This window comes from Garra rufa, chromosome 9 (genome assembly GCF_049309525.1).
Source record: "Garra rufa chromosome 9, GarRuf1.0, whole genome shotgun sequence".
NCBI classification, from domain to species: Eukaryota; Metazoa; Chordata; class Actinopteri; order Cypriniformes; family Cyprinidae; genus Garra; species Garra rufa.
In genome coordinates, this window is record NC_133369.1 from 901,831 (window position 1) to 1,046,009 (window position 144,179).

The window sequence follows — 144,179 nt, forward strand, 5'->3', positions numbered from 1 at the left end:
TATTTTGATTCTGTGAGAATGTAGCTGGACGTTGTTTCTGCATCATTCATGGGTGCAACTCCTGGGTGAATCATTTGATTCAGATCGGGACTTTGGTGCGGGTTCGTGAATCATTTGATTCAGCCCTGGTGAAAAAAACAGCTTACACCAGCCTAGGATGGTTGGCTGGTTTTAGCTGGTCAGCAGGCTGGTTTTAGAGGGGTTTTGACCATTTTCAGATCAGGACTTTGTTGTTGGTTCGCTAATCATTTGATTCAGATCGGGACATTGGTGCGGGTTCGCAAATCATTCAGTTCAGTTTCGAAGCTTTGGCGTGAGTTTGCGAATCATTTGATTAAGTTTGAAGCTTTGGCGTGAGTTTGCGAATCATTTGATTCTGTTTGAAGCTTTGGCGTGAGTTTGCGAATCATTCAGTTCAGTTTGAAGCTTTGGCGTGAGTTTTCGAATCATTTGATTCAGTTCGAAGCTTTGGCGTGAGTTTGCGAATCATTTGATTCAGTTTGAAGCTTTGGCGTGAGTTTGCGAATCATTTGATTCAGTTTGAAGCTTTGGCGTGAGTTTGCGAATCATTTGATTCATTTTTAAGCTTTGGCGTGAGTTTGCGAATCATTTGATTCTGTTTGAAGCTTTGGCGTGAGTTTGCGAATCATTTGATTCAGTTTGAAGCTTTGGCGTGAGTTTGCGAATCATTCAGTTCAGTTTGAAGCTTTGGCGTGAGTTTTCGAATCATTTGATTCAGTTCGAAGCTTTGGCGTGAGTTTGCGAATCATTTGATTCAGTTTGAAGCTTTGGCGTGAGTTTGCGAATCATTTGATTCAGTTTGAAGCTTTGGCGTGAGTTTGCGAATCATTTGATTCATTTTTAAGCTTTGGCGTGAGTTTGCGAATCATTTGATTCATTTTTAAGCTTTGGCGTGAGTTTGCGAATCATTTAATTCATTTTTAAGCTTTGGCGTGAGTTTGCGAATCATTTGATTCAGTTCGAAGCTTTGGCGCGAGTTTGCGAATCATTTGATTCATTTTTAAGCTTTGGCGTGAGTTTGCGAATCATTTAATTCATTTTTAAGCTTTGGCGTGAGTTTGCGAATCATTTGATTCAGTTTGAAGCTTTGCCGCGAGTTTGCGAATCATTTGATTCAGTTCGAAGCTTTGGCACGAGTTTGCGAATCATTTGATTCAGTTTGAAGCTTTGGCGTGAGTTTGCGAATCATTTGATTCAGTTCGAAGCTTTGGCACAAGTTCGTGAATCATTTGATTCAGTTTGGGTTCGCGAATCATTTGATTCAAATCAGGACTTTGGTGCGGGTTCGCGAATCATTTGATTTAGTTCGGAACTTTGGCATGAGTTCGCGATTCATTTAGAAACTAATCATTTGATTCGCGAATCATTTAATTTCGTTCAGAGCTTTAGCGTGAGTTAGCGAATCATGTGATTTAGTTCGGTGCTTTGGCGAGAGTTCGTGAATCATTGGATTCAGATCGGGTTCGTGAATCATTTGATTTAGCCCTGGTGAAAAAACCAAAGTCCCTGATTTAGATCGGGACTTTGGTGCGGGTTTGTGAATCATTTGATTCAGTTCGAAGCTTTGGCGCGAGTTTGCGAATCATTTGATTCAGATCGGGAATTTATGATTTCAGAAAAATAGATGCGTTTATTGAACATTCATGTAGCAACAAATTTTTTGTGAAAATAAACATACAAGTTGTTTATTTTGTTTAAAAATTGTATAAATATATGAGGTGGCATGGGGTAAAAGTCAGTCTTCTATTCATAATCATGGTAATTATTGTGCCTTTTAGCCCCAACACCATGGATGCTTTTACCCCATATACCATACTTTTACATATTTTTTTGTTATTTAAAAACTGTTGCTTTAATTATCTTAAACAAAACTGAAAATCATTAAGAAGACCTTTCACTGTAACGCCGATAATTAACATTACAACCCAAACCTCAGCACTGACTGGTAAGTTTGCAGGAAATAACGTTAATTAACTTTAAATGTTATTGTTCTGAGACTGTGGGGCAGTAGTCATGTTGGTATTATTGATATTATGCCTTCATTCAGGACTTTAAATGTGTTTGTGTGGAAAATAATTTACTGACTAAAAAGTTTTGATATAAAATGTATTTTTCTATTATCAGTGCAGTAGGTGCTTTAATCTTGGATGAGGCAGGCAGATTCACTCTTGATGTATGTTCTGAAATGAGACTGAAATGAGACAATAACGTGAAGACATTACCCCTGCTGAAATACAGAAATACTGCATGAAATAATACATGATTTATGATCACACAGTTGGCATCACAAGAGTTCAGGGCATCTCATCCACCCTTCAGAATGTCTCAGTTTAAAATAAAATATGTTCATGTCATTTATCAGACATGTCCACTAATGCAAGTGCAGCTCCTCTGGAGACTTCAGTTCCTGCTTCAGTTTTGTCTTTATGTTGAGTCTGGAAGTGTTGCTGAGGCATAAACAATTCCTAAAATACCAAAAAAGCTCCTTCCCATAGAGATTTTATCCTTTCTGTCACATGACTGTGCAGAATCTGGACTTGAGTCTCCTCCTCAGGGGCGTGGCCTCATGGCTGTCAGGCTGAGTGAGGGGCGGAGTCACTGTGCTTCTGACCAATGGGTGTTTGCTGAAACATTTCAATCATTAAATAATCAGCTTTTGCTACAAACATGATCAGCACAGCATTTTTGCGTAATCATTTGCATAAAATACAGAGTCATACCCGTTCATCTGAACCGGCCTCTGCTTCACAGATTCAGCAGCCGCATCACCTGTAAACGTAAAGGCAGATTTTCTTTGTTTGAAGGCTTCTCTCTGTATTTTCCCTAACATTTGTGTGTTTGTTTAGGCTTACCGTGTGCTGGAGATCTTGATGGAAGGATCTGCTGATTCACCTCTGCTTTATCATACGTGTTATTCAGATTCCTGACGATCATATTAAACAGATTGAAGACTCAGAGACATGTTTTCAAATGTAAGTTTTATAATGTAAAGGCTGCAATACATTACACGACTTAAAAATCTAATTCTAATAAATTAATAAACAATAAGAGATCTTTGAGAAAAAAATTGCCATTGTGATTTAAAATGCAATTGAAAAAAAGGCTGTGCAATTTGGCCTTAAATGTTGTGATTTGTATATTGCTATGGCTATATAATATTTATAAGAAAAAATATTTTATCTTTATTTTTATGCAAAATGTACAATATTACTATAATAATAATTCACAGTAAAACAAAAAAATAAAAAATAAAAATAAAAACTAAGAAAATTAAAGAAATGTACAGTACAGTACTAATTTCTTTATTTTCAAGCATTAAAATATCAAACTTATCTTTAGTGATTAAAGTATGAGGACTTTAAAATTTGAAGTAAAATAATGATAAAAAAATTACAATTGTGAATTAAACTCGCTGTGCTTGTTTGTAGGTATTTTATTATGATTATATAATTTATATAAATCATTTATTTATTATACTATTATTAATGAATAAAAATACTACACAAAATGTACAATTTAAGTATTAATGTCACTGTAAAATAAAAAATTGAGTATTTAAGAAAAACATAAATGTACAATACTAATATGCACGCCTTAATTTCTTTAAACATTAAACCATCAAACTTTTAATTTGACTGTAAATCAGCGGGAGCCTTAAAGCTGCTCTTTTGTTGGTAACAAGTAGGGGAAGATGGTGTGTATTGCATTTGCACTGCAAAAAGTCAAAAATTAAGTGTGTTTTTGCTTGAAACAAGCTAAATAATCTGCCAATGGGGTTAGAAAAATATTTTTTTCTTTTTGAAATTGCTTACCCCATGCCAGATTATTTTGCTCTAAGCAAAAACTCACTTCATTTTGACTTGTTTTTTCAATGCAATAAAAAGTAAAAAGGGAAGGTTTTTGTTGTTTTTGGAAGCTGTTCATGTTCATTGTTGTGTAAAGATCATTTTAAACTTCATGTGTCTATGATTAAACGTGTGTTTTGACCTGTTGGCTTCTGGAAGTGTGTTGTGATGATCAGCTTGTTCTTGTTCTTGCTGCAGATGTGTCTCTGATGCTGTGGTTTGGCTGTGCTGCTTCCCGTCTGCTGAGGATGAATAGCACATGGTAAATCTGTTCTTCTGTTGACAGTGTAGGGTGTGTTTCAGCTGTGAATGTGTGTTCAGTTCTTACGGGGTGCGTTCTCTCCGTTAGGCATCTTTCTCCTCCACTGCTGGACATCAGACCTCACAGCCGTCGTCCTGCAGACACATGAGAGTAAAGATCTCATTATTGTATCTCTAACAACAGGCTACAGCTTCATTCACTCAAAAACACACTTGTGTCTGATGATGAGGTGAGGTGTTACCGTGGCTGACGTCGGGTATGATGTCTCTCCGCGGCGGTTCGTTGTGATGCTGGTCCTCTCTGAGAATGGAGGAGAACATCAGTGATCAGACTCTTGATAAAAAATTGTGACTTATTTAAAATGCAAAAAACAAATCTGAATAAAAAATTGCAATTGTATTTAAAACTAAAAAATCTGGACAAAATGTTGTGATTATATATCAATATATCTATAATAGTTATTACTTTTTATGATGATTATTATTACTAAATAAGAAAAAATAAATAAAAAAAACTTAAAGAAGAAGTTCACTTCCAGAACCAAAAATTTCTGATAATTTACTCACCCCCTTGTGATCCAAGATGTTCATGTCTTTCTTTCTTCAGTCGTAAAGAAATAGTTTTTTAAGGAAAACACTCCAGGATTTCTCTCCATATAGTGGACTTCAATGGTGCCCTGAGTTTGAACTTCCAAAATGCAGTTTAAATGGAGCTTCAAAGGACTCTAAACGATCCCAGCTGAGGAAGAAGAGTCTTATCAAGTGAAACGATCGGTTAATTTCTAAAATATTGATAATTTATATAGTTTTGAACCTCACACTCTTCTTGTGTAGCTCTGTGTACTGTGTACTCTGGTTCAAGACAGTTAGGGAATGTCGAAAAACTCCTATTTAATTTTCTCCTTCAACTTCAGAATCGTCCTCCATCGCTGCAGAATTACAGACCTAGTGTTTCCAAAGTAAACATACAAAGAAGATAAAACACCCTTAAAAAAAAAAGGTAAAACAGCGATGTAGGGCGACTTTGAAGTTGGAGGAGAAAATGAGATTAGAGTTTTTCGACATTCCCTAACTGTCTTGAACTGGAGTACACAGAGTAGGCATGCACATCGCAGAACGCGACAAGACAAGCATTTGTGGTTAAAAAGTATATAAATTATCAGTTTATTTTAGAAAACAATGATCGTTTTGCTAGATGAGACTCTTCTTCGTCAGCTGGGATTGTTTAGAGTCCTTTGAAGCTGCATTTAAACTGCATTTTGGTTCAAACTCAGGGAATCATAGAAGTCCACTATATGGAGAGAAATCCTGAAATGGTTCCCTCAAGAAACATAATTTCTTTACGACTGAAGAAAGAAAGACATGAACATCTTGGATGACAAGGAGCTGATTCAATTCTCTGTAAATTTTTGTTCTGGAAGTGAACTTCTCATTTAAAATGCAAAAAATAAATACAATAAACTTTGCTGTGCTTGTTTGTAAGGCTGCACAATTTGGCCCAATAGTTAAATTATAGATAAATGATTGATAAATAATGTATTCTTTATTTATCAGTTCTAATAATATTTCACTGTAAAATAAAATATAATTTAAATACATAAAGCTTTTATTTTGACAAAACATTAGGGAGCCCTTTAATACTTTCTTTGTTGTGCTGCTTATTACAAGTTTGTCAAGATGTTTGGTGCATGTTTTCCAAATGCATGTTAAAGCGACTCTCACTCAGAACAGATGCAGGTGGAGTTCATGCAGATTATTTACTGTGAAACTAAGACCTTTTGAATCACTGAAATCACTGGATCATGAGCTGCTCACATGTAAATGAACACAGTACTTCACTTTAAAACAGACAGCACATGTATTTATTTAATAAGAGGTTTAGTTCACCCAAAAAATATTATTTTTACCCACACTCCAGGCATCCTAGGTGTATACGACTTCTTTTAGACAAATCAGAGTTATATAAAAAATATCCTGGCTCTTCCCAGCTTTTTAATGGCAATAGGAAGGTGTTTCTCTTCATCAGTCCAAAACAAGTCCAGTAAAGTACATCCATACATAACAAAAAGAAACACCCACCTATTGTCATTCTATACCTCTGATTGGATTTTTCTGAAAGAAGGAAGTCATATACACCTAGGATGCCTGGAGGGTGAGTAAATAATGGGCTAATTTTAATTTTTGGGTGAACTAATGCTTTAATCCATATTCGTATATTATTGGAATATATTTTATTCCAAATTATTGTGCAGCCCTAATAGAGAGAAGTTCAGAGAATAAGTGTGTTTCATGTTTGATGTTCATACAGACTGACCTGCTGTAAGAGCAGCTTCTGCTGTAACGCTTCACTCAGTTCACTGACCAGACGCTCCTGCACTGAACCAGACACGTCCTGCAGATCAAACACACGACTCATTATTATACTCAAACACTGCATATCTTCAGCAAATATGATGCATTTTCCAGAAAATCACTCACACTGGGTCAGAATCGCATTAAGAGAAAAAAAAACAGACCAACTGTATCTGTGTATAATCACCTTTAATAATTACATTCAGGAATACTGTAAAATACCTCCACATAAAATAGTTTACAATCATTAAAAAACTCTATATGTGATCATGGACCACAAAAAAGTAGCACAGGTGTATTTGTAGCAATAGCCGACAATACATTGTATGGGTCAAAATGATCATGATCATGTTCCATGAAGATATTTTGTAAAGTTCCTACAGTAAATATATCAAAACTTAATTTTTGGACAGCTTTAAAGGCAATTTCACATTTTTGCAGATTTTTAAAGGTGCAATGTGTAATATTAAAGATGATCTCTAGACAGAGGTGCAATATAATATACATAACTATGTTTTCAAGGGTGTATAAAGACCTTACTTAATTAACCATTATGTTTTTATTACCTTAGAATTATCAGTTTATATGTACTTAAACCGTGGGTCCCCTCACATGGAAGTCGCCCTTACGTTTCTACAGTAGCCCTAAACGGACAAACTGCTCTACAGATCGCGTTTGATCATGGTCGTTCTTGCGAAAAAACACAGACACAATCATGAACCAGTAACAGTAATTTTTTTTTTATTATTAAGTAAATATAATTCCTTAATTTACGTTTTAAAAGAACCCCCATTATTCTTTGCTGTCTAAAACGACGACATCTTAATACTGTGTCGGCTACCGTAGCTTCTGTAAAGGGAGGGGTGAGCGGTGGACGGAGTCGTTGGTTGCAATTCAAAATTCACTTTTGTTGTATCTTAAAAATCTCAATTTACAAAAATTGACCCTTATGACGGGTTTTGTGATTTAGGGTCACATATGTATTTAAAGGAGAAGTTCACTACTAGGGCTGGGTAAAAAATATCGATTCTCCGATTTTAATCGATCTCCAGTTTAACGCAACGATATCGATTCGGGAAATCCCCGAATCGATTCTTAATGCACGTGCTTCACGTAAGAGGATATGAATATTCACCTCTTGTCCTGAAGGTGTCACTAGTGTTCCTGCTGAGAGAGTTTTCTTAACTGCTGGTGATCTAATCACAGCGCAAAGGAGCTGCCTTAGATCAGATCAGAACATGTTGATCAGCTGCTTTTTTTGCAGAAAAATCTGGTGATCAAAAATTATTAGGCTGTAGTTAAGAACTGTTAGAACTGTTAGTTTTATGTTAATGTTTTGTATAGGCAGACAGGGGCTTTATGAATGGGCCTGTTTTGAACGTTTTGAATTTAGAAAAATGTTTTATTTCTTGAACATGTTTGAAGTTCTTAATAGATTTCACTGTTGCACATTTACAGTCTTTTTAATTTTTTACAGTAATGTGCATTTTGTAGTTTGTTTACATGGTGTACAATGGATGCACATATTTATGACTTCTTGTTACAGTGTTCATTCAAAATAAAAGTTGTTTAAAATAAACAACTGTGTGCACCCTATTATTAATGTAGATGTGTATTTCAGTAATAAACTTAAGTAGGAGAGTTCCAGTTACCAGCATTTATATCAAAATATGGATCCCATGTCTGCAAAACTAACATTTTAAATGAAATATTGATAGCTAATCGATATCGAATCGAATCGAATCGAAATCGAAATCGAATCGAATCGAAACCATAAAAATAAGAATCGAATCGAATTGCCAAATTGGTCACAATACCCAGCCCTATTCACTACCAAAACAAAAATGTACAGATAATGTACTCCCTTGTCATCCAAGATGTTCATGTCTTTCCTTCTTCAGTCATAAAGAAATTAGATTTTTTGAGGAAAGCATTTCAGGAATGTTCTCCATATAGTGGACTTCTATGGTGTCCACGAGTTTGAACTTCCAAAATACAGTTTAAATGCAGCTTCTAAGGACTCTAAACGATCACAGCCGAGAAAGAAGAGTCTTATCTAACAAAACAATCAGTTATTTTCTATAAAAAAATCACCATTTGTATACTTTTTAGCCACAAATGCTGGTCTTGTTTAGTTCTGTGATGCACATGTGTATTCTGGTTCAAGACAGTTAGGGTATGTCAAAAATCTCCAATCTCATTTTCTCTTCCAACTTCAAAATTGCCCTACATCACTGTTTTACCTTTTTCTTGTAAAGGTATTTTGACCCTCCTTGTGCATAATCATTGGGTCAGTACTAGAGGATGGATACCCGAGCCGAGCCCGACGGTATCCGACGGGCCGGGTTCGGACAGATATTTAGAAAGGATGCTCGGGTTCGGGTCGGGCTCGGTCACATCAGCGCGATAGTGCGTCTGTGTTATAACGGCGATTTTTGCCCCGTGTGCGCTGATGCTCTCATCTGTTGACATTTCCGAAAGCCTTCCTACAGTTGCTTAATAAAAGCAGGCTTTCCACACAAAAAAGTGCATGTGTCATTAGTATGAGAAAAATTTTTGATTTTAACTGTGTCGGGCTGGGATCGGGCTCGGACATAAATATCTTAATGCCTGTCGGGCTCGGGTCGGGTTCGGTTACTGCTCTGTCGGACGCGGGCTGGGCTCGGACAGAAAAATGAGACGGGATTTTTTTTTTTTTTTTTTTTTTTTTTACATACGCAGAGCTAGACAAGACAAACATTAGTGGCTAAAAAGTATATTAATTGTCTAAAAAAAAAAAAAAAAACTAGATAAGACCTTTCTTCCTCAGCTGGGATCATTTAGAGTCCTTTGTAGCTGCTTTTAAACTGCATTTTGGAAGTTCAAACTCACAGACACCATAGAAATCCACTTTATGGAGAAAATTGTTGAAATGTTTTCCTAAAAAAAAAAAATTCTTTAAGACTGAAGAAAGAAAGACATGAAGATCTTGGATGACAAGGAGGTGAGTACATTATCTGTACATTTTTGTTCTGGAAGTGAACTACTCCTTTAAGTTCCCCTCTCTCTACAACAAATCCTTTACATTTAATAGTATTCAGGAAAAAAAAATAATAATAAAAATTAGGGCCGGGACTCGATTAAAAAAATTAATCTAATTAATCAGAGGCTTTGTAATTAATTAATCGAAATTAATCGCATTTTAATCGCATATAAATATTTGACCGGAGAACAGTGAGAAGTAAGTTTTTTCATATGGATTTTTAGTATACCATTGAATAATGACTGAATACATAAACTTAAGCAACAAAATATTGTTTATTTTTGTTCAACCAAGTCCAACAGACCAGTGCAATATTGCCATTAAGTGTAGCAATAGGATACAGCGTTTCCCCTAGGTTTCCATACTTTTTTTCTCGGTACTTTACCCTACTTTGTGTAATAACGTTTATTTAACATAAAACATTTATTTCAGTGAAAAAATACATCCAAAACTCTCTATTTTAACATTTTGAACAATAGGGCTTTACAATCTTTTGCTATTTTTATTTTATTTTTTTAAAGAAATTCTTGTGTTTTAATTTTTCTCATAATCAAATGAAAGCATAAACATTTATTTATTTTTAATCAAATGAAAAATAAACCTTTTTAATTTTTGGCAAACAAACAAGAGGTTTGCTTTTAAAAACAATACATAATAATAATTTAACATTTAAATAATAATCGTAGTATTTCTTTTCTACAATTAAGTGGTTAATCTTGTTATATTTATTTTTTTATCATATATATATTGTTTTTTGTCAATTATTTAAATAGGAATTTTGTTCTGTTTCATGTTAAACCGTACTTTTATTTTGACAGGTTGCCGTGAAGTTTCTGTGTGTAAAGTATGATATGATGCTAGTTTTCTCAAATGAAACGGTAAAAGTGACACTGACAGCAGCTTTGGAGATTGAGTTTATCTGTTCATGTGAGATGAAAATGCCAAAAATTAACGGGAACATCACGCGTGCAGTAAAAAAAAAACGCGTCTCTGCCATTCTAACATACAGAGGCAAACCGTACATGCAGGATTCATATTAAAACGGTCTTTTTGCATTTCAGTTTTCACAGATACTAGTCCATATCGCGATTTGAATTAAGTGACAGACCAACTTTTGATTTATCAATAAAAAAATCGACGAATTTACGTGGCATTCCGCGCTATATTTTTTATGAATGGAGTCCGCGATCCAGTCCGTGTTTTCTTGGAGACATTGTAAACGCGCCCTCCTAAGATAATGGCAGGGGAAACACTGGGATATTTAGAATTATACTAGCCTACATTTCAGAAATTCAGGTACCCTATAGGTAGGTAGACCTTCTGTAAAAGCATTGAGGTGATACTTGAGGCTCGATGTGCTGCGGTGATATGCGCATAAACGCTAGTTGGTGCTCCAGTATAATCGGTCCGCTGAAACTCATCCAGTGAGAAACGTTCCGCGGTGCAAAATTAAGTGCGATTAAAATGCGTTAAAAAAATTTAACGCGTTATTTTTGTGTAATTAATTAATCTTAATTAACGCGTTAAAGTCCCGGCCCTAATAAAAATATAAGTATAAAGCGGCATGTGGAAAATGCGCTTCACAATTATGCTCCTCTCGCATTCAGTGTTATTTTACTATCACTTGGATACTGTTGTGGTTTTTGTTAATGGTTTTTAATGCTTAATATATTTTGTTGTTTTTGTCAGTTTTATTCATGGTTTTAGTTAACTATTACAACCTCCTCTCATTCAGCACCAATGCACACATAATCATGTTTGAATGTGTTTTGTGTGCTGGATGTTAATTGCATTATAAGTTACTTTGTAATATCGGTTGCAGGATGTTTCTAGATGATCAACACATGACTTGTATTCTGGAACATGTAGTGATAGTTCTGTGTTCAGATCTCACCTGGCATTTGCACAGCAGTTGAAGGGCATCTTTATAGTACATGGCGGCTTTATCAGGGTCTCTCATCTGTAGTTTAATCCCACCCAGACCCTCACAGGCCTGCCACTGACCAGACGGGTCATCTGAGGGGAGAGAGACAGATAGTCATGTAAAAGAGAGACAGGCAGAATATGTGCAAGTGTGTATGTGTGAGCGAAAGATCCATCATTGTGATCATGAAGGAACTGTAAATCTGGACAGTTTTCAGTCCTGCTGTTCAAGTGTAGTAATTAGGAAGCAGTATTACTGCCATAACAGAGTATTACTGATTGACACTCCGTGGTAACTAGGAATTGCACAAGATCCAGTGTGGATTCAGAATACCTGAGAAGAGATGATGCCAGCCCTGAAACAACATTACAGCACTACGAAATTCTGCTACAAGTTTCATTGCAACACACAATCATTACAGTTAATAGTGTTCGTCATCTGTTTGATTACACCATTACTGATTTTATCATACATCTATGCCATCTGTACATCAACTTGACATACAGTAGTCACCACTAGCTACTAAATATATTGTAGAAACCTAAATGGTCTAAATCTGTACAGCTGCTTTGCAACGATTTGTATCATGAAAAGCGCTATACAAATAAACTTGAATTGAATTTAATTGAATTTTACAGCTGATTTTCTGCTGATCTGTTACTTCTGTTCTTTGAGGGTTTGTCTGAGACTGACATCAGCAGTGAGGGGTAAAAATGATTTGATCCCCTGCTGAATTGTACATTTGCCCACTGACAAAGAAATGACCAGTCTATAATTTTAAGGAGACAGAAGAACAACAAAAAACATCCAGAAAAACGCATTTTAAAAAAAGTTATTTGATTTGCATTTTAATAAGTGAAATAAGTATTTGATCCCCTATTAATCCACAAGATTTCTGTCTCCCAGGTGTCTTTTATACAGGCAACAAGCTGAGATTAGGAGCACTCTCTTAAAGGGAGTTACCTGTATAAAAGACACCTGTTCACAAAAGCAATCAATCAATCAGATTCTTCACCATGGCCAATACCAAAGTGCTGTTCAAGGATGTCAGAGACAAGATTGTAGACCTACACAAGACTGGAATGGGCTACAAGACCTTAGCCAAGCAGCTTGGTGAGGTGGTGACAACAGTTGGTGCGATTATTCGCAGATGGAAGAAACACAAAATAACTGTCTATCTCCCTCGGTCTGGGGCTCCATGCAAGATCTCACCTCGTGGAGTTTCAATGATCATGAGAACACTGGGGAATCAGCCCAGAACTACACAGGAGGATCTTAACAATGATCTCAAGGCAGCTGGGACCATAGTCGCCAAGAAAACAATTGGTAACACACTACACCGTGAAGGACTGAAATCCTCCAGCGCCCACAAGGTCCCCACACATGTACAGCCCGTCTGAAGTTTGCCAGTTAACATCTGAATGGATAGCTGGGAGAACTGGGTGAAAGTGTTGTGGTCAGATGAGACCAAACTTGCTGTGTTTGGAGGAGGAGAAATGGTGCCTATGACCCCAAGAACACCATCCCCACCGGTGGAAACATTATGTTTTGGGGGTGTTGCAAATACAGGACAACCGCTCCGCATTAAAGGGACGATAGATAGAGCCATGTACTGTCAAATCTTGGGGGGTAACATTGAAAATGGGTCGTGGCTGGGTATTCCAGCATGAAAATGACCCTAAACACATGAGCAAGGCAACAAAGCAGTGGCTCAAGAAGAAGCACATTAAGGTCGTGGAGTGGCCTAGCCAGTCTCTAGAGCTTAATGCCTATAGAAAATCTCTGGAGGGAGCTGAAGGTTTGAGTTGCTAAAGTACTAAGTCATGTTTATTAAGTTGGTATAGTTTTTTATGTTATATTGTCTCTCTCTGTAAAAATTTTTTTGAGTTTAGTTTGATCTCTAATTAAACCTGAATCATTTAGTCAAGGTCTTTGTGTTTAATTTAGTCAAAGTTAGGTGTGTCAAAACTAAAAAAAAAAAAAAAAAGAAAAAAGCTGGAATGAGGAACCTGCTTTACAAGCTCACAGAGAAACCAGTTTTACACATCACTCAAAGAAAGAACCAGCAAAGTATTTAAACTCATTAGTTCAGGGAAAGGAAAACTGAAGTTCAGTTGAGCTGCTGTGTGTTTGTGTCTCGCGCAGTAAAATGGCAGAAGCCAGAGTTTTTCAGGATGAGTTCAAGTGTTCAGTGTGTCTGGATCTCCTGAAGGATCCAGTGACCATTCCCTGTGGACACAGTTACTGTAAGAGCTGTATTACAGACTGCTGGGATCAGGAGGATCAGATAAAAGTCTACAGCTGCCCTCAGTGCAGACAGACCTTCAGTCCAAGACCTGCTTTAGCTAGAAACACCATGCTGACTGAAGTGGTGGAGAAACTGGAGAAGACCAAACTTGACGCTGACTGTTACACTGGAGCTGGAGATGTGCATTGTGACGTCTGTACCAGAAGAAAATACAAAGCTGTCAAGTCCTGTCTGATGTGTCTGAACTCTTTCTGTCAGAATCACCTTGATCAACATGAGAGTTGGTTTAAAGGAAAGAGACACAATTTGACTGATGCCACTGGACGACTGCAGGAGATGATCTGCCAGAAACATGAGAAGATCCTTGAGGTTTTCTGTCGCACTGATCAGAAATGTATATGTATGATGTGTACAGTTAATGAACATAAAAACCACAACACTGTATCAGCTGCAGAACAGAGGACAGAGACACAGGTATTTAAAACTAGCGATCAAATTAATACTCAGTGTAGTGATCTAATAGTCTGTTTATTTTCTGTGTAAAGCTGCAGCCTAATTACACAAAACGCAGAAACACTGTCAGTCTGTGTCAGTTTCACATTATGTTTGCATTGTGAAATCGGCCTTAATCATCTTTCTGTCAGGACCACTATTGTCATATAACTTACAATAAGCATACATTTTAGGTTGGGGGTATGGTTCTGTTCTGGGCAAACACTCCCTGCCTATCCATGCAGCCTAGCATGGACAAGAGCAGGGAGAGCATAAATAATCCCACCTCCAAAACAAACCATATGCTGAACGCTCCCCCAACCACATGTTCACAGCAATCTAACTGAAATGCCTTATAGAAAGGAAAGTGCAGCAAAGGGATGCTCCTCTGCTATGAGCAGGCAAGAAGAGCAGCAAGCCCCTTTAAAGCAGTATCTGGAAAGTTTAAAGATGCAGAAAGCTCACTAGAATTGGCAGTCTAATTTGCCAGTTGTAGTAAACACAGCGTACTACAGCCTGCTGAACGCTACATAGAAGCTAAGCTAAGTTTCTTATTTCATTGTCATTGCCTAATGCTGTGTTGGCAACATGTTATCATCAAATATAGCTTGTTGTTTAGCTTGTTGTGTCTTCAATCTGATAAACCACCTGAGCGTAGACAACATTCCTTAATTAGAGCAAGTTGCTGTAATCAGAGAATCTTAAAGAAATAGCATTCCCAATATCAGATGAGCAATAAGCAGCAAGCATATTTCAAGAACAATCAGATGGCCTTAAACAACAGCTTAAACATTAGCTTCTTGCTATTGAAAGTTTAACCGGGTACCAGCACTAGCAGTAACAACCACCAGCTTAAGCAACAAGGGGTCTTGCAAAGAACAACTTTAAAGCAAGACCTTCTGAAATAGCGCAGACTGGGGCAGCATGCCCCTACAGAAGAAGAGAAGCAGCGAAGGGGTGCTCTTCTTTAATAAGCACCTAAGAAGAGCAGTATGCCCCTTTAATGCAGTACAGCATATGGTGAAGACCTGAAGTTTAGACAACAAGCATGTTGTCAACACAAACATGTTACTGCACAACTGTCTTAAACTACAAGCTATTTTCGATAACATGTTGCTAACACAGCATTAGGCATTAACTTCAGTGATTAATTGCGGGCTAGGAGTCTAATGATATATCATCGCGAGAATCAGTGTTTGCGGTTGCTTTCGAGTCTTATATCAATAAACATGGATGAATTTGCGTTCAAGTTTACAAACTTAAGTCTGGTGAGAACACTTCTGAGTGAATGCTCCCTACAGAGATAGATTTCGCCGTCTGATTAGCTTCTGAGCAAAACGATAGCTGTTGAATAATGATCGAACAGAGCTTATAAAGGGAATTATGATTGGCGTAGTATTCCTATAGGTAGATGTTCATCAGCTGAGCATCAACTGATGCAAGCTTGACTAACATGACCTGCCATGACTAACGCTGTGCTCCATTACTTCTGAAGTTTGAACCTACAGTCCTTAGTTATCAGTTGTACATTTACTGGATTCATCTGTTCACATGATGATTAGGTGGCAGTAGTTTTCTGTGACATTCACTATCATCTGTTTGTCCTGCAGAAGCAGTCTCAGTTCAGACTCTCTTGTCTCTTTCAGTCCCACTGAAGCCTGAATCACTGTGTGTCCTAACAGCGCTCTGCACAGACAGCAGTGGAGGACAGTGAGAGGATCTTTACTGAGCTCATCCACTCCATTGAGAGAAGCCTGAATGCTGGAGTGAGTCGAGCTGAAGGACGACTGGAGCGACTGGAGCAGGAGATCAATGATCTGAGGAGGAGAGACGATGAGCTGGAGAAGCTTTCACACACACAGGATCACATCCAGTTCCTGCAGGTAACAGAGATCTAGAAGAACACAGTCATTATAAGGCGTATGAGGCCAATGGGCTGCCAGATGCCCATTTGTGACTTACATGCTAACAAGCTTAACAACAGGTCGGTAAAAGTTTGATGAGGTAACATTAAGATTTGATTGTCGGACATCGCAAGAGTTACTAAGCGGGGGTGGGTCTATGCAAAGGGTCAGCTGTTGATGTACTGTGAAAAGTTGTCCATTGAAAAGAAGAGGATGGACTGATTCTGATTCTGATTGGTCAATGGACGTGAGGATGATCTCACTTCAGTCTGTGAGCTTACAATTTCTCTCCACCGAAAAGAAAATAGTCATGTAGGTCATGAATGAATGATTGGGATCTCTTGGAAAATCACATACAGTATGGTTTTAGCTTAAGTGTCAAATATGAGAATCTGTGGCTCTAATGTGATTTAATGAATGTGAAAAGAATGAAGCTGTTGCTGTGAAAGTGCTGGATTGAGGTGAGTTACTAAAGATCAGTCAAATCTGATGTTGGTGCAGGTTATTGGGTGAAGTGTTGAACTGATGAGTTTTGATTTCTGTTTTCTGTAGATTTTCCAGTCTCTCTCAGCACCTCCTGAATCTACAGACAGAAATGACGATTCCTTAATTTCTCTCTTCTCTTTTGATGTTCTGAGAGAATCTGTCCGTCAGCTGAGAGACGAACTGGAGGATTTCTGCAAAGAGCAGCTCAAGAAGATCTCAGACAGAGGTAAAGTCCTGGGGCCTCATGTACAAAGACTTGCGTTGAATTATTACTAAAACATTGCGTACGGACAAAGCTGTAAATGTGCGTACGCAGTAAAAAAATTTTATGTATGAAACACTGCGTACGCGGAATTCCACGCATATCTCTTTGTACATCCGAATTAACGTGAAATTGAGTGCACATGCACGAGCGCAAAACCCCTCCCTGCCTCCTCCCCCGTATTAATATGGTAATGACTCCACTTTGGCAAAACCAAACGAAAAAGCAAGCAAGAGAAACTTAACAGAATGTGATTTGAAGGTGCTCCTCACCGGTAGACCGGAGAAAAACTGTTATTTGCAAGTTTGTAAAAAAAAAAAAACAGAGTGGGAGAGTTTAGCTGACGCGGTTAACGCAGTGGGGTCTGAACATCGCAATATGAACGAATTAAAAAAGAAATGGTCCGATGTAAAGGTGCAGGTGGAGAACAGCGGCGACTTGGCCTACGTTTCAGCGCATCAGTCAGAGTCATAGAGCGCAAGCAGATGAACATCGTTGTCTTGTAACGGTAAAATATCTTGTTTGAATAAGTGCAACGTTGTCTTTATGAAATAAACAATAGTAGGCCTATGTCTATAAAGGTTCATATAATGCCTCACCACACGGTGTGATGTTGACATAATGTGATTTAGTTTGACACAAAGCAACCGACTGATCCTTGTCAGCTAGGTAAAATATTTTATAAGAAATTTCTATTTTGATTTTATGGTTATCTGCTGAATTTGCTGATGCTTGTAAATTACATGATGTAATTTATTAACATTTCATCATATTATATAGCCTATATAGCCATTGAGAGGGACATCCCAGTGGATCACAGTGTTGTTTGAATTAGTTTACATAAGATATATATATATATATATATATATATATATATATATATATATATATATACACACACACACACACACACACACACACACATATATATATATATATATATACATACACACATAAGATATTTACATACCCTCTATATATATTATCTGTATAAAAGTTATTAATACTAATTAAATATAAAATAAGAATATTATTGTGTTATTTTTTTGGTGGTGGAGGGGTTGGGGGGGGGGGGTGCCCTTTTTTCAGTTTCAGCACATGCCCCTCAAAAGGTCTGTGCACGGCTCTGGTGCCACCGGCATTTCAGCTGCCAAATCGCCCGCTCTACAAGTGCGAGAATGGGCATCATTGTATCTCCGCTCTTGGTCAGTTTTTGGGTTGTTGAGGGGGGTTAACAGCCACGTCTTTAATGGATAACCGCGGTCTCCTGATATGCAGTTAAATAATTACGCTCAATAAAATAAAATAAAGTAAAACTTAGCTGTTTCCGATTCACGTATCCAAATTGTTCTTCAGATGGCGCCTTTATAGCAATGTCCGTGCAGTCGATCGCTTGCGCTTACATTAGGAAAACCGGTGATCGCTGCAAATTGCGCTTTGTTTGGCTGGTCAACTGCATGGTATGGAAATCTTATATACCTGCTAGACATGCGGATGATCCCGTCCCATACAGCTGGCATTGCACGGCTCAAAGACGACTGGCTTAACCCCGAGCGATCTGCCAGTTCCCTTTGGAAAGAACAATTTGCCAGGAAACCAAGCGTTATCAGCACCTGTAAGGGAACGGGTAATGTGTGGCCCCTCGCTGTCTCCAAATTTGGACCCAACTCAGGAAAGAGCTTCAAGAGGATAGCTCTTGGAAATCTGAAACGGCTTATAAGTCATCATCGTGGGCCAGAAAATCACTGTGATCCCTAAACGTTCCCTTCGGATTCGGCCATTGATGTATAAGGACAACATTGCCATAGACCAAGGGTTGTATACATTTGCAAATGCTTTTATATGTTCTAAATCACATAATTGGTAGAAAAATATTGTCTCAATTAACCCATTTTATAAATTATAAATTAATAGCAATGTTTTTCACATGTGTTGGTGCGATACTTTGTAGTGTGCAATTTAAAATATTTGCCTCTAGGAGTCGCCAAGGGAAATAAAACAAACACACGCACAAAAAAATACACGTACGCCAGACATGGAGTTGGCGTGGATCAACGCACATTCTCACGTTAATTTCATCGTTAGTAAATCCAAACGTGAGCGTGAAATCTGGTGTACGCAAAGTTTTTGTGCGTACGCAGCGTTGATACATGAGGCCCCTGGAGATTCATCTGCTCTCAGAAACGAGCCCATCATCATCTCATATCATGGAGAACATCATATTAGAAATGTCTCAGGAATGGATGCAGGATCATGAGAATCACACTGTTCATGTCTGTTGATTTCCACAGTCACATTGATCTACATCATTTCCAGGACCAGAAACGACTTCCTACAATGTAAGTCAGTAAGAAAAACTCACTGAGTGTGTTCATGTTCTTCTGTAGAAGGTGAAAGAAGAGTTTTCTAATTGCTGATGTAAATGATGATTTGCTCAGGATATCTGCTCATCTGTACTGAGACACTGATGATACACTGAACATGAAGAGTTCAGCTACATGAAAAGATCAAACAGATTCATAATTCCTGATTCTGATATGTTTTATCTCCATCAGAATTTCATCGGCTCACTCTGGATCCGAACACAGTGAATAAATGGCTGCGTCTGTCTGCCTGGGTTTGGGTTTAATCGTGGATTGTTTCTTGCTTATTCTGGAGCATTCGTGAAACTGTGCTGATGATTCAGAATAGATTTGTGCTTTGACCTGTATGACCTATATACTTAGTTTTATTTTAGAGCTGGATTATTTAAATGAATTTGGGGACCAAGGTTTGGGGGGGCTGTCCCGATCTTTTTTCTTGGGTGCCTTTAAAAATTAGAAATTAAATTAAAATGCATTTTCAATAGTTAAATTAACTAATATTACCACTGCAATGTCTAATTGCTAATTAATCACATTTTGCTGTTGTGATTAATTGCTTATTAATATTTATATTGTCATGATTTCACATTGAACCTCCAAATTAATGTAGAAACAACATTAAAGATGTTATTCAGTGCTGTGAAAAAGTCCTGTTTTTTTCATGTGTCACAATTGAATGATTCAGATCATTAAACAAATGTTAACATTACACAAAGAAAATACAAAATACAGTTTTGAAATAATTTCATTTATTATGGAGAAAAAGCTGTCCAAACCTGCCTGGCCCTACGTGAAAAAGTAATTGCCCCCTAAACTTAATAACAGGTTGTGCCACCCTTTGCTGCAACAACTGCAATTAAGCTTTTGCAATAAATGGCAATGAGTCTTTCACATCACTGTAGAAGAGATTTTGGCCCACTCTTCTTTACAGAATTGTTTTAATATAGCCACATTGAGCTTGAGGTCACAAACTGTTGGATGGACATTCTTTGTCAGGATTTTCTGATAAAGTGCAGAATTTATGGTTCCATCAATTATGGCAATTCACCCAGACCATCACACTACCACCACTATGCTGGACCACATGTATGACGTTCTTTTTATGAAATGCTGTGTTGGTTTTACACCAAATGTAACAGGATGCACACTTTCCAAAAGTTAAACTTTAGTCTCATCAATCCACAGAATATTTGCACAAAAGTCTTGGGGATAATCAAGATTTTTTTTTTTTTTTTTTTTTTTGGCAAATGTGAGATGAACCTTTGTGTTCTTTTTGATCAGCAGTGGCTTTTGCCTTGGATTCCATTTTTGCCAAGTCTCTTTCTTATTGCTGAATCATGAACACTGAGTTTAATTGCGGCAAGTCACTTTCCAGAACATTTTCATTCACCGTTCCTGCCTGTTGGAATAATCTTCCCACCCCTATCTGGAATGCAGACTCCTTGACAGTTTTCAAGCGGCTGCTGAAAACCCATCTCTTTTGACACTATTTGACTCACACAAAAAAAAAAAATATTATAAATTTAAATTCTTTCTTATTCTTCACTTTCTAGCCTGTACTCATCTAACAATACCTGATATTTGGTATTAGGAGCACTTCTATGTCGATCTACCTCTTTAGGATGACTCACTTGTTGTATTCCCCAATTGTTAGTCAATTTGGATAAAAGCATCTGCTAAATGTATAAATGTAAATGTAAAAGTGGGCCTGCAGTTCTTCAGGTGTTCTTTGTTCTTTTATGACCTCCTAGATGAGTTGTCGTTTCTACCCCTGAGAAATTCACCCCTGTCCTTGTTGTCCATTTGTAGATCATGGCTCTTACGGTGGTTCGCTAGAGTCCCAAAGCCTTAGAAATGGCTTTGTAACCCTTTCCAGACTGACACATCAACTACTTTGTTTCTCATCTGTTCTTGAATTTCTTTAGATCGCAGTATGACGTGTTGCTTTTTGAGATCTTTCAGCGTGCTTCACTTTGTCAGACAGGTTCTTTTTAAACTATTTCTTGATTGAGCAGGTCTGTGGTTATTGTGGTTCTTTTGTTCTATGATTTCCATCAATGACAGACTTTAGCAGGTTTCACTTTAAAAGCTGACTTACTTGATGCAGATCTGATGCACGTCAGTTTTCACAAAATTCTTTACAGTCAGTTAGGACTTTATAATTCAATGAATTTCTGTAACAGAAATAATAATGTCTGAATAAATGTGTGTAATAAATCCTCATTTAGACAGTAAAGATCAGCGGGTGTGTCCATGCTCCATCTGCACAACCTGATTTTACCAAGTGCGACGTGTTCCTGGATCAACATCTTTGTTGACGTTGGAACAACATTGTGATTAACCAATCAGATTTGAAAAACCAGTTTCATAGTTTTTGTAAAGTTTAGGCTTACATTCAGTGTTTGGTACTTGTATATCAGTGTCATTCATCTATCATATCCTCTGTTAATTTTCCTTAGGACAAAACATGACCCATTATAATGCAAAAACATGTTCAGTTTTAAGATTTTTTAATAAAGATATATTTAAGATGTAGCTAATTTTTGTTGTACTAATTTTGACATTAAGACCAGCTTAAACAATAACACATGATCCTATTTGTAGTGGCACTCTTTTTTCCGTTGCCTTTTTCTCGATCAAATGTTTTAGATATAATCATAAATTATATGTCATTTGAAAACTTAGAAGCTCAAGAATTATCCTGGTGGCTGTCTCCTCCCCCTTAGCAACAATGTCAAGTGTCATATTACAAAATGCATTATGGTCTTTTAGAATCACAACTTTTTACAATCTTGACAAAAATGTCATTAAAAAGGTCTGAGTCTCAGGATTCGATATTTGGTGGTTATTTTGTAATAGAATGAAAAATGTCAGAAAAAAATTTACATTTGTGACAGAAAAATACATTTAAAAAAAATTGTAAACAATTATATATATGGCGTTTGCGTTTGGTTGGCACCCGGTGGCTGTTTGTGGTATAACGCCCAAAACAAAATTTTACAGGAACCTCTTTTTCTTTTCTTTTTTCCATGAACCTCAAACTTATTTAAGCTTCAATTTGATTTCAAATTTAGGATAAAACCTGTTATGTAACACGTGTATTTTATATAAAATATAATAAAAACTGTACTGTGTATTTTCTTTACAGTAAATTTGAACTTCTATTTTGTTGATACTTTGTTTTGTTTTTAAATTCCACTTCTGCAATAATCTGCTGATTGTCTTCTTTAAAAAGAGACCAACCTTAGATTAATATTCAAGTGCTCATGAATTACAAGAAGTTTGGATAGTGCACATTCATGCCTTTTAAAAAAAAATGGGGGGTGACAGTTAAGCGGTAAATAGGGGTAGAATAATGCAGAGAATGCCGAGAGGGACAACCACCCTCCTTGATGTTCGGGAACCGGGAATAGGAGAAGCTGGGGTCGGTTTTGGCGGCCAAAGTAGATTTGGAGGATGAGAAAGTTCCTCACTGAAGGTAAATAGCCGGAGTTTGTCAGGGTGGAACATATTTCACTGAGTAGGACGGGGCCGTATGCTGGAAGAATTGACGCTGAGGCAGTGCAGCGACTGCTGCTTGTATACAATCATAGTGATGATTGACAGGACTAAAATATTAGGCTACTCCCAAACCTTCATTTAGAACTTCATTTATTAAACGGCTATCATAAACTATGCAAATGCATCAGTCCTTCCGGCGCACTCACTGTCAGAATTCACTTGTTTTCATTCACTCCTTCAACTGGACTATATTAGTGGACTAATGTAGGGAATAGTGGATGAGGGTATGGGGGGCGATTTCGAACACAGCACAGCAGTCACTTTTTTGCAGAGTTTAGTTTGATCTCTAATTAATGCACCTTAATCAACTAGTCAAGGTCTTTGCGTAGGGGTCAGTGGTGGCCTAATAGTTAGAGTAATGGCATAAAATGTAGGTGGGGGGAGTGAATGAACATTCTCTTCCACCTTCAATAGTCAGGTGTGTTATAACTAACCTCTACAGAAGCTTTACAGACTCACAGACATGCCTGTTTGACACACATCACTCAAACACATAAACAGGAAACAGGAAACTTTTGAGTTCAGAAAAAAAAGAAACTGAGGTGTGGTTGAGCTGTTGTGTGTTTGAGTCTCTGTATTCATGCAGTAAAATGGCAGAAGCCAAATTTTCTCAGGATGAGTTCTTGTGTCCAGTTTGTCTGGATCTCCTGAAGGATCCAGTGAGTATCCAGTGTGGACACAGTTACTGTAAGAGCTGTATTTCAGGCCACTGGGATCAGGAGGATCAGAAGAGAGTCTACAGCTGCCCTCAGTGCAGACAGACCTTCAGTCCAAGACCTGCTTTAGCTACAAACACCATGCTGGCTGAAGTGGTGGAGAAACTGATGAAGAGGAAACATCCTACTGGAAGAAAATACAAAGCCATCAAGTCCTGTCTAATGTGTCTGAACTCTTACTGTCAGAATCACCTTGAACAACATGAGAGTTGGTTTAAAGGAAAGAAAGACAAAGTGACTGATGCCACTGGACGACTGCAGGAGATGATCTGCCAGAAACATGAGAAGATCCTTGAGCTTTTCTCTCGCACTGACCAGAAATCTATATGTGTGCTGTGTACGATGGATGAACATAAAAACCACGACACTGTATCAGCTGCAGCACAGAGGACAGAGAAACAGGTATTTAAAACTAGATACTGTCTGTTTATATCTGCACCCATAATACCAGCTTACAGCATTCACACTGCACAAGCCAGCGGAAATGAACAGCAGCTGCAAAAAGAGTTGCACTGTTTGCTGAAAATACACCGGAAACCTTTATCAGTGCAGTCTTTGATAAAATAGACTTTGATTAAACAACATAAAATAATGGAGTTAACTATTCACCTGTTCTTTGACAAAATATATGCTTTAATCAGTCAAGATACAAGCTCATTTACACAGCAGAAACACAGAGTCTGTAAGTCTGTGTAAGTTTGACTTTTATAATACTTTCACTTGCAGTGTGAAACAGGCTTTAATCTTCATGAAAATTCATGTACAATGGTGGCAAATGATCAGTCATCCATTCTGAAGTTTTAATCTACAGCCATTAGTTATCAGCTCCACTTTTACTGGATTCATCTGTTCTGATGATGATTTAGTGTCAGTAATTTTCTGAGACATTCACTATCATCTGTTTTTCCTGCAGAAGCAGCTGAAGGAGACACAGAAGACGTTCCAGCAGAGAATCCAGCAGAGAGAGAAAGATGTTCAGCAGCTGAGAGAGACTGTGGAGTCTCATAAGGTGAGTCTGGAGAAGAAGAGAAGTTTGTCTCAGTCTCAGTTCAGACTCTCTTGTCTCTTTCAGTCCCACTGAAGCCTGAATCACTGTGTGTCCTAACAGCGCTCTGCACAGACAGCAGTGGAGGACAGTGAGAGGATCTTTACTGAGCTCATCCGCTCCATTGAGAGAAGCCGCTCTGAGCTGATACGACTGATCAGAGATCAGGAAAAGCAAGCAGTGAGTCGAGCTGAAGGACGACTGAAGCGACTGGAGCAGGAGATCAATGATCTGAGGAGGAGAGACGCTGAGCTGGAGATGCTTTCACACACACAGGATCACATCCAGTTCCTGCAGGTAACACAGATCTAGAAGAACAGGATCATAGTGGACTTGAGCCAGATCCTGCTGTGACACCAGACTCACAGACAAACATTTCAAGAGTGTCTTATAATATAATCATCAGTCAGACTCTCATCTTATATTGTCTTCTTTTGAAAGAGACGTCACTTACATATGGCTTTCACAAAAACTGAACACAGAATTATAAACATGACATTTAATTGCTTGTGCAACCGCATCTCTCATACTCGTTTCAGAAACCAAGAGGTTAAAATAACAATAGAAGTGTAGGTTATGAATTAATAATTGGGATCATTTGGAAATCGCATACAGTTTTAGTGTGTCAAATACTAGAATCTGTGGCTCTAATCTGATTTAATGAATGAGAGAAGAATGAAGCTGATGCTGTTAAAGTGTTGGATTGAAGTGAGTTACTAAAGATCAGTCAAATCTGATGTTGGTGCAGGTTATTGGGTGAAGTGTGGAGCTGATGAGTTATGATTTATGTTTTATGTAGAGTTTGCAGTCTCTCTCAGCACCTCCTGAACCTACAGACAGAAATGACAATCCCTTCATTACTCTCGTCTCTTTTGATGACCTGAGAGAATCAGTCTGTCAGCTGAGAGACAAACTGGAGGATTTCTGCAAAGAGGAGCTCAAGAAGATCTCAGACAGAGGTAAAGTCCTGGAGATTCATCTGCTCTCAGAAACGAGTCCATCATCATCTCATATCATGGAGAACATCATATTAGAAATGTCTTAGGAATGGATGCAGGATCATGAGAATCACACTGTTCATGTCTGTTGATTTCCACAGTCACATTCACCAACATTGTTCCCAGGACCAGGAACGACTTCCTACAATGTAAGTCAGTAAGAAAACAAGCAGAAAAACTCACTGAGAGTGTTCATGTTCTTCTGTAGAAGCTGAAAGAAGAGTTTTCTAATTGCTGATGTAAATGATGATTTGCACAGGATATCTGCTCATCTGTACTGAGACACTGATGATACACTGAACATGAAGAGTTCAGCTACATGAAAAGATCAAACAGATTCATAATTCCTGATTCTGATGTGTTTTATCTCCATCAGATTCCCATCAGCTCACTCTGGATCCGAACACAGTGAATAAATGGCTGCGTCTGTCTGAGAGCAACAGAGTGATTACATACACTAGCAAAAAGAAGCGGTATCCTGATCATCCAGACAGATTTAATGAGTATCCTCAGGTGTTGTGTAGAGAGAGTGTGTGTGGACGCTGTTACTGGGAGCTGGAGTGCAGTGGGCTTGTTCGTATATCAGTGGCATATAAGAGCATCAACAGGAAGGGACGGGGTAATGAGTGTGTGTTTGGATATAATGATCAGTCCTGGAGTTTGTTCTGGTCTCCTGACAGTTGCTCATTCATACACAATAACATAAAGATTGTTCTCCCTGTGAAGTCCATCAGCAGTAGAATAGGAGTGTTTGTGGATCACAGTGCAGGAACTCTGTCCTTCTACAGCGTCTCTGACACAATGAGCCTCATCCACACAGTCCAGACCACATTCACTCAGCCGCTTTATCCTGGGTTTATTGTTGGTTCTGGATCATCAGTGAAACTGTGTAAATGAATCAGACTAGATTGATGAGAGATTCTACCAATAATGCTTTGAGCTGCATGATGTATCAGTAACAGTGAGATGTTATAGAGTCTCTTCTTTTCTTTTCCTTTTTGTTATCATACCTTTAATTAATTGTTAACCATGGAATTTGTTTTTTAGGTAGATTTTTAAGTTTGTGGCTACCCGTAAAACTTACAGTTTTAAATATTTTATGTTTTTAATTGTTACATAATCTGTTTTATACTCGTTATCTATCTGCACTGGTCTATCTTACTGTTGTTGCATCCACAAAAATCAGCCAGGCCACTTAGGTCGGGACATTTAAGAATGCTATTCACTGCTAGGTGGTGATCGAGCTTTTGCTATTGCTGGCTCAACACTCTGGAACCTTTCTGTGGCCATCCGAACAGCACCTTCTCTGTCTGTTTTTAAATCTATGCCTAAATCTTATCTATTCAAACAAATTATGGTGGATTAAGAGCTATTTGTAACAGTTTTATCACATTGTTTTGTAAACATTTACAGTTTTAAATATCTGATTTATGTCTTAACCTTCTGTACAGCACGTTGGTCAACCGGTGGTTGTTTTTAAATGTGCTTTTAAAAATAAACAAAATTAATGAAATGTTACAACTTTTTGTTAATTCATTCTATACAGTAGATCAGTGTTTAAAATGTAGCCTTTGTGCTGGATTGTCATTTCCTGCTTGACTTATACTTCACAACAACACAACCTTGTTTCTGCAAAGACGTTCAGCATGTTTTCTACAAACATCGTCTAATGTCTAACATGAAATGGATTTGTAAAAACCTGATTTAATGTGATTTCTTTCTTTTTATTTTTTTGACATACACGTTTGCTAAACATGATAGGACAGCCATTTGTAGTGGTGTCCAAACCATAGTGGATGTTATTGAGTGCACTCGTTCAATCCCATAATGCACCACAATAACAAGTGTACAACCGATGTACACTCAACAGCTAGAGAACACCCATAATGCACTTTGAGGGTTGTGCTGAATGAATTCCCACATCTTGCCAGAAGATGCCGCCTGCAGCTGAATCATCTATCCAACTATTTTCCACTGGTTCACTGTGCGTACAGCCTAATATCATACAGATATACATTTATTTTTTAAAAAGATTATTAAACAGTTCAATGCAAGTTTCCATGACAAGAATTCAAAACAAATCTTATCACTACTACTGGAGCTCACAGTTAGTGAAGTTTTCTAATGATTATTAAAAAGCAAGCAAAAAATCTTAAAAGCATAAGCTCTTCCGGTGCATGCAGTGTCCAAATTCACTTGATTTCATTTACTCCTTCAACTGGACTATATTAGTGGACTAATGTATAGAACAGTGAATGAGGGTATGGGGGCGATTTCGAACACAGCACAGAAGTCTCACTTTTCTGCAGAGTTAAGTTTGATCTCTAATTAATGCACTTTAATCAACTAGTCAAGGTCTTTGTGTAGGGGCAGTAGTGGCCTAATAGTTAGACAGTCTGCCTTGTAACCTGAAGGTTGTGGGTCCGAGTCTCCGTAGTGGCAAAAAAGTGTAGGAGGGTGGAGTGAATGTACAACACTATCTTCCACCTTCAGTATCCACAATTGAGGTTCTGTTGAGTAAGGCAATGGACAAACATCCAGTACGTCCTTGAGATGAGAGATGCCTACATGGTGTTCTGGACCCTGCTGGGAATATTCCATTTTACTGTTCTACCATTCGGGCTACATGGGGCACCCGCAGTGTTTCAACATCTGATGGACCAAGTCCTCAGAGGCTGTGAAGAATGGTCAGCCGCTTATCTGGATGACGTTGTCATATACAGTTCGACTTGGGAAGATCATCTTCTGGAGAAGAAGAAGACCATTTTCTGGAGGGCGGGGCTTGGACTATAAAAGAGAGCCCCAAACCAGTATGCCTTTGTCAGTTTACCTAGCGAGCAAGCGTGCAACTGTGTGTATATATTTATCTGTTTGTTTAGGGGTTTTTTTGTACAGTGTTTATTTGTACAGTCGTTTTCCTACTGGGACTGTTGCACCTCTTAAGTACTGTAAATAAATCATCACTTTTCACTTAACATCTCTGTGCGAGTTTTGCCATCATATTTTACATTTTGTCATCTTTTTGTTGAACCCTTTTTCCTGACATCGGGCCTACGGAGATCCATGGCCCACACTTGGCCTATGCATCGTTATCACTGTTTACTTCAATAACAGTCAGGTGTGTTAAAACTAACCTCTACAGGAGCTTTACAGACTCACAGACACAGCCTGTTTCACACACATCACTCAAACACAGAACCAGGAAGCAAGTGAGTTCAGGGAAAGAGAAACTGAAGTGTAGTTGAGCTGTTGTGTGTTTGGGGATCAGGAGGATCAGTTGAGAGTCTACAGCTGCCCTCAGTGCAGACAGACCTTCAGTCCAACACCTGCTTTAGCTACAAACACCATGCTGACTGAAGTGGTGGAGACACTGAAGAAGAGGAAACATCCTGCTGACTATGATGCTGGAACTGGAGATGTGGAGTGTGACGTCTGTACTGGAAAAAAATACAAAGCCGTCTGATTTGTCTGAACTCTTACTGTCAGAATCACCTTGAACAACATGAGAGTTGGTTTAAAGGAAAGAGACACAATTTGACTGATGCCACTAGACGACTGCAGGAGATGATCTGCCAGAAACATAAGAAGATCCTTGAGGTTTTCTTTCGCACTGATCAGAAATGTATGTGTGTGCTGTGTAAATGGATGAACATAAAAAACACGACACTGTATCAGCTGCAGCACAGAGGACATAGAAACGGGTATTTAAAACTAGCGATCAAGTTAATACTCCAATGATCTGTTTATTTTCTGTTTAAAGCTGCAGAATAATTACGCAAAATGCAGAAACACTGTCAGTCTGTATCAGTTTCACTGTCATGATAATTATGCTTGCATTGTGAAATCAGCCTTAATCTTACTACTTCTGGAGTTTAAACCTACAGCCATTAGTTATCAGCTCCACTTTTACTGGATTCACATGATGATTTAGTGTCAGTAGTTTTCTGTGACATTCACTATCATCTGTTTGTCCTGCAGAAGCAGCTGAAGGAGACGCAGGAGACGTTCCAGCAGAGAATCCAGCAGAGAGAGAAAGATGTTCAGCAGCTGAGAGAGGCTGTGGAGTCTCATAAGGTGAGTCTGGAGAAGAAGAGAAGTTTGTCTCAGTCTCAGTTCAGACTCTCTTGTCTCTTTCAGTCCCACTGAAGCCTGAATCACTGTGTGTCCTAACAGCGCTCTGCACAGACAGCAGTGGAGAACAGTGAGAGGATCTTTACTGAGCTCATCCGCTCCATTGAGAGAAGCCGCTCTGAGCTGATACGGCTGATCAGTGATCAGGAAAAGCAAGCAGTGATTCGAGCTGAAGGACGACTGGAGCAGGAAATCAATGATCTGAGAAGGAGAGACACACAAGGGTTAAAGGTGATTTTCTCAGTATTTTGATTTTTTTTTTTGGACGCAGAGAGGGATGACCACGATCCTTGCTGGTCGGGAACTGCGGTTAGAAGCTGGGGTTGGATCGTTGACCAAATGAGAGTCAGAGGATCGAGAAAGTTCCTCAGGGAAGGTAGATAGCTGGAGTTTGTTGGGGTGTTTCATGGAATAAGGCGTGCCGTATGCCAGAAGAATTGTTCCTGGGACGGTGCAGGGACTGCTGCTTATATACACTCGTAGACATCTTGAGTCAGGAGGTGCAAGAAAAGAAAAAAGAAAAAAAAAAACTTTTTCAGCTGTAAGCATTAAAACAATGCCCTACCGTATTGCAGCACATCAAAGCAGTCAGTTACAGCACTGACCTTTGCTGTCGGACAAGGTCCGGGCGGCCTGAGAGTCTTGGGCCAGGACCGGGCTAGGGCCTATATATGAGGCCCGTGCAGGGCTCTACAGTCAATATAGCGCAGTCAAGAATAAATTAAAGAGGTTGCCAAAGTTTACTAAACTGTGGACAAGATTTTGACTCTTGCTGCTGATTTAAATATGGCGATGCTTCCCGTTTTAAGTGTTAGTTGATGTCCTTTCATTTTTAACCAGAAACGTGCACACTGCTTTTCTGATTTTCACTGAAGTTTTCCCTGTCTTTTTCCCGTGTCACTTGAAATGTATCCGTTTTTAATTGATTGTAACTAGACAAGACACGTGAGGAAAAAATAAACGATCAGCTGGGGGACTATTCTGTCATAAATCACATACCATTCATTCCTGAACTTTCTACTGTTTGTTACTGGAAATTAAAAGGTTTACATACGCTTTTGGCCTGTGAACTAGATCTCGTTCAGGACGCACAATGTTTGTGGTAGACCGGCTTCAGAATTAAATCACTGAGGCTGCTCAATCACTGCTATTTTGAGAGTGAATCCAGCATAAATATGCAGATGATATTCCCAAAACATTGCAGCGTGTATGTGTCCGAAAAACTAAAGTTTCATACAAATTCTGAATGAATTATAGCCTGGAAAGTGCAAAGCGTGCTGCCTTTATTATCACTAAAAGCGTCACTAATCTTAGTTCATAGAGATCTCACAAAGTTCCGTTATAATCAATAAAACTCTCTAAACTACACAATGAATCTTTTATTTACATCGCATCTGCACTTAGTCATGAGCTGATTCACAAGCGTGCAAAACGACACTTGATAAAAACTTCGGTGCTTTTGGTGGTGAGTCAGTTGACTCTCTTTCACTTTCAATATCCACAATATCTCACTTGCTTCCGGGTGTGTGTTCACTTGGATGGGTTAAATTCAGAGAATAAATTATGAGTATGGGTGACCATACTTGGCCTATGCATGACTATCACTGTTTACTTCAATAACAGTCAGGTGTGTTGAAACTTACTTCTACAGGAGCTTTTCACACATTACTTGAACACAGAACCACGAAACAGAAAACACGTGCGCTCAGAGAAAGAGAAACTGAAGTGTGGTTGAGCTGTTGTGTGTTTGTGTCTCTGTATTCAAGCAGTAAAATGTCAGGAGCCAGCATTCATCAGGATGAGTTCATGTGTTCAGTTTGTCTGGATCTCCTGAAGGATCCAGTGACCATCCAGTGTGGACACAGTTACTGTAAGAGCTGTATTACAGAGCACTGGGATCAGGAGGATCAGATGAGAGACTACAGCTGCCCTCAGTGCAGACAGACCTTCAGTCCAAGACCTGCTTTAGCTACAAACACCATGCTGACTGAAGTGGTGGAGAAACTGATGAAGACCAAACTTGACGCTGACTGTGATGCTGGAGCTGGAGATGTGGAGTGTAACGTCTGTACTGAAAGAGAATACAAAGCCGTCAAGTCCTGTCTGATGTGTCTGAACTCTTACTGTCAGAATCACCTTGATCAACATGAGAGTTTGTTTAAAGGAAAGAGACACAATTTGACTGATGCCACTGGACGACTGCAGGAGATGATCTGCCAGAAACATGAGAAGATCCTTGAGGTTTTCTGTCGCACTGACCAGAAATGTATATGTGTGCTGTGTACGATGGATGAACATAAAAACCACGACACTGTATCAGCTGCAGCACAGAGGACAGAGAAACAGGTATTTAAAACTAGACACGAATGAAATATTGCTAACTCTCCCGGGCTCTAGACTCATTCTTCTCACTGGTAGCACTGGTGTGATTAACTTTCTCAGTTGGTCACACCAGCACATGAGTTTTAAAGATGAATTGATTCATTTCAGCCTGGAAAGCGCAAAGCGTGCTCCATTAATTATCACTAAAAGCATCACTAATCTTAGTTCATAGAGATCTCACAAAGTTCTGTTAAAATGAATAAAGCTCTCTGAACTACACAGTGAATCTTTTGTTTATATCTTGTCTGCACTTAGTCATGAGATGATTCACGAGCGCGCAAAACAGCACTTAATAAAAACCTATCCCTAACCATGACCAAATCCTATCTAAATGAATGGGGGAATCCTAAAATCTCGCAATTAAATTACATATGAATGTTGTTTGTTATGCTCAAAAAAGCATTTATAAAGCTTATTATTCAGGCAAGATCAGCCAATCTTATGACTGCACATTGTAGTTTCTCCCATTCATAAATATAGGAGTGAACCGTCTTTGTATTTCTATAGTCTTTGTCTATATGCAACAACCAAATCAACGCCTGTAAAAGCAACACAGTTTAACCGAAGACAAACTGGTCCATGCATGCAGAAATCCATGCCTACGCACCTGTGTATTTAACTGCACTAGTATTTCAGTGTTTCCCCTAGGTTTCCAGTTTTTTTTGGGGGGGGGGGGGATTTTTCATTTAATTTATTTCAGTTGAAAAATAAGTTCAAAACTCTCTATTTTAACATTTTGTACAAGACTACTATTGTTTTGTTACATGTTAAACCATTCTTTTATTTTGACAGGTTGCTGTGAAGTTTCTGTGTGTCCAGTATGATAGGATGCTAGTTTTCTCAAATGAAACGGTAAAAGTGACACTCACAGCAGCTTTGGAGATTGAGTTTATCTGTTCATGTGAGATGCAAATGCCAAAAATTAGCGGGAGCGTCACGCGCACTTCAGTATGCGTGTAGTAAAAAAAAAAAAAAACGCGTCTCCGCCATTCATACACACAGAGGCAAACGGAACATGCAGAATTCATATTAAAACGGTCTTTTTGCATTTCAGTTTTCACAGACGCTAGTCCATATCGCGATTTGAGTGACAGACCAACTTTTGATTTATTAATCCAAAAATCGACGAATTCCGTGACGTTTCGCACTATAGTAAATTCCGTTTTTATGAATGGAGTCCGTGATCCTGTCCGTGTTTTCGCGGAGGAGACATTGTAAACGCGCGACCATGTAGAGACAGAAATGACATGCCTTTGTGTAAATAAGATAAATAACATAAGGCATTTTAGTTTTTTAATAAAAGATCAATGTATAGACCTGTTCTTTAGGAAAGATAACCTTAAATGACTTCTATTGTGATCTGGCGCTATATCGAAAATAAAATGAACTTGACGTTCAAGTGGGGCGGGGGTGCCCCTAAGATAATGGTAGGGGAAACACTGGATTTAGTATTTAATTCAGCTCTACATTTACTGGATTCATCTGTTCACATGTTGATGTAGTGCCAATAGTTTTCTTTTGTCCTGCAGAAGCAGCTGAAGGAGATGCAGAAGACGTTCCAGCAGAGAATCCAGCAGAGAGAGAAAGATGTTCAGCAGCTGAGAGAGGCTGTGGAGTCTCATAAGGTGAGTCTGGAGAAGAAGAGAAGTTTGTCTCAGTCTCAGTTCAGACTCTCTTGTCTCTTTCAGTCCCACTGAAGCCTGAATCACTGTGTGTCCTAACAGCGCTCTGCACAGACAGCAGTGGAGGACAGTGAGAGGATCTTTACTGAGCTCATCCGCTCCATTGAGAGAAGCCGCTCTGAGCTGATACGGCTGATCAGAGATCAGGAAAAGCAAGCGGTGAGTCGAGCTGAAGGACGACTGGAGCGACTGGAGCAGGAGATCAATGATCTGAGGAGGAGAGACGCTGAGCTGGAGCAGCTTTCACACACACAGGATCACATCCAGTTCCTGCAGGTAACAGAGATCTAGAAGAACAGGATCATAGTGGACTTGAGCCAGATCCTGCTGTGACAATCATCAGTCAGAATCTCATCAAAAGACGTTGCTTACAAATAGCTTTCAGCTCTGGAAATCTCTTAGGAATCTTTCTCTCAGCTCTTTCTTCTAGAAAGCTGTCAAATACCCCTAGCACCAACAAAAGTTCAAAACTTTACTCGCATTTCAACTTTTTACCACATTTTTTCTTCTCATTCATTACATCACTGATCTGATTCGGAGTAACGTTCATCAGAGTTGGATCAGGTAATCCTAAAACCTGATAAAAATTATTTTATTTGCCTGTAATACATTGAAGAATTTTATCATGAAGATCCCAAAATAGGAAGTGAAGCTGGGATCACTTGGAAATCACAAATAGTTCACATAGTTACTAGTCTCAAATACTAGAACCTATAGCTCTGATGTGATTTAATTAAAGTCATGAACTGCCTTTGTTTTTTTTATTTTGTACTGTTCTCTGAGGTTAATAATGCTATCAAGATTTTTAAATATAAAAAAAAAACATCATAATTTAGAAGAAATACGCTATTTTCTGTCCAGAAGTAAACACCCACTGCTGTGATTGACTAACAGTTGTGTATTTTTGACAGCGTACATTCCCCATAAATGGATGCTGCTTGATTTAGGTCAAAAACACATAAATACTCAGTACATATCAAATGATCTGTTAGAGACAAAGCAATAGTGACATCTAAAAAAAATTGCAACATTACTGTCGAATCCTGCATCGAATTGTGCTTGTAAAGGAATCCACAGGAGAATGAAGTTAACAAAGGACCAAATTCTTTCTGACGCTGTCTTGAACTTTATTAAAAATAAAGTTTATTTACTCTTCCCTAACGCTGGGATCCGAAGGAAGGCAATGCAAAGATTCTTCCACAACTTGGCACTGCACAGTTGTATTCGGAGCGATCTCTGTTGTATTGTTTGGTATTGGTTTGGTTTATCATAGACTTGCGTTTGGTGGGCGGAGCTACACAGGCAGTGATGTAGAAGCAGGCGTTGATCATCTTCTGCGGAGGCAGTGTTTAGCTACACTACTATATCATTAGAGTGGCACATTCCACAACCTGTCCTGTAACTTACAGGATATTTTTATAGTATAAAGACCTCTTATATGATGACATTTTGAAAGTGCTGGATAGAGGTGAGATACTAAAGATCAGTCAAGTCAACAAGAGCTGCTCAAATCTGATGTTGGGTGAAGTGTGGAGCTGATGAGTTTTGATTTCTGTTTTCTGTAGAGTGTTCAGTCTCTCTCAGCACCTCCTGAATCCACAGACGGAAATGACGATCCCATAATTTCTCTCTTCTCTTCTGATGGCCTGAGAGAATCTGTCCGTCAGCTGAGAGACAAACTGGAGGATTTCTGCAAAGAGCAGCTCAAGAAGATCTCAGACAGAGGTAAAGTCCTGAATATTCATCATATTAGAAATGTCTTAGGAATGGATGCAGGATCATGAGAATCACACTGTTCATGTCTGTTGATTTCCACAGTCATATTCACCAACATTGTTCCCAAGACCAGGAACGACTTCCTACAATGTAAGTCAGTAAGAAAACAAGCAGAAAAACTCACTGAGTGTGTTCATGTTCTTCCTGTAGAAGGTGAAAGAAGAGTTTTCTAATTGATGATGTAAATGATGATTTGCACAGGATATCTGCTCATCTGTACTGAGACACTGATGATACACTGAACATGAAGAGTTCAGCTACATGAAAAGATCAAACAGATTCATAATTCCTGATTCTGATGTGTTTTATCTCAATCAGATTCCCATCGGCTCACTCTGGATCTGAACACAGTGAATAAACGCCTCCGTCTGTCTGAGAACAACAGAGTGATTAGTTACACTGACACAGTTCAGCCGTATCCTTATCATCCAGACAGATTTGATGTGCCTCAGGTGTTGTGTAGAGAGAGTGTGTGTGGACGCTGTTACTGGGAGATTGAGTGCAGTGAAGATGATTATGATGGTGTGTATATATCAGTGTCATATAAGAGCATCAGCAGAAAGGGACGGGGTGATGAGTGTCGGTTTGGAAATAATGATCAGTCCTGGAGTTTGTTCTGCACTCCTGACAGTTACTCATTTAGACACAATAACATATGGACTCATCTTCCTGTGAAGCCCATCATCAGTAGAATAGGAGTGTTTGTGGATCACAGTGCAGGAACTCTGTCCTTCTACAGCGTCTCTGACACAATGAGCCTCATCCACACAGTCCAGACCACATTCACTCAGTCGCTCTATCCTGGGTTTTTTATTGGTTCTGAATCATCAGTGAAACTGTGTTGATGAATCAGAATAGATTAATGAGAGTGTTGACTAAAATCAGTTGTTTAGTTTTTAATGTAGTGTCACATTAATCATTCATATTATTACTATCAAAATGATCTTTCAGTTCAAATGATTACACACAATCAGTAAATCATTCTCATTATTAATGTTATAGGGTTCCAGCCCTGTCCAGCATTTAGTTTTTTTTGTATTCCACTGCTGCAAGTCATACACTTAATTGTTAACGATGGAATTTGTTTTTGTTTTAAGTAGCTTTTTAGGTTTGTGGCTGCCCGTAAAATTAAACATTAGAAATATTGATTTTAGTTTTTTAATCATTACATAATCTGTCTCATAGTAATCTATCTGCACTGGTCTATCTCACTGTTGCTGCATCCACACAAATCAGCCAGGCCGTTTAGTTTGGGACATTTAAGAATGCTATCCATTCCTAGGTCCCGACTGAAGCATTGTGGTGATCGATTGCTGCCTCAAAACTCTGGAACCTTCCTGTGGCCATCTGAACCACGTAGATGTCTCATTAGCTACTGTTTCTATGGGCCGTTATACGTAAGCCGTCCGCCATATTGCAGCGGTCAACTTGACGTCATTCACCCATAGATCTATGTAGTTCACCATAGTAATCACTGAATATTCGAAATGCCATAGTCCTGCATAGCCGTTGGTCTGCGAACCTATAGTTTGGCGAATGACGTCAAGTTGATCATTCCAATATGGCGGACACATCTACATGTTTGGAGTGGTCCAATGGGGTATCTACGTATATATATCTATGATCTGAACAGCACCTTCTCTGTCTGTTTTTAAATCTATGCTTAAATCTTTTCTATGCAAACAAATTATGGTGGTTTAAGAGATTTTTGTAACAGTTTTATCGGATTGTTTTGTAAACGTTTACATTTTTGATTAAATGTCTTAACCTTCTGTACAGCATTTTGGTCAACCGATAGTTGTTTTAATTGTGCTTTTAAAAATAAACAAAATGAATGAAATGTTACAACTTGCTAATAATTCATTCTATAGATTGGTGATTAAAATGTAGCTATTGTACTGGATTATATTAACTCTTATGAGGCAGTGAATTTATTTTGTGCTGCCATCTCCACTGGATTCAAAACTCAGAGAAGTGTCTAGACCAGCTTTATATTGTCATTTCCTGCTTGGCTTACACTTCACAACAACACAACCTTGATTCTGCAAAGATGTTCTGCATGTTTTCTACAAACAACGCCTGACATATGACTTGAAATTGATTTGTAAAAATAGATTGAATGTGATTTGATATGATGGGATAGACATTTTGTAGTGGTGTCCGAACTGTAGTGGATGTTATTGAGTGCACTTATTCAATCCCATAATGCACCACAATAAGTGTACTAGCAATGTACACTCAACAGCTAGAAAATCCCCATAATATACTGCCGAATGAATTCCCGCGTGTCGCCTGAATTATCCATCCATCCATTTTCCATTTTACTGGTATAAATTTCTTTGTAAAAAATTATTTAATAGTTTAATGCAAGTTTCCATGAGTTTAAAAATAGATCTTTTCATTACTACTGGAGCTGCCAGTTTGCAAAACTTTCTAATGATTATTAAAAAGCAAGCAAAAATCATACAAAAGTGTTCATATTAGTGTTCAAATTCACTCACTTGCTTTTATTCACTCCTTAACTGGACTATGTTAGTGGACTAATGTAAGCAATAGTGCATGAGGGTATGCAGGGATTTCAAACACAACAGAGTAGAGTCACTTTCCCACAGAGTTTAGTTTTATGTCTAATTAAATGCACCTTGATCAACTAGTCACGGTCATTGGGTTTACTTCAAAAACAGTCAGGTGTGTTGAAACTAAACCCTACTGGAGCTTTCCAGACTCATAGACACACCCGTTTTACACACGTCACTCAAACACAGAACCAGGAGAGTATTTAAACTCATCAGTTCAGGGAAAGAGAAACTGAGGTGTGGTTGAGCTGTTGTGTGTTTGTGTCTCTGTATTCAAGCAGTAAAATGGCAGGAGCCAGAGTTTTTCAAGATGAGTTCTCCTGTCCAGTTTGTCTGGGTCTCCTTAATGATCCAGTGACCATCCAGTGTGGACACAGTTACTGTAAGATCTGTATTACAGATCACTGGGATCAGGAGGATCAGATGAGAGTCTACAGTTGCCCTCAGTGCAGACAGACCTTCAGTCCAAGACCTGCTTTAGCTAGAAACACCATTCTGACTGAAGTGGTGGAAAAATTGAAGAAGACCAAACTTCCTGTTGACTGTTTGGCTGGAGCTGGAGATGTGGAGTGTGACGTCTGTACTGGAAGAAAACACAAAGCTGTCAAGTCCTGTCTGATGTGTCTGAACTCTTACTGTCAAACTCATTTTGACCGTCATGAGGAGTTTCATTCACGTAAGCCACACAAAGTGACTGATGCCACTGGACGACTGCAGGAGATGATCTGCCAGAAACATGAGAAGATCCTTGAGGTTTTCTGTCGCACTGACCAGAAATGTATATGTGTGCTGTGTACGATGGATGAACATAAAAACCACGACACTGTATCAGCTGCAGCACAGAGGACAGAGAAACAGGTATTTTAGACTAGCGATCAAGGTAATACACAGAAAACACTGTTAGTGTTGAGCTCCAAGTCTGTGTCAGTTTCACTTTTATAATACTTACACTTATAGTGTGAAACACTCCTTAATCTTCATGATAATTCATGTACAATGGTGGTTTAATAATCAATCATTCCTTTTGGAGTTTGAACCTACAGACACTAGTTATCAGCTCCACTTTTACTGGATTCATCTGTACACATGATGATTTAGTGTCAGTAGTTTTCTGAGACATTCACCATCATCCGTTTGTCCTGCAGAAGCAGCTGAAGGAGACGCAGAAGACGTTCCAGCAGAGAATCCAGCAGAGAGAGAAAGATGTTCAGCAGCTGAGAGAGACTGTGGAGTCTCATAAGGTGAGTCTGGAGAAGAAGAGAAGTTTGTCTCAGTCTCAGTTCAGACTCTCTTATCTCTTTCAGTCCCACTGAAGCCTGAATCACTGTGTGTCCTAACAGCGCTCTGCACAGACAGCAGTGGAGGACAGTGAGAGGATCTTTACTGAGCTCATCCGCTCCATTGAGAGAAGCCGCTCTGAGCTGATACGGCTGATCAGAGATCAGGAAAAGCGAGCAGTGAGTCGAGCTGAAGGACGACTGGAGCGACTGGAGCAGGAGATCAATGATCTGAGGAGGAGAGATGCTGAGCTGGAGCAGCTTTCACACACACAGGATCACATCCAGTTCCTGCAGGTAACAGAGATCTAGAAGAACAGGATCATGGTGGACTTGAGACAGATCCTGCTGTGACACTAGCACCACCAACAGTTGATGATGACTTAAAGTTTTAAGGCAGCTGCTAAACTTAAGTTTTTAAGTTGAAACTGGTGAAAACTTTTTATTGTGTGGACTACCAAATATTCAGACCAATATACATTATTTTAAGTAATTCATATGGTAGTTTAATAGAAGCCTTGATTAAAGCTCTAGTCTAAAAATGTTCATGTGTTGAACACAGAAATATAAACAAGACATTTGATTGCTTGTGCAGCTGCATCTCTCTCTTTTCAGAAACCAATAGGTTGAAAAGACAATAGTCATGTAGGGCGTGATCACTTGGAAATCACATACAGTTTTAGTTTAAATGTCAAATACTAGAATCTGTAGCTCTAATGTGATGTAATGAATGTGAGAAGAATGAAGCTGATGCTGTGAAAGTGCTGGATTGAGGTGAGTTACTAAAGATCAGTCAAATCTGATGTTGGTGCAGGTTATTGGGTGAAGCGTGGAGCTGATGAGTTTTGATTTCTGTTTTCTGTAGAGTTTCCAGTCTCTCTCAGCACCTCCTAAACCTAAAGATGATCCCTTCATTACTCTCGTCTCTTTTGATGGTCTGAAGGAAGCTGTCCTTCAGCTGAGAGACAAACTGGAGGATTTCTGCAAAGAGGAGCTGAAGAAGATCTCAGACAGAGGTGAAGTCCTGGAGATCCATCTCTTAGAAACAAGTCCATCATCATCTCATATCATGGAGAAGTTACATCATATTAGAAATGTCTTAGGAATGGATGCAGGATCATGAGAATCACTCTGTTCATGTCTGTTGATTTCCACAGTCACATTCACCAACATTGTTCTCTGGACTAGGAACGACTTTCTTCAATGTAAGTCAGTAAGAAAATAAGCAGAAAAACTCACTGAGTGTGTTCATGTTCTTCCTGTAGAAAATGTTTCTAATTGCTGATGTAAATGATGATTTGCACAGGATATCTGGTCATCTGTACTGAGACACTGATGATACACTGAACATGAAGAGTTCAGCTACATGAAAAGATCAAACAGATTCATAATTCCTGATTCTGGTGTGTTTTATCTCCATCAGATTCCCATCGGCTCACTCTGGATCTGAACACAATGAGCAGACGCCTCCGTCTGTCTGAAAGAAACAAAGTGATTTTTGACAATGACGCACATCAGCCGTATCCTGATCATCCAGACAGATTTGATCATTATTCTCAGGTGTTGTTTAGAGAGAGTGTGTGTGGACGCTGTTACTGGGAGCTGGAGTGCAGCGGAAATGTGCGTATATCAGTGTCATATAAGAGCATCAGCAGGAAGGGATCAGGTTATGAGTGTTGGTTTGGAAATAATGATCAGTCCTGGTGTTTGATCTGCTCTTCCTCTGGTTACTCTTTCTTACACAATAACATATGGACTGTTGTCCCTGTGAAGCCCATCAGCAGTAGAATAGGAGTGTTTGTGGATCTCAGTGCAGGAACTCTGTCCTTCTACAGCGTCTCTGACACAATGAGCCTCATCCACACAGTCCAGACCACATTCACTCAGCCGCTCTATCCTGGGTTTGATATTTATAAAGCATCAGTGAAACTGTGTTGATGAATCAGAACAGACTGACGAGAGATTCTTCCCATAAAGAGCTGCATGATGGAATCAGTAAAAAGGGGATAGAGTCTATAGAGTCTCTTTTCTCTTAACCCTTAAGCTCTCCTTGGGGTCAGGCTGACCCCACTGGAGTTTTCCTTCTTTTTTTTATAAAGTTCCCTTAATCTCAGGGGCATGAGACTCTGTGACTTTTCCTAAATAATCAATCTAAAAACACAAAAAAAATCCGGACTTAATTCGGTTGTTCTAAAGGTGTGTAAAAAAAAATTTACCGTTTCCTCTCCTTGGGGTCAGATTGACCCCACATTGAAAATGAATGGGAAAAGTAAAAAAAGCTATTTTTTTTTTTCATTTCGTTTGTCCAAAAAAAGTAGTAAATCCAGTTTAAATCTAAAATAATTAACATTTCAATAAAGGCCTGGTCCTACAGCATAAATTCAAAGTGGAACGAACTTTCTATCTCACACACACACTCACACACACACACACACACACACACACACACACACACACACACAACTCTACACAAACACATCACACACCATGCCCCTGCCCCTAACACACACACACACAACTCTACACAAACACACCACACAGCACCCCCCAAACAACCCCCCCCCCAAAAAAAAAAAAAACACTCCCCCCCACACCCACACACACCCACACACTCACACAAAGAGAGAGAAGAGAGGGAAAAGTGCAGATAAAAGAAAGATGAAAGACAAAAATTCAGCAATTCTAAAAAACTAAAATTCTACGCTTTTACAAAAAAACACATTTTTTATTTATTTTAAAATGTTCAAATATATATATTTACAAAATATATATCATAAAGTTGTGAGGAGAAGTTGAAGCATGAAGAAAAATAAAGTGAAAATGAAATTAGTCCCTAAGGGCCTCTGCTGGATGTATGTGGTCATTGCACTTTCTTTCTTTAACTATATCTTCAAAAGTTTTTCCACTAACCTGTAGATGGCAGTACTGTATCCCTAACACATAGAGCAATGTCCAAAAACAATTTAGATTAAATTTAGATCATCATTTAGGTGATTTTTTTATTAAAAATTATTTTTTTATAAGCCACTTGGTGGCGTAGTTGAGTAATTGTGCAGTAAATGGGTAAAAAAGTACAAAATATCCATGAAAACACAGCAGAACTGTAAAGTTGAGAAGTAAACGAAAAAAATGATATATAGTTTATAATATTAAAAATGTATAATTCATTATGAAATCACACTTTCAATCCTTGGGGTCAATCTGACCCCAAAGAAAGTAAAGATAAAACCTACTTAAGGAGAGCTTAAGGGTTAATGACATTAATACTGCAGCTGAACTTCTGTCAGTGAAACAACATGCAAGCATATTTGGAAAAATCCTTGGTATTTATAAATAATCAGTTAAGATGTTAAACGAATCACGATACAGTTGGAGGAAGGAAATTAGGAGTATTGACTTTTCATCTTACCTCTGTATAATGCATTTTAAAGTAGTGCTTTGTTAAGAGTGGTAACCAAGGAAACTCTGTATCGCTGTTGTTCCATAAGTGCCTAATGCTGTCAGAGAGTGAATTTGCAGTTTCAATTCCACCCGTCTGTCATTTCTGTTTCGTTCAGTTCAGTATACACTATGTTTTATGTAGTATAGTTTCACAAAACTAAAGTCAGATGATTCTGTTTTTGCTTTAAATTTCATTGGGATGCTACCACCTCCACCTCATTTTGAGCAAGTCAAAACCCTGATGTCAGAATGAGGCCTGGTTTCACAGACAGGGTTTAGCCTAAACCAGGATTAGGCCATAGTTCAATTTGGACATTTAAGTAATTTTATAAATGTGCTTAGACAAAAAAAAACATTACTGGTGTGCATCTTGAGACAAAACAAAGGCACTGATATATTTTTAGATCAGTCAGTGCATGTTTCTTTTAGTTGAAATAGATCAGTTTTACATTTTAGTCTGGGATTAGGCTTAAGCCTCATCTGTGAAACCAGGGGTAAATGTGTGTAATAAATCCTTATATAGATCATACGTTTAGTGTGTGCGAGTCCTTCTAAGTGACCATGTTTCTCTAACTCTGTTTGTGTTGGTTTAGTTTTTGTGTTGATCGGAGTGTGGACAGTTTTGTAACATGAGGACATTTTGGCCGGAACTCACTTTCTGAGAGCCCTTTAAAGACCTGTTTACTACTGTAACTCACTTTGTTGTCTCAAATTACTCACCTACAATTGGTCCAAAATGCTCCTGCCAGATTCCTTCAAAATGGTTGCAAACGTGACCATATCACCTTCATTCTGAGGGCCCTCCATTGGCTGCCTATTCAATTTAGAATTTATTTTAAAATTCTCTTACTGGTATACAAATCTTTCAAAGCCATTGCATTTTTATACTCCCACTAGAAGTCTAAGATTTAGTGATCAGAATCTCCTTTTATCCCTCATTCCAGACTTAAACGTAGAGAAGGGATCAAGCTTTTTCTGTGGTTAGGCCTCGGTTAAAGAACAATCTGCCACCAGAGATTAGAGTTGCACCTTCCATTTCCAATTTCAAGTCTCTTTTCAAAACACACATGTTTGATCTGACCTTCTAATACACCTTTTTCATTACATTGTAGTATGGATTTGATTATTACTCAGCCTTCAGAATGCTGTTATTGTATTATTCTTTTTGACTTTAAAATGTAGGTTTTATTTCTGAGAGTTTTAGGATTCAATTTATATGTACAGCACTTTGGTCAGTCTTGTGTTTAAATGTGCTTTATAAATAAATGAACTTAAACTTGAACTTGTTTAAGGGTCAGTACTTGGTTTGAGGAATCAGGCTAAAAGTTAGGTGAGGCACTTAGTTCTGATGGGTAGGTTTAGGGTAAGGAGCTAGAGATTGCATTGTGTCAATGTATGTCCTCACAAAGATAGCTCTACAGAGTTGTGTGTGTGTGTGTGTGTCAGTGGTTCAGTACCGGTGTCTCTGAAGGCCTGTTGTGCGTGTAGGTAACTCTCCCATGCCTCTTCCAGCTCTCCCAGCTCCACCAGAGCGAATCCCAGATTACTGAAGCACCGACCCTGAGCTCCTCGAATGCCCAGAGAGCCTGCAGGACACACCACATGTCACTCACTCACGGGACATTACAGTAATCATGATGAATGCACATGCACCAAATATAATGATAGCAGATTAGATTGGACATTCTGAAACTTTGTATTGTTAGCACTTTGTATCGTATTAATCATTTTGTTGTAGCCCTTATTTTGTTATTTTTTGTAAATAAAGGTGCTATGACATCCAAATTTCAGAGGAAAAGTTCACAATTCTCAATACCACAGCAGAATACTAGGGTAACTCATAATAGTAAACGTCCTCAAAACTTAATAAACTGTCAGCAATACAATAAAGACAAAAAACCAAAGGACAAATACAATGGAAAAAAAGATACAAATGAAACAAACAAGCTAAGTTTCAAGTTTTTTATACAAGTCTATAGTATTCAGCTAACAGCCTGGTAGAAAAATGTAATAATCTAATGTAAAATAAAACAGCATGGTCTTCACTGTAACAATTAAACTTTCTTATTAAAGCTAAAAAAAGCCCTTTAGTCAAGAGCAGTGAGTGATTTCCTCTTTGTCTTCTGTTGTTATATTAAGCACACAGTCGACAGCAGGAATAGTCAGTTGTCACTTTAAGAGCTGCATGGATACAATTTACTGTTACTGATTGCATGTGAAATTTGGCTTTCATGGAGGAGCGATCACGTACTTCTAGAAAGGGGTGGAATAATAGTTTTATCTTGGTTATTGCATTTTCATAATCGTTGAACGCTGAAATCAACGGTATTTCGATTAACTGCACAACTTTAACATAACCAGTGTTGGGAAAGTTACTTTTAAAAGTAATGCATTACAATATTGAGTTGCTCCTTAAAAAAGTAACTAATTAGGTTACTTAGTTACTTTATATGGAAAGTAATGCGTTTTGTTACTTTTGCGTTACTCTTTACATCTGGGCAGGGCTTGCTTGTTTGTTTTTAATATAAAAAAGTTATATTTTTGTCAAATGTAAAAGCCTTTTCACACCAAAAGCCTCAGGCTTAGAGAAAAATAAATTCAAAATGTCAACTCTTCAGCAATAAAAAAAGGAAAACAAATATTAGATTATTATTTTATTATTTAGTGAGTGAGATGAATTAATGCATGTTTACATTTATTCTAGAACTAAAGTAACATCTTACTCACAATTTCTCTCAACATGGGGACAGGAGAGCTTTTAATCAATAAATGGAGGGGAAAAACTGCCTTATTTTTTTTACAAACTCAGATATTTTCTTGTAAAAAGTAATGCGTTACTTTACTAGTTACTTGGAAAAAGTAATATTATTACGTAACTTGCGTTACTTGTGATGCGTTTCCCCCAAAACTGATCATGACTGATATAACTCTGATGTTTCATGTTTGAGGTGTGTGTGTCTCACCGTGGAGCGCCGCTGCCTCTCTGTGGAATCTCAGGGACTGCTGGTACTGACCCAAACTGTTATAGACGGCGCCTAGATTCTGCAAAACCACAGCCAGTCTGTGCGGTTTTGACGAGACCAGAGGAATCGCCTGCTCGTAACACTGCGACGCCTCGGAGAACAGCCTCATCTGAGAGAAACTCAGACCCACGTCACTCAGCAGCTTCCCTGAAACACAAGTGAGGACATGAAATCATTATGATTATGGTGTTTGCTCAATTTGACCCACATATTTCATAAGATAAAGGCAGCTGCTTTGAACCAAAAAAAAAAATAAATAAATAAAAAAAAAAAATATATATATATATATATATATATATATATATATATATATAATTTTTTAAGTAAGCTTTAATTTGAGGATATTTACATCATGTATGCATTTGGCAGACGCTTTTATCTGAAGAAATTAAAACTGCATTCATTGTATACTTGTTTATCAGTTCATTCATGTTCTTTTCTCTAGAAGTAAATCCCATGATCTTGACATGGTGAGTGCTGCGTTTTCTGTTTTAAACTGTTAAAATGTTAAAAATACTTACAATACTGTTTATAAAATGTAGTTTCATGTTTGCATTTCAACAGAATTATTTATTAAATGAATAACGAGCATCAAAGTTGATCATAATGTATATTTTTGTACTTCCAGTTGAAAGTTTGTATTTATCATTGTATAACAATTTATAATAATTAGTCATTTATGTAATTGATCAATTGATTTGTCTCATTTATTGTTTAATTATATATATTTTTTAATTTTTCATTACAATGTTTGCTGATGTTTACTCTTCTATCTGTTCTATCTTTTCTCTTTTAATTTATTTTACAATTAACAAAAAAAAACACTAGCTTACTCTATTCTTTTTCTATTCTATCCGTTTTCTTTTTATTTACAATATGAATAAAAAACCTTGTTATGTATACTGCATTAAGCTAATCTGAGACTTGTCATAGCACTTACATAGCATTGCTCTTTTGTTGATTTTGATTGCGTACATATTCCTCATTTGTAAGTCGCTTTGGATAAAAGCATCTGCTAAATGACTAAATGTAAAATGTAATGTAAATGGAATAGTTGTGGAGTTTCATGGAAGTTTTGTCCTCACAAATAAGAGATAAAAGAGAATATCCTAAAGGTTTTATGGGATAGGATGTTGATGTGAAGCAATTTGGTTAAAAAACAGTCTGAGCACTGAAACATACACAAACTAAGATTACTCAATATCATATTTAATACATATATTCAGTAATCATTATCATCATTAATTGTGACCCTGGACCACAAAACCAGTCATAAGGTTAAATTTTACAAAACTGAGATATATACATCATATGAAAGCTCAATAAATAAGCTTTCTATTGATGTATAGTTTGTTAGGATAGGACAATATTTGGCCGAGATACATCTATTTGAAAATCTGGAATCTAAGGGTGCAAAAAAATCAAAATACTGAGAAAATCACCTTTCAAGTTGTCCAAATTAAGTTCTAAATAATGCATATTACTAATCAAAAATTACATTTTGATAGGTTTATAGTAGGAATTTTACAAAAAATCTTCATGGAACATGATCTTTACTTAATTTCCTAATGATTTTTGGCATAAAAGAAAAATCAATAATTTTGACTCATACTATGTATTTTTGGCTATTGCTACAAATATACCCCAGCGACTTAAGACTGGTTTTGAGGTCCAGGGTCACAATTTGTCTCCTGGACCTGTTATTTTTTTTTTTTTCTGGCTTTCTCACTCAACTTTTTGGCTGATAGTAGTCTGTTAATACAGTTTTGGGAACCAGACAAAACATATCCTGACAGGATCCAGAGTCTGGGGTTGGATCTAATATTCCTGATGGGCAGAACTTAATATAAAATAAAATAAAATGCTGAACTTAATAAACATCACTAATCGTTCGTGCTGAACATGTTTTCGATCACAAACAGCAGTGATAGCGAGTGTGTTACCCAGCGTCTGCTGATCGCTAATGCCGTTGCTCATCTCTAGGCTGTCGGTCAGAATGCTGATAATGTCTTCACTGGAGCTGCGGCCGCTCTGCAGCATGTGTTTCCCAGCATCCTTCAGCGCCAGCGCAGCTGCAGATGCGTTTCCTGCTAGTTTATAACTCTCAGCGGCTCGCTGGAAACTCGCTGCAGCCTCGTCCCACTCCTGCAACACACACACAGAACAAAAGGCTCAAATATATATGCAGCTCATGCATTAGGTTTGAATAAACAAGAGCAATCAGTTCAGACCAGTGGCAAGTGTAATGACATGCAGTTCAGTTTTCGAAGATTTTTACATTTTAATCTTAAAAAGGTTTGAATGGAATTCGTATGTTAAGCAGTTTGGGGTGAATAAAATGCACCAGTTTAATTAAAAGGACTGTTTTATTGCCCTTCCTGTAGTGTTTTAAAGGTTTAAAACAAATATTATATGTGACCCTGGACCTAAAAACCATTATGGTCTATTTTTCAAAAAGAGATTTATTCATCATCTGAAAGCTAAATAAATAAGCTTTTGATGTAGCGTAATTTTTCCATTGATGTATGGTTTGTTAGGATAGGACAAGATTTGGCCGGGATGCAATTTGAAAATCTAGAATCTGAGTTTGCAAAAAAAATCTAAATGCTGAGAAAATCACCTTTAAAGTTGTCCAAATGACGTTTTTCGCCATGCAGAATTTAAAAATGATCAAAAATGAAGTTTTGATATATTTACGGTACAAAATTTACTTAATAATTTCATGGAATAAGATCTTTACTTAATAACCTAATGATTTTTGGCATAAAAGAAAAATCTATAAATTTTAACTAGGGCTGGGCGATTAATCAAAAAGTAATCGAAATCGACATTCAGCATCTATAATCGATCAAATTTTTCCAGGTCAATTATTTCAATTACTTTCCCTTTAAAAACACTACTGCGTGTGGAGTCAGGTGACCCCGCTCCGTTACGTTACGTTATTCCGCCGAAATGTCGATGGAGAGCTTAAACAGTATTTATACAGCAAAAAGTATTTACAGGATATACAAGAGTAATTTTATTTAGAAGAGATACTGCTTATTTTCTACTTTTAATATTTATTATTATTTTATAAATAATTTATTTTGTTTCCAAAAGTGCAAGTTATTTATTGTCACTAATTTAAGAAAAATGTGACTTTTCATTTTAAGCAATGTGTGCTTTAATTTCAGTTGTTCAACACTGATGTTCAGTTAATCATAGATAGTAGATAGTGTGTGCACCCTTCATTCAAAAATCTCTCACTTGTAATATGTGCGCATATTTACTGTACAAAACTTGTCAGTGAACTATGAGGGCAAAAAAATAAATATTATTTAAATATAATTAAATATAATTTTATTAATGAATAAAATAATCGTTCATTAATCGTAATCGGGTTAAAATGTTCAGTTAATCGAGATTTTGATTTTAGGCCAAATCGCCCAGCCCTAATTTTAACCCTTACAATGTATTTTTGGCTTTTGTGCTCAAGCAAGCAACAAGCAAACAGACACAATGAAAAAATTTCTAGAAAAAAGTTCACTCTGAAATTTGCCAGTAAATTTCACAAATAATTGAACGAAATGGCAAGTAACACTGAATTTAATGTAAAATTCGATACAAAATAAACCCCTGAAAAGAACAATAATAATATTTGATAATAATTGGTTTTATTTACAACTTTGAAAACTCATGTATTACAATGTAGTAGTAGCACAGAACCAAAAATAAATTTTTTATGATGTATTTTGTACCAGTTTCTCAACTTTGAGGCTATTTATATTTGTTAAATGTATAGTTAATAGGGGTGGGCATAGATTAATTTTTTTAATCTAGATTAATCTAGATTAAATCTTGAAATTAATCTAGATTAATCTAGATTAAAATGGCTAATTTAAATTCTGCTGAAGGCATTCAGAATATTTGTGCTACCCAAATAATGACTAAAAGTAAGTCTTTGAGAACTGGTTTCTCAAGCCAGGTGGCGCATTAGACCAGGCGCTCATCTCCTGTTTCCAAAATGCATTACAAACTGCTTGACAATTGCATTTACAACACAATTAACTATACAAACTTGTGTAACCAAGTACTTCTGCGCAAAAAGCTGTACGACGTGCGCGTTCCCATAAAATACACAGGCGCGCGGGTATGGATAGCCTATCTGCGTGCATAGTCTTCCAATAAACTGCGTTGCTTTTAGAAGCGTCAATTCAGTTGTTGCATATAATTTAATGTCTTTATTTCGTGATTATCAAAGTAAATTATAACTCAAATTTGAGATTTTACTGGGGCACAGCAGATTTTCACTGGGGCACGTGCCCCAGTAAAAAGGGTCTAGCAACGCACGCACCTGCCCTGAAGCGGCTTCATAACTGCATCCATGTCTGCGCGTCTAATTTGATGTGGTAATTTCACAGAAGTTGAAGACTTGTTCTCGCCCCCTACAGTGCAATTCAACTAGATATACGTCATCCGCGCTAAAATATTAAGGTGAAAGTCATCATATCTTGCGTAGTTTAGACCCAGCTCCCAACCCAACTTTGAGAATAGATTAACGGCGATATTTTTTTTATCGCGCGATATGAGTCTCACGTTAACGCAGCACGTTAACGCCGATAACGGCCCACCACTAATAGTTAACAAACTAAATCTAAAACCATAACAAATATATATATATATATATATATATATATATATATATATATATATATATTACTTGAAATAAGATGCATAATAAGATGTTATCTGAAATAAAATATTTAATATGTGTGTATATATATATATATAATTTTTTTTTTTCTTGTTTTAGTTCTTGGAAACTAGCTGAAATAAAAAAGTTAACATTCTTTTTATCTAAAATAAATTTACACTGCATTGAATACATTTTTATCAGTTCACTTGAGAACTGAACCCATCATCTTGGCATTGTCAGCAAGTGCTTCTAATTGAGTTCTAACTTCAGGTAAGCACACAGAATGAGTAATTAGCCACACGTCTTATGTTTAAAATGCTAAAATGTTTTTAAAAATGCAATATTGTTTGTGAAAAAAAAACAGTTTAAAATAGTTGTTAAATACAGTTTTAAAAATCAAATGTTCTCTTTTTTTGTGTTTTTTTGCAATGCATGAGAATCATTTATGCTAAAGGTTTCCTGTTTTTACCTATAATATTTTTATTCATAGTGTGACTTTTTGCATTGAAATTGCATTGAATCCAAGGTTCATGTGACAAAAAAACATAACGATTATAACTCACCTTTCTCAGCAGGTGGCAGTGTGCGAGTCTGACACAGGTGTCTCCCTCGGCTCCAGCATCTCCCTGTGATCGGTAGAGCTGAGCGGCCTGCAGATAGTGTTGTGCGGCCTGCGTTCGGTCCCCCAGCGCCTCGTGGGCCGTTGCCAGATTAAACTGCAGGTCTGCGATCCGCTCGCCTCTCTCACCCGGCTGTGTGCGCGACAGAACATCCAGCCCCTTCTGAGGCTCGCCCGCCTCCACATACGCCGCACCCAGATTAAACGCACATGTTCGCTGCAGTCTCTTCTCTCTGAGCTAAAGGAGACAGCAAACCATGAGGCTTTACTCATGACAATTGTGATGGACAGATTTACAGTAACTAATTTAATTTATTTACAGGTGCATGATTTATTTATTCCACAACTTGAAGTTTCTGATAATAATGGGGTTACTAAAATAAAATGAACAATATTTGACATATGACAGGTGGCTGAAATATTCAAGGTTTTCTGGAATATATACACTGTTGTTCAAAAGTTTGGGATCATGTTTAATGATTTTTAAAAGAGACTTTTCTGCTTTTTAAGGCTGTGTTTATTTGATTAAAATTACTGAAAAAAATGTAATATTGTGAAATGTTATTGCAATTTAAAATAGTGTTTTTCTAGTTTAATATACTTTAAAATATAATTTATTCCTCTGATGCAAAGCTGAATTTTCAGCATCATTACTCCAGTCTTCAGTGTCACATGATCCTTCAGAAATCATTCTAATATGCTGATTTATTATCAGTTGTGCTGCTTAATATGTTTTTTGGAACCTTTGATACTTTTTTTCAAGATTCTTTGAAAAAATAAAACATTAAAAAGAACAGCATTTATTTAAATTAATTCAAATTTTGGGGTCAGTTTGGAGTCTCTCTTTGAAATAAATTAATACTTTTATTTAGCAAGGATGTGTTAAATTGATAAAAAGAAATAGCAAACACTTAAACTGTTAGAAAATATTTCTATTTTGAATAAATGATGTTTCTTTTTAACATTTTATTCATCAAAGAATCCTGAAAAAAGTATCACGGGTTCCAAAAAAATATTAAGCAGCACAACTGTTTCCAACACTGATTATAAAAGTAATAAATCAGTATATTAGAATGATTTCTGAAGGATCATGTGACACTGAAGACTGGAGTAATGGTTGATGAAAATGCAGCTTTGCATCACAGAAATAAATTATATTTTAAAGTATATTAAAATAAAAAAAACTGTTATTTTGAATTGCAATAATATTTCATAATATTACTTTTTTCTGTATTTTTGATCAAATAAATGGAAACAATCCCAAACTTTTTAGCGGCAGTGTACATGAATGCATTATCAAGTCGGTTTTGATTTCATGTTGTCTTGATGTTCTCAGAGTGTTTCAGGTACCTTAGTGGCAGCTTTTAATGCGCTCCTGAAGCTCTGCAGTGCTGCGTTATTGTCTCCGCTCTGCAGCGCTGCATGTCCAGCTGCGGTCAGTCTCTCGATCTCCAGCTGAACGTCTGTCTCCTCCACATCAGCTCTGTCTGTTTTCTTCTTTTTCTTCTTCTTCTGCTTCTCTGGAGCATCTCTGACTGGAGACCCATCAGAGGCCATGAACTCACAGTAGATCACAGCTGAGAGGAGACATGATGCTCAACCTGAACACAAAAACAAAGTTATTACATGAGTCATTTATCTACACAATTGGTCCAAACTGCTGTCTCACAAGAAAAAAACACATTTAAAAAGCATTTAAGTATTCAAATCATAAACGTTTACTAAGAACCTTCTACTACTTATTGAAATCTACAATAATATTTAAAAATATCAGTATATATAAATCATCTTTTGTTGGGTAATTTCAATTGGGAGGTAGCTGTTCCAAACCCTAACCTCTAAATTTCAACTTATAAAAGTGACATTGAAAAAATATTTTTTTCCATTGTTGTTTTTAAAAGTATCTTTTTGATTCTTTTAAAAGGTGAAGTTGGAAAAAAAAAACGTTTGAAATCAGTATATTCAACTTTTTGCATCTTACAAATAACATTTGGATTCAAATTACATCAAATCTCTTAAATTAGACTTTAAATATTGCTAAAATTGTAACTGTTATTTGTATACCTCTAAAAACTTTTTTTTAATAAAATAGCAAAAAATATAAATTTACACTATAGATGTAAGCAAAATCTTAATAGATCAATATATTCCGTCCAATCAAATTTTATATTCCTATGTTTCGGTAGTAACAAATTTGGAAAGACAACAAATATTACAAAAAATGAGAATTAACTGGACACTTACTAGAAATGTGTACCTTGGATATTATACAATTTGCATACATACAATTTTTTTGGAAAAAGACTTTGGACCAGTCCTGTAGAATGGCCCTTATATGAAATAATTTTGTAAATAAAACAAAGTCTGTACTATTTTTCAAAGTACTTTTTGGTTGACGTATTATTTAAATGTATTAAACACAGCTGGTGCATTATAAAGTCCAATTCTACAGGGAAAAAATACTTTTTTCTTACATTCTGGAGTTTAATTTATCTCACAGTTCTGACTATTCCATAACATTTAGTTTTTATATTTATACCACTGTTCAGAACTGTGCTAACCATTTCTGATTAGCATCTTTTGAGCTAGGTTCAAAAGTATATAATTGTCACTACTGAAACATTTGGTGGTTTCAGTAGAGACATCTTTGTTTTTTGTTTTTTTGTTTGTTTTTTTGTTTTTGTTTTTTAATTTAGTATGTATTTGTAGTGTTTTAGTATTCAAGTTAAAATTCTGTAATGTGATGGGATGTAAAACATGGGAAGTTTTGTTAAAAATAAAGTGTACTGAATTATTAACAAGACGTTATGATAGTTTTTGGTTCAATGTATATTCTAACTAATGAATCCTTTAGTTTGAAATCAGTATGATCAACTTTTTTGCCTCTTACAAAGAACATTTGGATTCAAAATACAACAAATCTCATAATTTACACTTGAAATATGGCTAAAATTGTAATTGTTATTTGTATACTTCTACACAAAATTTACAAAAAAGGGCAGAAAATATATATTTACAAGATTAGATCAATATAACCCTTCCAATTAAATTATATATTACTGTGCATTTGGGGAGATGACAAATATTACAAAACTTTCTGAAAATATGAGAATTAACTGCACACTTACTAGAAATGTGTACCTTTGATGTTTATACACTTTGCATACATACATACAAAAATAAAACAAAATCTTTTTTTTTTGTTTTGTTTTGTTTTTTTGGTCGGTACTTTTTGTTCGACTGCAGATGTATTAAACAAAGCTGCTTTGTTACTTTGTTTTGAAAGTACTGCTGGTTTAACTGTTAACTGTTAACAGACAAAAAGTCTAATTCTTATATTTAAGAGTTTACTATAACGATTCTGACTTTTTTATGGCGAAAATGGACTTCCATACTTAATGCACACAGATATTTATAACCTTACCTTGAGTAACTGATGTCTGTTGGTTCAACTAGTCATCTGTGATTTGAACTTAAGATAATAATTTATAATTTAGACATAATCAAAATGTTCTGTTCTAGTCAATTTTAGTATAAGAATTCGAGGGAGCCGTTAATCCTGACAGAAATTTGGGCGCGAAAACTGAACGTACTGCTGGCTTAATTTAACTGAAGACACTAATTAGCATATTACTATTATTATTATTATCATCACACAGTTCTAATGAAACACATGACAACACAAATTACATTTAAGGTAATCAATGCAGAATTTAAACTCTAAAACTGTATTATTAAAAAAAATTATATTTCGATAAATCTGACTAGGCGGGCAAGCTGTCAATCAGGCCCACCCGTAGCCCCGCCCTTCGCTTTATAATATTCCACACGAATTCTTATGAAACTTTAATTAAATGTCAATTAAATTACATGACCCAGAACTGACTTTAAAGCATTTAAGTAAAAAAAATAAATAAATGGTGAAATTTTTTAACGACACATTTTGTGGTCAGCAGCAGGACAGTAGTTTTAAATTGTGTGTTAATGGCAGAGAGGATTCACACTTCACTAATGAATCATTCATCAGTCTTCTAGAGTGACACTAAAACACAGTTACCACAGCAAACTGAACACTCATCACACTCACAATATAAAGAATACGCGACATAACACTACAGTAAACCATATCATATTGCGAATAGAACAATAACAGACGTATAGCACGCTTATAAACCGGAGTTTACCTCTAAAGGAGATTCACACAAACAAAAGCAGAGTTTCCACTGTGGATTTACGAAGATGCGGGTCATGTTCGATTCTCATATATTCGTCCTTTAGAATCATGTCGTAAATTCCGAGCTGATCGATGTATGAACAGGTGAGCAGACTGACAGGTGTCTCTCTCTCTTTCTCACTCCACACACCTGAGCAGGTGCTGGTCACAGCGTTTACATCCGTCTCCATGGAAACGCCATCAGTGACGTGTCCGAAACCGTAACATTTTTCTTCTGTGAGCACCAGCACCTACATTTATAAATCTAACATTTCGGCTACCTTAAATGATTAATTAAGACAGAACATATTTGCATTTTATTATTTATTTTAAATAAAATCCATCTCCAGAACATTTTAGAAAATCTGAAAAGATCAGCAATAGTCTTTCGAACTTCATATAATGTTGTTTACACGATTAAACGCGGTAAGACTGTTTTATTTATTGACAACTCGTGTAAACTACAGTACCCATAATGCCCAGCAGCTCTTCCTGTCGTCATCAGGTGGGTGGAGCCGCGCGGCAGCCAATGAGGAGCGGGCGGGATATTCAAACCAAACCGTAAACAACTGACAGACTGGAAAATGGGACAGAGAAGTTAAAGGGAGACACCTGTATACTATACAAAATAAAGTTGGCTCTGTGAGGAGATGGGGAGGGTCTAGAAGAGAAGAAATAGTAATGACTAGATTAAGAATTGGGCATAGTAATTTGAATAGCACATTATACATTATAGGGAAGCATCCTTCTGGGTACTGTGAGAGGTGTGGGGTGGAAGAAACTATTGAGCATGTCATTTTAAATTGCAGAGGATATGATGAACAGAGAAGGAAACTTATGGAGGAGCTAAAGAAAGATGGGGTGGCAGGAACGGGTATGAAAGATATACTACATAAAAATGTGATCGGGCAAACCAAGAAAAGTCTGTGTAATTTCTTATGGGAAACTGGGCTTATGAATAGAATATGATGAGAAGAGAGCGGGAGTAAAGAAACTGGAGTAACAGAGGAAATCAGCCAGAAGATGGCGGTAGTGCAACGATCGTGGATGCAAGCCGCCTATAAACCCCAAAGAAGAAGAAGAAGATGACAGACTGGAACACTCGCGTTTTTAGGCTTCATTTATTATGAAAGTATTAATCAAAGCCGAATGAGAGTTTAACCTCAGTTATCGAAGTAGATGTATTAGATATTTGAACACTACAGAACGACACTATCACTAGTTCGCGGTTTTACAAAGGAACGGTTTGATTAGAAGTGAATCGCGGCGCTTGTCAGAGATCATTGCGTGTGTTTGTATTGATTTATCGGAATATTGATCAGATATTGACAGAACAGAGATGGGGGACGGTGTTCAGGTCCGGTCTGGCTGTAAGTAACTTACTAAAAAAACTTTTACCTGAAGTCTTTGTGTTCAACTTTAGCTACTATCCATGTTTTGAGGACAAATTTGTACCTAAAAGTGAGGTAAACCTGACAAAATCTCCAAAGAAACTTTCTTTGGGGTCGCCCTCATTTGTAAAACTGCTTTAAAAATAAAGTAAACAAAGTTTTTTCATTGTGAAAATGCAGGGAGTGTTCTGTTAGCGGTAGGGTTAGGATTAGTTTATAAAATCTTGAATTATCTGTATATAAAAACAAAAGAAGTCTATGTAATCTCCCCATTTAGACAGAAAAGTAAACGTCTGTGTGTCTTAAATTAAGATAATTTATATTTTGAATAATCCTTTTTTTAAAAATCCCTTTTCTTAAAAATATTTTTCAAAGGCTGAAATGTGAGGTTTGTCACTGTATATTTTGTATTTGTGGAAAAAACTGTTTTTGAACTGCATATAATTTTTTTGCAGTCATTTTATGATAGGCAAAGTTTATTTCTATAGAACATTTCATACCCAATAGCAATTCAGAGTGCTTTACATATAAAATAAATTCAAATAATCATGAAAAAAAAAATCACAACAATAAAAACAAGGAATTTGGTAGCAGTCATAAATGTGACCTTGGACCACAAAACAAGTCATAAGGGTAAACTGTTTAAAAATTGAGATTTATACATTTATGAAAGCTGAATAAATAAGTTTTCCATTGATGTATGGATGGTTAGGATAGGACAATATTTGGTGGAGATATTTGGAAATCTGGAATCTGAGGGTGCAAAAAAAAAAAAGATTTGATTGAGAAAATCACCTTTAAGTTGTCCAGATGAAGTTCTTAGCAATGCATATCACTAACAAAAAATAAGTTTTGATATAATTGCGGTAGGAAATGTACAAAATGTCTTTATGGAAGATTATTTTTGGCATAAAAGAAAAATCAATCATTTTGACCCATACAATGTATTGTTGGCTATTGCTACAAATATACCTGTGCTACTTAAGACTGTGGTTCAGGGTCACAGATGTGTTTTTTGTTCACTGTTGATGTTGATTTCAGATGAGCGTCTGACCGCAGAGGAAATGGATGAACAGAGGATTCAGAATGTGGCTTATCAATACCTGTGCCGTCTGGAGGAGGCCAAGAGGTACACACACACCTTTCGAGAATACACACACACACACACACACACACACACACACTAGTGCTGATGTCAACTGCTGTGAGGTGTGTCTGATGTGTTTGAGGTGGTTTTGTATCCATAAAGTGTTCTAACAATTAGTTTTGAGTCAACTGTTTTGATAAATCAATTCTCTATCAACCAATTCTCTATAAAAGTGCCAAAACCTTTGCAGAACTTTATTGACAAGTATGTTATTCCACGTTGGGTTCAGTGCTTACCTTCAAATGACATCCACATTGAAGACTGTACAAACTAGAAAGGTATAAATGAGTGATATATAATATAATATAATATAAGACAATATAAGATCCAAAAATTCATCATTTCACTTTATCATCTTCATCACTGATTTTATCAGGCTGTTAAAGGATTACACCACTTCCGAAATAAAAATTTCCTGATAATTTACTCACCCCCATGTCAGCCAAGATAATCATGTCTTTCTTTCTTCAGGCAACAAATGTAATTTTTTGAAGAACACATTCCAGGATTTTTCTCCATATAGTGGACTTCAATGGTGCTCAACAGATTAAAGGTTAAAAATGCAGTTTAAATGCAGCTTCAAAAGACTCTAATCAATCCTAGCCGAGGAATAAGGGTCTTATCTAGAGAAACAATCGGTTATTTTTCACAAAAAATGTTCAGTTTATATACTTTTTATCCTCAAATGCTCATCTCGTCCAGCTCTGCGTTGCGCAGGTGTATTCCAGTTCAAGACAGTTGGGGGATGTCGAAAAACTCCCATCTCATTTTCACCTTCTAAATCGTCCTTCATCGCTGCAGAAGTAGCGACCCAGTGTTTACAAAGTAAACGTGCAAAGAAGATCAAACGCCCTTTACAAAAAAGGTAAAACTGAGATTTTGAAGTAAATGAGATGGGAGTTTTTCGACCCTAACTGTCTTAAACAGAGTATGCATCGCAGAACTACACAAGATGAGCATTTGTGGTTAAAAAGTGTATAAATATAATTCTTTTAAAGAAAATTACCTATCGTTTCACTAGATAAGACCCTTATTCTCAGCTGAGATCGTTTAGAGTCCTTTGAAGCTGCTCTGAAACTGCATTTTCAACCTTCAATTCGTTGAGCACCATTGAAGTCCACTATATGGACAAAAATCCTGGAATGTTTTCCTTACAAACAAAATAAAAAAGACATGGACATCCTGGATGATATAGGAATGGGCAAATTATTTTAGAGATGGACTAATCCTTTAACAGTGTTAGAGTGAAGCTGTGGAAACATGTGGATGTGTTTGTTCATGTGTTGGTCCTGCTGTCTGTCAGGTGGATGGAGGCGTGTCTGAAGGAGGAGTTACCTGCTCCCACTGAGCTGGAGGAGTCACTGAGGAATGGAGTTTATCTGGCTAAACTTGGCCACTGCTTCGCTCCTCATGTGGTTCCGCTGAAGAAGATTTACGACTTTGACCAGGGGCGATACAAGGTCAGGGATTCATAACTGCGACAATGTGCTGTTGGTATTATTGCGTCATGTGGATGACACTGGGAACATTTTTTTTTTTTTTTTTTATCTCTTATCCAGTAAAAATATCTAAACATTCTAAAGGGTGGACACTGCAGGCAAAAACACAGTTTTTTTTCATGCAACTGTCAAGTTTGAGATTTTGGGCTTTTTTTTTCAGACTAGTGGAAAGAAAACACCCAAAAGACACTGTTAAGTGTTTCTTTTATAGCACTTTATGTATTTGTGTCAATAGATTTCAATTACAATCCAAATTTTTAAAGGCTGTTTTCTTAAAATGAGTTTTTTCTCCTACACTGAGCCATATATCTCCACTTCAGTAGCTCTTACACATCAAACTTTGCATTTTTATTCCTGTCTATATTCTGAATGTTTTTACAGAGGGATTTGTTCATATATGTTGCTTGATTTTATGCAAAATTTAATTCCCCCAAAAATGGTAAAAAAAAAATAAAATGCATTGTTTTCTGTCTGTTCTTAGTTTTTTAATTATGGAGTGACAAAATGAGAAATTCCCTCCGTAAAAACATCGGACTCTAATATGTAAAAAAAAAAAAAAAAAAAATTTTTTTTTTGAAACTTACTTCATCCAGTGTTTAGATTTTTTTGTGCTAGAAATTTATGCAAGTTGTGGAGTTTCTGAGAAGTGCATCCAAAGTGAGTTTTTGCTGAAAACAAGAACAAATATCTTCTAATGGGGTCAAAAGAAAACTTGTTTCCCTCTTTGAAGTAAGTTTATTTTTTTTGACCCTATTGGCATTGGTTTTCATGTAATTTATTTTAAATATATATATATATATATATATATATATTTATATATTTATTTTTTTATTTATTTTTTTTATCTTGATTTAACAATGTTAAGATTTTGGAACTTTGATTTTTTTGAAAAAGATATTTCATTTTTGCAGATGATAGTTAAAGGGTTCAAAACATTTTTCTAAATACCTCCTTATATGTTCCACAGAAGAAAAAGCCATACAGTTTTGGAAGCACATGGCAGGAATAAATTATAAGAATTTTTGGGAGAACTGTGCCTTTAGAAGGCAGAAATGACAGGACAGTGGTTGACTGTGCTGCTGTGTCTGCAGTGAGATCTTGAATTGCTGTTGTTGATGTTAAACATGATCTGATGTCTTCTGTTCAGGCCACTGGGCTTCAGTTCCGTCACACGGACAACATCAACCACTGGAGGAGCGCCATGATGGAGGTCGGCCTGCCGACGGTAAATCAGACTCCTCTGCCTGCGTTTTAGCCCGTGATACCACTGCAGACACTCGACAGTGCAATCATTAAATCTAATGAACATTCCACATTACTGAAGATGATTCCTGATGTTTTCTGCAGATCTTTCATCCGGAGACGACGGATGTGTATGACAAGAAGAACATGCCCAGAGCCGTCTACTGCATTCACGCGCTGAGGTCTGGCTCCGGATCAAAGATGATTACAATCAAATTCTGTGTGTTTTATTGCAGCTTAATGATTCCCTGGTTTCTGATATCTTGTTTTAGTTTGTACCTGTTTCGTTTGGGACTCGCCCCTCAGATTCAGGACCTCTACGGGAAGGTCAAATTCACAGGTAAAACACTACTTTAACAGCAGTTTCACATCAGTTTCTATAAACTGCTGGATTGACCGATCAGTTTCCCAAAGCACAGCTATTGGTTTAATGGTTTAATAATTGGGTTTGAAATGTTCTGCAGAGGAGGAGATCAATAACATGAAGCTGGAGCTGGATAAATACGGCATTCAGATGCCAGCGTTCAGTAAGATTGGAGGAATCCTGGCCAACGAGCTCTCTGTGGACGAGGCCGCAGGTAAAACACATGCCTGCACTGTGAAAAGTCATGCAATATTATAAATTATATAGTTTATAAAGTACCATTCAACACATGTATGTTTGCTCTCTTTAAGCAGAACACACATTTTGCATTTGAGAATCCTCAGATCCTTCATATTAATTTTAAACTTTAGAATTTTGCTGTCTATTTTTATTTTTATTTTATTTTTTCAGTTGTTTTAGTACATTAGGTTAAACTAAATTAAAGTGGGATTTTGGTGAAATACTTTAATTTCAGTTAATGTTCATTTATTTCAAGTATAGATTTTATGGTTTTATATTTGATTTTAATAAACTATAATAACCCAGAACGAGAGTAATACATTTTAGTTTTTTTGTTAGTTTGTTTGTTTTTTTTCTTATACATTTACTTAAGATGCAAAATGGCACAAGTCTAAAGAAACTGATTAAAAAGAAGTGGAGTTTTGTTTAAAACAAGAAAAAATTGACAGAAAAATATGCCAAAAATACTAAGCAAGATATAAAGTTATATAGAGCTTAAAGGAGCAGTTAATTTAAAAATGATAATTATCTCATGATTTAGTTGCTCTCATGTCGTTCCAAACCTGTATGAACACAAAAGAAGATATTTTGAAGATGGTTAGTAACCAAATAATGTTGGTTCCCATTCACTTCCATTGTATTTTTCTTTTCTAGTTTTTACACTCAAAAACTGATGTTTGTCCTTAGTATTTGTGTCTTGTTTTCCAGTACAAATATCTAAACATCCTTAAATCAAGATACATTTATTGGAGATGCAAAATGGCGATGCAAAGTCTATTAAGTTTTTTTTTACTGATGAGTGCATCACAATTAAGTTCGTTTTTGCTAAAAACAAGAAAAATATCTGCTAATACAGATTTCTTAACTAATTTTGCTTTTTCTTTCAAAATACAGTATCTTTAAGAAAAAGAATATTATAACTTTTAAACTGGAAAAACAAGACAATAATTGAAGATATTTAGTTTTTACAGTCTATAGTCAAAGGGTTCAAAACATTCTTCAAAATGCCTATTGGTGAAATAGTTTTTTTATTGTTAATTTCAGTTAATGTTCATTTATTTCAAGCATAGATTTAATGCTTTTTTTTTTAGTTAAATTTAGTAACCCAGATCCAGATGAAGATTCTTTCTTGTATTTCAGTACAAATATCTGAACTTTCTTAAATCAAGATACATTTATTGGAGATGCAAAATGGCTCAAGTCTATTAAGCTTTGTTTTCAGATAAGTGCATCACAGTTAAGTTAGTTTTTGCTGAAAAACAAGAAAAATACCTGCTAATACAGATTTAAAAAAATAAATTAAAAATCATAAGTAATTTTGTATCTTGATTTAAGAATATTAGGATTTTTGTACTGGAAAACAAGACAAAAATTGAAGAAGATATTAAGTTTTTATAGCCTATAGTCAAAGGGTTCAAAACATTCTTCAAAATGCCTATTGGTGAAATAGTTTTTTTTTTTTTTTTTTTTTTTTTTTTCAGTTAATGTTCATTTATTTAAAGCATAGATTAATTTTAGTTAAATATAGTACACTGCAAAAAATGCTTGATTCCAGCCAAAATATCTAAAAATTCTTGAATCAGGAAGGATTTTCTAGATAAGTAAAAATTATTTTCTTGTTTTCAGAAAAAACAAGTCAAAATTAAGTGAGTTTTTGCTTAGAACAAGCCAAAAAATCTGCCAATGGGGTAAGAAAAAAAATCTCATTTCAAACAGAAAACAAGATTATTTTTCTTACCCCATTGGCAGATAATTTTGCTTGTTTCAAGCAAAAATGTACTTAATTTTGACTTTTTTTTTTCTGAAAACAAGACAATAATTTTTACTCATCTAGAAAATCCTTCTTGATGTAAGAATTTTTAGATATTTTGGCTGGAAACAAGACAAAAAATCTAAGCTAGAAAAGCATTTTTTGCAGTGTAACCCAGATCCAGATGAATACATTTGAATTTTTTTCAAAGATTCTTTATTGTATTATTTTGCAAAATGTCATAAGTCTTGAAAAACTAATTAAAAAGACGTGAATTAATGCTTAAAACAAGAAAATATCTGCCAGTGAAGTCAGAAAAACAAGAGAAAAGTTTCTTTTTCTGACATCATTGACAGATATTATTTGGTTTATGATTTTTTTGTCACTGTGAATCTCAAGTAAAAATAATCTTTAGATGTTTAAACTGGAAAACAAGACAGAAACACTGAGGAAGAGCATCACTTTGTGCAGTGTGATCAGACATAATGGTTTTGATGTTTGAATGTCATCTTTAATTCCCAGCTTGAACAAACCACAAGTATTACATGTAAAGACGCAGTAAGTGACACAGATAAGCTGCACACTTGATATTGGTGTGAGATGCTGATCAGTGTTTCTCATCTGTCTGCAGTGCATGCGGCCGTGATCGCCATCAATGAGGCGGTGGATCGTGGCTGTGTGGACGTCACGTCTCAGGCCCTGAGGAACCCCAACGCCATGCTGACCGGCCTGCAGGACTCACTCATGCCCGTCTATCAGGAGATGCTGCGGCAGGCACGCCTTCAGAAAGCAGCGAGAGCACGGACACACGTAAGAGCGTCACACAAACACAGACTGATACAATATAAACAGCACCCTCTGGAGCAAATGTGAATGATTCTGTGTGTTTCAGGGAAATGGATCAGCAGAAAAAGACATCTATGAGGAATATCTGACGCAGAGAGAAATACAAGACTCCATTAACAAAGTCAACAGTGAGTCTGTGACACAACACCACCAATATTTCACCACAAAATCAAAATGTGTTTTAGAAAATAGAATATTTCCATGAAAAGTGAAAATTTGTTTATTTATTTCTAACGATTAAGATTTTTTTTAATGCATTTTGACAATTATTTTTTGTTAGCCAATCACACCTAATTTAATAGTTTGAATTATTTTTCTTATTAATCTTGTTTTTATTGTTATAATAATAATTGTTAAAAATAGTTGTTTGTTCATTTAATTCACTACAATGTAAACGTAATGCAAAAAAATCATAATATTTCTAAAAAAAAAAAAAAAAAAAGTAGACTTAAGTGTCATGTGATTCTTCAGAAATCTTTCTAATATACTGATTTATTACTTTTATTATCAATGTTAGAAACAGTTGTGCTGCTTAATATTTTTTGGGAACATGTGATACTTTTTTCAGGATTCTTTGATCAATAAAAGGTTAAAAAGAATGGCGTTTATTTAAAACAGAAAGGTTTTCTAACAATATACACTACTGTTCAAAAGTTTGAGGTCAGTAAATTTTTATTCTTTCTTTTTTTTTGATAGAAATGAATGTTTATTCACCAAGGATGTGTTAAATTAATAAAAAGTGATAGCATAGATTTAAATTGTTAGAAAATATTTATATTTTAAATAAATGCTGTTCTTTTTAACTTGTTAAAAAATCACAGGTTCCAAAAAATATTTGGCAGCACAACTGTTTCCAACATTGATAATTCTAGTAATAAATCAGTATATTAGAATGATTTCTGAAGGATCATGGGACACTTGACTGGAGTAACAGCTGATGAAAATTCAGCTTTGCATCACAGAAATAAATTATATTTTAAAATATATGAAAATAAAAAAATGGTAATAACATTTTGCAATATTACAGGGTTTTTTTCTGTATTTTTGATCAAATAAATGCAGCCTGGATGAGCAGAAGAGACTTTTTAAAAACATTTCAAGTCTTACTGATTCCAAACTTTTGAGAGGCAGTGTGTGTTTGGTATTTTCTTATGTCTCCGCTGTGTTTGTATGGACCAGAGTTTGTCATTGAACAATGATCATGTGTGTATTCTGCAGTGCGAGCGGCGGTGGAGCGGGTGGACGAGGCGTTGGACTGCGCTGATTCTCTGGCGCTGCTCTCCGCTCTGCAGAACTCCAGTCTGGCGCTCACAGGTTTGGTCCGAGATCACGCCGGCTGGTACCTGGAGCAGCTGACTGCTGACCGAGAGCAGAAAGCCCTGGTGAGACACTCACTATCATCTCACATACTTATACATGTACAGCACATCCACATCCACCACTGACTGAAGTGTGTGTTTGTCAGGATCTGGGCTGTGTGGATCCACTAGAGAGAGATGAGCTCCAGGAAGGCGTCAGCGTGGCCAATGAAGAGGCGCAGAGAGACCGAACAAGTCAGTGATGTCTCTATACTCTCTCATGTACCAACAGAGGCCTGTTCATTACTGAATGAGTTTGTATGTGTTTCTGTGTGTATGCGCAGTGCAGCAGGCGGTGTGTAAAATAAACGAGGCCGTGCGGCGTGGAGAAGCTCGTCAGACGATTGGGGCGCTAATGAATCCAGATGCTCATCTGCCAGACGTGTATCCATTTGCTGCAGAACTTTATCAGAGAGAGCTGGCACCACTACAGCACCAGTGCCCACAGGTAACACACTCTTACACAAACACACACACACTCTCACACACACACACACACACACACACACACACACACACACACACACACACACACACACACACACTCACTAGCTTGTAAATCATCTGATGTTGCAGTTTAAAAGTGAAGTTCACTTCCAGAGCTTCATTTACTCAACCCCTTGTCATCCAAGATGTTGTGAAGAAATTATATTTCTTAAGGAAAACATTTTAGGAATGTTCTCCATATAGTGGACTTCTATGGGTGCCGTGAGTTTAAACTTCCAAAATACAGTTTAAATGCAGCTTCAAAGAGCTCTAATAGATCCCAGCCGAGGAAGAAGGGTCTTATCTAGCGAAACGATCTGTTATTTTCTATAAAATAAATATTGGAATTTATTTACTTTTTAACTGAATGTGCAAAAACGTCTGTATTTTTTAATTTTAGGTACTCTGTATGTTGTCCGAAAGCCCCTGAACCAATACAAATATTTACAGATGACTGTATTCCCTGTTGAAAAAAACAGCATATGCTGGTTAGGTATGTTTTGATGCTGGTTTATGCAGCATAATCCGGCAAATCTACTGAGAGGTTTGGAAAAGTATGGAATTTTGAAATGGAAAATGTGTAGGAGCCCTGACTTTGTAAACACTGGGTCGGTACTTTTGCAGCCATGTAGGAAGATTTTAAAGTTGGAGGAGAAAATGAGATGGTAGTTTTTTGACATACCCTAACTGTCTTGAACCAGAGTGCACAGAGTATGCATGCGCATCACAGAGGTTAAAAAGTATATAAATTGTCTTTTTAAGAAAATAATGGTTTTGCTAGATAAGACCCTTCTTCCTCGGCTGGGATCGTTTAGAGTCTTTTAAAGCTGCATTTAAACTGCATTTTGGAAGTTCAAACTCGGAGCACTGGAAGTGAACTAATCCGTGTGTGTGTGTGTGTGTGTGTGTGTGTGTAGGGTGAGCTGCAGCAGGAGGAGCTGTTTGTTGCGGTGGAGATGTTGTCGGCGGTGGCTCTGGTTAATCAAGCGGTGGAGGTTCAAGACTTCGGTGCGTTCAGCGCTACACTAGTCAGTCCTGCAGCTGGACTCGCCGACATCGATGACAGTCTGATCCAGAGGTCTGACCCTTCACTTATCACAAACATGTTTCACACACAATCCACTCCATGCCTTCTGTTTAGAGTTTTTTTTTTAATATCTAGTAAAAGCTCTTTAAGTGTAATTGTGCAAACGGTCATCTTCAGCTGGTGCTTCGTGTCTTTTTGTGGTCAAATCTTGACTGATTTTTATCAAGTTAAATGTCAGAATAAGTCAGAATAAGTTAAATGTCAGACATATTATTGGAGATATAGAGCGACCACTGATATTTACATCATTTCATGTCAGTATCCGCTCTACTGTTATAAACATCTCATTGATTTACATCACAAGCGGCAGAATTTCATCATAGAAATATCTGCATCTGCAGCAAATTCATACGTTTGCTCAGTTTAAGTCTCTGAATGAAACTGAGCTCCATATTTTTTACTATATCAGAATATATGTGATCCTGGACCACAAAACCAGTCTTAAGTAGCATGGGTATATTTGTAAATAGCCAAAATAGGCCAAAAATGTATGGGTCAAAATTATAGATTTTTCTTTTTTGCCAAAAATCATTAGGATATTAAGATCATGTTCCATAAAGATATTTTGTAAATTTCCTTCCATGAATATATCAAAACTTAAATTCTGTTTAGTAATATGCATTGCTAAGAACTTGATCTGGACAACTTTAAATGTGATTTTCTCAATATTTAGATTTTTTGCACCCTCAGATTTCCAAATAGTTGTATCTCAGCCAAATATTGTCCTATTCTAACACACCATACGTCAATAGAAAGATTATATCAGGTGATGTATAAATCTGAAGTTCAAAAAATTGACTCTTATGACTGGTTTTGTGGCCATAAAAGCCTGATCAATTAAATATGATCCAGGGTTTTTTTTACATAAATGTTAAATAAACTGTTCTATTTTTTTATGTGTTTTTTCTTACTATTATTTCTGTGTAGGTATTTCGAGGAGCTGTGTGAGCTGAAGAGGAGGGCAGGTAAAGCTCTTCTCACCTGGAATGACCTGCAGACGGGACTGAACGCCGTCAACACAACTGCTCATGAGGAACATGAACGTCAGTTCATCTTTTAAAGTGGCTCTGGTTATTATAGTTAGTGTGCAGCATTAGTGACATTCTGGTTGATGTTCTCCTCAGAGATTCTCACCATCGGTCTGATCAATCAGGCTCTGAGCCGCAGCGATCCTCACAAGACGCTCTCTGCACTGATGCTGCCCTCCAGCGGCCTGCAGGACGTCCTGTCTCTCAATGCCAGACGCTATCATGAAGTGCTGATCCGCGCCAAACAACACAAGGCTGAGGTAATGCCTTTATTCATCACTGCTGTTTTACTGTACTACATCAGATTGAAACCTGACCTTTCTACAGATTAGTGCTTATTCTATACAGAGTTTTAGTCATTCATTCATAAAGCTGCTCTATGACTTTGTTTTCTTTGTTGTCTCTATATTTATACAGCTCTATACAACATTCCAAAATATCAGGCAAGACTGCAACCTTATCTTCAGGATTCAGCTGCAATCAAATTTAATACACTTAAAAGGTGCACCGTGGTTTATTAAATTTTTTGGTTAAAAACAAAAATAATCAAGTGATTTAACTTATGTTTTGGGTATTTTGTTGTGTTTTCCCATTTTTAGTATATATATGTATATGTATGTGTATTTATATGCAAGTATTTATCCAAGTTATTTCAAGAGTCGTGCTTCTGCACAAATTAATTGCATCAAAGCAGATATCAATTTAATCAAGTTATTGTATCTTTAGATTGCATTTAGTTTTCACCAATACAATTTCTAATTATTTCGGAATTTACTTGCATGTTTTATTATTTAATTTATTATTATTCATTTTTATCAGGGTTATTATAGTGAATTAAAACTAAAACTGTGAAAGCAATTTGATTTTCATTACTTAAAAAAAAAAAAAAAACATTAACTGAAATAAATATAAGAAACTAACTTTAATGAGTAAATTCCAAAATAATTAGAAATTGTATTGGTGAAATTTAAATGAAATCTAAAGATAAAATAACTTGATTAAATTGACATCTGCTTTGATGTAATTTGCTCTTGAAATAACTTGGATAAATATCTTGCATATATATATATATATATATATATATATATATATATATATACACTAAATATGAGAAAACACACAACAAAATACCCAAAACATAAGTTAAATCACTCGATTATTTTTCTTTGTTTTTAACCAAAAAATTTAAATAAACCATGGTTTGCTTTTTTAAGTGTATTAAATTTGATTTCAGCTGAATCCTGAAGATAAGGTTGCAGTCTTGCTTTATATTTTGAAATGCTGTCATTTCCTGTCTGAATGTGTGAATGTGTCTGTTGTCTTTTGTAGTTGAGCCGTGACCCTGGAGCTGAGCTCTGGTTGGCTGACATTCAGGAAGGTGTGAGACTGGCCAATCAGGACACTCAGAAAGCCCTGAAGAGTGAGTGAATGCACACAAACACACAATACATTTGACACACACACACACACACACACACACATAACTGAGGGTTTCTGATAGGTTTGAAAAAATAATACAAATTTAAGACAAGACACAACAGGCAAAAGCAATTCTTTTCCAGCATTTTGTACTTTTCTGTCTGTTGGCAGTATTTTGAGATTTAATAAATAATGAAGTAATAAAAAGTGAAATCTAATAAGTATCTAAAAAGTCATTCTAATATGACAAAATCAAGCTAGAATTTGATTGGATTTATCCAATGTTCAGATTTATGTTCTATATATAAATAAACATATGCAAATGAGTGCACATTTCATTATATATGGTCTGATTTGCATATTTAAACAACATCTCTGAAACTGGAGAACGGTGGTGATGTCTTTTTTTTTTTCTTTTCTTTTTTTTTTAACCTGACTGACATGTGTCTTATTATATGCCCTAGAGCTTTAGATTGTAAGAGTGGTCCACATGAGGACACAAATGCTAATTTCCTGTTCCTGTTTGCATGTGTGTGTTGTGTACAGTGTGTCTGGGTCTGGCTGCAGTCAATCAGGCTGTTAAAGAGGGCCGAGCGTCTCAGACGTTGCGAGTGCTGCGTCTGCCAGAGGTGGCGCTGCGGAGCGTGGTGTCTGAATGTGCTGATGGGTACCAGACGGAGCTGACCGCCCTGCTCCGCGCCAAAACACTGGAGGGTCAGTCCAACACAAACAAGTTCATTCTGAATCAAAAAATCTTAGATTATGAGATTAAAGTCGAAATGCTACGAGATGAAGTCGAAAAGTTGAAAATTATAATATTTTAAGTGTACATTCTATCTTATTGTACCTTTTTAAAATCTGTTCAAACAATATGTCTAGTACAATAATGTGTTTTTGACTCTCTTTAATGTGTTGTGACAGATTGCTGTATTCTTCTTATTATTTAATATTCAGTTGTTTATATTTTATGTCTTAATGCTTTTGTTAGTTGATTTTTCTGATTCTTGGTTGTGCAGCACCTTGGTCAGCACTCATTGCTTTTAAGGTGCTAAACTTGACCTTGACCTGTATTTGCCTCAGTTTAAGTGACATGTGAGTCAATCATCTTTCCGATTACAATAATGAGACATTAGTTTCGTTAAATTAGGAAATGTTGTTGTTTTTTGTTTTTTCCCCCAGGCCTTCTATGTTCCTTTACTTTTATATTTTGCTATAAACTTGAAAAAAATAATTTTGACTTTATTCTCGAAATATTTAGACTTTATTATGATGCCATTTCAACTTTATTTTTGTAGTATTTTGACCTTATTCTCGTAACTTTTCAACTTTATTCTCAAAACATTTGGACTTCATTCTTGTAGCATTTCAACTTTATTCTTGTAATATTTCCACTTTATTCTCATAACATTTCGAAAACAATTTCGACTTTATTCTTGTTACTTTTGGACTTTCATTCTTGTAACATTTAGACTTTATTCTCGTAACATTTGAACTTCGTTCTCGTAACATTTCGACTTTGTTCTCGTAATATTTAGACTTTATTTTTGTAACATTTAGACTTTATACTCGTAAAATTTCAACTTTATTCTTGTAACATTTCCTCTTTATTCTCATAACATTTCGACTTTGTTTTTGTAAAATTTCGACTTTAATACTACTTTTGGACTTTTATTCTTGTAACATTTCGACTTTATTTTTGTAACATTTAGACTTTATACTCGTAAAATTTCAACTTTATTCTTGTAACATTTCCACTTTATTCTCATAACATTTCGACTTTGTTTTTGTAAAATTTCGACTTTATTCTTGTTACTTTTGGACTTTATACTCGTAACATTTCAGCTTTATTCTCGTAACATTTTAACTTCGTTCTCGTAACATTTCAGCTTTATTCTCGTAACATTTTAACTTCGTTCTCGTAACATTTCGACTTTGTTCTCGTAATATTTAGACTTTATTCTTGTAACATTTCGACTTTATTCTTGTAACATTTCGACTTTATTCTTGTAACATTTAGACTTTATACTCGTAAAATTTCAACTTTATTCTTGTAACATTTCCACTTTATTCTCATAACATTTCGACTTTGTTTTTGTAAAATTTCGACTTTATTCTTGTTACTTTTGGACTTTATACTCGTAACATTTCAGCTTTATTCTCGTAACATTTTAACTTCGTTCTCGTAACATTTCAGCTTTATTCTCGTAACATTTTAACTTCATTCTCGTAACATTTCGACTTTGTTCTCGTAATATTTAGACTTTATTCTTGTAACATTTCGACTTTATTCTTGTAACATTTCGACTTTATTCTGGTTACATTTAGACTTTATACTCGTAACATTTCAGCTTTATTCTCGTAACATTTTAACTTCGTTCTCGTAACATTTCAGCTTTATTCTCGTAACATTTTAACTTCGTTCTCGTAACATTTCAGCTTTATTCTCGTAACATTTTAACTTCGTTCTCGTAACATTTCAGCTTTATTCTCGTAACATTTTAACTTCGTTCTCGTAACATTTCAGCTTTATTCTCGTAACATTTCGACTTTATTCTTGTTACATTTAGACTTTATACTCGTAACATTTCAGCTTTATTCTTGTAACATTTCGACTTTATTCTTGTTACATTTAGACTTTATACTCGTAACATTTCAGCTTTATTCTCGTAACATTTTAACTTCGTTCTCGTAACATTTCAGCTTTATTCTCGTAACATTTTAACTTCGTTCTCGTAACATTTCAGCTTTATTCTCGTAACATTTTAACTTCGTTCTCGTAACATTTCAGCTTTATTCTCGTAACATTTTAACTTCGTTCTCGTAACATTTCAGCTTTATTCTCGTAACATTTAGACTTTATACTCGTAACATTTCAGCTTTATTCTCGTAACATTTTAACTTCGTTCTCGTAACATTTCGACTTTGTTCTCGTAATATTTAGACTTTATTCTTGTAACATTTCGACTTTATTTTTGTAACATTTAGACTTTATACTCGTAAAATTTCAGCTTTATTCTCAAAACATTTCAACTTCGTTCTCGTAATATTTTGACTTTATTCTTGTAATATTTCCACTTTAATTCTTGCAGTATTTCGACTTTATTCTTGTAACATTTCGACTTTATTCTTGAAATATTTCGACTTTGTTCCATTTATATGCCATTGAATGTGAGTGGATGCAGTAACTTGTGACATATAGAGCACATGCTGTCCTCCACACAAACACAGCACAGGAGTATGATCCATGTTTTAAATTCATAAGTCTGCATTGCTGACTATATCTGTGTGATTCATCCTGTGTGATCCCAGTGATTCAGCTTTAAGTGTGTGTGTGTGTATGTTGGACAGGTGATAACAGAAGTCCGTGGATGAGGACGAAGCTGCCAGACAGCAGCTCTTATTTCTTTCACCTGCAGAAGCTGGAGGGCAGCTGGGAAAGGCCCCAGGGCTTCGTCCAAAACAGCACCTTCTTGACACGTGAGGAGATACAGGTGAGACACACACAAACACTTGAAGCAGAAAAACATGCTGAATCTGAAATCCAGAGGTAATCGTGAGGATGTTTTCTCTGTGGCCCCTGCAGGCCGTGTGCAGTAGCGTAACTGCGGCTCACAGCAGAGATGTTCAGTGGAAGGCCAGTGAGTGGCTGGTGCTGCAGCTGCAGGCGCGTATGCGAGGATTCCTGCTGCGACAGAAGCTGTCCGAGCGTTTGCACTTCCTGAACACGCAGCTGCCCGCCGTCATCACCATACAGGTGAGACTCACCTCAATATGACCATGCAGGTCTAAAAGTTTAGTTTTAGTTTTTTTTAGGGATGCACTGAAATGAAAATTTTTGGCTGAAGCCGAACAAAATTAAACACTGGGCTGAAATCTGATTACAGAGCACGGTTTTTCATGTTTTTTCCCCCATGTATTTTGCTAATTGTTTTAATTAAATAGCCAACATGTGCTTTTTGCAGTTTTGTCTTGCTTTTCAACAAAAAAAAAATTAATTACAAAACAACAATTTACAAATATTTACTTAACACTGAACATTTGTAACATTCTAGTAGACATTATAGCCTACCAACAAACCACAATTTAACTTAAAATTAATAAGTTGGTAATATAATATTTTTTTGCCATTTTTAAGACCCCCTTCTTGAATCAGGCATGTGTTTTTAGTGTACAAATAAATGCAGCCTTGCTGAGTAAAGGAGAATGTTAGAATAAATGTATTAATTAGGGCTGGGTATCGATTCAGATTTCCGATTCGATTTCGATTTTCAAGTTCTTAATTCGATTCGATTTTCGAGTCTTGATTCGATTTTTGATTCTCGAATTCAATTCTTGATTTGACAGTATGAATGAATATAGATTTAATACAAATTCTACAAAAAAAATTCTACAAAAAAAAATTCTTCAAAAAAAAATTAACAGTGAACATAAGATTACATGTGGTTAATTAATAAAAGGAAATTATATAAAAAGTATATAAACACTTTTTATTTTTAAGTACAATAAAACACAACTCAACTCTATATTTCAAATGTTTACAATGGATAGACAGAATTGATTTCAGATTAAGAAAAATTAATGCTGGAAATTGGACAAGTCAGAACAGTCGCATACCTTGATGAAACAGGATTAGGTTATTTTATGTCAGACATTAAGCAAGGTAAATAAGGGGATGACACCTAGTGAATTAGACTAGTAAAAAGATTAATGTAAATCTTATGTTTAATGCTTGTGTAAATATCAAAAAAATCTATATGTGGCCTTTGAGAATCAATTTTGTCTTACTTTTACAGAATAGCAGTAAAATGACAATACTAACATTTCTGAATGTTGTCTTTTATTTAGTGGTAAACCCACAAGAAGAGCTCAGTCCTAGTTTTTGCTGGCAGCAGCAGATTTGTGAATGATTGTCATCTTTGGTCTTTGAACCCTGGCTAAGGAGCTGCTGTCAGAATAAACACAATTGGTGTCTGGTGTATTAGACAACAGAACGTTCTGGAGTTGATTGACTAATGGATGATTTCTAGGGGTGCAACGGATCGTAGGTGATCCGTGATCCGTACGGACCGGACTCCACGGTTCGGTACGCATGTGGTTCGCGGATTAACTGTTAAGTTTAACCATCATAGAAAAAGTTTATAATTTGCACGTGTTTCGTCTTGCCAATTTAGCCATTCAAACTATTTAAACCGCTGCAGCAAAAGAGAAGACGCGCGTTGTTTTTTTATGTATGTTTGTTGTTGTTGTTTTTTACCGCTGCCGCACACAAGCGAGCACGCGCTCAGAGAGAGAGAGAGACGTGCGATTTAGACTGCGTGATTCACAGATTGATTCCTCTTCAAAACTTCTCTTAACATACATACAAGTTATTTTTAAATACCCCTTTTTGTATTCTGGTTAACACAGTTGTTTATGTCTTCAGTGAACTGAAACAGCTGAGAAAGATGCGTGCCAGTATTAGATACGTGCATTAGGCCTTAAAGAGGCAGCATCCTATAAATACCTGCAGTGAGAAGCACTAGTTATTTTACAATTAATTATTACATTTCTGCACCTGAATACTAGTGTTTTTGATTTTATTAGTATCTTTGTTGTATTCATCTACACTTGTCATTTCTGTAATTGTTCTTGTTTTGTTACTGACTTTATTAGTTCAGCTAGTAGTTTTTGCTATGGATTAGAAGTACTTAAAGCATTCAGAAATTATTAAAAAACAAACTTTTTTTGTTTTGTTTGTTTTTTGCTGATCCGAAAAATGATCCGATCCGTGACTCAAAATCCGTGATGTGATCCGAACCGTGAGCTTTGTGATCCGTTGCACCACTAATGATTTCAGTCATCATACAGTAACCTTTCTCTCCTCATGAAGACATGCGATGCGCTTCTAAACAGTCTCTCGCTGTCGCTGCTGGGAATGATTTTTGCATTTTTCTCGGACAGTTTAAAAATACTTCCACACTGACCACATGTTTGCTGCATTAGTGCGAGCCTCCATTTATTTTTTGGTTTAATTTATTCTGCATTTTCGCTGATTCGATTGCCGAACATTTGGTGCATCCCTAGTTTTTTTTTTTCACATTCACACAGTTTCAAAGCAGCTGAACAATAATAAAGTTATATTTTGTAATGATATAAACAGTAATGCAGTTTACATTCAGTGCAGTGAGTGTTAGAGCTGTGTTTGTATCATCAGTCTCACTGGAGGAGGTTCATACAGCAGAGAGAGTATCGCCGCAGACTGCAGTATCTCTACCAGAACTGGAGAGCAATAGTCAAGGTAACATAGAAAATCATCAGACACATTAGAAACACGTATGTGTGAGTTTGGACTGACGTGAGATTCTCCCACACAGATCCAGGCCACGGTGAAGATGTGGCTCGCCCGCAGGAGATACCTCGCCCGCCTCGCATACTTCAGGAGAAACGTGAGGATTGCTCCTGCGTCATCATGATCATGTCTGTGTGTGGCATGAGTGTTCATGTGTTTGTGTTTGATCTGTCTGCCAGGTCAGAGCCATAATCCGGATCCAGGCGTTCTTCAGAGCCAGCAGGACCCGTGAGGAGTATCGCTTACTGGGTCAGTTACTGCAAACGCATTCAAAGTCTCTCAATGTTTGCAATGCACTGGTGTTCAAAAGTTTGGGGTTGGTAAGAGTTTGTAAAGTTTCTGAAAGAAGTCTTAACAATTTAAAATAGCTGTTTTGCATATGAATATTTTCAGAGGTAATTAATAATACGCAGCTGAATTTTCAGCATCGTTACTGCAGTCTTCAGTGTCACATGATCCTTCAGAAATCATTCTAATAGGCTGATTTGTTGCTGAAGTAACATTTCTGATTATTATCAATCTTAAAACAGTTGTGCTGCACAATACTTTTGTGGAAACCATCTTACATTTTATTTTTTAGGATTCACAGATGAATAGAAAGTTCAAAATAACAGCATTTGTTTGAAATAGAAAATTTTAGACAATTTTTTTTTTTTAGAACTTTAGAAAAATGTAAACATTATTATTATCATCATTACTGTGACTTTTGACAATTTAATGCATCCTTTTTTCTTTTCTTTTTTTTTTTATGAAGTCTTATGCCCCCAAACTTTTGAGAAGTGGTGTTTCATGATCAGTGTTGGGAAAAGTTACTTTTAAAAGTAATGCATTACAATATTGAGTTACTCCCTAAAATAGTAACTAGTTACGTTACTTAGTTACTTTTTATGGAAAGTAATGCGTTTCGTTACTTTTGCGCTACTTTATAAATCTGGGCAGGGCTTGCTTGTTTGTTTTTAGTATAAAAAGTTACATTTTTGTCAAATGTAAAAAGCCTTTCACACCAAAAGCCTCAGACTTAGAGAAAAGTAAATTGCCGTCTGTACAGTAGACCGCAGAAGAAAAATTATCAACTCTTCAACAAAAAACAAATGTTAGTTTATCTTGAGTAATTTTTGCTTATTAGTATGGATGAATTGGATCACCGAAGGTCGGCAGCAAAGACATCGGTTAATAAAATGGGATTAAATACATAAAGGATATTTGTATTATTTAACATTTAATTATTATAGGTTTGCATTGAATTTGACTGTTTTTATTCATTTTGAGGAATACTGTATGTGTTTTTTAGTGAGTGAGATGAATTAATGCATGTTCAAATTTAATCTAGAACTAAAGTAACATCTTACTCACAATTTCTCTCAACATGGAGACAGGAGAGCTTTTAAACAATAAATGGGAGGGAAAAAGTAACTGGCGTTACTTATTTAAAAAAGTAACTCTTGTCAATTAAAAAGTAATGCATTACTTTACTAGTTACTTGGAAAAAAAGTCACATTATTACGTAACTTGCGTTACTTGTAATGCATTTCCCCCAACACTGATCATGGCACCAGATAAAATCATCACAATATTTGAGAAACATTTCATCAAGAATATATTGCACATACTGAAAGTCTGAGAAAAACTGATTGATTGCAGATCTTTAAGAGCAGATGTATTTAGTTCATCTTGAATGTGATCAGGGTTTATACATAGTGCTTAAAGTACTTGAAGTTAACTTTTTTTAAATTTAAGGCCTGGAAATCCTTGAAAATAGCGATATTCCTGAAGAGGTCCTTGAAAAGTACTTCAATTATTGAAAGACAATGTATCTGAAATAAGTGTTTAATTTTTGCCTTTTTCAATAAGCACATCTTTTCGTGATTCAAAAAACATAATACTATTTTTGCTTATTTCAGTTAAAGTCCATTGCGTCTCAAATTGATTCACTGTTTCAAAGCGCCACGATTGGATTGTGAATCATTAGTTTTAAATTGAGACTTCATATTGCATATCGAGAATCATTTGATTTAGATTGAAGTGCTTGAAAAGTCCTTGAAAGTCCTGGAATTTAATTTTACAGTATCTATATGAACCCTGTGTGATGTTTATGTCGTGTGAATGTGGTTCAGTTCACTCCAGCGCTCCGCCGCTGTCCGTCGTGCGTAAGTTCGCTCATCTGCTGGAGTTTGGTGACAATGACATCCGTCAGGAGGGAGAGCTGCTGCGTCTCAGAGAGGATGTGGTGAGATCCATCCGGGCCAACAGACAGCTGGAGGCAGACCTGGACCTCATGGACCTGAAGATCGGTCTGCTGGTCCGCAACAGAGTCACACTACAGGTCAGCAAAGACAGCAGTGAATCTACTTTTCAATGCGTTTGTCTGCTCTCTGTCTGACCATCCATCCGTCTGTCTGTCTGTCTGTAGGAGGTGGTGTCTCACTGTAAGAAGCTCACTAAGAAGAATAAGGAGCAGCTGAGTGACATGATGGCTCTGGACAAACATAAAGGACTGAAAGCTCTCAGTAAAGATAAGAGGGACCAGCTGGAGGCCTATCAGCACCTCTTCTATCTCCTGCAGGTACACACACACCGCAGCATTTTTGTTTTTTAGCTTCTTGCACCAAGACTGACAAGTTTAAGACATTAGGTTAAAATATTAGCTCACTTCCAGAACAAAAATGTACAGATAATGTACTGACCCCTTTGTCATCCAAGGCGTTCATGTCTATCTTTCTTCAGTCATAAAGAAATTATGGTTTTTGAGGGAAACATTTCAGGAATGTTCTCCATATAGTGGACTTCTATGGTGCCCTGAGTTTGAACTTCCAAAATGCAGCTTTGAAGGACTCTAAACAATCCCAGCTGAGGAAGAAGAGTCTTATCTAGCGAAGATGATCGGTCGTTTTCTTACATAAATTAATATTTATACACTTTTTAACCACAAATGCTGGTCTAGGTCTGCGATGCGTATGCTCTTTGCACTCTGGTTTAAGACAGTTAAGCCTGGCTCACACTACAGGATTTTTAGGCAGATTTTTGCCCCAATTTTCCTCTCCCAAGAATCAGAGCAAAAATCTTGTCGAGCACCTCTAACTGTCCCAAAGATCGAATCTTGCACCTCCCGGTCTGCTCGCACACAAATCTGGGCGGCCCGATCATATCGAACATGTTTGATATTTAGGATTTAAGTCGGGATGATGACTGCTATATGATTACATCAGTACTTTCATAACAGCCAATGCGCGACCGCAAAACAGCTGCTGCACGACTCAGTTTTGAACCTACCAGGTGAGTGCAGAAAACTGCTAGCATGCTAGCTAACATGTGTAAACGCTAGTTGCTGAAATGTCAATGACATCTGCTGCGTGAGATCATGTGAGCCCTGGTGAAAAAACCAGCTAAAACCAGCCTAGGCTTTTAGCTGGTCAACCAGCCTGGTTTTAGCTGGTCATAGCTGGGAGGCAGGCTGGTTTTAGAGGGGTTTTGGCCATTTTTCCAGGCTGGTCTTAGCTGGTCAGGCTGGGAAACCAGCTAAAACCAGCCATTTCCAGCTTAAACCAGCTAAGACCAGCCAACCAGCCTAGGCTGGTTTTAGCTGGTTTTTTCAGCAGGGAGGCGTCCTCTGGCATGATATCCTTAAAGGAACACTCCACTTTTTTTGGAAATAGGCTCATTCTCCAACTCCCCCCGAGTTAATAAGTTGATTTTTACCGTTTTGAAATCCATTCAGCCGTTCTCCTGTTCTGGCGATATCACTTTTAGCATAGCTTAGCATAGACCATTGAATCCTATGAGACCAATAGCATCACGTTCAAAAATGACCAACGAGTTTCCATATTTGTTGTATTTAAAACTTGACTCTTCTGTAGTTATATCGTGGACTAAGACCGGTGGAAATGCAAAGCTGCGAGTTTCTAGGCTGATAAGATTAGGAACTACACTTCCATTCCGGCGTAATAGTCAAGGAAGTTTGCTGCCGTAATAAGGCTGAAGCTGGAGCAGTAATATCACGCAGCACGTCATGTGCAAATGCTAAACTAGCTGGGAACTCATTTCTGATAATACTCCGCCTGCTTCGGCCAAATTACGGCAGCAAACTTCCTTGACTATTACGCCGGAATGGAAGTGTAGTTCCTAATCTTATCAGCCTAGAAACTCGCAGCTTTGCAATTCCACCGGTCTTAGTCCACGATATAACTACAGAAGAGTCAAGTTTTAAATAGGACAAATATGGAAACTCGTTGGTCATTTTTGAACGTGATGCTATTGGTCTAATAGGATTCAATGATCTATGCTAAGCTATGCTAAAAGTGATATCGCCAGAACAGGAGAACGGCTGAATGGATTTCAAAACGGTAAAAATCAACTTATTAACTCGGGGGGAGTTGGAGAATGAGCCTATTTCCAAAAAAAGTGGAGTGTTCCTTTAATATCTTGTATTGTGTGATGCGCCACGATTTTCAAATCTTGTAGTCTGTGCATGTTTAAAATTTCACGGAAGATAATCTGCAAAGGTTCTCCATATTTGTGCGTTGCAACCAGGTTTCATAATCGGTTAGGATTTAAAAAATCCAGTAGTGTGAGCCAGGCTGTAGGGTATGTCGAAAAACTCCCATCTCATTTTCTCCTTCAACTTCAAAATTGGCCTACATCCATGTTTTACCTTTTTCCGTAAAGAGTGTTTGACCTTCCATTGTATGTTCACTTTATAAACACTTGGTTGGTTCTTTTGTAGTTATGTAGGACAATTCATCATCTGTTTGATTACACAGTTACTGATTTTAATATTTATATCATATGTACATCGACTCAACATACAGTATTCACCACTAATAAGCTACTAAATATATTGTAGTAGCCTAAAACTTTTGTACAGCTGCTCTGCAACAATTTGTATTGTAAAAAGCGCTTAAAAAAAAAAAAAAAAATTCTGAAGTTGGAGGAAAAAAATGAGATGGGAGTTTTTCAACATACCCTAACTGTCTTGAACCGGAGTGTGCATGGCAGAGCTAGACGACATGATCATTTGAGCTTAAAAATATAATTTTACAAGCCGAACTATGTTGTTTTAAAAATAACAAAGCTACTAGATGAGTCTGAGGGTGCTTTGAATCTTAGGCATGTGTTTACACTGGCACAAAAAGTGTTTTGTTTTTTCCGACACATGTACACACAAAACCTGTTCATTTTGTCTTGCACTGTTCGTAACACAAGAATGTGTGTGTTTAGACCCAGCCGCTGTATCTGGCTCAGCTGATCTTCCTGATGCCTCAGAATAAAAGCACCAGGTTCATGGAGACGGTGATCTTCACGCTCTTCAACTACGGCTCGGACTGCAGAGAAGCCTTCCTGCTGCTGCAGCTCTTCACCGCCGCGCTACGCCACGAGATCCAGTACGAGAACACGACCGCTCATGCCATACTACACCACAACCTCAGATCACATTCATACTGTATACAGCTGAGGTCAAATGTTCAAATACACCGTGCAGAATCTGCTAAATGTTAATTATGTTAGCCAAATAAAAGGGAACATACAAAATGCATGTTGTTGTTTATATAGTGCTGAAATAAATAAGATATTTCACATAAAAGATGTTTACATATAGTCCACAAGAGAAATAATAGTTTAATTTATATAAAAGTTTACATACCCTTGATTCTTAATGCTGTGTTGTTTCCTGAATGATCCACCTGAATGTTTTTTTGTTTAGTGATAGTTGTTCATGAGTCCCTTGTTTGTCCTCAACAGTTAAACTGTCTGCTGTTCTTCAGAAAAATCCTTCAGCTCCCACAAATTCTTTGGATTTTCCAGCATTTTTGTGAATTTGAACCCTTTCCAACAATGACTGTATGATTTTGAGATTCATCTTTTCACACTGAGGACAACTGAGGGACTCATATGCAACTATTACAGAAGGTTCAAACACTCACTGATGCTCCAGAAGGAAAAACCATGCATTAAGAGCCGGGGGTGAAAACTTTTGGAATTTGAAGATCAGGGTAAATTTAGCTTATTTTTTTTCTTGTGGGAAACATGTAAGCATCTTCTGTTGCCTCTGAAGGGCAGTACTAAATGGGTGGGGAATTATATTTAGACAAAATAAGAAAAATGTACACATCTTCATTCTGTTCAAAAGTTTTCACCCCCGGTTCTTAATGCATGGTTTTTTCCTTCTGGAGCATCAGTGAGTGTTTGAACCTTCTGTAATAGTTGCATATGAGTCCCTCAGTTGTCCTCAGTGTGAAAAGATGAATCTCAAAATCATACAGTCATTGTTGGAAAGGGTTCAAATACACAAAAATGCTGGAAAACCAAAGAATTTGTGGGACCTGAAGGATTTTTCTGAAAAACAGCAGGACAAACAAGGAACACAGTATTAAGAATCAAGGGGGTGTAAACTTTTGAACAGAGTAATTTTCATAAATTCACCTATTATTTTCTCTTGTGGACTATATGTAAATGTCTTATGTGAAATATCTTATTCAGGTCAGTACTAAATAAACAATAACATGCATTTTGTACTGAACGATCCCTCTTATTTTGCTCAAATAATTAACATTTTGTAGATTCTGCAAGGTGTATGTAAACTTTTATCTCTACTGTACATGTGCCTGATTGATAAGTATTTAAAATATATTCACAATGATCCCTTTGAGCTGATTCTTTTGTGAATTGATCTGCATTGAAGTTCGAGTTAATTCAAGTCCTGATTCATCTGTGGAGTTCACATGGTCAGTCAAACATGTTTTTGGTAAATGACTACAGAATGAAGGTGGACCGGCCACAGGAAGTGGTCACAGGAAGCCCCACTGTCATCAAGATGCTGGTGAGTTTCTACCGTCACGCTCGCGGTCAGAATGCGCTGAAGGACGTCCTGGGACCCGCCATCAGAGACGTGCTGCAGGACCGAAACCTCAACATCCGCACCGACCCCCTGGAGATCTACAAGAGCTGGATCAACCAGACCGAGAGCCAGACGGGGCAGAAGAGGTGCGTGTGCCACATAAACAGACCCTTATATGAGATTTCACTTACATGATGAATGAGCAGTGTTCAAGATTGAACTGCAGCTATTTCAAATATAGTGAAATAAGCTACAAACTCCATCTTAATGCACAATCTTTCCATCTAATATGTACTCTGAGCTCCAGCTCCTCATTTTAATGGAGTGTTTTACTAGTTAGCAGTAAACTGGTTACCTCACCTCAATATGGTCCTAGATTTGTGTTGGATGTTATCTTTGGAATGGAAATATTCATATTTTATTTGTAAACATCATACTTGTTTAGCTTATTTCAGTACAACTAGTGAGTTAGGCCAGCAGTAGTACTGACAGTGTGGTGCAAACATGGCTGAAGACTCGAAAACAGAACAGATGAACCGAATCAATTGAGTGAGTCATTTACACTGGAACCGCTCTGATTGATTCAAACTCGTGACTTTGATCATTCAGGTTCAGCTAGCAAAAAACAGATAAATGTTTAAATGTTGATATCACTTGTAATGATTTTTAAAAAGCATGTACCAGTCCAGTATAGTAATGAGTGAAACTGCTTTTCGAATCAATGCGTCGCATAATGATTCACTGATTTGAATCGCTCCAATTGAATCGCGAATCATTTTATTCAGATCTGGACTGCAAATCTGAGTGGAGCAGACTTCGGAACAGGTTCGCTATTCATTTGATTTGTTTTAGAACTTCAGAGACGGTTCGTTAATCATTTGATTTGGATCTGGACTTTGGACCATGTTAGTGAATCATTTCGTGAATTAAAAGATTCGTGATCCGTGCTCCGAGTCCTGATCTGAAATTGTGCTTCGCGAATCATTGTTTAAATTGGATTTTCAGAGCACGGGTTGTGAATCATTTGATTCGGGTCAGGACTTCGGAACGTGTTTGTGAATGATTTTGCGAATTAAATGATTTGCAGTCCGTTCTCCGAGTCCTGATCTTAAATAAGGTTCATATCGGGTCTTTGGAACACGGATCTCGAATCATTTGATTTAAATCAGAACCTCAAAGCGGGTTCGCGAATCATTTTCAGATCGGGACTTCTGAACGGGTTTGCGAATCATTTTGCAAAATTAAATGATTCGCGATCTGCGCTCCGAGTCCTGATCTGAAATGAACGAATCATTATTCAAATCGGGTCTTGGAACCACGGATCTCGAATCATTTGACTTGAGTCGGAACTTTTAAAGCGGGTTTGCAAATCATTGGATTCGAATCGGGACTTCGGAACCTGTTTGCGAAACATTTCGCGAATTAAATGATTCACAATCTGAAATGGTGGCTCCGCGAATCATTGTTCAAATCGGGTCTTTTTTCAGATTTCTTTTTTTATTATTAAACAGAAGAAAGCATCAAATTAAGGCAGTATAGTTATGAAAACAAAAGAAAACAAATAAAATTAAGTGTGGTTTTACTATAGTAAATGTGTAGTTACCATGTTTTTTTAATAATCAGTTTTACTAATAAATACCATGGTCAAACTGTGGGTACTGTCTGTTGCCAGGTTAACAAAAAAATATATTTTTCTATATTCTGTTTAAATAGTCAAACAATCTAAAGAAAAAGTCTTTACAATAAAAAGAAAATTCACTTCCAAATTGAAAATTAGCGGCTACTGAATTATCAATAATTTTAAACTACTATTTAAACGTGTTGTCTGCCGTTATCAAACCTACACTGTGGTTTTTATTGTACACAATTGTATATAATCAATATTTTAAATTGGTACCACACCTGTTGCTGCCAGAATAACGGTCCATTTTAAATTTTATGTTCTTTATTTCTCTTTTTGTTCTTAAGTTGACATCATTGCATACTTTGCATGCGCTTCAATTTATTTTTGTTGTTTTGTTATATCGGAATTTGAAAGATAAGACATTGTTTGATTAGTGAGATCTTTGTTTGAAGTCCTTGATCTTTCAAGTAGTGCTTGAACAGTCCAGGAGCTTCATTTTACATTTAGCTTAATGTTACAATATCTTTCTGAATCCTGCTGTGTGTGTTCAGCTGTTTGCCGTATGAGGTGAGCGTGGAGCAGGCTTTGAGTCATTCTGAGGTCCAGCAGAGGCTGAGCATCGCCATCACCAACCTGAAGAACCTGACGGAGCGCGTCTTAAACGCCATCATCAGCAACACACACAAACTACCGTATGTACCGCATATGTGCATATACACTAACAGTTTAAAGGGATAGTTCACCCAAAAATTGAAATGTGATGTTTATCTGCTTACCCCCAGGGCATCCAAGATGTAGGTGACTTTGTTTCTTCAGTAGAACACAAACAAAATTTTTTAACTCAAACCGTTTCAGTGTGTCGGCCAAATAATGGCAGTGGATGGGCACCAGACCTTTAAAAGTAAACAAAAACATGCACAGACAAATCCAAATTACACCCTGCGGCTCGTGACGATACATTGACATCGGTGTATCGGACTGCACTGGTTTTTGTTAGAAATCTTGGTTTGTGTTCTGCTGAGGAAACAAAGTCACCTACATCTTGGATGCCCTGGGGGTAAGCAGATAAACATCACATTATCATTTTTGGGTGAACTGTCACTTTAAACTCTGGAAAAATAGTTTTTGATCAAAAATACAGTAAAACAGTAACAGAATATTAGTTTAAAATAACTTATGTTTATATAGGGATGTTAAACTGTAATTAGTTCCTGTGAACCACAGCTGAATTTTCAGCATCATTACTGCAGTCTTCAGTGTCACATGATCCTTCAGAAATCCTTCTAATATGCTGATTTGCTGCTCAAGAGTGGTTAAACATATTCTCAGACACTTTCTGTGTGTGTGTGTGTGTGTGTGTGTGTGTGTCTCAATCAGGTATGGTTTGCGCTACACTGCTAAAGTTCTGAGAGACTCTCTGCATCAGAAGTTTCCTCAGGCCAGCGAAGAAGAGCTGTACAAGGTACTGTATGTCTATCAAGTCTAATCTGCTCTTGTATGTATACATGCATACACTGGCTTTCAAACATTTGGGATGAGTAATGATAATAAGTCTCTTATGCTCATCATTTGCATTTATTTGATTAAAAAACTGAAAAAAGTAATATTGCAAAATGTTATTACAATATAAAATAATGCTTTCTATTTTAACATACTTCAAAATATTTTATTATATATAATTTATTTGTGTGATCCAAAGCTGAATTTTTAATCAGCTGTTACTCCAGTCTTCAGTGTCACATGATCCTTCAGAAATCATTCTAATATACTGATTTATTATTAGAATTATCAGTGTTGGAAACAGTTGTGCTGCCAAATATTGTTTTGTGATACTTTTTTTCAAGATTCATTAATGAATAACGGCATTTATTCAAAATATAAATCTTTTCTAACAAGTCTTTGCTATCACTTTTTATTAACTGAACACATCCACTTCACGTCGTGCATTTAAAATCCTTTAATGCACGGCAAACCGGTGATTTTCCCTTACGTAATTTCTTTGAAAAAAGAAAGAAAGAAAAATACTGACAACAAACTTTTGAACAGCAGTGTATATTGTTGGAAAAGCTTTGTTTTAAATTAGGGCTGGGAAACAATTAATCGCGATTAATCGCATCCAAAATAAAAGTTTATGATTGCATACTGTATGTGTGTGTACTGTGTGTATATATAATGTATGTATAAATACACACACAAACATGTATATTAAAGAAAACTGAAAATAAAAATTTAATTAAAATAAATAAAATATTTATAATTCTATATATAATCTAAATTAAATACAAATATAACTATCCACACATATAAGTATTTTTTAAAGGCTGTATGTGTGTATTTATATATACATAATAAATATACACAGTAAACACACATTTAGTATGTTAACAAACTTTTATTTTGGATGCGATTAATCGCGATTAATCGTGTCCCAGCCCTATTTTAAATAAATGCTGTTCTTTTTAACTTTAAATTCATCAAAGAATCCTGAAAAAAAAAGTATCACAGGTTTCCAACACTGATAATAAATCAGCATATTAGAATGATTTCTGAAGGTTCATGTGACACTGAAGACTGGAGTAATAATGCTGAAAAGCTTTGCATCCCAGAAATAAATTATTTTTAAAAAGTATATTAAATACAGTTAATTAAATTGCAATAATATTTCACAATATTACAGTTTTTTCTGTATGTTTTATCAAAGAAATGCAGCCTTTGTGAACGGAAAAGACTGCTTTAAAAACATTTATATAAGACCTATTTAAATGAAAGATCTGCTCTGATTTATTTTATTTGTGTGTGTGATCAGATTGTGGGTAATCTGATCTACTATCGCTACATGAACCCTGCGATCGTGGCTCCGGACGGTTTTGACATTGTGGAGTTCGGGGCCGGTTCGGCTCTCCTGCCGGGTCAGAGGCGAACACTGGGCTCCATCGCCCGCATCCTGCAACACAGCGCTGCTCTCAAACACTTCCATGGAGACTCAGCACACCTGCGCGCCCTGAACGAATACATCACACACACTCACAACCGCTTCAGGTGAGGGATGAATACACCACACAAACTCACACTCAAACACATCACACACACTTCCTGTCTCATAGCTGCTTTCTCTCCTGTTTCAGGAAGTTCCTGCGTGCTGTGTGTGACGTGCCTGAGCCGGAGGAGCGCTTTAACATCGATGAATACTCAGAGACGCTGATCCTCAACAGACCTGTGATCTACATCTCCATCAGTGAACTCATCAACCCACACAGAGTCAGTGCCTGTCTGTCTGCGAAATTACTTCACATTGCTCTTACAATCACATGCATCACAAAATACACATTTTTAATGAAAAAAATATATATATAATGTCTCTGTGTTCAGGTTCAGAATTATTCAGTATCCAGTGGTCAGTTTCTAGCAATAGCTTATGCTGCAGTCACATGATCATGTTTAAAGGGTTAATTTACCCAAAAATGAAAATTAGCCCATTATTTGCTCGAATCCAGTCAGAGTTATATTTAAAATGTCCTGGCGTTTCCGAGCTTTAGAATGTGTTTCTCTTTCTCATCAGTCCAAAACAAGTCCAATAAAGTGCAACCATCCATAATAAAAAGTGTCTCACACGGTGGTGAATAAAGTCTTCCTGCAGCGAATAGATGCATATTTGTAAGAACAATATCCATATTTAAAACGTAATAACCAACTGGCTGTACAATTGAAGTATGACGTCAAAAGTGATAAATGTGAACGTGAGAGATCAAATCAAAGCAAAACATTGGTAACAAATTAGAAGTACAAACGAGGATTTGTAAAGAAGTGTGTCGGAGGATATCAACATAGAGAGGAGACTGGTTTTCCTTTGCTAATGTAAACAAACTTTGGTTTTCATGAGACTCATAGGTGCATGCACAATGCCGACATCCGACGTCATTCGCCCGCAGCTGCTTCTGTGTACAATCAGTTGGCGCAAGATAGATTAAAGCGATTATTACATTTTAAATATGAAATATTTTTCTCACAAAAATGCATCGATTAGCTACAGGAAGCCTTTATTCACATCCCAGAGTTGTGTGAGACACTTTTATTATGGATGGATGCACTTTATTGCAGTGTTGTTTTCGTCAACGATGACGTTGACGTAGGGCTGGGCGATATGGCAAAAATGTAATCTCGATAATTTTTTCCCATATTGAACGATGACGATATATATTTCTATATAAGCTGTTGATGTTGCCAGCTTTAAAATAGTATCCCAACAATGACTAAAGCCACAAAAATGAAAGGGTTCATTAAATTACATTTAAAGTATAGTTTATTAACAAAAACAGATTACAGATTTGGCCTTAAAAATTAAAACAACTTACTGAAATAAATTAAAAAAATAAATGTTGTGACAGAGTATGGTAAATGAGAGTAAATGTACAAAATGTAAACATAAAATTATTGTAAAAACATAATTTGTAACAATTATTTCTTTATTATTTATTATTATTGACACAATTGTTTATTTTCTCTATTATAGGTTGAGCTGTTTAAATTAGAGGCAACCACTGCATTTTGAAACAATCTACAGTATAAATAACAAAAAATTACGACACAGTTTTCTTAATTGTATTAAGTGCAGACAATTTAGCCATAATCAAAGTAGGCTTCTCTCTAAATATTCAAAGTGCAAATATAGACCGAATATTTCAAGCATGATACAGAGCTATAGACATACACAACCTTTTATAGCCTACATACTAATAACAGCCTAGATATGTCATGTTGCCTAATTTGCGTGCATTGGGGAGTCACTCTCTAAACAAGTGGGATTAAAATTGCTTTTGAATGCGCGTGCGTTTTTTGCTTTCGGTTTCAGTTTTAACAATCGCACCAAACTCTCAGTTGAGCTGATAGTCACTTTTCAGATAGCCAAACCACTTATATAACGGAATTCGTGCTACCTTTTTTTGTGGACAATTTCAACATCTTTGGATAATAACTCGAGGTTAGTTTCACTTTCGTCGCTGCTTCCACTCTCTCTCTTTATTTTTTTTTTCACGTCCTGGTGTTAAGTTTGCTTTGCAAAGTGCGGTAGGAAATGAACTTTGTACTTTGACGTGCACACGCACGCTGCACGCTGATTGGCTGTTGTCGCATATTTCTGCTGTGTGATTGGCTCTTAGATTAATCCATATCGAGCAAAAAATGTCTACAGCTTATCATCGTTATTAACATAAATTTTATCGCGATTCGATATGATATCGTTTATCGGCCCAGCCCTACTTTGACACCACTTTTTTTCATGACGATAACGAGACGATGACGAGATAAAAATGGCTCGTTGATGACTAAAACATGACGAGACGTGTGTGAGTTTTCGTTGACGAGACGAGAATAGACAATGTTAGTGGGTGGTCCGTCAGACGTTTAAAATGCATGACATTTCTGCTTATTGTGCATGTCAATTAAAACCGAAAAAGTATCTGTCGCTACGGCAAGCCGTTTTAGCATTAAATACTCTTTGCCATACTAGTATGGCAAGCCGTTTTAGTATTCTATCCATGTTTGTTACACTCAACACGTCACATTGTTGTCACTCAGACAGACAGACGATTAACCATGATGGGTGGTCTCAAACGGTGAGAGGACCTATGGGTGTATTTCAAATATGTCTTTTATGTCTAAAACCATTCCTTCATTATTGTAATTATTGGTGAAAATAGTCGATCCGGAAGCTCACATTGTGTTGAAATATAGATCTGCTATTTTCACAACTTATAAGTGACACTACCAAACAGCAAAATACTTACTGACCTACATTAATTTGTTAAAAGACTTTTTCCCCCTTTTTTTTTTTTTTTTTTTTTTTGACTAAAACTAGACTAAAACCTTTTTGACTTTTCGTCGACTAAAATTGGACTAAAACTATCACATTTAGAAGTGACTAAAATTTGACTAAAACTAATAAGCATTTTAGTCCAAAAGACTAAGACTAAATCTAAGATGGTTGTCAAAAACAACACTGCTTTATTGGACTTGTTTTGTACTGATGAACAAACACCCACCCATGCCAGGGCTTGCAAAATCGCTGGCCCGACGTCCCGGGGCTATTGGTTTTTGTCCAGTTGGGCTACCAAAATGTTGTCCTTAAAAACTCCTCAATTTAGTTGTATCAAATTTAAGGCCATAAAAAGTTTTAAATATGTTAAATAGTATGAGAAAAGTCTTAATTATAATTTTTCAAGACTTACAGTTGGGGACAGAAAGACGAGAATCGCGATAGGGCTGAATAAAACTTCAAAAGGCAGTGATGTCACTGAATAAATATCCAAAGCGCATGTTTTAAAGTCAAATCTATATATAAATGTATCTGAAGGGAACCGACAGTCCTCAGAAATGTGTCTTTGGCATTTTCATTTCATGCCTGAGTTATTGCTGCTTTGTGAGAATTAATTTGCTTTTCCAATAAGTTTTTCAGCTGTTTATGGTCAGATTATTGCAATTAAACAATTAAAACAGTAATATTTATGTTTTAAATAAATATATTAAATTATATACTTGATTTATCCCTTTTAATGGTATAAAGGCTGAAATGCCGTTGTATAAGATTTTTAGTTTTTGTGAAAATTTGTATCTGAACTGTAAATCATGTGATTTTATGGCTTAATATTTTACTGTACATTGTCCAACCCTACTCCTACTGTTCATTTTACTTGTGCAGCTCTTAAAAATGGGTCATAAATTGCCTTAAATTGATATTAAAAAATTCTGCAGATACACTGTATATAGTGAAATAAAATTCCTTCCTTGATATTTATATAAAATAATTTTGATTGACTTTTAAACTCCTATCTAATTTCTGTATTTTTTTTATTATTATTATTTGAGCTAGTTAAATTAATTGTCGGGCTACCAAAATCTGAAGAGTACCTGCCCAAAGAACTATCAGAGATTTTGAAATTTTGCGAGCCCCGGAATTCTAAAGCTTGGAAAAATACAACTCTGATTGGATTCGTCTGAAAGAAGGAACTCGTATACACCTACAATGCTGGAGGTTGAGTAAATAATGGGCTAATGTTCATTTTTGGGTGAACTAACCTTTTATTTCTACAAAGGGTGTGCAGCTAGTCATCTTGGAAATATTAATGATTATGTTGCATTTATTCCGAACAGCTGCTGTTGGAGCATCAGGATTGTCTGTGTCCCGATCCGTCGGATCCGCTCCAGCAGCTGCTGAAGGATCTGGGCTCAGTGCCGTCCGTTCAGGATCTCGTAGGTTCGTCACGCTTCAAATTCAATTGCTCTGTTTACAACCCAGTACCTAAACAGTGTGCTTGACTTCATCCCGACCTGTGTGTGTGTGTGTGTGTGTGTGTGTGTGTGCAGGAGAAGGCCAGCTGAATCCTTCAGATCCAAACGCGGAGCAGACCTACTCCAAGATGGAGGTTTCTCTGACCCTCACCAGCAAGTTTGACGTTTTCAAGAGCTCTGATGACAAACCTGATGCACGAGGGATCCTGCTGAGGTGAGCTGTATCTGTCAGCTGCTGTGATGATGATGATGATGATGAGTTCAGGTTGACTTACTGTCTTGTTCTTCAGCACCAAGCAGCTGATCATCGATGTGATCCGAACGCAGCCTGGTGATACGCTCCATGAAGTGCTGCGAATCTCCGCCTCCAGAGATCAGGTACAGATGACTCCGCCCACACACACACCTCTACGCCATTTATATACTATACTGCCCTCCAAAGGCAGAGTGCAGTAACTACGCCAACACTGAAACTGAGAAAAATGCCTTTAAAGTTTTTACAGCAGCTAGTCAAACATGTTGAAATTCTGTTGAAAAACTCTCGTTTCTCTGAAACAAGACACAATTGAACCAGGAGACTTTGTGACAACTGTTTTGTCTTGTGGCAAAGTCCATTTTAAGCCTTAACTCAATTTTGACCAAATGTGTAGTTACTGCGCTTTGCCTTTGGAGGGCAGTATATGCATCTATACATTTTTTTTATTTTTATTAAAAGCATTTCTTAGATTGTTATGGTTTATTTAAATTTGTTTAGAAGTCTTTTTGTTCAGTTTAAAGGAGTAGTTAACATCCAGAACAAACATGTACAGATAATTTACTCACCTCCATGTCATCCCAGATGTTCATGTCTTTCTTTCCTCAGTCGTAACAAAATTGTTTTTTGAGGAAAACATTTCAGGAATGTTCTAAATATTCACGAGTTTGAACTTCCAAAATGCAGTTTAAATGAAGCTTCAAAGGACTAAACGATCCCAGCCGATGAAGAAGTCTTTTCTAGCGAAACAATCGTTTATTTTCTAACAAATATTAAAGTTGGATGAGATGAAAGATTTTCAACATGCCTTAACTGTCTTGAACCAGAATACACAGAGTTGACGCAGAAATGGACAAGACGAGCATTTGAACTAGTCCTTTAAGTTGAAGTAATAAAGTAACTAAAACTAAAATTTGAAAGTACATACATCATATAGAATTAATAATATGGATGTAAACAACAAAATATACCAAAAATGTAAAATAGGAAAATAATAATAATGAAAACTGAAATGATTAACTAACAAAATATTATAAAAGTGTCTCAATGAAACTGAAATATCATTGATAACATAACACAATGATTATTGATGGGTTTTAACTGCTGAATAACACAAAATATTATTGTAATTATTGCAGCCCAAAATTTCCTGCAGCTTTTTATAAAATTCAGAAACTATGGAAGTCTGTTTACACCACTTACATTTTTTTTTATTGCAACCTATCTTACACTTTTTTTTTTTTTTTTTTTTATCAATTCTGAGAAAGTCAGGATTTTGTAATATGAGCTTGGAATTCTGTGAACATAACAGTCTTTTTTTTTTTTTTTCTCCTCAGAACTGGACTTTATAACTTGCATTTGCAAGTATATATCTCACAATTCTGAGAAAAAATAATTGTGAGTTACAAAGATGCAATTGCAAGGGGAAAAAAGTTTTTATCTCGCAATTCTGATAATTTCTCGCAATTGTGAGTTTACATCATGCAACTGCAACTTTGTCACAGAATTGCAGGTTTATATCTCACAATTCTGACTTTATATCTAGCAATTCTGACTGCATAACTGGCAATCATGTGTTTATATCTCACAGAACAAAAAAGTCAGAATTGTGAGACAAAAAGTCACAATTACCTTTTTTATTTATACATTTATTACTTCCATAAGAAACATACTGGTCCTTTTCAAATTAAATGTTTTCAGGGCTGTCTTACATTTTAAACATTAATGAGCTTTAAACAAAAACAAACGTAACATAAATTGTGAAAGTAGAACCTGACATTTTGTACCCTTGTGGCCCTTCTTTTTTTCTTGTTTTTACATATCAGTCAATCATTAATTATAATATACAATTTTATTTATTTACTTTTTTGGGGGAGGTATAAAAAGTACAATATAAAACAATATGTCTGTGGAAAGTTCTTATAAAACATGGAAAGTCAACTTTTGTGTGCGTGTGTTCAGGAGGTGCAGCACGGCTGGATGATGCATCAGCGCGCTCAGAGAGAAGCACGAACCCCAGAGAAGATGAAGAGGAACCAATCGCTGATCGCAGACGGGAACCTGACGCTGGAGGAGAAGAAGAGGAAGATCCAGAGGAACCTGAGGAGACTGGAGGCCATCGGGACGCTCAATCCTCCCGACACACACACGCAGATCCTGCAGCTCATCGCTAAGGTATCCAGAGGCAGGTGTGTGACGGTGACGGTCAGGTGTGTGTGTCTGTGTGCTGACGTTCTGCTCTTTCTCTGTGTGTAGGACATCCGGCATCAGCGTGTGTATCGTCAGAGGCGTCAGGCGGAGCTGGTCAAACTTAGAGAAACACTGAACGGCCTGCACTGCAAGAGCTGCTTCCACTCAGAGCAGGTGGACTATTACAGCCAATACATCAACACCTGCCTGCAGAACCTCACCAACAGGTACCACACACACACACACACACACACACACACACACACACACACACACACACACACACACACACACACACACACACACACACACACACACACATATATTCAGTACAGACCAAAAGTTTGGACACACCTTCTCATTCAAATTAATGAGAAGGTGTGTTCAAACTTTTGGTCTGTACTGTATATTTTTCTGTTTATTAAAGTTTTTACTCTACATTTGTGCAGTTTTCAGTGGGTTAGTGATATTTTTTTAATATATTTAAATTAATAAATTAATATTTTTTGAAATGGGTTTTTATACAAAAACTGCTTTTTTATGTAAAATTCACTTTTTAAAAGACCCACATTTCTAACTTTAATTCATGGGGATAACATGGATAATTTCACATGGTTTAGTGTGAGATTTTTGCCCATCTTTTGGAAAATCCAGTTTTAAAAGTAAAAAAAAACAACTGCAAATAACTTTTACCAGTAGGTGGCTGCAGAGCTCCACTATTTGCTATTTGACCACCAGAAAGATATTTTTTTCAGTTGAATTCATATCTACAGTATAGACCAAAAGTTTGGACACGCCTGAATGAGAAGCTGTGTCCAAACTTTTGGTCTGTACTGTATATATACAAACATGCACATGAAGTGAAGACGAATGTGTTAGGGCTGCACGATTAATCAAATTTCTAATCACGATTACGGATGCCACGATTACGTAATCGTTCAAAGCTGCGATTACAAAAAAAAAGCTTTCATTATTCTGTGCTTAAGAGGCGTGTTTAGATCATGTCACGTTCTGAGAGGCAAATCAATATTATCGTGGGCACATCAAAATACTAAAAATAATTATTTATAATAAATTATTCCGAAATTTGAATGCATTTTAAGATAACTTTTCCCATCAACTGGTCACAATGCACAACAGCGCAGTATGCTGCGTCAAAGACTTGTGTGTCCTCTGATGTAAACAAGCACTGATGAGAAGCAGAGAGATGCTCTGGATGAAAGCAAACTTTCATTCTCTGACAGCAGATAGTGCTATAATCCAGCCGTTAGCCCGGAAACCCCGGAAACAAAACAGCTTTCTGTTTCGGAAAAGTGTTTATATTATTTAAATAGCCATTCAGATTGGTACATTTGCTACATTGTTCATCACAGCGCCAAATATTCAATATTTAGACTTTTATTTTCTAACTTTTTTACATTTTAATCCGGATTGCAACATGCCCTAGATATTATTTGGAAGTGTTTTAATTCTTTATTGCACGGTCAAACTTTATATTAGAGCTTCACTAGTTATCATTAGTTCATTTACTAGTTAACAAACTATCAATGAAAAATTCGGTAACACTTTAGAAAAGTTAACTATTAACTACAATTTATTAGCATGCATATAACTAGAATATCGGCCGATTATTAGTACTAATTAAGCACATATTAATGCCTTATTCTGCATCCCTAATCCTACCCAATGCCTAAACATAACAACTAATTTACTAACTATTAATAAGCAGCAAATTAGGAATTGATTGGTGCAAAAGTCGTAGTTACACTGCAAAAAATGCTTTTCTTTCTTAGATTTTTTGTCTTGTTTCCAGCCAAAATATCTACAAATTCTTGAATTAGCAAGGATTTTCTAGACAAGTAAAAAAAAAGTATTGTTTTTAGTAAAAACAAGTCAAAATTAAGTGAGTTTTTGCTTAAAACAAGCAAAATAATCTGCCAATGGGGTAAGAAAAATAATCTAGCTGTCTGCATGAAATAAGATTTTTTTTCTTACCCCATTGGCAGATTATTTTGCTTGTTTTAAGCAAAAACTCACTTAATTTTGACTTGTTTTTACTAAAAACAATACTTTTTTTTTACTTGTCTAGAAAATCCTTCCTGATTCAAGAATTTGTAGATATTTTGGCTGGAAACAAGTCAAAAAATCTAAGTAAGAAAAGCATTTTTTGCAGTGTAATAGTTAAGTTTGTATATTGTGATAATCATAATTAATAATCGCATTTACAATTTCAAGGCAATAATTGACAATTATGATTTTTGTAATAGTTGCAGCCCTAGAATGTGTGATGTTTTTTTGTCTCTGTGTCCGTCAGTAAAGTCAATGGGAAGAAAGCGTCTGATGGTAAAGGGAAGAAGAAGCCGGCGACTCTCACATACACTGCTGCACGTCTGCATGAGAAAGGAGTTCTGCTGGAGATTGAAGACCTGCCCGTCACACAGTATGATACACACACGTCATTATAACAGCATTAAACAGTGCCTAGATACGCTGAGTGATTCATCCAGACTGATTCAGTGAGTTGAATGGAATGAATCATTTAGTGACTTAAAGGAGAAGTTCACTTCACACAAAAAAAATTCCATATAATTCACTCACCCTCATGTCATTCAAAGATGTTCATGTCCTATATGGAGAACATTCCTGAAACGTTTTCCTCAAAAAACATTATTTCTTTGTGACTAAAGAAAGACATGAACATCTTGCACTGCAAAAAATGCCTTTCTAGCTTAGATTTTTTGTCTTGATTCCAGCCAAAATATCTAAAAATTCTTGAATCAGGAAGGATTTTCTAGATAAGTAAAAATTATTTTCTTGTTTTCAGAAAAAACAAGTCAAAATTAAGTGCGTTTTTGCTTAGAACAAGCCAAAAAATCTGCCAATGGGGTAAGAAAAAAAATCGTATTTCAAACAGAAAACAAGATTATTTTTCTTACCCCATTGGCAGATAATTTTGCTTGTTTCAAGCAAAAATGTACTTAATTTTGACTTTTTTTTTCTGAAAACAAGACAATTTTTACTCATCTAGAAAATCCTTCTTGATGTAAGAATTTTTAGATATTTTGGCTGGAAACAAGACAAAAAATCTAAGCTAGAAAAGCATTTTTTGCAGTGTGACAAGGAGGTGAGTAAATTATCAAGACATTTTTGTTCTGGAAGTGAACTTAAACTTAAAGTTACCCAGATGAACCATGCACAGGGTGTCCGCGGATCCTTAAAAAGTCTTAAATAATGTTTTCCTAATAAAAGGCTTTAAAGGTCCACTGAAGTGCCTTGAAACACGCAGCGTTATTCTATGTAGTGACGTACTTTTAACTAAAACAAAAACATATCGCCCAGCCCCGCCCACTAATTTTGAATAGCCAATAGCGTTCCATTAATATCTGCTCGGGCAAGAGCCATTGAGCTCGGTAAAGCCGCATTTGTAAGCTTATGACAGCCACAGACTAATAAATTACCGCACAGATTCAATATGAAACTTGCTAAAACAAAATAGTGATCATAATCATGCTGAGGCTGTGTAATTTAATACATGCCGTCCGTACATATGAGCGCATATGATCTGCTGTGTAGGGGGCGGGACATTACGGACTCTAGAGAGCATTTGATTGGACAGAACGTTTGATGAGAAACTGAAGTGCACGGTGATATCATCCAAATCCTTGATTCATATTGGCGGAAGTGACGAGACTGTAAGTTTTGAATGCCCATATCCTGTAAACGCGAATTTTGTCTTTGTTTTGCAGCACACTAGCTTATAGATAACCTTAAGGCTAATATATTCATACTAAAAGCCAAAAAACTTTAATTTTGATTTCAGGGGGACTTTAAAAAGTCTTAAAATTCTGATTCGATTTCATTTCCACTAAAATATCTTCAGTCTAACGCACAACACTGCAAAAAATGCTTCTCTTACTTAGATTTTTTTTGTCTTGTTTCCAGCCAAAATATCTGAAAATTCTTAAATCAAGATGGATTTTCTAGACGAGTAAAAATGTGTTTCTTGTTTTCAGAAATAACAAGCCAAAATTAATGGATTTTTTGCTTAGAACAAGCTAAATACTCTGTCAATGGGGTAAGAAAAATAATCGTATTTCAAACAGAAAACAAGATTATTTTTCTTACCCCATTGGCAGATTATTTTGCTTGTTTCAAGCAAAAACACTTAATTTTGGCTTGTTTTTTTTTTTTTTTTTTTCTGAAAACGACAATTTTTACTTTTCTAGAAAATCCTTCATGATTTAAGATTTTTTTAGATATTTTGGCTGGAAACAAGACAAAAAAATCTAAGTAAGAAAAGCATTTTTTGCAGTGTAACAGCCTTCAAGATTTAAAATGCTTTTTTTTTTTTTTCTTGCCCGACTGGACAAACAGCCTGATTAAAACTGAAGTGATAAAAATAACCAGTGAAGCATCGAAACGCAAGAAAGATTTTTCCTATTTTAATACATTAAACATAAACAGCGATTGATAATGGCTAGTGTATTTCTAGTGTCAAAATCTCAGTGCTTGTCTCTTTATGAGAGACTTCAAAACAAATGAGCGCAACAGCACACATAAACAACACACAGAGGTAAAAATTCAAAGTGTGTATTTATAAAACGATAAAGTTCATTAATATACCAAAGGAGCTTTTTTGCTGAATATTCTTGTTTGCAAAAGTTACATTGATTTTAGTTCAGTAAACAAGTAGTTAGACAAGTAGCTATTAAGTTACTTACATTTTAGACAAAACTAGTTGCAAACAAGGATGACAGCAGAAGTATAGCACATTCTCCAACACTCAGCAGTGTTTTGCTACTAAGCAATTCAGCATTTTGCTGGAATCAGTTGAAATAACCCAATAACCCGCTTATTAAGTGACTTACTGCCACCTGCTGGTAGTTTAGTATGTTTAAAAGTATGCATCCCCACCCTGACATTTCTAATTTATATATTTATAAATGTATTTAAAACATTAATCTCATAACATCATTTGTGAGCCTGGAGCACAAAACCAGTCTTAAGTCGCTGGGGTATATTTGTAGCAATAGCCAAAAATACATTGTATGGGTCAAAATTTTTGATTTTTCTTTTATGCCAAAAATCATTAAGAAATTAAGTAAAATTCATGTTCCAGGAAGATTTTTTGTAAAATTCCTACTGTAAACCTATCAAAATGTAATTTTTGATTAGTAATATGCATTAAGAACTTAATTTGGACAACTTTAAAGGTGATTTTCTCAGTATTTTGATTTTTTTGCATCCACAGATTCCAGATTTTCAAATAGATGTATCTCGGGCCAAATATTGTCCTATCCTAACAAACCATACATCAATAGAAAGCTTATTTATTGAACTTTCATATGATGTATACATCTCAGTTTTGTAAAATTTTACCTTATGACTGGTTTTGTGGTCCTGGGTCACATTTATTGCCATATATAATTTATTGATCAATTGTAATATTTCATAGGTGATGCATACATTTCAACAGTAAGAAAAAGGCCTTTATAAAAGTAAATAAAATGCAGATTTAAGTATGTAAACGCTGATAGAGCACCAATGAAAATATTGCTTCAGAATAAATGGTTTACACCACCAATAATCTCTAAGTGGTACATACATTTGTGACATAGTATTTGTGTCTGCTTAAATGAAAAGTTCACTGTATATTGTAGTGATAAATATAATTTATGACAGCCATGAAATTGTTTACTTTTTACATTAAACAGATTAAATATTGCATACATGTGCAGTGCCTTGCAAAAGTATTCATTCATACCTCTTCTTTTTTTCACATTTTGTTTTGTTGCAGCATTATGTTAAACTGCTTTAAATGAGTTTTTCCCCCACATCCATTGCAGGTTTAGGTCTTAAATTTCATATAAGGTGGTATTAAAAAGTTTCGCTTGCTCATGTCTGTAGAAACAATGAGAGACTTCTTTCATAGTGTTTGTTCATAATCTGCAGGTTCAAGAACGTGATCTTTGACATAGTTCCCGGTGAAGAGGACGGCACGTTCCTGGTGAAGGCTCGTTTCATGGGTGTGGACATGGAGAGATTCCCGCTCAAATATCAGGTGACATTTGGATGTCTTTCCTGGTGTAATGCGTCCTCAGCTGCTATAATCATGTGTATGTGCCTCTGTGATAGAAACATGAGGAATAATCAGAGTTTGTGTGCACAGGATCTGCTGCAGCTGCAGTATGAGGAAGTTGCCGTGATGAAGATGTTTGATAAAGCCAAAGTCAACGTCAATCTGCTCATCTTCCTCCTCAACAAGAAATTCTTCAAGAAGTAAAGTGTTGCGTCACATTCAGACAGCTGAACTTCCTTGAAAACACTCCTGATCTAATAATTCTGCATTTATTTTATCACCTAAAATAACTCTGGATATACTCAAGACATTATTATGCACTACTTATATAGTCAATTATTAATCATTTGCATTTAAAATAAAGCTTTACTTTATTGAAATGAATCACGCTGAGAATAGCACTAGTGCTCGGTCAGGCACTTTTGACGCTGTTTTAGTGGGAAGCGTCTCTAATCAATAATACTGTGTAAATATTTTCTATCGTTCTGTCTCCGTTTTCCTCTTCTAAAACTTTTTTGTAATCTTTTCTCTTCTTTTGGTGTTTTCATGTCCTTTATAAGTGTTCACTCACTCTTTTAATATGCTGCTTTTATTCAACAATAAAACATTTTGCATGAATAAACGGTGTTTGTGTCTGATTGTGCATGTTCTGCTCATCGTGTGATTTTTAATATTTCTCTCGCTGGATGTTTTTGGTAAAGCCTTTCCATCTGATAAACATATTCATTACTCTGGAGCACAGAAGCACAGGTAAATTTGTAGCAGGAGCCAAAAATACATTATATGGGTCAGAATTATACATTTTTCTTTCATGCCAAAAATCATTAGGATATTAAGATCATGTTCAGAAATTTTATTATTTTGGAGGGGATTTTAAAATTGCATCCAACTTGTCAATAACATCTGTCAGGTTAAATAATTGCTTTAATTTCAAAGTCCTGAAATTTGACATTTAAAAAATTTTTGAGTGTTATTGTGTTTTGTTTTATTTGGTGTTAGTAATTTAATTATTTTTTTTTCTATTCATCAGTTCTTGGAATTGAAGTTGGAACTCATATTAAGATCAGTCAGAAAAATTTCCTACCGTAAATATATCAAAACTTAATTTTTGATTAATTATATGCATTGCTAAGAGCTTCATTTGGACAAAGGTGATTTTCTCAATATTTAGATTTTTTTTATTTATTTTTTTATGCACCCTCAAGATTCCAGATTTTCAAATAGTTGCCAAATATTGTCCTATCCTATCAAACCATACATCAAAAGCTTTCGGATGATCTCTTTTTTTTTTTTTTTTTTTTTTTTTTTAATGACTTTGTTTTTGTGTTCTAGGGTCACATTTTTTCCTGTTTGTTCCTAAAATGTTTTTCTAAAAGCTAGACTCAACTGAAAACCAGAATCTTTTGAAAATGTATAAATGTGACCCTGGAGCACAAAACCAGTCTTAAGTCGCTGGGGTATATTTGTAGCAATAGCCAAAAATACATTGCATGGGTCAAAATTTTTGATTTTTCTTTTATGCCAAAAATCATTAAGAAATTAAGTAAAGTTCATGTTCCATGAAGATTTTTTGTAAAATTCCTACTGTAAACATATCAAAATGTAATTTTTGATTAGTAATATACATTGTTAAGAACCTAATTTGGAAAACTTTAAAGGTGATTTTCTCAGTCTTTTTGATTTTTTTGCATCCTCAGATTTCTGATTTCAAATAGATGTATCTCAGTCAAATATTGTCCTATCCTAACAAACCATACATCAATAGAAAGCTTATTTATTGAGCTTTCATATGATGCATACATCTCAGTTTTGTCAAATTTAACCTTATGACTGGTTTTGTGGTCCAGGGTCACATATGCTTTTTAATAATGATTTTTTTTTTTTTATGCACCCTCAAGATTCCAGATTTTCAAATAGTTGCCAAATATTGTCCTATCCTATCAAACCATACATCAAAAGCTTTCGGATGATCTCAATTTTTTTTTTTTTTTTTTAATTGACTGTTTTTGTGTTCTAGGGTCACATTTTTTCCTGTTTGTTCCCAAAATGTTTTTCTAAAAGCTAGACTCAACTGAAAACCAGAATCTTTTAATAATGTATAAATGAAGTATGTTGTGTGTTGATGTCCTGTGAGATTCTTGTTTGTCTTCTCATTCTGATTGTTTCAGGAGAAGTTAAAGCACTGAGAGAGGATCTGGAGCTCAGAGACTTGTTGCGTCAGAATCAGGTGATCATTTGTGTTTTCTTGCCTTTTATATTTGAGTTCTCTGAGCTGTCACTGTGTGTCTCTCGTTTGTTTGTTTGTTAAAGCATCACGCTCGTGTTTGAGTGATGTTTAATGACACAGCTGCATATAGAGAGGATTTCGCATGGAACTGATTTTGGCACAGTCTGTTGACACACGGCATGATGAGAATGAAGGGAGTTTCAGAAATTCCCAGCTCTGAACTGGTCTGATCTGTGCAGTGTCTGTCTAGTTTTCTCTTTTACTATCTCTTGTTTACATGTTCGTTATTAAGTCAATGTGTACAGGGGTTTTTATCAAGTAATTTCATTTCATTTCATTTTTATTCTTTATCAGTTTCTGGGTTTGAATTGGAAACTTATTCTTTGAAAAGCCATATTTATTAGAAATTATTTTCCTGTTTGATCTTTAATCTTTTGTCTTTTTTTTCAGTGGACTTGAATAAAAACACAAAGGAGATGAATATATTTTTTTTATTGGGAGAATCTGATTTTATTTAACAAATGTAATTTTTAATATCTTTTAGTTGTTTTTAATTTATTGTATTATTTTGGGGGAGGGGGTTTAAATTACATCCAGTCTGTCAATGAAATCTGTCAGGTTAAATCTTGAAATTAAAATTTTTTAGCATTGTGTTTTCTATTTGGTGTTAAAATATATATATATATATATACATACATATATACATATATACATACATACATACATACACACATATATATATATATATATATATACACACATACATATATACATATATATATACATATATATATATACATACATACATATATATACACACATACATATATACATACATATATATATACATACATATATATATATATATACATACATATATATATACATATATATATATATATATAAATTAATATATATAATTTTTTTTTTTTCTATTCATCAATTCTTGGAACTGTAGTTGGAACTGATATTTTGAAAAGTCATATGCATTGTTTTTCATTTGACTTAAAAACGTAAAGCAGGTGAATTTTCTTTTTTTTTTTATTAACAAAAAAAAATCAGATTTATTTAACAAATGTCATTTTAATATCTTGTTTTTTTTTTATTAAAAATGACATACTATCTGTCAGGTTAAATAATTGCTGTAATTTAAATATCCTAGAGCTTTATTGTGTTTTCCTATTTGGTGTTAGTAATTTAATTTAATTTAATAGAATTGAAGTTGGAGGTAATTTTTTGAAAAGTCTTATGTATTGTTTTTAGTGGACTTAAATTTTTTTTTTATTGTATTTAAATTTGATTTGATTTTATTTAACAAATGTCATTTTTAATATATTTAAGTTGTTTTTTTATGTATTGTTTTTGGGCTGATTTACATCCCATCTGTCAGTAAAATCTGTCAGGTTAAACAATTGCTGTAATTTCAAAATCTTGAAATTTTAAATTTTAAAATTTTGAATTTCAAAATTCAAAATCCTACAGCATTATTGTGTTTTCCTATTTAGTGTTAGTAATTTCATTTTAATTACACAGTAAAAAATGTGAAATAACATTCCAATTTAAAACGACTGTTTCTGTGTGAATCTGTTAATGTAATTTATTTCTATGATCAAAGCTGAATTTTCAGCCTCATTGCTCCAGTCTTTTTTGTCACATGATCCTTCAGAAATATGGATGTAACCATATCAAAATCTGACGATACGATAATATTGCAATATGAAGTCCACGTACAACTTTTATTGTGATATTTTACTTTCTTTTACTCAAGTAAATCTTTGAACTACTTTTACTTGAGTACAAAAAAAAGTACTACATTTTAAATGTTCTTAAGTATTAAAAGTAAAAAAACACTTATTTATGAAATGTAGTGCAGTTAAAAGTGCAACATTATGCTTTGGAATGTACTGAAGTAAATACACTGAGTCAAAAAATGGAATAATTCAAATTTCTGAAAAAGTCACTTCTGCTCCCCAAGGCTGCATTTATTTAATCAAAAATAGTAAAAATGTGAAATAATATTCTAATTTAAAACGGCTGTTTTCTGTATGAATCTATATTAAAATGTAATTTATTTTAATGATCAAAGCAGAATTTTCAGCACCATTACTGCAGTCTTCAGTCACATGATCCTTTAGAAATAGGGATGTAACCATATCAAAATCTCACGATACGATAATATACAACATTTATTGTAATATTTTAGTTTTTTTTTTCCTTTACTCAAGTAATTCAAAGATTTACTTAAGTACGAGAAAGTACTAAATTTTTTTGTTTAAAGTATAAAAAGTAAAATAACTTTTATTTATAGAATCTAGTGGAGTAAAAAGTACAAGTACTTTTTTAATATACTTGAGTAAAAATATTCTACTGTCCACCTCTGCAAATTCAAACCCAGAAATGAGCTAAACCTGACAAAACCTTTTTGTAAAAACTCATTTGTTAAAAGTGCATACAGATAAAGTGTATTTTAAATTGTGAAAATGCTGTTTTCTTTTAGAGTTAGAGTGAGTTAGGCTATTTCTAACCAGCTAAACAATAGAAGTCTATGCAATAACCCTGTTTGGATAGCTTGCATGTGTGTGGGTTTGTTAACAATAACTCAAAGACAGATCTGATCCATCTGACGCTTGACAGACATTCTCCACATGCTTAGAGGAGGAGTTTCTCCATGATTCTCACCTCAAGAATGACACAAAATGACAAGAACCAAGAGAAGAGAAACACCAACAACAAGGTAACACAATCTCTACCTCATATCATTCGTTTCAGAGAATTCACTAACTTAAAACACTATAGATCTGAGTATTTTATAAAGTTGAGAACAAGATTTCGACTTACTCATGATGTTCTTGATTTAAGTAGGATGATTTGATGTTAATTGGGACATTTTCCCAGTCATATTAGAAGCAAAAGGTGTCCTAGTTCATCTGAGCTCACTCATGTATCTGATAAAACATTTATAAGAATAAATAAAAATGAAAATGAAGGATTTCTGTTGTTAATATAAAGATCGGATTTGACCCATTAACTCTAAACCACAGATCTCCGTTAATAAAATATCAACACAAAAGATTCACTTAGTGAGTCAGCTTTAAATACACCAACTTCTAGAGCAAAACCTTCAAACCCAAAGCTAAATTACCAGCAATTAAAACGATGATCCGGATGTATGAGAGAATCGGAGCGCCGCCGCAGGTTCATCTGGTTTTTCTGCTTAAAGAATGCGGTTTACAATGACTTTTAGTTCTTGGGCTGACAGGGTGAAAAAACACAGGTGATTGTGAAACTCACATTAGTCAGTGTGTGTGTGTGAAGATGTCCAGAAAAGTGGAGGTGATCATCAACAGCTCAGCTCAGCAGGATCAGACCGAAACTCCCGTTCACATCACAGAGTCCAAACCCGGAGAGCATCCCGGAGTCAAGGGCTTCCTAAAGATCCAACCGGTGTTGCTGGGGGTAAAACACTTGTTTGAACAAATCATATCTACTGCTGAGAGTCTCTGAGTTCGGGCTGAACTCTTGTGTCTGTGTTTGATCCGGCAGTTGCTGGAAATCCTGACCGGCGGTGCGGTTTTCGGACTCGTTTATTGGAATTACACTCTCTGGCTATTAATACCGATTTCCGTTGTAAGTCTCTTTAATTATGTACACTGATAGTCCAAAACTGGAATAGTTAGAATATTGAATATTTATAAAAGAAGTCTTTTCTGCTTACCAAGGCTGCATTTATTTGATCAAAAACACAGTAAAAATGTGAAATAACATTTTCAGTTTAAAAAGGCTGTTTTTTGGAAGCCCGTTTCCACCACTTTTTATCCTACAATTCTGACTTTTTTTTCTCGCAATTTCGAGTTAATATCATGCATTTTTTAGTTTGTCTTACAATTCTCAAAAATTCTCAGAATTGCGTTATGCCAGTGAGAAAGTCCAGTTCTAACTTAAGGAGAAGAAAAACACTGATATGTTCACAGAACTGTTAATAACTTGAAATCCATACGTTTCTGCCAATTAATTTTAGTAAAAAAAAGGGTTATTGAAAAGATTATATCTCACAATTCTGACTTTTTTTTCTTACAACTGTGAGATACAAACGTACAAATGCGAGCACAGACTTGTGAGATATAAACTAGCAGTTCTACTAAATGAAGTTGCATGATATAAACACAATTGCGAGTTAAGTCAGAATTGCATGATAAATTCACAGTTCTATGAAATAAAGTTGCAGTTGCATGAAGTCAGAATTGCATTGCACAAACTCGCAATTATGAGAAATTACCTCAGAATTTTGAGATATAAACTCGCAATTCTGTGAGATAAAGTTTGCATGATATAAACTCACAATTACAAGATATTAAAGAGATTGTTCACCCAAAAATGAAAATGTGCTGTTTATCTGCTTACCTCCAGGGCATCCAAGATGTAGGTGACTTTGTTTCTTCAGTAGAACAGAAACAAAGGTTTTTAACTCAAACCGTTGCAGTCTGTCAGTCATATAATGGCAGTCAATGGTTACCAAATATTTAAGAGTAAAAAACATACACATACAAAACCAAATTAAACCCTGTGGCTCATGACGATACATTGAGGTCTTAAGACACAAAACGATCGGTCTGTGCAAGAAAACTGAACAGTATTTATATAGTATTTACCTCTGATCCACCGGAACCTCAGTGTATCGTCACAAGCCACAGGGTTTAATTTGCATTTGTCTGTGTATGTTTTTTTTTTTTTTTTTTTTTACTCTTAAAGATGTGGTTACCATTGACTGCCATTATATGACTGACAGACTGCAACGGTTTGAGTTAAAAATCTTTGTTTGTGTTCTACTGAAGAAACAAAGACACCTACATCTTGGATGCCCTGGAGGTAAGCAGATAAACAGCACATTTTCATTTTTGGGTGAACTATCCCTTTAAGACAACATACTAAAATTGTTGCTGAAATGTGAGAGGTGTACTCACAATAGTGCATTTATGTCACAGTTCTGAGAAAAAAAAGACAGAATTGTGAGTTTATACTATCTATAAACTATCTCTTTAAGAGACAACAGTATACTATAGAAATGAAACTTGGATATATTTTAGAATAGTCAATGTTCAGCTTATATAGCAGTATAGCTTTACTGTCCTCTAAAAATAACTCATACGGCCGTTATTGTCAAAATAGCTGGCAACAAAAGTGAGTACACCCTAAGTGATAACAGCAGTATGATGTTTAACCATGCAAAGCCACATGTCCTATTCATCATGTTTATGTTTTGTCTGCTTGACAGGACCATACAAACTTGTGTGTCTTGTATTAGAGCAGTTCAAATTAGGTGCTTTAAAGGTACACTCCACTTTTTTTGGAAATAGGCTCATTCTCCAACTCCCCCCGAGTAAATAAGTTGAGTTTTACCGTTTTGAAATCCAATCAGCCGTTCTCCTGTTCTGGCCATATCACTTTTAGCATAGTTTAGCATAGATCATTGAATCCTATTAGACCAGTAGCATTGCATTCAAAAATGACCAACGAGTTTCCATATTTGTCCTATTTAAAACTCTTCTGTAGTTATATCGGGTACTAAGACCGGTGGAAATGCAAAGCTTCAATTTTCTAGGCTGATAAGATTAGGAACTACACTCCCATTCCGGCGTAATAGTCAAGGAAGTTTGCTGCCGTAATAAGGCTGAAGCTGGAGCAGTAATACCACGCAGCACATGTGCAAATGCTAAACTAGCTGGGAACTCATTTCTGATAATACTCCGCCTGCTTCGGCCATATTACGGCAGCAAACTTCCTTGACTATTACGCCGGAATGGAAGTGTAGTTCCTAATCTTATCAGCCTAGAAACTCACAGCTTTGCATTTCCAGCGGTCTTAGTACCCGATATAACTACAGAAGAGTCAAGTTTTAAATACAACAAATATGGAAACTCGTTGGTCATTTTTGAACGTGATGCTATTGGTCTAATAGGATTCAATGATCTATGCTAAGCTATGCTAAAAGTGATATCGCCAGAACAGGAGAACGGCTGAATGGATTTCAAAACGGTAAAACCCAACTTATTAACTCGGGGGGAGTTGGAGAATGAGCCTATTTCCCAAAAAAGTGGAGTGTTCCTTTAAGTACAATTCTCTCACACTGACCACTGGATGTCCAACATGGCATCTCATGGCAAAGAACTCTCTGAGGATTTGAGAGTTAGAATAGTTGCTCTCCACAAAGATGACCAAGGCTATTAGAGGTTCAGTAACACCCTGAAACCGAGTTACACTACAGTCAGGGTCATACAGAGGTTTACAAGGTGGGTTCCATTTGGAACAGGCCTCACAAGGGTCGATCAACGAAGTTAAGCACTCATTCTGTGCGTCAGATGCAGAACCTGGCTTCATAAAACAGATGCATGAGTGCTGCCAGCATTGCTTTCCAGGTTGCAGAAGTAGAAGGTCAGCTTGTCAGTGCTCAAACCATACGCCGCACACTGCAACAAGTCGGTTTGCATAGACGTTGTCCCAGAAGGAAGCTGGCTCACAAGAAAGCCCACAAACAGTTTGCTGAAGACGACCAAGAGCATGAATTACTGGAGCCATGTCCTGTGGTCTGATGAGACTAAAAGATAAACTTGTTTGGCTCAGATGGTGTCCAGCATGTGCGAGAAATACCAAGAAAATTGTGTCATGTCTACAGTCATCATGGCGGTGGTAGCATCATGGTCTGGGGCTGCATGAGTGCTGCTGGTACTGAGGAGCTGCGGTTCATTGAGGGGAACATGGATTCCATTATTTACTGTACATTCTGAAGCAGAACATGATACCCTTACTCCAGAAACAAGGCCGAACGGCAGTTTTCCAACATGATAACGACCCCAAACACACCACCAAGATGACAACTGCCTTGCTGAGGAAGCTGAAGGTGAAGGGGTTGCCAAGTATGTCTCCAGACCTGAACCCTATTAAGCTCCTGTGGGGCATCCTCAAACGTAAGGTGGAGAAGCAGCATGTGTCTAACGTCCAGCAGATCCGTGATGTCATTATAGAGGAGTGGAAGAGGATCCCAGCAACAACCTGTGCAGCTCAGGTCAACTCCATGCCCAGGATGATTAAGACAGGGCCAGATAACAATGGTGCTAACACAATATATTGACACTTTGGACAAGTTCACTTAGGGTGTACTCACTTTTGTTGCCAGCTATTTTGTCAATAATGGCTGTATGTTGAGTAATTTTCAGAGGACAATAAATTTATACTGCTATACAAGCTGCACATTGACTACTCTAAAATAGATCCACGTTTCAGTTCTATAGTATTGTCCCTTGAGAAGATATACAAAAATGGTTGCTGAAATGTCAAGTTTTTTCTCCATGCATTTCTCAGAAGTGCATGATACAAACTTGCAATTCTGACTTTTTTCTCACAACTGAGATATAAACTCCCAATTGCGACTTATAAAGTCAGAATTCCAAGATATTAATAAGTCAGAATTGCATTATAGAAACGTGCAATTCGGTGAACATATCATTCTTTTTTTTTTTCTCCTCAGAACTTTATAACTCACAGTTGAGAGTTTATATCTCGCAATTGTGTTTATATCTAGCAATTCTGACTTTAACTCGCGATTGTGAGTTTATATCTAACAGTTATGAGAAAAAAAATTATGAGATTGCAGGGAAAAAGTCAGAATTGTGAGATAAAGTCGCAGTTACCTTTTTTTATTTTTTATCCAGTGGCGGAAAACGGGCTTCCATAGAAAACTGCTATTTTAAATTGTAATAATATTTTACAATTCTTACTGTGTTTTTGATCAAATAAATGCAGCCTTGGTGAGTCTTTAGTGCATATAATGTATATAAATTTTATAATTGTCATGATCTAGAGCTGTAAATAAATGCTGAGTATTGTTCATATTTCTCATCTGTATATGAGCATCTGTTGTTATTTTGTGTCTGTAGGTGATTTTAATAGGAGTTTTAACAGTTATAGCTGGATGTACCCGCAGCCCCTGTCTGGTTAGTCATTTTCATCTTACATTTGGACAGTTAAAGCTTAAACAGTTTGATCTTAAAATCAAATATGTTTGTCATTATCAGGTGATCACTTCTCAAGTGCTGAATCTGCTCAATATCTGCAATGTGGCGATCGCCGTCATCGTGTTTTTGGTCATGATCTATGTGATGATTCCTATAGATGTGGTGAGAGATTCATTCTGATGATATAAAACCAGAACGACCTGTATGTGATAACGTCTGCTTATCAGTAGCTTTTAGTCTCAAGTGTGACTTTGTGCAATTTTGTACAAAATAAAAACATTTAAAAGCAAACTTCCTGATTAAACACTAAGGCACACTAGTGTGAAAACACTGCAAATTTTTATAATTTTTGATCTCGTTGTGAAAATTATTCATAAAAATGCTTTTTTCACTTAAAAAAACAAGGTACCTGCTCTCGGATAAATGAGGCCTACGATTAATCCGATGCAAACAGAAACACAAAACCAGTCCTAGATGAAAGAAAACAAGTTGACAAAAAGATTGAATCCAGTATTTGGTGATAATATAGAACAATAAATGATTTAAAAGCAATTGTTTGGAGTCGGGTCATTTTTGACCGGGAACACCATATGTGTGCCTTTTTGCAATTTTGCACAAAATAAAAGCATTCTAAAGCAAACTTCCTGATTAAACATTAAAGCACACTAGTGTGAGAAACACTGCAAATTTTCATAATTTTTTTTTTATCTCGTATTGTGAAAATTATTCATACATTTTTATTTATTTATTTTTTCCACTCAAAAAACAAGGTACCTGCTCTCGGATAAATGAGGCCTACGATTAATCCGATGCAAATAGAAACACAAAACCAGTCCTAGATGAAAGAAAACAAGTTGACAAAAAGATTGAATCCAATATTTGGTGATAATATAGAACAATAAATGATTTAAAAGCAATTGTTTGGAGTCGGGTCATTTTTGACCGGGAACACCATATGTGTGCCTTTTTGCAATTTTGTACAAAATAAAAGCATTCTAAAGCAACTTCCTGATTAAACATTAAAGCACACTAGTGTGAGAAACACTGCAAATTTTTATAATTTTTTTTTATCTCGTATTGTGAAAATTATTCATACATTTTTTTTTTTTTTTTTTCCACTCAAAAAACAAGGTACCTGCTCTCGGATAAATGAGGTCTACGATTAATCAGATGCAAATAGAAACACAAAACCAGTCCTAAATTAAAGAAATCAAGTTGACAAAAAGGTTGAATCCAATATTTGGTGATAATACAGAAAAATTAAAGATTTAAAAGCAATTGTTTGAAGTCGCTCATTTTTGACCCGGGAACACCACAAGTGTGCCTTTTTGCAATTTTGTACAAAATAAAAACATTTAAAAGCAAACTTCCTGATTAAACATTAAATCACACTAGTGTGAGAAACACTGCAAATTTTTATATATATATATTTTTTTTTATCTCATTGGGAAAATTATTCATAAATGCTTTTTTCACTTAGAAAATAAGGTACCTACTCTCAGATAAATGAGGCCTACGATTAATCCGATGCAAATAGAAACACAAAACCAGTCCTAAATGAAAGAAAACAAGTTGACAAAAAGATTGAATCCAGTATTTGGTGATAATATAGAATTATTAATGATTTATAAGCAATTGTTTGAAGTCGCTCATTTTTGACCCGGGAACACCACAAGTGTGCCTTTTTGCAATTTTGTACAAAATAAAAACATTTAAAAGCAAACTTCCTGATTAAACATTAAATCACACTAGTGTGAGAAACACTGCAAATTTTTATATATATATTTTTTTTTTTATCTCATTGGGAAAATTATTCATAAATGCTTTTTTCACTTAGAAAATAAGGTACCTACTCTCAGATAAATGAGGCCTACGATTAATCCGATGCAAATAGAAACACAAAACCAGTCCTAAATGAAAGAAAACAAGTTGACAAAAAGATTGAATCCAGTATTTGGTGATAATATAGAATTATTAATGATTTATAAGCAATTGTTTGGAGTCGGTCATTTTTGACCGGGAACACCACAAGTGTGACTTTTTGCAATTTTGTACAAAATAAAAGCATTCTAAAGCAAACTTCCTGATTAAACATTAAATCACACTAGTGTGAGAAACACTGCAGATTTTTATAATTTTTGATCTCGTTGTGAAAATTATTCATAAAAATGCTTTTTTCACTTAGAAAACAAGGTACCTACTCTCAGATAAATGAGGCCTACGATTAATCAGATGCAAATAGAAACACAAAACCAGTCCTAAATGACAGAAAACAAGTTGACAAAAAGGTTGAATCCAGTATTTGGTGATAATATAGAATAATTAATGATTTATAAGCAATTGTTTGAAGTCGCTCATTTTTGACCCGTGAACACCATATGTGTGCCTTTTTGCAATTTTGTACAAAATAAAAGCATTTAAAAGCAAACTTCCTGATTAAACATTAAATCACACTAGTGTGAGAAACACTGCACATTTTTATACATTTCTGTTTAGTATTGTGAAAATTATTTATAAAAAAAAATATTTTTTCACTCAAAAAAACGAGGTACCTGCTAGAAACACAAAACCAGTCCTAAATGAAAGAAAACAAGTTGACAAAAAGGTTGAATCCAATATTTGGGGATAATATAGCACAATTAGAGATTTATAAGCAATTGTTTAGAGTCCAGTCAAAAAAATTACGAAAAGTACTTGTGAACAAAGTCAAGACCTGAACACAACCATAGAGTTAAACTAATGTTTGCATCAGCTCCTTCATGGACGAACCTTGGCTCGTGATGCTTAATATATTGATGTTTATTTGTAAAGATGTGATTCCACTTGTTGTAGATTTTTGGCTATTTTCTGGGAACCCGTAGTCTGAGCAGCCGTTCTGAGAATCCTCAGTCTCAGCCCATAAACATCGCCTTCGTGGCCTGTAACGTCCTGCTGCTCATCCTCTCTCTTATCATCATCGGGACGTCGTGCTGCTGGTGTAGAACGGTAAAGCCGTGTTAATTTGAGATCTATGATCTTGACGTGACTATACGAGATGTTCATGTTTGTGCTGCTTTTCTAGAGGAAGCGTCTGATAATGATCCAAATGAGCGCAGCTCCACCTGCAGCAGCCGTTGATGAGGTGGATCATCCGCGTCTAGAACTTTCACCACCAGCCTATAGTCCAGTCCCGTCTTCAGATCCTCCGGCCTATGAGGTGTGTATGAGGAGCAAAGTCATTATTAGAGAGCAAAATCATCTTAGATGCCTCCAAGTCCTCTTTTAACCCTATGGAGCTTCTTGTGTGGTGATCAAAAATGACATTTTTTAAATTTCAGCAAAGTAAGTGTGCTATAATTTAGTTTGATAATGTTTTGATTTTAGGGGATTTTATGCCACTTGCATACCTGTTAATGAATTTTTGAGTGTAGACCTGAAAATTAAATGTCCAACTTAAACCTTGAGGCCCGGTTTCGCAGACAAGGCTTAAGCCTAGTCCTAGACTAAAATTTAAGTCTGAGTTGTTTCAACTGAAATAAAATTGCACTGATTGATTTTAAACTATATCAGTGCCTTTATTTTGTCTCAAGATGCACACCAGTAATGTTTTTTTCTTAGCATGTTCATAAAAATTACTTAAATGTCCTAATTGAACTATGGTCTAATCCTGGCTTAGTCTAAGCCCTGTCTGGGAAACCGGGCCTGAATGTTTTGGAGCACAGACTTAATAAGTTTGGTTTCTTTTTTTATTAAAGAAGCTTTATGCACAAAAAAGGAAAATGCACAAAAACACTATTTTCAAAATGCACTACTTTTTTCACTTTTTACTACTATTTTCAAAACACTATTGTTTTACTCAAAAACAGTGATTTTTTTTTTTTTTTTTTTTTCCAAATTTGAGATTTATATCACCAAAAAAATCTGAGTAAGATTTTGCTTGGGTGCAGTACCAAACATTTCCACTAGATGAAATTAATTTTTTGTTCATTTCCAACATTTCTGTTGGATAAAATATTTTTAAAAAATGCTTTAATTTTGTTCGATAATGTTTTTTTATTGAATATTTTGTGTTTTTAGGGGATTTTATCCCAGTACCGAACATTTCCACAAGATGAAAATCATTTTTCATCCATTTTCAACATTTTTGTTGGATAAAATATTTTAACAGTGTGCTATAATTTTGTTCAGTAATGTTTTTTATTAAATATTTTGTGTTTTTAGGGGATTTTTTTAGGGGATTTTATGCTACTTATTAACTGTTAATCACTTTAAGCGTACACCTGAAAAAAAATTCCTTTCCAACTTAAATGTCATTAATCTTAAATGTTTTGGAGCACAGACCTAGTTTGGTCTCTTTTTAAAAAAGCAGATTATTGTTCAAGTAAAGTGATGGAAATAAAAAAGATATAAAAGTTTAATGCGCAAACATTTAAAACTGCACAAAGTACTATTTTCAAATATTAAATAACATGTTTTACCCATAAACTCATGTTTTATTTTCAGTTTTTTTTTTTTTTTCAGTTTAATGCACACAAAAAATTTAAATGCACAAAATACTATTTTCAAATGTAAAATTTTTCTCAAAAACTGTGAGAATATCAGTCTAAACAAGTTGTGTTCCAAATTTGAGGTTGATATCACAAAAAAAAAAGAATTTGTTTGGGCGCAGTACCAAACATTTCTACTAGATAAAATTTATTTTTCATTCATTTCCAACATTTCCGTAGGATAAAATAAAATAAAATGTCCTATAATTTTTGTTTTTAATCTTTTTTATTGAATATTTTGTGTTTTTAGGGGATTTTATGCCACGTCTTAAAAAGCGTAGACCTGAAAATGACATTTCCAACTTAAACTGTCATTAATCTAAGTTTGGTTTCTTTTTTTTAAAAAAAGCAGATTATTTGCTGAAATGAAAAAAAAAAAAAAAACTATGGGAAAATTACTGTGAGAATATCAATATAAACAAGTTGTGTTCCAAATTTGAGGTTGAGATATATATATATATATATATATATATATATATATATATATATATATATATATATATATATATATATATATATATATATATATATATGTATATGTATGTGTATATATATATATATATGTATATATGTGTAAACATATATACAGTACAGAGCAAAAGTTTGGACATAAGTTTCAAATGAATGAGAAGCTGTGTCCAAACTTTAGGTCTGTACTGTATATATATAAATCACAGTAAGATTTATTTTGGGTGCAGTACCAAATATTTCCACTAGATGAAATTAATTTTTTATTCATTTTCAACATTTCTGTTGGATAAAACATTTTTAAAATGTGCTATAATTTTGTTCGATAAAGTTTTTATTGAATATTTTGTGTTTTTAGGGGATTTTATGCCACTTATTAACTGTTAATCACTTTAAGCGTAGAATTTCCACCCTAAACTGTCATAAATATTAAATGTTTTGGAGCACAGACTTAATAAGTTTGGCCTTTTTTTAAAAAAAAAAGCAGATTATTGCTGAAATGAAAAAAGCAATGGGAATGAAAAAGTTGTAGAACTAAAAAAAAAATCACAGTAATATTTGGTTTGGGTGCAGTACCCAACATTTGCACTAGATGAAATAAATTTTTCGTTAATTTCCAACATTATTGTTGGATAAAATAACATAAATATGCTATAATTTTGTTCGATAATGTCCTTTATTTTATATTTTCTGTTTTTAAAACTGAAAATATCAATCTAAAAAAGTTGTGTTTCAAATTTGAGGTTGATATTACCAAAAAAAAAAAAAAAAATCATAGTAATATTTTTTTTGGGCGCAGTACCAAACATTTCCTTCATGAAAAACTTGAAAACTGTCGTAAATATTTAATGTTTTGTAGCACAAACTTTTTGGTCTCTTTTTAAAAAAGCTGATTATTGCTGAATTAAAAAACTGATGGGAATAAAAAAAATGATTTAAAAAAAATGGAAAAAGCACAAAGACACTATTTTCAAAAACATGTTTCACTCAGAAACAAGAATATCAGTCTAAACAAGTTTTGTTCCAAATTTGAGGTTGATATCACAAAAAATCACATTAAGGTTTTATTTGGGCCCAGTACCAAATATTTCATTTTTTCATTTGTTTTTACTGCAGACATTACAAATGTGACTCTTTTTCACTACCATTTAAAATTGTGTGTTTGCATAAGCCAAACCTTTACCTCTAAGTTTCATTCCGTTTTCATGAAGTAAAACATTCTGAAAAAAAAAAAACATTACATTTTTTCCTGTCAAAATTGACCCCATAAATATCCCAGCATGCACCTGATGAAGTCATTTATTTGGCTGACGCTTTTATCCAAAGCAGCTTGCATTATATTTAATGCATTTAATGTGATGAGTTCTCACGCAAATCAAACAAATGAACAGCATCATGGTCCATTGTTTGAGCTTCAGAAAATTGATTTTTTGAAGTTTGTTGAATGTCAGGAGTGACCTTATTTTAGAGTTTCGTCACTGCAGGATATTCCAACATAAAGAAATGACTAGATCATGATGATCATGTGAATGTCTCTGTTCCTGCAGGATGAAAGACGCTCGACTCTTTCTGGCGTTTCTTCTCAGAAGTGGGCCATGAGAAAATGGAAAGAGGAACTGCAGCGCAGCAGAAGACCCATCCAAGTCTGATCTGGGTCTTTCTTTTCAGATCGGTCAGATTTCTATGCTCTAAAGTAGAGCTTTATTGACCTGTGTTTTATCTGATGTCATGTTATCATAACACTATTTATCTTTTTCTGATGGACATGTAGAGAACATTCACTGCTGGATGTCTCAGCTTTCTGGAAGAGGTTTGAAGTTCTGATCTGAAATGATGCACATTCGATGATTTGAGATTAATTTTGTTCTTGTTTTTAAAAACAACCACATTAGAAAACACCATACGCTCTTATGTATCAAAATAAAGCAGCAGAAGAACCATTTTTGCTTCCACAAAGAACCATTCAGTCAAAAGTTCTTTTAAAGAACCATCTCTTTCTTACTTTTTTATAATCTGAAGAACCTTTTTTTGCCACAAAGAACATTTAGTGAAACAGAAAGGTTCTTCAGATGTTAAAGGTTCTTCATGAAACCATTTAGACAAACAAGGTTCTTCAATGGCATCGTGAAGCACCTTTATTTTCAAGAATATATATGAAATGTGGTTTCTGCAAGTCTTAAAATGTCTTAATTATCTCTTTCACAAATTAGGTCTCAAAAGAACAGAAAGTCGTGATTAGATGTTGCATGAACTGCAAAAAAAAAGTATATCTTTCTCAGTATTTTTGTCTTGTTTTTAACATCCTGAAAGCAAGATTTGAAGTCTTTTTTTTAAGTTAGTAAAAAAAATAGAAGTTTAATGGAAAATTAAAATGCACAAAAACACTATTTTCAAAACATGATTTACTCCAGATTTTCTTTGGATGCAGTGTTTTTTTTTTTTTTTTTTACGTTTATCAATATGAAGGAAGTTTTCTGGAAAAGAAAACTATGAATTCTGGACGTTTTTTAATGCTCTGTAGGGATGCTAATATAACTGGCGTTCTTGAACGTTTACATTAACAATATAATGAAGTATTGTGTTCTCTTTTATTTATTCCTTACATTTTCCTTAGCTGCTCTCAGAAAAGTCTTACCTTTATGAAACTTGCAGAAACCCTGATGTACAGACTTTTAGCATTATTTGACGAAAACAAATGTTTATGACACGATCCGTATCAGATTTTAAAACAGGGTGTTGAAATGTGAGTTTGGTGTGTAGTTTTAGAGACTATTTCAGTATTTGAATCAGGCGCTGTACTTGCATGACTGAAAAAAGCTGTCCCATGATGACCACTGAGATATTATTAATGATATTTGCTCATCTACGGACGGCTGGAAACTCAGGAAAGTGTCTCAAAGTGCTTCTGCATTCGTTTTGTGTGCAATGTTACTATTTAATTGTAGTTTTTTTAGTTTTTGTTTAAATGCATTTGAATGATTGTGTATATATAAGCACTTTGTAAACTATTTCGAAGGTATGAAATAAAGTACATGTATTATTAGTGGTTTTACTGTTGTATTTGATTGTCTCTCAGTGCAACACTAACAGAAACCCACAGAATGTTACCATTTCTCTCAAAACTCCTCCAAATGTGTAACTCTGAAACCTCTGAAAACGAGCCATCGACTCATTTCACCAGATCCATCTCTGACAGAACTAGAAACCACTTCACTAGCTTGAGTTTGACCTCACAAGCATCTCCTTCAAGATTCCTGGAGGAGTTTTGAGTCTGAATCACTTCAGAGTTCAGGGTTCTGTCCCGTCCTTTTCTCAAACGACAGGTGATTCATTCGATGGAGCTTCAGAGCCTCTAAAAGTCTGTGAATGACTTGGGTTTGAAGATGTAAGCTGTTGAGACCCTTCAAAACCTCTTCACCTTCAGTTCAGATGTCTGAGGTTATTTCACTCTCAACTGGAAATCGCAGGAACATCAGGAGCTGAAGATAACGGCTTTTGAATCTACTGAGATCTGAACCCCAACAAGAAACCTCTTAAATCTTCCAATTCGTGACCCTGGACCACAAAACCAGTCATATGTGTCGTTTTTTCTAACAATACTTGACTGAGACACAACTATTTGAAAATCTGAGGATGGAAAAAAAAACAAAATATTGAGGAAATCGCCTTTAATGTTGTCCAAATGAAGACCTTAGCCATGCATATTACTAACAGAAAAATTAAGTTTTGGTATATTTACTGTAGGAAATTTACTAAATATCTTAATATCCTAATGGTTTTTTGGCATAAAAGAAAAATCAATCATTTTGACCCATACAATGTATGGTTTCTAGACCCTGAGTCTGACGTTTTAACTTGAGTGAATATCTAGAAGTTTTTTGTTTTTTTGGTTTCGCTATCTAGTAAATTTATGATTTGTTGCAGAAATTGCATGATTTTATGAAAATAATGATGAGGTTGTATATAAATGTTGTGTTCCACATATAGAAGATTCATGATTGAGCAGGACTCTTTCTTCTGTCACAAGCTACAAGGTATGTCGTCTCCATATTTTTACTTGTGAAACCATTAAATGGTTTTAATTAACATTATCAAACTTCAAATGTCTTTTAAAGGTATAGTTCACCCAAAAATGAAAATTGAAAGCATTTACTCACCCTCAAGTTGTTCCAAACCTGTATGAGCTTGTTTTTTTTTAAGCACAAAAGAATATATTTTAAAGAATATTGGTAACCAGTTACTGGTAACATTGACTTTTATACGGGAAAAATTCTGTGGAAGTCAATGGCTGTTTGGTTCACAGCATTTTCCATAATAACTTCTTTTATGTTCAGGGGCTGAAAGAAACTCATATAGGGTTGGAAAAAGTGGACTTTAAATGACAGAATTTTTATTTTTGGGTGAACTGTCACTTTAAGGGACTGATTAAACATTCTTCAGGTTCACTACTGTGTTCTGACACTAGAGGTCAGTGTCCTCAACATTTAGTGAGCAACATATATATTTTATTTTATATAATTAAAAGGATCTTTTTTTATTGAGATTTATACATAAACTGAAAGCTGAATAAATGTTTGTTAGAACAGGACAATATTTGGCTGAGATACAACTTTTTGAAAATCTGTAATCTGAGGATGCAAAAAAATCTAAATATTGAGGAAATCGCCTTTAACATTGTGCAAATGAAGTTCTTAGCAATGCATATTACTAATCAATAATAAAGTTTTGATATATTTAGGCTAGGAAGTTTACAGAATATCGTCTAGGTTACGAAGGTAACCCTCGTTCCCCGAAGGAGGGAACGGAGACGTTACATTGGGATCTCGCCTGAGAGACCGATCACCTCTGAGCCTTATTAAAAAGGCCAATTGAAAATTGGCGAGTGGACGTGCGCGCCGGCCACGCCCCCGTACATACGGGTATATAAGATGGCTGCGCGCACCACTCAGTCAGGCTTTTGCTGAAGAGCCGGGAGAGCCCGGCGTCAGCGCGACGCCAGGGGCGTGGCAGGGGAATGTAACGTCTCCGTTCCCTCCTTCGGGGAACGAGGGTTACCTTCGTAACCTAGACGTTACCCCTTCAGTCGAATCACTTCGACGTTACATTGGGAACAAACCCATGGAAAAGGCCACGACCCTGACGCCGCGTTACGCAACAGCTTCACGTGCTGACAAGTATACGTGCCGGCAGGCGAAGTGTAACGTAACCTTCCCAACGCCCTGGGGCCCAATAAGGGGGCCCCTCCAGGGATGCCAGTTGTACTGAAGCATGGGTTGGGGGGGCGGAGCACATGAAATTTTACATGTGGAATAAGAATAATTCAATATATCCATAAAAAGTTTTTTGGGGATATACGAGGGAAACAGCGGTCTCCTCCGCTGGAATAATAAAAAACTAAGCCACAACCTGCGGGGCGAAGGAAACCCAGGCAGGATCACAGTGCAGGACTACTCCGCGCCTAGCCCTGACTGCGGGGCAGGAGGACCCAGGGTTCGCCGGAGGGAACATACTGGGAAATAGCGCACGGATCCACGTGGGAATGGCGCAGCAAGCCGACACCAGCCGGTCTTCCCGCTCGCCTGAGAGTCCCTAAGTTAGGACACGGGAGAACGGCCTCTACGCAAGGTTGGAGAACCAAGCGAAGGTAGGGTGTCGCCCAGCCCGCAGCTTCCGATTTTTACATCTGCTGGTGAGGTGCCATGAACCAAGGATCACGGCTGTCCCTGGGTATAACAGGGAGGGGCATCTACCACCATTTAGCCAACCTCAGTTCGGGGAGCATTCCCTTTCTGCGAATCCCGAGGCAGATGAAGCTGCTGGTGCGGCTGAAGTGCCGAGTGATTCAGTCTCACATATTTAACGACACTACATCGCACGACTGGGTCTGCCTCCTCCAGAGCAGAGCTTGCAGGTCTACCACCTGGTCGCGGAAAGGCGTGGTGGGGACCTTGGGCACCGAGCCGGGGTCTCGACGGTAACGTGGAGAACGCCGGGCCCGAATTCTCGACACACTTTGCTGGCAGAGAAGCTTGTAGGCCCTCTTGATGGGAGCCAGGGCAGTCAGGAGCGCTATCTTAATGACAGGAACTTTAGCTCGACTGAGGCCCGTGGCTCCAACGGAGCGACCCGCGGCCCTGAAAGGCGACGGGGAGGCCCACGAGGTATGAGGTGCGTGCTAAGCACCTCTGAGGAACCTGAGCTTGTCGGTAACTTACCCTCTTAAAGGAAGCCGGGGCAGTCAGGAGTGCTGTCTTACTGACAGAAATTCTAGCTCGACTGAGGCCCGAGGCTCCTGAGGAGCACCCCGCGGCCCCGAAGGGCGACGGGGGGGTCCCAGAGGGTATGAGGCGTTACTTGACAGAGAAAACTTGTAGGTCTCCTGCCCTCTTAACGGGAGCCAGGGCGGTCAGGAGCGCTGTCTTAATGACAGGAATGCTAGCTCGACTGAGGCCAGTGGCTCAATTGGAGCGTCCCGCGGCTCTGAAGGCGACGGAAAGGCCCCAAGAGGGTGTGGGGTGCGTTCTGGGCACCTCTGGGAAACCTCACGGCCAGTGAATGCTTACCTACTTAGCTCCATCTACTGCATGTGATATGCGGCGAAGCAGCGGCATATACTTAGAGTGAGGGGACAGTCTGCGCTCAACTCTCCTGCAGGAAGGGAAGCATACTGCAACCGTGTAACTCTGTGGAAAGCCAGCAAATAGACCTCATCTCAGTGCGAGCCTGCCTAGTCAAGGGAGCTCGGTACTGAGTGATAATTGTATCACGGCCTGCGAAGGCCGGAGAGGTCTGGGTGTCATCCCGTGCCCTACAGGGAGGGACTGCCGCGAGGGAACGGTTACTAGACCTGAGCCTGGGTGGGCCATTCTTGTAGCGCAACCAACAGACTTACTCCTCGTCCTCCCTGGACTTGCACAGAGTCTGTGCAAGGAGGCTCGCTGGGGAAGGGCGTACTTGGGCCCCGGAGGTCAGCTGAGTGCCAGCGCTACTCTGAAAGAGGCAGCTGGTAATGAGAGCAATCGGGGGCGAGCGGATGTGGCTGGCCTACCGATATGCTCCAAACTAGCTGCGTCACGGGGTGGAGTCGCCATCCTGCAGGTGGTGGACTGCCGTGAGAGCCGATAGGCTGCACGGTTGAGTTTACCTGCTTCAAGTGAATGGCAAGTAGCAAAATCTGCCACGTACTCCCTGGGAGCAGATGGAGAGGCTGTAAGCCTCTGTCGTACATGGCAACCCAACCCGCGGTAAGCCACGGGCTGGCTTGTCGGCCAAACTGCGGGAAAACGCCAGTCCGGAGTGGGCCGAGATGCCATGCCCATCATGGGACTCGATCGTGCTGAAGCGGTCTCACATGAACAAGCTTAGCGGCTCTTAGCGGCTAGAGCTGTCATGTGCCCCAGGAGCCTCAGTTTGAGAGAACCGCTGTGTTGTGCCTGATTGACTCAGGAACTACAGCACTGACTGCGCGCTCTTGGTAGTAAGGCGGGCTGTCTTGAGGACCGAGTCGGGCTCCCGACCGAGGAAACGAATTTCCTCGGTTGGCCTGAAGAACCAGATGGCGGGGGTGCCGAGGCACCAGGTCCCAATGTTCGCACAACGGAACTCACGAGTGGGCTGGTAAAGCACCAGTCGAAGAGACGGTTGAAGACGCGAATACCTGTCTGCCGAAGAGGGGACAGGGGAGCTCCCATGGCCTAAGAAGGCAGGAAGGAGAGGGACTAGCCAAATGGACGCACCTCGCGCTGAGCGCTCGATCCCCGGGGCAGACCGCCGAAGGGGTGTGCGCCGGGGAAGATCGAGACGCGACAGCGGGTGCCCTTCAGGCAGATGGCTGCAACCCAGCCCTGGAGACGGAAACATACTTGTATGTGCGTCGTCGTGAGCATGTGTGCCGACAGCCTAAGAAGGGATCGGAACAGAGCTCCATCCAGGGCGGATGTTAACCCACCACTCTAACTGGACACGTGAAGTCAGGACACTTATCAAACCCCGACCTCGTCCCGGCTGGAGAGACAGGCTGGATCGCGTCCTTCGCCAGTAGGAACGCGACCTCCGCAGGCAGAACAGAGGCACACCTGCTTCTGAATAAAGAATGTAAGGGGTACCTGTGAGTCTGGGCGGACGCCTGGAGCCGGGCCGTACCGTCCGTATCAACCAGTGTAGTGGTATCAAGGGAACGTTGACCGGCGTGACCGTGGTGGGGCAGCCTGGGGAAAGACAGGGAAGGAGACAAAACCCAGAAGGATAAACGTCCTGGAGAAGTGTCTAACTGCACTAAGCAGTGCTTACCTACTTCCCTGGTTCCCGCGCTGGCGACATCTGGTCCCGAGTCTGGTTCCGAGGAGTGGAAGTGCTGCTCAGGAAGGAAACTCGGGGCCGGGGCCCCAGAGGTGAGAAGGCTGGGTCTTTCTGTGATTTCAAATGACCGGCTAAGTCCCGCTTCCAGCGGGAGTGCCGACAGAGTAGCTCTCTCCACCTCCGGGGGTGCTCGCATCAGGGACGCTTCGAAGCTCGCCTGCGAGGGTCTTCCGTCGCAGGACCCTGAGAGGCGAGCGGCGTCCCTCTCCCACGGGCGGCTCGACGTCGGCTGCGAGCCTGGATCGTGTGGCTCAGCAGGGGACGGAGCTGCGGGGGGACGCCCTCGGCGACGGGCAGGCGGAGGCGGGGGCCCAGGCGGCGGAATGGTAACTTCGCGGCGGGGCAGGATATGTTGGACGGCCTCCGTCTGCCTCTGGACCGTTGGAGCGCCAGAGGAGATGCCCAGCCCGAACGACGGGGAGGCGTACTGCTCTGGCATCTCGACGGGGTATGCTGATGGGCGGAGGATCGCAGGCTTTTGGGGGCCGGCGATACGTTCGACGCCGCTGAGCAAAAACCCTTCACGGTGTCGCCGAATAGGCCGCTCTGGGGAATGGGAGAGTCGAGAAAGCGAACTTTGTCGGCCTCCGCCATCCGGGCCAGAGTCAGCCATAGGTGGCGTTCCTGGACCACGCAGGTGGACATCACCTGACCAAGGGGACACGCCGCGACCTAGTAGCCCGAAGGGCGAAGTCAGTGGCGGCGCGGAGTTCTTCAAGTACCCCCTGGTCAGGACCACTCTCGTGCAGGCCTTAAGGTGCTTGCACCTGGCACTTTTGCAGTGTTGCCATGGCCTGCAGTGCGGGGCAGCGTGTCGGGGGGCGCAGAAAAGGCCCAGCCGATGAGGGCGGAAGAATTTCACATGCCCTAAAAGGGAGACGCGGAGGGCCCCACCAGGCGGCCGCGCCCGCGGGCAAAGGTGCACCGCGATGGCGCGCCCGACCCGGGGGACCGCCACGTACCCCTTGGCTGCCCCGCCATGGAGAGTGGCGAGGGGAGAGGAGCTGGAGAGCGCGTCAAATGAATAGGGCGCCATAGATTTTGTCAGCTCCTCATGCACATCCGGTCAGAACGGGACCGGGGGGGAGCGCGGCGCTGCCGCCGGGCCCCCCCCAGGAACCAGTCGTCCAGCCTAGAAGGATCGGCCGGGCCCCTGAGGAACCTTCAAACCGATCCCCCCCGGCTGCCCGGAGAAGCATAGCCGGCAGTTCGACATCAACCTCCAGGGGGGCAGCGACCAAGGGTGGGCGCCGCGCCGCGGGAAGAGATGTGTCACCGTCTGACTCTCCCTCTGATGCTGTGACAGACATCTCATCCTCTGCAGGAGCACCGAAGGAGACGCTCAGCCCGCCAGGCGGGGAAGCGTCTGCTGCGGAAACTCAACGGGACCGCGCTGAGATAGAGAGGTCCGCAGGGCTTTTTGAGCCGGCGGAACGCTGTCTATTGTAATTTGAATGTCCCCCCCCGCGCTCCACCGCGGTGGCCGAAGAGCATAGGCGGCTCAACGGCTGACCACGGGAGGGAGGCGGGGGGAGCCAGCTCGCGAACGAGCGGCGGGACTTCAGCGTGGTCATGGTCATGCTTTCACCGCATGAACCATTCATGAGCACCACCCCAGTGTGCTCAAAGCCTAAACACGTGAGGCAGCGCTCATGTCCGTTCGCTGAGGAGAGGAAACTACCACACCCAGAAACGCACGGCCGAAAAGACATCCTGAAAAGAACGTCTAAAACGGCCGCTAGAAATTGCTCTTTTGTGATCCCGGTTTGCCCAGGGAGGCGCCGCGGGGCAATGCACTCGCCGGGGCTGCTCGCTGGAATGCAAAAAGGCTTTATATGGCCGTGAAAACGGCCGCCCGCGGGACCGCGCTGGCGGCTGCCAAACAATGCTCTTTCTGTGAAACACTCTTTTAGTTATGGCAGCGCAGCAGCAGGAGGGAGCATGAACTCTGAAGAACTCTTCTCGGCTGTTTAGAGGCTCGACACATCGGCTCTGAAAGCAAAAGTCTGACTGAGTGGTGCGCGCAGCCATCTTATATACCCGTATGTACGGGGGCGTGGCCGGCGCGCACGTCCACTCGCCAATTTTCAATTGGCCTTTTTAATAAGGCTCAGAGGTGATCGGTCTCTCAGGCGAGATCCCAATGTAACGTCGAAGTGATTCGACTGAAGGGGTAACTTCATTGGACATGATCTTTATTTAATTCCCTGATGATTTTTGGCATAAAATAATAATTTGACCCATACCATGTATTTTTGGCTATTGCTACAAATATACCTGTGCTGCTTAAAATTAGTTTTGTGGTCCAGAGTCACATATTTCTATCTGCACAACTTAGGAAGTAATGAATTCCTGTTAATGATGTGTAATAATCCACCATATCTGTGCATGTTTCATGTAGTATTTTCTGCAGTAAATCAGTTTTTTTACTGATTCATTGAGACCATTCAGACTTTGAGTTGCTGTCTCTTTTTAGATTTGCTGTATTGTATTGTTTTTTTTACTTTAGATTGATCACACTTTAGTTTAGGGACCAATTCTCAAAATGATTTTTGCCTCAAACTCCTAATTTCTGCTTATTAGTAGTTAGGAAGGTAGTGTACACTCTTAAAAATAAAGGTGCTTCACGATGCCATAGAAGAACATTTTTTGTTTAAACGATTCCATAAAGAACCTTAAAAATCTGAAGAACCTTTCTGTTTCACAAAAGGTTCTTTGTGGCGAAAGAAGGTTTGTCAGATTATAAAAACGTAAGAAAGAGATGTTCTTTGAACCTTTGACTGAGTGTTTCTTTGGAACCAAAAAATGGTTCATATGGCATTGCTTGAAGAACCTTTTAAAACACCTTTATTTATAAGAGTGCAGAATATGTATGTAGATGTAGAATATGGTCATGCAGAACATGTGCTTTATAAGTATTAATAAACAGCCAATATGCATGTTATAACCCAAATAGTTAATACTGAGAATTGGTCCCTTAGGGTTAGGGTTATACACCAGTTTTTATATGAAGAGGTTATTTGCAAAAATCATGTTTTTTTTTTTCATTGTGCATTCAGTTAATCTCAATCAAACTGCAATTGGGTTGTTTTGATATAAAGTAAAATAACAAAAAAAAAATACAGCTAACTAACACAACAGCAAGATAAAAAAACATGACTTTTGAACATTTTAAAAACTTAAAAAAAAATGTATCTGTTTTTGCAAATAAGCTCTTCAAATACCAGCTCTCTGCAAAACTTCTAAATATTCTTTCATTCTGTGCTCTGCATACTTTAAATGAATAATACTGTATATTAAAAACAAAAGAGATGTTTTAAAAAAATACCAATCCAAAACAGCCGTGGTTTAATACACATAACAGCATTTTCAAAATGACATTTCATCTTAGTTTGGACAGAAATGATTTGCTTGAGAATTTAATAAATTACAAAAGAGCCAAATTGATTCAAAGCTGGACACTTTTTAGCTGCCGAAATCAGCTTTCTAGCTGCTGGCGTAGAAAGCGTAATAGCCGATGGTCTTGGAGTTCGACGAAGTGTCCTTGTTGAAGTTCTCTGCAGCGTTGGGATCTTCACACTTGACCGTGGGAGAGTTCTCCGCTCCAGACTCGCTCAGAGAAACCCGTCTCCGTTTGCAAACCACTGAGTAAATGCTGGGCTCCACAGAGTCTAGAGGTTTCAAAGCCGGCGTGTTCTCCATCCAGGCTGAAGTCTGACTAAATGTGTTTGCTTCCCTAGATTTGTCCTTATCTGGCATGTGGTCGTCCGTGAAATCAGTGGGACTCGGTCTGGGTGACCAGGGCAGTCCGGAAGCCACTTTTCTGGGATAAGAGCCTCTGGAGCCCCATCCTGCGGTGACGGATGCGAAGGCGGCGTCTGGATAGTAGCCCAAAGAGTGAGCGCTCTGCAGAGGTAAGGATTTGAAACTGTACGGTAACAGAGAACTAGAATAATCGCCTTCGTAGGCCGTCAGCTCCAGCTTGCTGCCGCTAGTTTGTTGTACTGAAGTGACCAGCCACCTCTGGGCGGCGCCAGCGTCCTCTACTTGAGGAGAAAGCATGCTGTTTGTCTGCGGCACAGTCCGTTCAGTGTTGTAAAGGCGACTTTGGGTCAGATTGTTGACAAACTGATCCTGCAGAAACGGTTGCATGGTGTAGCGCGCGCTCGGGACGATCTGCTGCGTGCGAGGCGAGTCTGATGGCGACGGTGTGAGTCTTTCACGCTCTGGAATGGTGTACATCCTGAAAGATGAATGCAACAAAAATTTAAAATAAAACTTTCAGTGATCAGTTCTTAGAATCATTTGTGAATCATTTGTGACCATGGACCACAAAACCAGCCATTTGTTGTGATGCAACTACTTGAAAATCTCCAATCTGAGGGTGCAAAATATCTGAATATTGAGAAAACTGACTTTAAAGTTGTTCAAATGAAATTCTCAGCAATGCAGTTAGAAGTTTACAAAATATCTTCATGGAACATGATCTTTACTTAATATCCTAATGATTTCAGGCATAAAATCGATCATTTTGACCTACACAATGTATTGCTGGCTATTGCTACAAATATACCTATGCTACTTAAGACTGGTTTTGTGCTCCAGGATCACATTTAAGAACATCTAAAGAACCTTTAGTGGTTCCACACTCTTAAAAATAAAGGTTTCAAAATGAGGTTTTCACAGTGATGCCTCAGAAGAACCATTATTGGTTTCCCAAAAACACCTTTCAGCAAACTGTTTATAAAAGAACTATTTATTTCAATATTTCATAGTGGAAAAAAAGTTTATTTTTAGACTTTAAGAGTGTACACTCTTAAAAACAAAGGTTCCGAATGGGTGTTTTTGGTTCCCCAAAGAACCTTTTAGTGAACAGATCCTAAAAGAACCATTTTTAAGAACATTTTAAACATCCAAAGAACCTTTAGTGGTTCCACAGAAGAACCATTATTGGTTTCCCCAAAACACTTTTCAGCAAACAGTTAATAAACGAATAATAAAAAAAATTCAAGATTTTGTAGTGGAAGAAAGTTTATTTTTAGACTTTTAAAGAACCTTTTGTGCAATGAAAGTGTTAAAGGTTCTTCATTGAACCTTCGATGCCAATAAAGAATCTTTATTTTTAAGAATGTAGAAAAAACAATTTAATTTTTCAGTGATCTGTTCTTCAAAGAACCATTATGTAATAATTGAAAGAACCTTTTTTCCACTATAAAGAACCCTTTATGCATTGGAAAGACTCCATGAATGCTAAAGATTCTTTAAGGAACCATCAATGCCAATAAATCAGCTTTATTTTTAAGAGTGTACACTTTCTAAAAATAATGGTTCCAAAGGGTGTTTTTGCAATGATGCCATAGAAGAACCATTATTGGTTTCCCAAAAACATCTTTCAGCAAACAGTTAATAAAAGAACTATTTATTTCAAGATTTCATAGTGGAAAAATGTTTATTTTTAGACTTTTAAAGAACCTTTTGTGGAATGGAAGTGTTAAAGGCTCTTAATTTAACCCTCAATGCCAATAAATTACCTTTATTTTTAAGAATGTAGAAAAAAACAATAACATTTTTCAGTGATCAGTTCTTCAAAGAACCTTTTTTCCACTATAAAGAACTCTTTATGCATTGGAAAGACTACTTGGATGTTAGAGATTGTCCATGGAACCATCAATGCCAATAAATCAGCTTTATTTTTTAAAAGGGTGTACATTTTTAAAAATAAAGGTTCCAAGGGGTGTTTTTGCAATGATACCATAGAAGAACCATTTTTGGTTCCCCAAAGAATCTTTTTGCTGACAGTTCCTAAAATAACCATGTTAAAGAACATTTTAAACATCTAAAGAACCTTTAGTGGTTCCACACTCTTAAAAATAAAATGGGGTTTTCACAGTGATACCACAGAAGAACCATTATTGGTTTCCCAAAAACACCTTTCAGCAAAAAGTATTTATTTCAAGATTTCAAAGTGGAAAAAAGTTTATTTTTAGACTTTTAAAGAACCTGGAGGAACATGTTATGCATTTAAAAGGTTCCATGGATGTTCAAGGTTCTTCATGGAACCATTAATGCCAATAAAGCAGCTTTACTTTTTAAGAGTGTAAGGTGAAATGGTAGTTATATACATTAGATTAATATACTTACGAATCGTAATTATCTCTAAAACCCTTTGCGAAAGGATTGTGGTCAATCTTGAGTTGAGTAATCTAGAAGATAAAGAACATAGAAATTAAGATCAATCCTAAGTAAGTGTGTAAAGTACCCTTCAAATATCTTGATTTACGGTCATACATCAGTATTCTGATACGCCGTAACAGCAATGAACTGGTTCTCAGGAAAGGTGAAGATCTGAGTCTTAGAATCTCGTCCTGTGCTTTCAATTCCGTCGTCCGACACTTCGACGATGTGAAGCCTCGGCTGGTACTTGTGTAGAGACTGAAGGACAATCATCTGGTTTGAAGACATAAATTGAAAACTGAAACCTCATAGTTGTTCAGGTAAACAAAGCAGATATTTAAAAGTTTTTGTGCTTAGAGCCAGTTGCCAAAGTTTAATTTCATTAAGCTACAAAATAGAGCATAATAAGCAATGCATATTATTTAATATCTACACTCTTAAAAATAAAGGTTTCCATTTTTAAGAACAGTTTTTAAAAAATCTAAAGAACCTTTTTTCACTATAAAGAACATTTTCTGCATTTGGAAGGTTTCATGAATCTTCAAGGTTCTTCATAGAACTTTTTATTATTATTATTATTTGTATATGCGTTATTTACCTGTGCAGCATTAGTATTTGCTCCTTTGTTGTTTGTTAGTTTCAGTTTCCCGAAAGAAATTTCTTGTCTCATCCAATGAGCGCCTGTGTTCGGCGATTCGGGGTGGACGTAAATCTTATTTCCTGCAATGATAAAATGGACTTTAAACAAAAAATAATAATAATAATATTTGCACATATTAATTATGTTTCAGTCTTCCGTACCTTGCATGTTATTGTCGGCTTTCCCGCAGGTCACCCATTTACCGCCCTGAAATCTCCAGTGGTTTGGATCGGCTAAAACAATCTCCACAAACACGTTATAATGCGTCGTCAAACTCAATCCGGTAATATTAAAACTTAGAAATGGGAACATCCGCCTGTACAAGAGATTAAAAACAAAACAAGGGATAAACACAAATTATGACTGAAATCTTTTCTGAATAAAACAACAACAAAAAATATCCTATTAATGAATGCAAAATATAGCCTATCTACTGCTTTCATAGGATTATATACGTTTATAAAGAACTTTTATTCTGAGGCGCGTTTTTGAGAGAAAAAAAAAACCTAAATTGTCTAATGGCGCCATTTCATGTACCAGCACTTTTTTTAAATCAAAAACTAGCCTAAACTTTATCATACATTTCTATAAATAACCTGTATAGCTAAACTGATAATGATAACAGCACTTATGTCAACACAAGAGTCTATTTTGCGCTGTTAAAATGTGATTAAGTATAAAAACACTATTAGAAAACTAATTTGAAACAGTATTTTGAAAAAGATTCATGATTTAAACTACTTTAGCGCGTTCATATAGTAAAATATGTATTTATTTAAAGACGTTATCATTATTATGGAACTTCGATCGTCTCATACATAGCCTATTTATGACAACGCGAGTAATACGTACATGTTTTGTCAGGTCGGAATATCTATATTCTTCTTTTCTAAACGTTCTATAAAAAGAATATTTAAAAACTTTTTAAAGTCCCATCAGCCGACTGTTATAGAGCGTTCCTACTGTGAAATATTGATTAAATGCGTCTATTTGTTTATTTACCGTTAACCATTATTATGGAACGTCGATTGTCTCAAAAATATTTATGACAACAAAAGCGCGCCTACTGTTGCTATAGTAACACGTTTTCACAATTCGAAATCTCGCTTCTATTTTCAGAAACTTGTGATTCTAGATTCGTATCATCTAAATATTGAACCATTTCAAACGTTCGTTTTGTAATCAGAATATCTGAAAGTCTTTTAAAGATCCTCTCAATCAGTTGTTTGTGATTTGGGCTGCTTTAAACTGGATGTTTATCCAAACAAAACATTTATTAATCGATCTATTTGTCTGTTTACTGTTTACCATTATTATAAAACATAGCCTTAAAATATTTACGACACACAAACGCGTCAGTTCGGGATTATTTTGCGCCAGGTAAAAATACGTAGGCTATCCTATTCTTTTGATCTAACTACACTATTTAAAATGTTCTTTCTATAATAATAACAATGATTAAAACTCTTAAGGTCAATCAGCCAGTTGTTCTGATTTGCTTCAAAGCGTTTTAATAATAAACTAATTTATTTGTCCCAGATCAGAAGTTTGATCCTCTCACCTGCCCTGTTTGGTGATGATCATCTCGGTTTGGTGCCGATGGAATTTGAGCCACAGCGGCCGGTTGCACAGATACACCTGAGCTCTGAGTCCCGCTCCGGACAGGGCCATGGATCCTATAGCGGACCCGGAGCCCTGATACGAGTGGTAGCTGTTACCAGAACCGTGTCCGAACTGATATCCCGCGCCGAAGTCGCCGCGTCCCGCGCACAGAGACTGGCAGAAGCCCGCGGAGGGAAGCACGGAGCCGTAGTGCAGCGACGTCGTGTACCGCGACCCGTCCGAACCGGCGTACACGCCTCCCGCTTGGCTCGCGTACGGAAACAAGGAACACGGACTCGAACCCTCCGGCGTTTGCTGCGTGGAGCCCATCATGAAATAGCGATTGGAGCCGAGCCCGTCGAGAATGTAGCGGCCGCCGCTCGACAGTTCATCCTCACAAACGATCGGAGAAACTTTCTCGTCGTCCACCTCCGCGTGTGAGGAAAGCGCAGAACCGGATCCTTCCCCGGGCATTTCTGGATGTTCTGTCAATCCGAACCGCTGATCCGAATCCCGAGGTTTGAGAATTCGATTGCTGTCAGTTACAGTCGGGTCTCGGCATCACTGCAAACCACAGAATGAAAGCGCATATGTTAATAAAATATACAGAAATATTGATTAAAAATTAGATGCTAACCAGAACTGGTTGTTTAGTTGTAAAACGATTCAGTTGAGCGAGTTTCAGAGCGCCTGAATTTTACCGCGACATTAAAAAACAAAGTGAAACTTTGCTTCTAAGTAGATATTAAATAAAACCATCCTCCATGGCAATTGAAATAATAAAATTAACTAATTTTATTTAATTTAAAGTTGTATTTGTTCTCATCATAAATTCGCTGTTAAATTAAATGTTTTATTTAATCGACGAGGCGTTTATTAGGCCTGTACATTAGATATTCGATCTTAAAATACCGCTTTATATTTTTTTAGGCTAGTTAAATTTCACTTGATTATTTTCCGATACATGCAGGCAAGCAATGATATTTTACAGCATTTAGGCCTATAAATGAATTGTTTAACAGTATTTTAATTAGGTAAAAAAAGTGTTTGTCATTGTCATTATCTTGGACTACATTTACCGCTGGGTTCATGTTATTCTTCTGTTCAGATCTAAATCATCTAAATCTGTTCAGAACAAATATTTAAATCTTGCTTCATTCATTTGGCGCTTTGGATTTTTAAAAGTGTCAATGTTTATGCAGATCCAGATTTTATCAGTGTCATAAAAGCATAAACCCTAATGTTTTCGATTTGACCAAAAATTCTAGGCTACGAGCCAAAATAGTTCAGACCTAGTAATTCCCTACGTTTGATTTTGCAAGTTAAAGTAGGCCTATGTAGGCTATTAAGGTCCATCGTTTATTAATGTTTAAAAATGAAGTCTTGCGTTAAACACTAAGCTTAAATGAACGCGTGTTCCGACAATATTTATGATTTGACAGAAATGTGTAATTGTTTTTCGGAATGACAAATTAATTTGCGCTTCATCACACATAAGAGAAATCCCTCTCGTGAACACATTTTTATCCGAAGCTATGTCTTCTCATTAGGTTATATTTTATTTTTTAAACATAAATTAACGTCCGAAACGTTGCAAGAATGTTGTGTGTAAATAAAATAGCCAAAATAAATAAATAACGTCTAATTTGCTTTTGATAAACAACGACTGTCTGGGTCAGGTCGGCAATTTTAAAAATAAATAAATAACTAAAAAAATAAAATCTGTCACTGTTAAGTGTTTTTCTAAAACAAAGCCAGGTGTAAAACTAATAACACAATGATAAAAACCTAAATTCATTCCCGTTAATCAGAGAGGACGGTTCTTTGTAAAGTTGACAGACCATTGAAATAAGGTGGAAATCAAATCGAGGTGTAGATGCGAAAAAGCATGAAATATCATAGCTATGCATTAGGTATTTAAACAGATAAAGAACTCACCAGTTTCATCTTCATTTTCTCCACAGATTGAGGTTGAAACGCTCTTGTATTCTGAGAACATCCGATGGCAGAGATAATAAGAGAAGCAGAGTTCGGCCGGTGCGGATGATCGGGGCTCATGAGGGTCACTGACATTCAGAGAATGAGGGTAAGAACCGACTGACCGACCAACCAAATGACCGACTGACTGACTGAATGACTGACTGAAACACCTGTGATGCTGCTGCTCAATTTATTGATTCTGCTCTCTAGCGCCTCCTGCCGGTAGTTTAAGGTAGTGTATTATTTGAACACAACAGCTCTATTCCGATGTTTCGCGTCAAAAAATAGCCTCCCTTTTTTCTCGCAGTGGATTTTTAGGTCGATTTCAAACAGCTTTAGAACCTTTTTGTAGTTTTATGTGCTATTCCTAACACTAATATATTTATATTATCATTTTGTGAACGAATTTGTATCTGAATATAAAGTGAAAGCAAAACCACACTCACATGCATTAAGACAAGAATCATTGTGGATTTTTAAATTTCTCAGTACGAGAGTATTTTTGGGGCAAGTTGTCACATTTGTTGTAATTTGACTCAATGTAATATTTATCAATCTGCAACACAGGTGTTGATATGTTTCTTTTTTTGCATTTTGGATGTTTTTTAAATAAATAATATAACTGACTTTAAGGCGTGACACTGCAGGTGAATATGGTAAAAAAAACATTAGTTATCGCCTTACTCACTTGATTGATTACATTGATAATTGCAAACATTTTTTGTACAAGTTTTCTAGAATGTTAGGTTTAAATATGCAAATGAGCCATTATTTAATGAAATATGCACTAACTTGCATACATTTCTAGAACAAAAATCTAAACCCTGGATGAAGTCAGTTTCAAAATTCATGTTTGATTTTTTTTTTTTTTTTGACATATTAGAGTCAAATGTTTTTACAGTGGATTTTGGGGATCTCATTTCGTCACAACATAATTCAGAAAAAACTTAGAACAGACAAGCAAATTCTAAATGAACAAATCCCTCTGTAAAAACCTTCAGGATATAGACAGGAATAAAAATGTAAAGTGTGTTGTGTGTAAGTGATGCTGAAGTGGAGATTTATGGCTCAATGTAGGAGAAAAAACTCTTGGCCTTAAAAAATATGGATTGTACTTGAAATCGTTTGACACAAATAGATAAAGTGCCATAAAAGAAACACTTAACAGTGTCTTTTGGATGTTTTCTTTCCACTAGTCTGAAAAAACACTTTGAAAAACCAAAAATTCCAAAATCTCAACAGCATTTTTGCCTGCAGTGTCTGCCCATAAGTCATGGTTTTTGTGACAACATGCCCCAACCACAGTCTCTTTGGTCCTGATCAATAACAGCTGTAGTGTTCACAATGTCAGAGGTAATAAAATGCTCCAGATAGATGTTTTAAACTTGTTACCTCTTTACAAGCACTTCAATAATGAAGCATCACACCTTAAATGACACAGCTTTAAATCCAGAAATGAGAACTGCAAAATGCAACCGCAGTTTCTTTTCTGTTTTCACAAATATGATGATCTACGATCATCGATTTCCGCCTAAGTGAGTTGAACTCGGAGGTGAATCTGGTTTTGTGCGGTTGACAGCCACACTGGAGTGTGATGCTAAATCGAGGCTCCATTTTCTAGGGCCTTCTCTAAAACACGTTTGGAAAAATCAAAGCGTCTTTTGTGCGTTTGAAGATGATTTCCAACAAACTGATACACCAGAAAATGATCTAAAGTCTTTAGATGGTCCATATCAGTGATAACATTGATTTGTCATTGAAATGAACAAACTGAGAGTCCATTTAAATTGTCTAGACACGAGTGTTTGTGACAGAAATATTGCTAGTCACAACTCTAACAGGAAATAAACGAGACTCTTTTCACACGTGTAAGATGGAGAGGTTTACCTGCAGCATTTGTAGTATGTATATGCAATTTTCGTTTTCATTTATTCAGTTGTGTGGCAAACGCCTCCACATGAGAGAAAGATGCAGTGTACAGAACGAGAGTCGAATTGCTGGAAACAACGTGTGAAAATCACTGAACACCTTGACATGTGCTGAGGGGATGCTTGAGCAAAATATGAAGAGTTCAGATGCAAAAGCCCCTAAGTGCCGTTTGAAATGTTCTTCTAAAATGAGCATTTTAATCAGGCTCCTGTGTTTATGTTGTTATTTCACTTTAATGCAAATGAAAAGAACCTATTTATTGCCATTAAAGTGAAATTGTATATATATTAAAATATATATATATACTGCCGCTAAAGAGTTTGGAATTAGTACGATTTTTTATGCTTTTTAAAGGAGACTTTTCTGCTCATCAAGGCTGCATTTATTTGATTAAAAATACTGAAAAAACAGTAATATTGTGAAATATTATTGCAATTTAAAATAGTTGTTTTCTATGTCATTATACTTTAAAATGTAATTTATTTCTGTGATGCAAAGCTGAATTTTCAGCATCATTACTGCATTACTGTCACATGATCCTTCAGAAATCATTCTAATATACTGATTTATTATCAGTGCTTGAAACAGTGCTGCTTAATATGTATTTTTTGTGATGAATAAAACGTCTAAAAAGAACAGCATTTATTAAAAACAGAAAGGTTTTCTAACAATAAACACCATTGTTTAAAAGTCCAGGGTCACTACATTTTCTTTCTCTCTTTGAAGGAAATTAATACTTTTATTCAGCAAGGTTGTGTTAAATTGATTAAAAAGTGATAGCAAAGACTTATGTTGTTAGAAAAGATTTATATTTTAAATAAATGCTGTTCTTTGTAACTTACTGTTCATCAAAGAATCCTGAAAAAAGTATCACAGGTTTTAAAAACATACTGTTTCCAGCATTAATGAATAAAAGTAATACATCAGTATATTAGAATAATTTCTGAAGGGTCATGTGACACTGAAGACTGGAGTAATGATGCTGCTTTGATCACAGGAATAAATTATATTTTAAAGTATATTAAAATAAAGACCTGTTATTTTGAATTGCAATAATATTTCATAATATTACGTTTTTTTCTGTATTTTTGATCAAATAAATGCAGCCTTAATGAGCAGAAGAGACTTATGGGGATATATATATATATATATATATATATATATATATATATTTTTTTTTTTTTTTTTTCTCTGATGTGAAAGCGTCCAACAAAACTTGATTTATATTATATTATATTATATTATACAGTATGTGTGTTTGTTTATATATGGTGAAGGATTTTCTTTTTTTCATTCAGTCTAGTAATTTTCATGAAAAAAATAAAAATGACAGAAATGACAATATATATATATTTTTCTCTGATGTGAAAGCTTCCATCAAAACTTGATTTATATTATATTATATTATAATATGTGTGTTTGTTTAAATATATGGTGAAGGATTTTCTTTGCATTCAGTCTAGTAATTTTCACAAACAAAAATCAAGAATCAGAAATGACAGGAAACCCAATTAATTAAACATGACATTTCGAAGTCTTTCTACTTAAAAATTTCACGTTTCATTTATTATGTAACTTACTACTATTTACAACTTAGAAGTAAAAAATCACAATATTATTCATTATTGAGCCAGTTTTGATCGCTGTGATAGTGTATTGTAAGGACAGAGTTGTTTTTTCCTTTGTGACATGTTTTTGTGAATGTGTGAGTGTGTGTGTGTGTGTGTGTGTGTGTGAGTGTGTGTGTGTGTGAGTGAGTGAGTGAGAGAGAGACAGTCTAAATGAGTGAGAGAGAGAGAGAGAGAGCACCAGAGCAGGCCAGACTGACTGTCACCTCACCTGCTGAAGCCAGACACACGGTTTGTCTCTCAGGTGTTGACCAGCGTCTGTGGCGAGTTTCCACTAAATGTTCTCGGAAGACTTTGAACATACAGCTGTGAGAATCGGGCTCAGACCCAGCTGGCATCAGATCACAAACCTCAATCTGATCGTCTTACACATTGCTGAGGTTTTGTCGCCTTTTCAGCTGGGTTCCCATGAGGTAGAGCTTCTTCAAGACAAGAGGCCCTGGGCTCAGCCTCTTTGGAGAATTCACCTCGGTTTTACATCGACTGCTTTTCGCAGCTGGCATTTCCAAACGTCCTAAAAGCCTCTCCTGCGACGGTGAGCCGTAAAGCCCTGTAATCTGAAGTGAAGATAATCAGATGAGGGGAAATCTCTGCTCTGCTTCGACTCTCAGATGGTGGGAGGTGTCAAGCCCTGGAGAAATCATCATCATCGTCTTCGGTTTCAGGTTCGATCCTGCCTCGTCACCCCGGGGTTGTGATTTGTTAACGGTCGTTTTCTCTCGCGGGTGTCAATATTTTCTGGCTCTCGTCAGAGAAAAGCCTCCACACTCCTACAGACGCTACTGCTATGAGAAAGCTGCCATCTGCCCCAGCAACACTTTGTCATGGGGCTCTTCAGGACTCGCCGTCTTACCCTTTACAGGGGAAACGCTCTGCCAGGGCTTTACGTGTTTGTGGTGTCTCCTTTCTCGTTTCGCTGGTGCTTTTTGCTAAAAAAAAATATGAGATTTGAAATTGTGTTCTTGAGATTTTTAGTTTTGTTTTGCAGTACAAATATCTTAACATTCTAAAATCAAGACAAATTAACTAGAGATTGTTTAATAAGAAATGTATGAAAAATACGTTTCTGCTTTAAACAAGAACAAATATGTTACCCTTTTATGCCAAAAATCATTAGGGTATTAAATAAAGGTCAGGTGTCATAAACATATTTTGTACATTTCTTACTGTAAACATATCAAAACTTAATTTTTGATTAGTAATATGCATTGCTAAGAATTTCATTTGGACAACTTTAGAGGCTTTTTTTTCTCAATATTTAGATTTTTTTGCACCCTCAGATTCTAGCTTTTCAAATAGTTGTATTTCAGCTAAATATTGCCCTATACTAAAATTAATAGAAAGCTTATTCAGCTTTCAGATGATGTATAAATCTCAATTTTAAATAAATAAACCCTTATACACTTTAAACTGTTTGCTGGAAATGTATCGAAATTAGTGCATATTTAATTAGGTAATGATTTAAGCATAACATTCAGAACTTGTAACAAAAAAAAGTTTGCAATTCTTTATGTAATCACTCAACTTGGGTATGGCGACGTCTTAATTATTTTATTTTATGTCATTTTATTAACTTATACACCTGTAGTGTTTTGCCTTAAGAGGAGGCACTGCAGGCAGCTGTCAAGATTGATATGTTGGGCTTTTTGGTTTTACATAAAGTGTTTTTTCAGACTAGTGGAAAGAAAACATCCAAAAGAAACTGTTAAGTGTTTCTTTTATAGCACTTTATCTATTTGTGTCAATAGATTTCAATTGCAATACAGATTTTGAAAGTCCATTTTCTCAAAATGAGTTTTTTGTCCTACACTGAGCCATAAATCTCCACTTCAGCAGCTCTTACACACACCACACTTTACATTTTTATTCCTGTCTATATCCTGAAGGTTTTTACAGAGGGATTTGTTCATATAGATTTTCCTCGATTTAATTTTATTTTTTGAGTATTTTCTGAATTATAGAGTGACAAAATGAGACCCAAAATCCCTTCTGTAAAAACATTTGACTCTAATATGTCAAAAAAGATTATACAAGAATTTAGAAAACTGACTTCATACAGTGTTTAGATTTTTGTAATAAAAATGTATGCAAATTAGCACATATTTCATTAAATAGTGCCTCATTTGCATATTTAAACCTAACATTTCAGAACTTGTAAGGTCATAACTAATAGTATTTTTTAACCCTATTCACCTGCAGTGTCTCGTCTTAAAGGGAAAATGAGTAATTTTTTCTAGCCCCATTTTCATTTTTTAATTTCAAAGCATAAACATTTTGCTCAATTTTAAAAAAAAACAAGAATGACATTCACCTTATGCCATTTTACATCTCAAATAAATGTTTATTGGTTTAAGAATCTTTAGATGTTTGTACTGGAAAACAAGTCAAAAATACTGAGGAAGAACAGCACTTTTTGCAGTGTAACTGCTGCATGCAGTACAAAAAATGTCTTAAATATTTAATTTTATTTTAACCTATTCACCTGTGGTGTCTTGCCCTAAATAGAAAACAAGTGTATGTTCTAGCCCCATTGGCAGATTCGTTCATTCATTCATTCATTCATTCATTTTCAAAACATTAAAATATCTGATCAAATTCTAAAAAACAAGACATTCATTCATTTATCTTATGCCATTTTGCATAATGTTTATTCTTTAAGAATCTTTAAAAGTTTGTACTTGAAAACAAGACAAAAATACTGAGGTAAAACAGCATTTGCACTTCAGTTTATTTATTTATTTATTATTTTCAAAGCATTAAAAGTTTTGATCAGTCTCTAAAAAACAAGACTCATGAAGACTTATTCAGAATTGACATAAAAACGCAGAATTGCATATAATTATTGTAGAATTAAGAAGGAAAAATGCCAGAATTGCAAGATAAAATTCAGAATTGAGAAGAATTATTGTAGAATTGAGAAGAAATTTTAGAATTTCAAGATATAAATGCAGAATTGCATAGAGTTATTGTAGAATTAATTAAGAAAAAAAGTCAAAATTGTGAGCTAAATTGTAGAATTAAGAAACGTTAGAATTGAGAAATGTAAATGCAGAATTGTGAAGAATTATTGTAGAATTGAGAATAAATGTCAGAATTTTAATATATAAATACAGATTTGTGAAGAATTATTGTAGAATTGAGAGGAGTCAGAATTGTGAGATAAAAATGCAAAATTGCAAAGAATTATTGAAGAATTGAGAATAAATGTCAGAATTTTAATATATAAATACAGAATTGTGAAGAATTATTGTAGAATTGAGAAGAAATGTCAGAATTTTAATATATAAATGCAGAATTGTGAAGAATTATTGTAGAATTGAGAGGAGTCGGAATTGTGAGATAAAAATGCAGAAGCGCATAGAATTATTGTAGAAAAAAAAAAGTTATTGAAAAATTAAAGTTATTAAAAATTAATTATTTAAAGAGTTATTGTAGAATTAAGGAAAAAAGTCAAAATTGTGAGCTAAATTGTATAATAAAGAAACGTTAGAATTGAGAAGTCAGAATTGAGAAATGTAAATGCAGAATTGTGAAGAATTATTGTAGAATTGAGAGGAGTCAGAATTGTGAGATAAAAATGCAAAATTGCAAATAATTATTGAAGAATTGAGAAGAAATGTCAGAATTTTAATATATAAATACAGAATTGTGAAGAATTATTGTAGAATTGAGAAGAAATGTCAGAATTGTAATATATAATACAGAATTGTGAAGAATTATTGTAGAATTGAGAGGAGTCAGAATTGTGAGATAAAAATGCAAAATTGCAAATAATTATTGAATAATTGAGAAGAAATGTCAAAATTTTAATATATAAATACAGAATTGCATAGAATTATTGTAGAAATGAGAAGAAATGTCAGAACTGTAATATATAAATACAGAATTGTTAAGAATTATTGTAGAATTGAGAAGAAATGTCAGAATTTCAAGATATAAATGCAGAATTGCATAGAGTTATTGTAGAATTAATTAAGAAAAAAAGTCAAATTGTGAGCTAAATTGTAGAATTAAGAAACGTTAGAATTGAGAAGTCAGAATTGAGAAATGTAAATGCAGAATTGTGAAGAATTATTGTAGAATTGAGAGGAGTCGGAATTGTGAGATAAAAATGCAGGAGCGCATAGAATTATTGTAGATTGCCAATCATCATATGTTATTTAGCACAATGTTTATTGGTTTAGGATTTTTAGATGTTTGTACTAGAAAACAAGACAAAAATACAGCACTTCTTGCAGTATAACTCTGTATCTCAAAGTAGAATGCGATGTGCAGGACACGCATGAAGGGATCAGATGCATCGCTTGCATAAAAAGCATGTATAAAAGCGTCAGTCAGATGCACGAATGTGGACTAGAAGGCCAGAGACGCTGCCAGAGCGTTAAGGGCAGCAGACAGTGGGGAGTTTGCTCAAATACTCGCTTCCCCTGCGCTTTCTTTTTGACACGTCTAAAGGGTCCTTTCTGTCACGATGCCACTCTTCCCTGTAGAGTCCAGGCGGGTGGAAAGAGCCCGTGACCTCGGCACCACTGTCTTGGCAGGACGGTTTTGCGCGAGCAGAAGGCCCGAGCGCAGAGAGCTGCCAGATACGCGGCAATGCGAACATCTGATGCTCCAAACACAAGAAACGGCCAGTTCGGTCTGTTTGGTCTCTGCCGTCTTTCTCTCTTCTGAGTGATCTTTCGGCGAGCGAACGAGACCCCGACCCGGGGCCGAACGGCTCCAGACCGCGAGGCGAAGCCGACAGACTGACGGATAGAAAATTGGGTGAGTATTTGGACGCCAGAAGGTCAAGCCCCTTTTTGACCCTCCCTTTTCGCCCCCCATGTCTATATTTATGGTCTGCTCCTGTCTCATGTAAGGAACAACAGCAGGAGCGGACCATCACATTTGGTCCCCAGCGTGGGGGCCGTTGGTAAGCCGACGCGGTCCAGCTTTCCCGCAGAGCCGCTCTTCTGCTTCTCTGTGAATATTCCGGCTTTCCTCATTTGCATCTGCTAATTAGATCCTGTTAGCATCATTTTGTACATGACGCCCCTCTAAAGCAAATACATCCACTTGTAAAGAATATAATGATGCTGTTAAAGATACTAATTGACTTACGCAAGAGCGAGCGTCTCATGTTTTATCCACGTATTCCCGGATGCTTTGTCTAATTAAATATGGACTCTTGGAGGACTAAATATTTATTACTCACTCCTGACCAGCCACAAAACACAACACTCCTCTAACTTTTTCCAAATGGTTCCCAATTGGTCATATTTGTAAAATGTTCTTGGAACCAAAAAGTAACCTTCCCCAAATATTGTGAAGAGGGTTTTGCAACAACCGGAACATTCTCCAATGGATAATTTTAGGTTTTATTTTTGTATAAAATAACCTTTTCAGAATGTTGCAGGGATGTTTTGTGCAATAACCTAAAGAGAACCTGTACAGAATGTTCTCTAATGGTTATTTTTTTTACATTTTTATAATTTACATTTTATATGTTGCAGAAATGTTTTTGCACCAACTAAATCTTTTTAATGGTTTATTTATTTCATTTTTATTGCAGGAAAGTTTATTTATTTATTTATTTATTTTTATTTGTATTTTGTATTATTTATTTTTTTGCAATAACCAAAGACAACCCATACAGAACATTTTCTGTTTGTTCTTTTAAAGTTCTTTTAATAACCTACAAATACCCTACACTTAATGTTCACTAATGGTTATTTATAGGTTGTATTTTGTTTATAACCTTAAAACAAGGTTTTTACAATAACCTAAAGAGAACCTTCAAAAAACATTCTCTAATGGTTATTTTTAGGCTTATTTTATAACTATTAAATAACCTTCCTAGAACATTGCTGGAAGGTTCTTTACTAAACCTAAAGACAACCAATTCAGAATGTTCTCTGATGGTTATTATTTATTTATTTATTTATTTATTTATTTTTTAAATTTTTTATAACCATATGTTGCAGAAAGGTTTTTTGCACCAACAATTAAACCTTCCTGTTATTTAAGGTTTATTATTATTTTTAAGGTTTATTTATTTTATTTTATTTTTTTACTGGAAGGTATTTTTTAAATTAATGAATTCATTTATTCATTTATTTTATTAATTAATTAATTAATTTATTTTGCAATAACCTAAAGACAACCCATACAGAACATTTTCTGTTTGTTCTTTTAAAGTTCTTTTAATAACCTACAAATACCCTACACTTAATGTTCACTAATGGTTATTTTTAGGTTGTATTTTGTTTATAACCTTAAAACAAGGTTTTTACAATAACCTAAAGAGAACCTTCAAAAAACATTCTCTAATGGTTATTTTTAGGCTTATTTTATAACTATTAAATAACCTTCCTAGAACATTGCTGAAAGGTTCTTTACTAAACCTAAAGACAACCAATTCAGAATGTTCTCTGATGGTTATTATTATTTATTTATGTTTTATTTATTTATTTATTTTTACATTTTTTATAACCATATGTTGCAGAAAGGTTTTTTGCACCAACAACTAAACCTTCCTGTTATTTAAGATTTATTATTAATTTTAAGGTTTATTTGTTTTTTGTTTTTTTGCTGGAAGGTATTTTTTTAATTAATGAATTCATTTATTAATTTATTTAATTAATTAATTAATTTATTTATTTATTTTGCAATAACCTAAAGACAACCCATACAGAACATTTATGGACTTAATGTTCCCTAATAGTAATTTTAGTTTTAGTTTTTCAATCTTAATAAAAGGTTTTTGCAATAACCCAAAGAGAACCTTCAAAAACAGTCTTTAATGATTATTTTTATGTTTATTTTCTAACCATTAAATAACCTTCCCAGAATGTTAAAAGTTTTTTTGCAGTAACTTAAATACAACCTATACCAAACATTTTTTAATGGTTATT

General features: G+C 36.5%; 6 protein-coding genes and 1 pseudogene across 6 annotated transcripts; 5 read left to right on the top strand and 2 right to left on the bottom strand.

Moving 5' to 3' along the window:
• Positions 1 to 2,533: 2,533 nt before the first annotated feature.
• On the bottom strand, positions 2,534 to 52,639 carry LOC141342451 (uncharacterized). Its single transcript, XM_073846898.1, has 13 exons — positions 52,433 to 52,639; positions 51,027 to 51,320; positions 47,732 to 47,933; positions 45,729 to 45,935; positions 44,223 to 44,351; positions 11,396 to 11,517; positions 6,442 to 6,519; positions 4,370 to 4,428; positions 4,195 to 4,262; positions 4,009 to 4,108; positions 2,874 to 2,944; positions 2,742 to 2,790; positions 2,534 to 2,645 (listed from the first exon to the last, which is right to left on the bottom strand). The coding sequence occupies exons 1-13, from the start codon at positions 52,637 to 52,639 to the stop codon at positions 2,534 to 2,536; spliced, it is 1,698 nt and encodes a 565-aa protein (XP_073702999.1).
• LOC141343302 (tripartite motif-containing protein 16-like) lies at positions 23,332 to 26,940 on the top strand. The gene is made up of 6 exons (XM_073847897.1): positions 23,332 to 23,859; positions 24,371 to 24,466; positions 24,566 to 24,799; positions 25,302 to 25,461; positions 25,602 to 25,649; positions 25,877 to 26,940. The coding sequence occupies exons 1-6, from the start codon at positions 23,332 to 23,334 to the stop codon at positions 26,395 to 26,397; spliced, it is 1,587 nt and encodes a 528-aa protein (XP_073703998.1). The 3' UTR covers positions 26,398 to 26,940.
• On the top strand, positions 28,054 to 31,366 carry LOC141342101 (uncharacterized; annotated as a pseudogene).
• LOC141342401 (E3 ubiquitin/ISG15 ligase TRIM25-like) lies at positions 31,405 to 36,316 on the top strand. The gene is made up of 6 exons (XM_073846847.1): positions 31,405 to 31,977; positions 33,543 to 33,638; positions 33,738 to 33,971; positions 35,261 to 35,420; positions 35,514 to 35,561; positions 35,790 to 36,316. Exons 1-6 carry the CDS (start codon positions 31,405 to 31,407, stop codon positions 36,314 to 36,316), a joined length of 1,638 nt encoding a protein of 545 aa, XP_073702948.1.
• Positions 38,333 to 41,354, top strand: LOC141342402 (tripartite motif-containing protein 16-like). The gene is made up of 6 exons (XM_073846848.1): positions 38,333 to 38,905; positions 39,193 to 39,288; positions 39,388 to 39,621; positions 40,190 to 40,340; positions 40,482 to 40,529; positions 40,748 to 41,354. Exons 1-6 carry the CDS (start codon positions 38,333 to 38,335, stop codon positions 41,260 to 41,262), a joined length of 1,617 nt encoding a protein of 538 aa, XP_073702949.1. The 3' UTR covers positions 41,263 to 41,354.
• A 3,755-nt stretch (positions 52,640 to 56,394) lies between the features above and the next one.
• Positions 56,395 to 100,364, top strand: iqgap3 (IQ motif containing GTPase activating protein 3). The gene is made up of 38 exons (XM_073846495.1): positions 56,395 to 56,665; positions 57,728 to 57,815; positions 59,137 to 59,293; positions 60,480 to 60,557; positions 60,680 to 60,756; positions 60,847 to 60,914; positions 61,039 to 61,152; positions 63,560 to 63,738; positions 63,821 to 63,902; positions 64,993 to 65,156; positions 65,240 to 65,327; positions 65,417 to 65,580; positions 66,536 to 66,696; positions 67,633 to 67,748; positions 67,830 to 67,993; positions 69,063 to 69,153; positions 69,699 to 69,866; positions 72,501 to 72,643; positions 72,736 to 72,906; positions 75,346 to 75,429; positions 75,506 to 75,577; positions 75,660 to 75,729; positions 77,595 to 77,803; positions 77,891 to 78,043; positions 80,695 to 80,858; positions 82,234 to 82,458; positions 84,488 to 84,628; positions 85,314 to 85,398; positions 86,743 to 86,975; positions 87,062 to 87,194; positions 91,083 to 91,185; positions 91,296 to 91,434; positions 91,511 to 91,598; positions 93,436 to 93,648; positions 93,730 to 93,890; positions 95,978 to 96,103; positions 99,616 to 99,724; positions 99,833 to 100,364. The coding sequence occupies exons 1-38, from the start codon at positions 56,635 to 56,637 to the stop codon at positions 99,944 to 99,946; spliced, it is 4,926 nt and encodes a 1,641-aa protein (XP_073702596.1). The 5' UTR covers positions 56,395 to 56,634; the 3' UTR covers positions 99,947 to 100,364.
• Positions 100,365 to 126,661: 26,297 nt separating this feature from the next.
• eomesb (eomesodermin homolog b) lies at positions 126,662 to 133,864 on the bottom strand. The gene is made up of 7 exons (XM_073847474.1): positions 133,685 to 133,864; positions 131,706 to 132,310; positions 130,306 to 130,460; positions 130,103 to 130,224; positions 129,619 to 129,777; positions 129,472 to 129,533; positions 126,662 to 127,573 (listed from the first exon to the last, which is right to left on the bottom strand). Exons 2-7 carry the CDS (start codon positions 132,218 to 132,220, stop codon positions 126,817 to 126,819), a joined length of 1,770 nt encoding a protein of 589 aa, XP_073703575.1. The 5' UTR covers positions 132,221 to 132,310; positions 133,685 to 133,864; the 3' UTR covers positions 126,662 to 126,816.
• Between the last annotated feature and the right edge of the window lie 10,315 nt (positions 133,865 to 144,179).

Excerpts from the sequence above, each read along its gene's own strand:
- LOC141343302 (XM_073847897.1), top strand. The coding sequence starts at position 23,332 with ATGGCAGAAGCCAAATTTTCTCAGGATGAGTTCTTGTGTCCAGTTTGT. Across the intron at positions 23,860-24,370 it reads CACAGAGGACAGAGAAACAG|AAGCAGCTGAAGGAGACACA; the intron begins GTATTTAAAACT and ends TTTTTCCTGCAG. Across the intron at positions 25,462-25,601 it reads CAAGAAGATCTCAGACAGAG|TCACATTCACCAACATTGTT; the intron begins GTAAAGTCCTGG and ends TGATTTCCACAG.
- LOC141342401 (XM_073846847.1), top strand. The coding sequence starts at position 31,405 with ATGTCAGGAGCCAGCATTCATCAGGATGAGTTCATGTGTTCAGTTTGT. Across the intron at positions 31,978-33,542 it reads CACAGAGGACAGAGAAACAG|AAGCAGCTGAAGGAGATGCA; the intron begins GTATTTAAAACT and ends TTTGTCCTGCAG. Across the intron at positions 35,562-35,789 it reads CAGGAACGACTTCCTACAAT|ATTCCCATCGGCTCACTCTG; the intron begins GTAAGTCAGTAA and ends TATCTCAATCAG.
- LOC141342402 (XM_073846848.1), top strand. The coding sequence starts at position 38,333 with ATGGCAGGAGCCAGAGTTTTTCAAGATGAGTTCTCCTGTCCAGTTTGT. Across the intron at positions 39,289-39,387 it reads AGACTGTGGAGTCTCATAAG|CGCTCTGCACAGACAGCAGT; the intron begins GTGAGTCTGGAG and ends GTGTCCTAACAG. Across the intron at positions 40,530-40,747 it reads TAGGAACGACTTTCTTCAAT|ATTCCCATCGGCTCACTCTG; the intron begins GTAAGTCAGTAA and ends TATCTCCATCAG.
- LOC141342451 (XM_073846898.1), bottom strand. The coding sequence starts at position 52,639 with ATGGCCTCTGATGGGTCTCCAGTCAGAGATGCTCCAGAGAAGCAGAAG. Across the intron at positions 4,429-6,441 it reads AGAAGCTGCTCTTACAGCAG|AGAGGACCAGCATCACAACG; the intron begins GTCAGTCTGTAT and ends CTCCATTCTCAG. Across the intron at positions 4,109-4,194 it reads TAACGGAGAGAACGCACCCC|CAGACGGGAAGCAGCACAGC; the intron begins GTAAGAACTGAA and ends ATTCATCCTCAG.
- iqgap3 (XM_073846495.1), top strand. The coding sequence starts at position 56,635 with ATGGGGGACGGTGTTCAGGTCCGGTCTGGCT. Across the intron at positions 91,599-93,435 it reads TCTCCGCCTCCAGAGATCAG|GAGGTGCAGCACGGCTGGAT; the intron begins GTACAGATGACT and ends GCGTGTGTTCAG. Across the intron at positions 93,649-93,729 it reads TCCTGCAGCTCATCGCTAAG|GACATCCGGCATCAGCGTGT; the intron begins GTATCCAGAGGC and ends CTCTGTGTGTAG.
- eomesb (XM_073847474.1), bottom strand. The coding sequence starts at position 132,220 with ATGCCCGGGGAAGGATCCGGTTCTGCGCTTTCCTCACACGCGGAGGTG. Across the intron at positions 130,461-131,705 it reads ATCATCACCAAACAGGGCAG|GCGGATGTTCCCATTTCTAA; the intron begins GTGAGAGGATCA and ends TCTCTTGTACAG. Across the intron at positions 129,778-130,102 it reads CAAATACTAATGCTGCACAG|ATGATTGTCCTTCAGTCTCT; the intron begins GTAAATAACGCA and ends TCTTCAAACCAG.